Below are 139,497 nucleotides of genomic sequence, written 5' to 3'. Positions count from 1 at the left end.
CTCAATTATCAAAACCAAACAAGGGCCTTTCACCAGGCTGATGGTTGTGCATGCTGCGAACAAGAGACAGTCTGTATTGTCACAAGGGATTTCCATGCCCACCCAAGCCTTCTGTGTTGCAGTCCATTCCTGCCAGAGCCACCTGAGTCGCAAGGCCCTAGCGAACCGCTCAAGGTCGAGCACGCCGAGGCCGCCATTGACCTTTGGGAGACATGATCTGGTCCAGTTGACCTTGCATTTTCCTCCAGTCAGCGCCCCGTCGCCAGCCCAAAGAAAGCTCTTACGCATTTTGTCTAGATCATCAAGGAATTCTTTTGCCGTCTTGATTACAGTGAGTAGGTAGACTGGCTGGGATGTAAGTACCGATTTTGTGAGGCAGGCGCGTCCCGCTTGTGTTAAGTGCCGACCGTACCACCCCGAGATCTTCGCCGCCGCTTTCTCCACAAAAGGTTGGTACTCAATTTTCCGTAGTCACCGCACATAAAGCGGTAGGCCGACTAGGTCAGAGCTGGCGCAGCTTATAGGGGTGACTATCATTTTATTGATGTTTGTATGTAGGCTTGTGTTCCCAAACTGTTTAAGAATTTCCGCCAAGCTGTCGATGTCCTTTTTTGTTTGCTTTATTAGGGATGAGCACGATACTCGCTGTGTTGAGCAGGTTGAGGTCTGCACATCTAAGGCTGTGGAAGCTGTTTAAAGCCGCGATGACTTCTTTCTTTATCATTTGTCGACAAGTTTGAAAGAAGAGTTCAGTGAAGCCGTTCGGACCTGGCGCTTTGTCGGTTCGGAGCTGAGAGATGGCCGTGAATATCTCTTGCTCATTAACTGCCGCTGTTACAGACATGTATTGTCTAACTAACTCCTGGACATCATGCCACATGCTTGCAAGCATGGACCGCTCACCATAACGAGAATTTAGCAAACTTATAAGATTGATGATGCTATGTCACTATTGGAGACCCATTTTTTCTTGTGTGTGTTCTATTTCCCTGAGGTTTTTCTGAGCACACATTGGGAAAATCACATTCTTTGTCGGTTTTTAAAGAACACCCAGGGATTCCTTGTGTGTGATTCCACTGTAATCTTGTTGAAGCCCATGATGATTATTGTCACGTTGTTGGGGATTGGACCTTCGGGAGAGGGCCCGGAGGTTAATCCCAGACTCGAAAACATCTCCTAACCTGTCTGCAGGGCCCCGGTACTGGGGAGCAAGAGTGCCCGAAGGATAATTGGCGCCTCCCAAGACCTGTGATGAATGAAAGAGCTCACCTTCGGGTGGCCGAAGGTGACGAATGGTCACTCGGAAGCACAAGCTTGATGGCCAAGACCTGCGATGAATGAAAGAGCTCACCTTCGGGTGGCCGAAGGTGGCGACTGGTCACGCGGAACCACAAGCTCGAGGACCAAGACCTACGAAGGATCCAAAGACCCGAAGGTTATTGGGGACAGAGCGCAACCCGAACGAAGGACATCAGGACCTTCGTCGGTAGTGGGCACGCGTGTAAAACGTGAATACGTGAGAAGGTCGGATTTGCGCACCTCTTACCTTGTAATTTTACCCCGAAATCATTTGTATGTGAGCTGTAAATAAGTTGGAAGGGGGCAATTTAGAAAAGTCTAGCCGAGGGCTAGGGGTATAATTAGCCCCCTCTCTCCACAGTGTACGGGGTTGAATTTTCTGGTTATTACTAGAGAATTAAGTGCCTACTTTCATTGCTATTTTCATATTGTTCATGCTCACCGTTCCAGCTCGAAAAACAACCTTCGATGGCCCCAGCGAAGAGAAAAGCCCCCACCGGCACCACAAGCAACTCCACTAAGCCTGGCCATGTCCTCGACGGCTCTCCACCGCAGCACGAAGCAGCCAACCCACGAATTAAAGACATCACCAACGAAGCTGTTCTTCATGGAGATCCAGTTGAAGACAACGAAGACACCGAAGCTCATCAAACCCAATCCGCGGAGCTCACAGAAACAACACTCAAGCTCAAGGCCCTCGAAATGAAGAAAAGAAACATCGAAGCTCAGCGCGCCACCATAAAGAGGGCACTGGACCAGGCACACGAGCTAGCCGAGGCCAGGCGCAAACTAGCAGAAATGGAGGCAGAGGTTGAGAATTTGCAGAGGGCATACCAAGAAATGCCTGAAGGTTCTGCCCAACAAGAAAACCGAGTCATCCACCAGACAACCTTCGCTCACAATGAAGAACGAAGGCCACCACCGGTCAACCTCCCATTTGACCTGACCTCGCCACTTTCAGTCGCTCTGCAGCGAACTTCATGGCCGCTCGGCTACAAGTCCACATAGCTCCCCAAGTACAATGCTACAACTGATCCAACCCAGTTCCTCATGGCCTACGAAGCAACCATTGCTTCGGCTGGAGGTGATGACTCAACCATGGCCAAATCCTTCGTCATGGCTTGTGAAGGTTCTGTGGCCAACTGGTACTCATACCTTCCCCAACAATCAATCAATAACTGGTACCAGCTGAAAGGAAGGCTCCTCCAGGACTTCCAGGGATTCAGAAGGCTAAATACCAACACTGTGAAAGACTTCAAGTGCCCACAGCATGACCGCGAGCCTCTCTATGACTATTTCCGGAGGTTCATTCAGAAGAAGGCTCAAATCCCAAACTTCCCAGAGAAAGATGCGATCGAGAAATGCATCGAAGGTCTCCTGCCTGGCCAGCTTGCTTCTCATCTCACAAGAGAGCCCCCGACGACCCTGGAGGAGGTCTATACAGAAGCAGAGAAGTACGCGAAGTCAGATGCCGACCATCGCAGAAGGGTAAAGCAAAGAAGAATCATGCGTCAGGCAGAAAAATACAATCAGCAAATATGGCAGTAAGAGAAGCAGCCAGCTCAGCAACTCATTCTACCTGTGGAACCCTCACAAGATGATGAGGAACAGTTAACCTTTGATCCCTTCATGATACCACCAGAGTCGGAAACACAACACACAAATGACAAGCAACCTTCGTCCGGAGCACGGGGCAGAGGTTGCGGCAGAGGAAGAGGCCGAGGTCGCGGACCTTCACGTGAGCCCAAAAAATTCTTCTGTCACTTCCACGGGTCTGACTCTAATCATAGAACAAACCAGTGCCCGGAGAAGAAGAAGACCCTTGAGAGAATGGAGTCCGAGAAAAAAGCCAAGCTAGTTGGGCATACTACATGGCCTCAGACTCCACAAACTCAACCTCAACAAATACAGTACACACAACCTTCGTTCGCCCCCCCCCATTTACCCAAGCATACCGCCCACCCATGTTCAACTACAACTACAACCATAACTCGCAGTCGCAGCCAAACCCCCAAACACAACCCAGTCAACCCGCCACCCAAGCTCAGCCAACACAAGAGCAGCTACCACCACCCCCAATTCACCCACCAAAACAAGAAAACCAAACCACAAATAGCCAACCGCGGCACTACCAACCTTCGGGATGATCATGCCCATCTCTGGAGGTTCCACCCTGGACTTTGAAAACAAGAGACAACGCAGAGACTACTTCAGGCAAGTCCATTGCATCGTCTCCGAAGGTCCAACCAAGAGAACCCAGTGGTCACATTCTCCGATCACCTTCTCCGAAGAAGATGTCAACCTCATCAGCTACCCACACACAGATGCTCTTGTCATCGAGGCAAACATTCAGGGCTGGAGGATTGGCAAGATACTAGTTGACACTGGCAGTTCTGCAGACATCATCTTTTCTGACACCTTCGACAAGATGGGCATCGACCGAAGCCTGCTTCAGCCTTCAGATATCCCTTTAATGGGATTCGGACGAAAGAGAGTGAACGCAATCGGCAAACTGTCACTCCCTGTGTCGTTCGGAGACACAGCCAATGCAAGAACAGAGCACATCACCTTTGATGTGGTAGAGATGCCCTACCCATACCGCACAATCCTAGGAAGGGGGACAATCAACAAGTTAGAAGCTATCGTTCATCAACTGTACTTGTGCATGAAAATTCCAGCTCCCGCGGGGGTCATCACCGTCCACGGGGACCAGCAGCTTGCGCGGGACATAGAGCGGGGATACACCCCAGGCTAGAAAAATGTCCACAACCTTCGGACTGAATCCAAGTCCATTACCTTCACAGAGCAGCAGAGCAACAACGAGATAGCAACCTTCGAGGAAGACTGCGAAGTCAAGAAGGTCCCCCTTGACGTGCATCTACTTGACAAAATGGTGACTATCAATGCAACCCTCGAGCCCGAGGAAGAAAAAGAGCTTCTCGAGTTCCTCCGCAAGAATCAAGATGTTTTTGCATGGTCCGCCAGTGACCTACGGGGTGTCAGCAGAGATATCATTGAGCATCGCTTGGATATCAACCCAAACATCAAGCCGTGAGGATGCCCGAAGGATTAAAGAATGCAGGACAGTCTTTTTCAAGAATGTCTTCGGTGGTCTTAGAGCACCAACTCAGAAGAAATGTCTTGGCTTATGTCGATGATATTGTTGTGACCAGCTCAATAAGGAGCAACCATGTGGCAGATTTGGCTGAAACCTTCGCCAATCTGAGAAAAGCAGGGTTATCCTTAAACCCCAACAAGTGTATCTTTGGAGTTCACAGGGGAAAAGTGCTAGGATGCCTTGTGTCCACAAAGGGCATCGAAGCAAATCCTAACAAAGTAAAAGCTCTCTGGAACATGGATGAGCCTAAGTCCATCAGGGACGTACAGAAACTCACAGGGCGGATAGCAGCCCTAAACAGATTTATCCCTCGCTCTGCTGACCGAAGCCTACCATTCTTCAAGGTCCTTCGCAACGCAAACAAATTCGAGTGGGGCATCGAGCAAAGCGAAGCCCTTCAGGCACTCAAAAATCATCTCCAGAACATGATCAAAATGACATCACCTAACCCGAAGGGTGTGTTGCTCCTGTACATCGCGGCATCCTACTCTGCTGTCAATGCAGCGCTCGTGCTTGAGAAAGAAATTGAGGGAAAGAAGAAGCAGCTACCTGTCTACTTCGTATCCGAAGCTCCTGCATGCTCGAAGCTCCTGTACTTAGAGCTAGAGAAAATTGCATATGCAGTAATCATGTCTGCTCGGAAGCTTCGACACTATTTCGAAGCTCACAAGATAATCGTAGTCACAGATCAACCTCTGCATGACTTGTTCAGTAACAGAGAGGCCTCAGTCAGAATTGCCAAATGGGCTTCGGAACTCTCTGAGTTCTACATAGACTTCGAGTGAAGAACAGCCATCAAGTCACAAGTATTGGCAGACTTCATTGCCGATTGGACATCCCCAACTTTCAAGGAGGAACCTTCGACTGAAACCTGGATCGTGCACTGCGACGGAGCTTGGTGCAACGATGGAGCAGGCGTCGCTGCAATCATAGAATGTCCTTCAGGAGCAAAAACAAGATACACGGCGCGCCTAAGCTTCGGCAACCTCGAATCATCAACCAACAACACCACTGAGTATGAAGCTTTGCTCCTGGGCCTTCGCAAGATGAAAGCCCTCGGCCATCAAAACTTCATAGTCAGAACAGATTCGAAGGTTGTCAGAGACCACATTGAAAAAGACTCAGAGGCAAGAAAACCAGAGCTCATCAAGTACCTCGATGCCGTCAGAGCCATGGAGAAGCATTTCAAGGGCTTCGACATCGTCCATATCCCGAGGCATATGAACGACGAAGCTGACAAGCTGGCAAAAGCAGCATCCAGAAAGGAACAATTACCCTCGGATATATTTTTCGAAGAAATCACAGAACCTTCGGTCAAACCAAAGAAAGAAAAGCAAGTTTCAGTCATCTCAACTGAAGATTGGAGAACTCCCATAATGGAATACCTTCGGGGAAACATCAAACTGCCAAACGAGAAAGAGAAAAAGATAATGTTCCAGAGAGCAAGGGGCTATGTAATTTCCGAGGGTGAGCTGTTCAAATCAGGTGTCACCATCCCATGGCTAAAATGCATCTCCACAGCCGAAGGCATCGAGCTTCTCAAGGAAATCCACTCCGGGTTCTGCGGATCCCACATAGGCTTCAGACAACTTGTCTCAAAAGCCTTTAGGCAAGGATTCTTTTGGCCAACGGCGCTGAAGGACGCCCAGCATATTATAAAGACATGCCAACCTTGCTAAATGATGGGCCCGAAGTCCTCCAAACCTTCGGAGCCAACTCAGCTGATACCCCCGACATGGCCCCTACAAAGATGGGGAGTTGACCTAGTTGGACCGCTGCCCACAGCCCAAGGCAATTACAAGTACGCAGCAGTTCCCGTTGAGTACTTCACAAAGTGGATCGAAGCAAAGCCCCTCATCAATATAACATCAGAAACAATTAAAAAAATTCTTCTGGCAGAACATTATCTGCAGGTTCGGGGTCCCAAGGGAAATCACAGTCGACAACGGCAAACAGTTTGATTCACAGCTCTTCAGAGAATTCTGCTACAGTGTGGGCACGAAGGTAATATTTGCCTCGGTGTACCACCCGCAATCCAACAGGGCCGTCGAAAGAGCCAACGGCATCATCTTCGGCAGCATCAAAAAGTGCCTATTTGATCAAAAAAGGGCAAATCGGCCGACGAACTCCCGAAGGTCATCTGATCCCACAACACCTCAGAATCAAGAACAACCAAGTTCACCCCATTCAGGCTACTCTACGGTGCCGAAGCAATGACACAGGAGGAGCTTAAAAACCGAAGACTAAGGGTGACCCACCAAGTTGAGGCCATCCCCTCGGATGACAAAGACCTCATGGAACTAGACATCCTACAAGCTTCGCAAAACCTAGAAAAGTATCAACAAGAAACCACGAAGTGGAGGGATAAGAAGGTCGTGAAAAAAAGCATTACAATTGGAGACTGGGTCCTAAAAAGAAAGCCAAACGCCGAAACCTCCGGCAAACTTCAATCCAGGTGGGAAGGGCCATTCCTAGTAATCAAGAGCAACATGCCAGGGTCATATCACCTGTCCGACACCGAAGGCATTGAGCTGCAGCATCCTTGGAATGCGGACAGCCTCAAAAAGTACTACATATAAGCATGTAAAAAGATCGCATCGCGAAACTATAAGCGATTGCGGACCTTCGCAGATACTTTCAGTTCTTTTTATATTGTAAAAGGGCCGTACTCTTTTCCTCACAGGGGGAAACTCTACACCGGAGGTGAGGTTTTTTACGAGGCGGACCCAATGTAAATTATTTCAATGCAATGAATTCCCCCCAAACAAAGTGTCACCTTCGCCTAAGCAGCCCAAATGGCAAGCTTCGGCCAGCATCTACATGCTGCATAAAACAGTAAGTTAGCAAAGTATGCAGAATCCGCAAACTTTGCACACTTATCAAAACTAAGGCCAAGGGGCTTCGACCTTTCAAAAGGACCGAACCAAAAAACCTTCGGAACAAAAGGCACAATAAGTACAAAACGAACGCCAAGAGGCTTCGATCTTTCAAAAGGTCCGAACCAAAAAATATTCGGCACAAAAGGCACAATAAGTGCCAAACAAACGGCAAGGGGCTTCGACCTTTCAAAAGGTCCGAACCAAAAAACCTTCGGCACAAAAGGCACAATAAGTGTAAAATGAATGCCAAGGGGCTTCGACCTTTCAAAAGGTCCGAACCAAAAAACCTTCGGCACAAAAGTCACAATAAGTGCAAAATGAACGACAAGGGGCTTCGACCTTTCAAAAGGTCCAAACCAAAAAACCTTCGGCACAATAAGTGCAAAACGAATGCCAAGGGGTTTCGACCTTTCAAAAGGTCCGAACCAAAAAACCTTCGGCACAAAAGGCACAATAATTGCAAAACGAACGCCAAGGGGCTTCGACCTTTCAAAAGGTCCGAACCAAAAAACCTTCGGCACAAAAGGCACAATAATTGCAAAACGAACGCCAAGGGGCTTCGACCTTTCAAAAAGTCCGAACCCAAAAACCTTCGGCACAAAAGGCACAATAAGTGCAAAACGAACGCCAAGGGGCTTAGACCTTTCAAAAGGTCCGAACCAAAAATACCATCGGAAGAATCGAAAGATGGATGCCAGAAAGGGGGGAGATGTTTTTCCATCCAAACCCTCAGCACCCATCATTCGAACTAGCCGAAACGAATTCAAGGAAGAACAAAACCCCTCGAGACAACAGCGTGCAAGAAAGGGGGGAGACATTTTTCCCCAAAATACAAAATTTGCGCACGCTGCTTCGTTAATAAACAAATTATCTATCAAAGTTCCACAAAAGGAGGGAAACCCCTTCTTTCACAAACTGCCTCCCGGGCGACGATTCGTTAGGAAGGGGGGAGACGTTTTTCCAACAGAAAACACAACCCTAATGAACGTCACCTCGGACGACAGCAACTTACCTCTCGAAGGACACGTCCGGCATCCAACAAAAGGCGGAGACATTTCTCATACTCAAAGCCGGCCAATTTCTACCAAAGGGAGCTTTCCCCTGCAGAAAGCAACCTTCGAAAAGATCCTTCGGGACGACAACATGCAGGCAAGGGGGGAGACGTTTTTCTCCAAAAAAAATCCCCGCGTCGCCAAGTCCCACATCACCTAACAAACCTTCGGGAAGAATATGCCAAGAAGGGGCGGAGACCTTCATCGCCAAGAAAAAAAACAACACCCGAAGCTCACTAGAGACTTCGAAAAAGAACCTTGATGAGCCATGCGCGAGGAAAGGGGGAGACGTTTTTCTTGAAACTCCCCTCGCACATCCCACATCAAAGCACCTCGAAGGATGCACACAACAAGGCAACTCGAAGGATGCAAAAAACAGAGCACCTCGATGGATGCACACATCAAAGCACCCCGAAGGACGCACACAGAAAGACATCTCAAAGGATGCCCGCAGAAAGGCATCTTGAAGGATGCACACAGAGAGGAAACCCGAAGGATGCACAATAAGAAGCCTCGTGAAAGGCAATTGCGAGAATAACATACACTTCGAGAAGAGTCGCGAAGGTCACATTCAAACAAAAAGGCAAAAGGGATTACAATGAATCACGATTGGACCAGGATAAGTATTCTGCCACGCTGCATCCGGGACGAGCAAGGCTGAAAGCCTCCCAGCTCATCAATGTCACAGCGCTGTTCACATCCTGCATCATGGGAATATTTACAGACCAAACATCAAAAGCTTCCAAAACAAACTCCAACAGACTAATCTCTAGACCTGAGCCCCCGACGAACCACCAGCGTCACGCCCCGAAGGAGACCTGCGAACCTCGGACGTCTGATTGTCCTCCGAAGGTTGATCAGGAATCAACTCATGCGCAAGAAGAAAAAGCTTAGCCAAAAACAAGAACAAGAAAAACGACGGATGTGACGATGGAATCAACCCTACCTCAGCAGCAGCAGCGGTCGCCAGAGTCCGAACGGCGACCTTTCCCGAAGGGTCCCAGAAACGCTCGAAATATGCAACCTTGACCTCCTAGATCCTGGCAACCTCCTCAGACAAACCCTCATAGGGGACGTACTGAAAGTACCCCCCCCCCCAAGTTTGGAGAGGTCGATGGCGCCGGCTCGGAGCAGGTTACCCACGAGTCCCTCGAAGGAGACGGACGCCGCGTTATCATTCGCAACGCCCATCACTTCTCCGAGCCCTTCGAACTCCGATAGCAACCAGTCCAAAAGCTGATAGAAAACTTGGGGACCTTCGGCCGGCTCAGGCAAGGGCAGAGGCTCCGCTCCAAGGGCAGCAAGAGCCTTCCCGTACTCTTGGTACACAGCGTCGGCCCGAGCGGCAACCTCCGTGAACACCCCCTTGAGCTCCGTCACCCTAGTCTGAACTGCCTCCAACTCCTTAACCTTACCGTTGAGAGCTTGCTTCTCATTTGCGTCGTCCTCCACCGTTTATCGAAGGTTTTCAAGAACCTTCTCGTTGTCTCTCGCTGTCGCCTCCAGCCTGGAGCACTTCCCCTTCAATTGCGCGTTCTCATCCCTCAGAGCGAGAACCTCCGCCTCAGCCCGCCAAAGTCTCTCTGACAGGCTCAGCTTCTCGGTGGCGCTCTTAACCCGAAGGTCCGCATCAGCTTTAGTCTTTTGCATCAAAATACGACTGGCCTGGGCAAGCTTCTTGCTCAAGTCAGCAACTACGAAGGCGGCAGTGTCAGTGGATGCCTCGGTCACTGCTGCATTAAATTCTGCACCAAGCCTGAAATCACCTTCAGGCACACCAAAAAATGAGCAAAAGCTAAACGGAATCGGGCTTCGCCTCACCTTTTTCAGGGGGGAGAATCCCGGTCGTGCCAGGCCTGTGCATCACGGCCTAAAGTTGCTGCATCGACGCAGTCACAACTGCAAAGACAACAAAAAGGGGGCCCTCATGTCACAAACAAACCATGTGCCCACGAAAAACAAAGTAACGAAGCTTACCGGGTTCGTCGAAGTTCAACCCCTCCAGCATCTCCAGCTCTTTGTCCGGAGGAGCCGAGGACCCACCCGGGATATCCCCGCCCCTAAGAGAGAGCAGCGTCTCACCAACCAAAACCTCCCCCTCCTCGATGTCCGCCGTAGGGGTAGGAATGGCAACCGCCGACACCGGCGCCGGAGCCTTCAGAGCACCGGCCGCAGGCCTGGTGGGTCTCGGCTCAGGCGGCTTCGGAAGGTCCGAAGGCTTGGCGCCAGTCTTAACGAGACTTTGAATCCTCTGGCGTTTTGTTATACCTTCGGGGGGACAATAAAGGTTAATCAGTGCCCTCGCCACCTCAACCCGACGGCCGGAACCAAAAAGCATGATCTCGTACTCATCGCTAAGATCATAACGGGATCTAAAAAGCCTCCCTTCGGGAACTACAATCTCCCCGCCCACCGTCCCCATGAGCTCTTTCATAAATGAGGGTGTACCACTATCTCCCGAAGAAACCTCCTCATCCCGCGCCTTCCTCTTAGCGCTCTCGGCCCTCGCAACCGAAGCCTTCGAGCTCGAAGGCTTCCTCCACCTCCCGCGACCACGACCACCCCCTCCGCCACCTTCGCCCGAAGTCCCAACCTCCTCTTTCTTAGTCTTGCCCTTGGACTTCTTCGACGCCACCTCGAAGCCAACATTGCCCAGAGGCGTCATCCTCGGAACCGCACCCGCAGGCACCGGCTGAAGGCCGTACTCCACGCCCATCTCCGCCAAGCATCTGTTCAAACGAAGGTTCCTCTTGCAAACCTCGACCAAGGAAAGATATTCCTTCCTGTTCCAAGGCCCCAAGATGTCCGAGGCCTCCCGCTCCAGCTCGGTAACAATCACCTCGTCGCTAGAACCTTCGGGTCTCCGAAGACCGAAAACTACAGAGGTCGAGTCATACGCCATCCTAGCAAAACGCTTCCGCTCGAACCCTCGAGGAGCCCAACCAGCGGACAAAGACCAAATCCCCGCAGCCAAAAACTCTTCCACCACGTCTCTGCCCCCGCAAACTTGACAGGCCGTCATAAAAGCTTCCACACACGGTTTAAAGCCTGGCGCACGCTTGTTGTACGCAGGCTAATAAGTGTGATCGAACGGCTCGATATCCAAAGCTAATAGATACTTCTCCTCATTCGAACCCTCGGGATCCGAAAAACCGATCTTGGCATAAAACCAGTACCCCAGCCAGTTCCCCTCCCATTTGTTTTTCTGGGCTGCGGCAAGCACAACCTTCGTCAAGCCTGTCTTTTTGTTGGACTTGTGAGGGACGAAGGTGCAACACCCATTCTGCACCTCACTCTCTTCATCATCATCATCCACAAACCTTCCGAGGCTGACAGTGCAACTGAAACAGCCTACAAAAGGCATTAATGGACACCCCACCTGCGAACGTCCTCGCAACCCACAAAAATTTCGACAACGCTGCTATCCCGTTCGGGGTGAAATGGTGAAGCTTCACATTGAATGGCTCCAGTAGCTTCGGAACTACAGGATACATCGGAATGCGCAACCCAGCGGTAAAAAAATCCTTAAAAACAACCACCTCTCCCGTCTGAGGCACCGGGAAAACCTCTGGGGCAGGAGGGCGGCACACCCCCTCGGGAAAATATCCTTTCGAAACATAGAAATCGATCGTACTCTGAGAGACGACAGATGGCTCGAAGAGCTAGGTCTTACGCTTCTCAGGACCTATCAGGTCGGAAACACTCGCTGAAACCCCCGACAGACTTTCGCTGGCCTGTTCTTGTTGGGCTGGCGAACGCGAAGCCTCGGATCCTTCGGGGTGTTCAACGGAATCAGAGTCTGCGCGGAGAACCGCCCTCTTAATAAATGTCATATCTACACAAAAGCAAAGAAAGGCAAATTAGGAAAAAAAAGGTTCAAACGAACCTTCGATCAACCTCGCTGTTTGCTTAGTACGAGCCATGAACTGCTATTCTACTTACACCGAGAAAAACAAGCAGCTTGATCACGCACGAAGCGGAACCTTCGGAAGAAGCGCTTAATAGCAGAAAGCGTCGAAGGTAAGCAAAGCTCAAGAGGGCACAGGTTTTACCCCCCCCCCCTCCGCTTATATAGGCGGGGTGAAAGCAACAGTACCAACGGTAAAATCGAGGAGTCGGCCACCCAAGCGACGCAATCGGAGCCTGACACGTGCACAACCAAAGTCGACCGTTGCAGCCGACGGTTCGGGAGACGTTTTTCCTCGAGAGCTTCCCGAAGGTTACGCGCAATCTTCTTCTTTGACGCGGATTCGGACCGTCCGCTTCGGACCTCGCCCTCGAAGGGCTACTTTTGGGGATTGGAACTTTGGGAGAGGGCCCGGAGGTTAATCCCAGACTCGAAAACATCTCCTAACTTGTCTGCAGGGCCCGGTACTGGGGAGCAAGAGTGCCCGAAGGATAATTGGCGCCTCCCAAGACCTGCGATGAATGAAAGATCTCACCTTCGGGTGGCCGAAGGTGACGAATGGTCACTCGGAAGCACAAACTTGATGGCTAAGACCTGCGATGAATGAAAGAGCTCACCTTCTGGTGGCCAAAGGTGGCGACTGGTCACGCGGAAGCACAAGCTCGAGAACCAAGACCTGCGAAGGATCCAAACACCCGAAGGTTATTGGGGACAGAGCGCAACCCGAACGAAGGACATCAGGACCTTCGTCGGTAGTGGGCACACGTGTAAAACGTGAATATGTGAGAAGGTCAGATTTGTGCACCTCTCACCTTATAATTTTACCCCAAAACCGTTTATATGTGAGCTGTAAATGAATTGGAAGGGGGCAATTTAGGAAAGTCTAGCCCAGGGCTAGGGGTATAAATAACCCCCCCTCTCTCCACAATGTACGGGGTTGAATTTTCTGGTTATTACTGGAGAATTAATTGCCTACTTTTATTGCTATTTTCATACTGTTCATGCTCTATGTTTGGGCATATAAGAAGCTAAGATCCCAACACACGCAAAGACTGTCCGTCGCCGCCACAGTTTCAGACAGCATTAGAAATACTGAATATTGGCGCACTAACGCCGCGCCCGTAGGCCAGCTGTGTTTGGCCTGCGGCGGTTCATCCACTGCAAAGTCAAACAGTTCAAATAACAAAAAGCAAGTTTTTTTTTATGGTAGACCAAACTAATATACAGGACACATAGGCATCAAGTTGCAACAGCCATAGAGCTCAAAGATGTTGGCAAGCTATGCAATCATTCATTGTAGAGACAAAATAAAGATAGGTCAATTACAAATGTAAATAATAAAAGCACAAATAGCGGCATAAGTACGGGTCTCCAGATCGGGCACCAGGCCATTTATAGTTGGTCGGTCTCCTCTGAACTGATACCTGAAAATGAATCAGTACTCAATTTGTTGAAGAGACAACATATTACAGCATGAGACGATATTGATACTTTTGGTACTCAATTTATGTCATTGTCTCATAATTGTAGCCATTTAGAATATTAAAGAAAACCAAGAGTACCACCTCACTTCCTAAAACCAAAGAACATGCATGGGAGCCAGCAATGAGAAGGGAAAAGGAAAGGAAAGGAAAGGAACCTTTGATCCAAAGGGCCAAACTTCTAGAATGAAAGGCAAAACTAATACCACATACCAATTTCATGGCTGCACCTAAAAATCGTAAAAAAAAGGAACTTGTTCATGGTTCTTGCTCATTAGGATTGCAATTCATGGGGGTAAAAGTCTGCAAAGAAAGATATGTAATAAAATCCATAATGACTTAATTTAATAATCAATAAGAATAAAGCGCATAGCTGCATATGGTTGCTGCACTGTCTTGCACCTCAATCATCATTTCTTATCAATGTACAAAATAGCCAATTTATTTAGTTTGTCTCTGATGCATAGGTAGGCATAACACTAATCTGACTATGACATAAGTACATAACTACATTTCTGCAGCTCAATTCACACCACTGACTCTGAGGTGCTCCAGATAGTCCATGTAAAAATAAGACCTAGAAATGGATAAGAGGTTATTAAACAAAAAATCAGTGTACAAAATTACTGGCAGTCAAATTGGTATAATGTTGGTAATGCTGTACTCAGCAGGCCACCATGAATATTAATCACTGATTGTAGAAACAACACCATGAAGGGAGGCTCAAACATTACTTAGCAAAAGGGGTGTCACAAAATTTAGTGTGTCCTCACGACAGTACAGTGGATAACAAAGCCGGTAGCTCCATGCTCTAACATACCTGCACAACTGAATTGGCAAGCTACAGATTATAATCAGCACATACCCCAATGGTACTCAGCATATTCTTAGATGCGATGTACAGAGGTGAGAGGTTCATGACATGTTCATCTAGAAGCTCAAAGCATAACCCATATTAATCAGAAGATATCTTAATCAGCTTGCTCTTTGAGTTCCGAGATGTACAGCAAGGTTCATACAGAAGCATATTTATGTATCAGATATAATCAGTAAAGCCATTAGCTAGTCCATCTAGCAATTTGGTATTGACGGATGATTGCTACGTCCAAGGGGAAGACCACACCTCAAAAATATAAAGGGAAAGATTCATGTGTTTATACGAAATCATCCCAAACTAATTTGTAAGAATCATCTCAAACTAATTTGTAAGAAAGGAGAGAATTAAGATATATCTTAGTCTGCTAGTGGGAGAGGGGGAGGGGGAGACCGAACATTGGACAGGCAAGCCGAACACCGGAGCAAGGGGCCGCCGGGAAGGTGTTGTGGGAAGAGACGGAGTGCCGGACCACCGTCATCCATATCCACCTTGAGCATTAGGCCGCTGCCACCAGGAAAACCAGATCTGATGTCGACATTTACGGCAACCAGGATTAGGGTGAGAGCATGGCCTTGAACTCAACAGGGATGGCGGCTTGAGGGTACTTACTCGCTACGGAGAGGTGAGCGAGGAGGAGCATTCAACCTCCATGGCCAGCAACACATGAGCCTGCATACGAAGGACGAGATCTGGGTCTGGGGATGGGGTGCGCGGAGAGAGAGCGAGGGTGCCGTGCGACACTCCAAGCAGGGGAACCACCACGCCGAAATCCAGCTTCACGGGCCGCCGGGGACAGCGCGGGCGCGGAGAAGAAGGCACGGAGGGGCGGCACGGAACAGGAAGGAAAGGGTGAGCATCAAATATGAGAACGGCCGCGCAATCTAAATGATTTAATCACTGAGATCTGGAAGTACCGCAAGGCCGGAGCGAAGAGAAGGAATCGCGGCGGGAATCGGAGCGGTCGGAGTAGGGCTGCGGCTGCGGCGGCGGCCGGCCAGCGCACCGCCGGCGGCGGCGGCGGCGGGCTGGACCCCCCCTTGGAAAACCCTAAACCGCCTCCACAAGAGGACGGCGAAAACGAAAAGGGGCGGAGGGAGAAGCGGCGGCGGCCCACGATGCCATGTTAAGCGGAACCCTCTCGGACCCAGAAGGGGAGGCGGTGCGGGAGTCTCGGCGCAGGGGTTTCGTGGAACCGTTTTTGGAAGACCGCTGCAGCGGACGACGACTGCCCCCACACGACAGCGACGCTCCACGGCGGGCCGGCGCAGACGCCCCCGTGAAGCGGTTGCTGGAAGGTCGCAGCATTAACCGACCCTGTTGAGGGCCCGCGGTAGGGGACGGCAACGAATTCAGGAACCGCGTCGGGCGTCTCTCGCCACGCGTCAGTCCGCGGACGCACAATCCCTCCAAGGGGCTAAACTCCAGGGTGTATAGTATATACTGTATGTATGTATGTATTGTCGTAAAAACGTACGTGTTTCAGCTGCCACAAAAAAAACATACTCATCTCGGATCACCGCCCCACTTGCTCATGTAAGCGATTGACATGAAAAGCTGCATCCGTGTTCACCAGTCTCCGGGGCTTGCCAACCTTTCTTCTCTGTCTGTTTCCGTCTTTTTTATTAGAGTTGGTCTCTGAGATTAGAAGGAGCAGCAAGTGTTGCCTGTGTTGGACTCCCTTCCTCGCATTGCGGCCATACACAGCGACCAAACACCTGCTATGAACAGGCAAATATCACACTCTGAGCACATAATACCATCAAGAAGGTCCAAAGCTCAGGGTTCTCGGATGTAGAACACGAAATTCTTCCCTGAGCTCGCTTATATGGCTTGCCAAAACTAGAAAGCAACGGGACATTCATTTGCTATATTAAATAGACTCTTCAATATTGTATTATTGCCATACCCTGGACAAAAGGATTCTCTCTCAACATGACGTCTACATGATTCCATCTTGCTTGGTAAGAAATTCCCACATGCTCTCCACCAAAACACTCGAATCTTTGGTGGAATATTCAGATACCAAACTTTACGCCACCATTTTCGATGGCCATGAGAAGCTGTTGCTGTGGCATCAACATTCCTTTCCGCTGTCATGAGCCCAGGCACTCACATCCCTCCTGCAGCGAATTGAATTACCTAGTGGTATATGAAAAATTGATTCAGCGTCAAATTAAAATGCAAAAGGCTCTCCCGAATCAACTCCTCATTCCCGAATTAAATCAATTGTAGAGTTGAAGCTGGGTGTGGCTGCATGTTAGCGTCCCCTTTGGTTAATTACATAAGACTTTTATTAATCTTGAATAGTCTCTTCAAAAGGATGTTTGTTTGTTTGTTTTTTGTCTCTGGTGCATGTAAAAAGCGAAAGGGACGAAAAGAGCTAGCTGATTGGTCCAGTCACGTCCCCTTTTGACCGTCCACAACACAAGGTGAAGGCACGAAAGAGGCGCCCATCATCACAATTGCAAACATTGTCACTACAAGGTGGTAGAAAGGGAAAAAGAGAGAGAAAAAGTCAGTACTACACGACACCACGACTCAAATCAGGGGGCCAATGATACCGGACACGGCTAATTTACAGCCGACAGTAAATCAGACCGGCCGTTGCATGCACGGCTAATTTACCGGACAGTACGGTTGTTCGGACAGTGAGTGATGTATGTATGTGAGGGACAATAACAGAATTAAAAAGTGCATGCATACACATAATTTCGAAGATAAAAAATACGATAGTTTCAAAATCGAGCATCGAAATCAAAATCCGATTGCACAGTTGTGTTTGTTTCAATAAAAACTTCAAAACAAGATCTCACAACACTATACTTTAATGATATATTTTTTCTGAGAGGAAATACTTTTTACGTGTATTCTAATTTTCTTATAGTATTTGCGAAAATTGCTTATGGATTTACATAATATTGCTTCGCATGCTTGAGTTTAGTCAAGTGGATATTGGTATTAATATTTTGAAGATAGATTGTTTGGTGTCATTAGTGGATAAGGGTAAACAATTTTATTAGGTAGGTGAATGTTGATTGCATGGATCAATAATAGACAAATTTAGCAGATCGATTGAGCATTTTAACCAATTTACTTTGGTATTTTTTTCATTGTACATAAAGCAATTTATGTGATTTTGAAAATATTGTCGAAGCATATTCAAGTGGGGTCTAATTTTGAAGATCTTAGCAAAAAAAAAACAGTTGCGTAATCGGAATTTGAATTTGATGTATGGTGTAAGAACTATAATTTTTTTAGGTTTTGAGATCGTTTGCACGTGTCACTACCCACATGGTGGAGGACTAACTTAGACTGACGTGTAGTAGTGTAAATTTACGGTAGGCCTTAACGAAGTTCTTACCTATCCTAAAACGCCCCGAAACCCAAACTGAAAAATTCAAGGGGAAATAAAGCAAAAGGCGAGATCAGTTCAGATAAGTGGCTTTACGACAGGGTAGTCCTAGATCGAGAGGAAGCTGGACACTTCTGCACATCGCTAGAGGTCTACTATCGATCTGGATGTGGAAAAAGGGTAGTAGTGAGCAGATGAGGCGAACGAAAAGGCCGGCGCCCTTTGGCTGACCTGGATGTGGAAAAAAAAGGGGAGGGAGGGAGCCGGTAACGGCAACGCCGCACCGTACACCGGACCGGACGCGAAGAGGAAAGGCGGCCAGGCAGACGGCGTCGATCAGATTCGCTGGCAGGACAGCGGCTTCCAGGAAGTTTCCTCCCCGCCGCCGTACCGCAAAAGCAGCCGGAGACAAAGGGCGCCGCGAGGCAGCAGGCTTGATGCGTCGACGGGGACGCTGGTTTATTCTCACACAGTGCGGTTGCTATGGCGGGTGACGGTGACGGCGAGACGCCGGCGCACGCGAGGCCGCCGCGTCGGAACCGTCGCGGGTAAGCAAGGGATCTGGAATCTGATGGGATCATGGGATGAGCAGGATTTACAAAACCGGTGGGAACCGGTCCGGTTTCGGTTTGGGCCAGTACCAAACCGGCTCAAATTCAAAATTCAAATTTGAATTCAAAAAAATGAAAAATTCTCAAAAAATACCTAAAAATACTTCAAGGTGCGACGAATCTAATGGTGTCAAATTTTCTCAAAAATTTGTTTGTTTAATATATTTTTTGGACATTTAAAGTTAAACCAAAAAAAGAAAAGGAAAAAAACGAGACGGCCCATTAAGGCCCAGTTGGTAAACCGGTCAAACCGGCCGGTATACCGTTCCAAACCGGTTACACATGCGATTTTAAATTTGGATTTAAATTTAAACCGGTCAAACCGGCCGATATAACGGTACGAATCGGTTGAAATGAGTTTTTTGAATTCAAATTTGAATTCGACCGATTTCCAGCTAAATCGGACTGGTATACCGGTACCAGATCCCAACAATTTTGCTGGTCCGGTCGGTAAATGAAACCCTGGGAATGGGACGACGGCGCTGCCTCCTGGCGGGCGATCGTGAATGTTGTTCGTGCAAGCGCCAGGAATTTCTTATGATCTTATCTGACGTAGTGTGCCGCCACGTGCAACTGCGACGTGCTGGGAAGAAAGAGATGGTGATGCATTCACATGTGTTGCGCCGTTCAGCTGCCGACAGTTCTTGACAAAGTCTTTGCTGCGAGTCGCCAAAGTCACGTAGCCTAGTGATTAATTATAGGAGCTTCGGTAGTATCTGAGGTCCTGAGTTCGATTCTCTTTGGGAGTGAATATTTTGGGATTTAACAACGTGTGCATTTAGTGGTAGGCGATGTTTCCGTCGACAGCGATTCGGCTCGGTCTTCGAAGATGCTTATAGGGGTAGGTTTTGTGTACGTGTGTTCATAGAAGTGTGAGTGTGCGTGCGTTATAAGTGTCTGAGTTGTACTGAAGATGCTCATAGGGGTAGGTTTTGCGTACGTGTGTTCATAGGAGTGTGAGTGTGCGTGCGTTGTAAGTGTCTGAGTTATATCGTGTAATTAAAAAAGTCTTTGCTACGAGTCAGGTTCGGTCTTCAAAGATGCTTATAGGGGTAGAATTTGCGTGCGTGTGTTCATAGAAGTGTAAGTGTGCGTTTGTTGTGAGTGTCTGAGTTGTACCGAAAATAGCGAGGCGGCTCGGTCTTCGAAGATGCTCATAGGGGTAGTATTTGCATACGTGTGTTCATAGGAGTATAAGTGTACGTGCGTTGTGAGTGTCTGAGTTGTACCGAAGATGCTCATAGGGGTAGAATTTGCATATGTGTGTTCATAGGAGTGTGAGTGTGCGTGCGTTGTGAGTGTCTGAGTTGTACCGTGTAATTAAAAAAGTCTTTGCTATAAGTCAGACTCGGTCTTCGAATATGCTCATAGGGGTAGAATTTGCGTGCGCGTGTTCATGGGAGTGTAAGTGTGCATGCGTTGTGAGTGTCTGAGTTGTACCGTGTAATTAAAAAAAAGTCTTTGCTACGAGTCAGGCTCGGTCTTCGAAGATGCTCATATGGGTAGAATTTGCGTGCGCGTGTTCATAGGAGTGTAAGTGTGCGTGCGTTGTGAGTGTCTGAGTTGTACCGAAGATGCTCATAGAGATATGATTTGTAGATAGAATTTGTGTACGTATATTCATAGAAATATAAGTGTGCGTGTGTTGTGAGTGTCTGAATTGTACCGTATAATTAAAAAAGTGTTTGCTCCGAGTCAGGCCATCGTCACGAAAATGATGGGGGAGGGCAGCGGAAAACCCAGAGTATTTTTTTTTTGAAAAAAAAAGATTCTAAACCCCAACCATATGAGATGGGTTAAATCTGTTTATACGGGGTTTCGAGGAACCCATGGTTGCTATCTACAATGAACTAGCCAACCAGACAAGAGTCAATTTGCAAAACCTAAAGTAATTAAAGATCTTTAATTTAAATGCTATCCAAACCTAGCTCAATTTTTTTTAAAAAAAATAATCATACGAACCCCCCCCCTCCCTCTAGGTGGAGGCTAGATCGCCTACGGCAGGTGACACCCGACAAATGATGGTTCTAAGAACTATATATGAGGATGACAAACCTAGAAAATCTCATTTTTTTTTGAGTTAAATACGCCAGCGGCCCTCGAACTTGTCCTGAGGTGCCACTTAAGTCCACGAACTTGCAAAATCGAAATCTAGCACCCTGAACTTGTTAAGTTGTGCCACTTAGGTCCACAGCCCTTAATATGACGCCATGTGGCATGAATATATGCACAAAACCCCTCTAAAATTAATATCTTCTACCTTCAGCCCCCTCCCTCCCGTTCTCTCTCTTTCTCTCTCCCCATGCCTCCCCTGCTTCGCCTCGGAGCTCGCCGCCGCCGCCCTGCCTCCTCGCCTTCCACTGGAGCTCGCGGACGCCGCTGCCCCCCGAAGCTCGCGGACGTCGCTGCCCCCTGGAGCTCGCGGACTTCGCGCTCACCGCCGCCCCTGGAGTTCGCGGCCGCCCCCCCTGGCTCGCCGGTCGAACTCGCGAGCCATGTGCGGCGGCGACGGAGCTTGCGGGCTTCGCCCGCGCGGCCACGGAGGAGGTCGTCAAACTCCCCCACTATCTCGCCACTACCTCCGCGCCAATGTAGCCCCTCCTCGGCACGCACGACGGCGGCGGCGTTGCTTGCGGCTCCTGCACAGGCGGCGGCGGCGGAGCTCGCGACCCCCACACGCGCCGCGGCAGCATGGCTCGCAGCTCCCGCGCAGGCGGCGGCGTCGGAGCTCGCAGCCCCCGCGCCGCGGAGGCGTGGTTCACGGCTCCCGCACAGGCGGCGCGTCGGAGCTCGCGGCCCCCACACGCGCCGCGGCGACGTGGCTCGCGGCTCCCGCGCAGGCGGCGGCGTCGGAGCTCGCGGCTCCCGCGCAGGCTGCGGCGGCGGAGCTTGTGGCCCCCACACGCGCCGCGGCGGCATGGCTTGCGGCTCTCGCCGCCGGGGAGGGCCGAGCTCGAGGATGGGAAGGGGGAGGGGGAGGGGGCGGGGGAGGGGGAAGCAGGAGGGGTTTGTGTCCCTGCTCGCCGCGAGCTAGGGAGGAACGGCGTCGGCGGTGGGCGTCGGCCCGCAATCCTCATCCTCGTCGCTGCTGTTGCTGGGCCCGCCATGGACACCGCCGCCATGGGAGAGCGGAGGCCTCCGCCAGCGCCGCCCCCATGGAAGGGGGTGGAGGAGGGAGGGGGCGACGGATCCACTTGGGTCTCCTACCCCAGCACCACAGTCCTCCCCCGCCGCGGAGCTTGGCCGCCGGCGCCATGGTGCCGCCATGGCCGCTGCCGCCATGGACATGCGGAGGAAGGGGCCTGACCGGAGGAGCCGGCGTGGCCGGAGGAGGAGCCCTCGCGCGCTCGCCCTCTCCCCGTGCACTGCAGCTCTTGGCCGGCGAAGGGAAGGAGGAGGGGCGCGCCGGGACGGAGGAGGAGAGGCGCGCCGGCAGTGGGAGGAGCGGCGCGCAGGTCGGCGGCTCGCCGGAGGTGGGCGTGCGGCATGGAGGCCGGCGGCTCGCAGAGGCAGGCGCGCGCTGTGTGCGGCAGCCCTGCCTTCTATCCCTCAAGGATGTGAAGGTAGAAGACGATAAAACTCAAGGGCCTTTTTGCATATATTCATGCCCCTTGAAGGGGTATGGACCTAAGTGGCACAACTTAACAAGTTCAGGGAGCTAAATTTCGATTTTGCGAGTTCGTGGACCTAAGTGGCACCTGGGGACAAGTTCGAGGGCCGCTGGTGTATTTAACTCTTTTTTTTTCTTATTCCATCCCCATTTCCATTGCCAAAGAACGGAAAACACATCAGAAAAATCTTAACGAAAATCAAGCTGAAAAGACAAAAGCAGAGCCAATAATGCCAAGTAGTAAGTCAGATGGCTTATCACATACATATTTGCGTATAAGCCAAATGCTTACTACTCGATCCAGTGTACTTCAAAATAGAAAGGAAGAGAAAGAAAGCAGACGAGATCACGCATCACATCGCGTGCACCAGCGCGCACATCAGGCACCACTACTAGAGCAGAAGTGGAGAACAAAAAGGGCTCTACCTTTCCTTTCTGATCCGGGAAACAAAGGTTCTGTTTAGTTCTAAATTTTTTTTAAAATTTTCCGTCACATCAAATTTTTGGACATATATATGAAGTATTTAATGTAGTTTAAAAAATAACTAATTGTACAGTTTAGCTGAAAATGATGAGATGAATCTTTTAAGCCTAATTAGTACATAATTAAACACTAATTACCAAATAAAAACAAAAATGATACAATAGTAAAGTCCAAAAAATTTCACCAACTAAACACACCCAAAACAGCGCGGCCGGACGAAGAGCACGGAGCAGAGAACACCCCGCTCCACGTCGGATTCGCCCGGCCAACTGCAAAGCCTCTTTCCGCTTTCCGCCCGGGCGGTTTCCTTGCCCACCGTACGCGAAACCAGGGGGATTAGTGATGTGATGGCGGCGACGTTGATGGCTGCTGATGCTCTCCCATTCTTCTCCGGAGCCGTCGAAGGTAACGCGGCGTCCGACCCTCTCCGCCTTTTCCCTTTGCCCTTTGCTCCCGCGGTCCCGCCCGCGGCCCGGTGGCCGGACGGTACAGCCGCTGGCGCGACAGCTGTACCTCTGCCCCTCGTCGGACCGAGTCTACGTGGCACGCGCCCATCTGCCCACGACAGCTGCGCCACAGCTGGCTGCTGGCGCACAAGAGAACTCGTCACCTACGGCTGCGGAGAGCGCGACTGCGGTGTCCGCCTGGCCGCCGCCGTCGGCGTCATCCTCATCTGCAAAGCCGGACGGTCGTCGTCCAACGGAGAAGCCAACGGAGGGCGGGAAGGCCGTCGATCATGCAGGTAGACCTTTTCCGAAAGGCTCTCCCATAAGCGCATTAGCACTAGAACTTTTTTTACTGTTTTTACGTGTTGTTGGGAAAATTTATTTTGATCTGCGTACTCCGTATGCCTATAAGCTATAAAAATGCATATAATCACGAACAATTTTACCTGGACCACGTTGAAATATAAGTCCCGGATTCCCGATTTATTACACTGAAAGGGGTGGTTCCAAAAATCAAGCCCTTGTTTAATTGTAAAGTTCAAAATTCCAAAAAAAAATTCGGCACCTGCATGGAGACTTAAATCTAGACGAAATAAAAAACGCATTGCACAGTTTGTCTGTAAATCGCGAGATGAATCTAATTAGGCCGTAATTAGACGCTAAATTGCTATAGTAATGCTACAGTAAACAACCTCTAATGATGGATTAGTTAGACTCATTAGATTTGTCTCGCGATTTACAGACGAGTTCTGTAATTTATTTTGTGATTAGTCTATGTTTAGTACTTCAAATGTAGAAAGATGTTCTTTTAAAAATTTTACACATCGCAACTAAACAAGACCCAAGATGTGCTTCTTTAGTTTTTTCTTGACTTAGATAAGGGCCCTGTTTAGTTCCCCCTAAACGAAAAAAGCCGTAAACGCAAAAAAGTGCAAATGAATCTTGCTAATTTGAAATACTAAATTAAGTCTATTTACAAAACTTTTTTCATGGATGGGCTGTAAATCGCGAGACGATTCTAATGAGCCCACTTAATCTATGATTTGCAACAGTGATGCTACAGTAACCATCCGCTAATTATTGATTAATCATGGATTAATTAGCATAATTAGATTCGTCTCGCGATTTACAACCCATCTGTGCAAAAAGTTTTACAAATAGACTTCATTTAGTACTTCAAATTAACTAGATTCCTTTGCAAAATTTTTTTGCGTTTACAACCCCCATCGGATCTAAATAGGGCCAAGGTTATGATTATCTGGATCCCACTTTTAGCATGGCAGAAGAATGTAGTGTGAGTGGTGAAGTGACGGCCGGCTAGTTCATGGACTTGACGAGGGCACGAGGCAACTGGCCCAACACCGCACACTCCTCGTCACAGACTCGCAGTGGCGACCGGTGAGCCAAGTCCAGACGCGCCACTGCCAGCACGGGCACCGATGGAGGAGGCGGAGCCGGGCGGCTCATAACTCCTATCCTCCTGACCCAGACTTGCTCCACAAGACACGAAGTCAAGTCTCCGCCCCGGCGCCGGGCCCCCTGCCCCCACCTGGCAGCGAGCCGGCCGCGGCGCCTGGGACCCGATTACCGGAAGCGTATCGCCGATCGGGTTCGCATCCAGCGGCTCGCAGGGCCCGGCCACGACCCCCATGCCCGCGCCCCGCCGTCCGATCCCAGCTCGCCCGGCGACCAACGACCCGCGGGGCCCGCCCGGCTCCCAGGACGCCCGCGTTAAGCAAGCGACCACCCCCCACGGCGCGTTGTTAAAAACGCGGGCAAGCGAGCCGGAGCACCCGTCGCATCCCGGCTGTTTCGTCCGCGTCGCCCAACCAATCGGCGGTCTCGCTCTCTCCCCCCTCCCATCCCCGTCTCGCCCGCTACCGCTAGCGCGCTGAGCTGTGGCGTCTGAGGGAAGCCTTCCACTCCCAGCAGCAGCAGCAGCAGCCTTGACCCGACCGCCGTCCGCTGGGGGCGTCGCTGGAGACGCGCCCGCCTCGGGTTCTTCGCCGTCCCCCTCCCCGGCCGGCGTCCTGGTGCCAGTCGGGCCCGATCGGCCGCGTAGCCTCCGGGCATCCGCAGAGGTGAGCTCATCCCCGTCCTCGGCCGTGCCTTTGCCTGTTCGTCTGGTGTGCGGCGCGGTTGTTTGTGCTGGGGTTCCCCTGCTCTAGGCGGCGTCCGTGGAGCTGTGGGGCGGGTACGGGGCCACCGCGCGGCGCTTCGCGCTGCGGCCGTCGTGCTGGATTTTGGGTGGGAAGCGCTTGTTGGCGTGGGATTCGTTCCGTTAGGGTTCTCCGCGTCCCGTTGGCCGGTTAAGGTTTGGGGAGCCGATCCTGCGTCGAAGACGTGTTTTCCGTCAACCGAAGGATCATTTCGGAGTGGCTTTTGGGGGGATTTTTTTCGTTTCTGATTGGCGCGGTGTTCAACGGGCCGGGGTTTCTTCGTCGGTGCGGAATCAGGGGTCCTGGCTTCTGCTGGTTTTGCCACCGAATGGGGGATCCTGAATCCGGGTGCCTCTCGATCGTCTCCTTCCTTGCGATGTTTGTTCTTTGTCGCGGTGACGATGATCAATGGTTTGGCGATTCGTCTTCTGTTGCATTCCGGCAGTGGGAAGAAGTAGGAGAGCTCTGCTTAGACCGTGGTGTTTTCGCTGTGGATTTTGTGATCCTGCTTGCGAATTCGCAAAATATTTTCGGTGAATCTTGCTTCTGGATAACTGCTCTCACTGGCACTCCGAGTGTCTGATACTTGTGGGGTTACAAGTTGACTGAAAAAATTAGACGATGACGTTATTCCTGATTTAGAGACTACAGAGAGCATGAACAAGCAAAGCAGTGGCACTTTTTATGTTTATATCCCATGGCTGCAGATTTTTAGTGGGCACACGCATTTAGAAGGCCTCAAGCTGTGCTTCGTTGCTCATGGTGTCCGTGACATAGTGACATCTATCAAGTATGATAAAGAGAACATGCACTTAGAGGGAAATATTGTTCTCGTCACATCTGTTGGTTCCTTAGAAATAGATTTTTGGCCCCTTCGGCCTTGAAGTATTTGGTTTTTGTGACACTATATGCAGAAAATGCTTCTTTGTGTGAATACAATGCGGTTGATCCTTTCATGGAACTGCTATTGTGCAATTATCTTCATTCTTTGATTAGATGCTCTGGTGGATTCTATTCCACTGGAAAGAAATTTCAATATAAAGTAATAAAGAGGAGAAGAGGGAAAAAACTGAATCTATTGTGCTTTTCTGCTCTAACTATGAAGAATCTGCTTTGTGTTGAGAACAAAATCCCCAAGAACTTCTTTTACTGGAAGAGTTAATGAGATCTGCCTTTGCAGTCATGATTGCTAATAGATATCATTCGATAGATCAATGCATATTCCACCTTTGCATGCACGATTGTTTACGAAAATCATTGGACAGTTCAATACTTTTGAATTATTATGGTTCTGATCATGCTTGTGCTTATATTTGTGTTTATTAATGCAGATATATTGTAAAATGGAAGCACTACGTAATATGAAACTGCCCCCAGGATTTGGATTCTATCCTTCCGATACCGAACTCATTGGTCACTATCTAAAGAGGAAAATACATGGCCAGAAAATTGAACACGATCTTATACCAGAGGTGGATATATACAAGCACGAACCATGGGATTTACCTGGTAGGTTGAGCATGTTTCCATAGTTTTTAGTTGGGTCCATAGAGAACTTTGGAGATTTTTATGTAAAATTTCATCTATCAATTGGTTCTAGATGTAGTGTCTCCTTTTCCTAACAAAAATTTGAATCTTCTGAAGTCAAGTCATAATGTCCTAGTGAATCATAGACATCTAGACAAGTAAAATCTTTTAATCAATGTTATCACTGATGCAGCTTTTCATTGTTTTTTAATGTGATTGCTTTCCATCTGTATCCAGTTTATCTAGACATTCTTTTTTTTTTCTCGAATGACATTCTTTAGCTTTGCGGATGAAGTTTTCTGCTATTTGCATCACTTATTAGTGCAATTTAAATGTTTTTCTCTATCGCATGGCTCAATTCCTCATATTTCCTGATCTTCTGAGTTCCAATGGTATCTGCAGCAAAGTGCAATTTTCCAATCGAGGACAACAAGTGGCATTTCTTCTCCTCTCGTGATAGGAAGTACCCTACTGGTTCTAGGTCAAACAGGGCAACAGTTGCTGGTTACTGGAAATCAACTGGGAAGGACCGAGGCATAAAGCTGAACAAGCGAACTCTAGGAACAAAGAAGACTTTAGTTTTTCATGCAGGCCGGCCTCCCTCTGGTAGACGCACTGAATGGATTATGCACGAGTACTACATAGATGAGAAGGAATGTCAAGTCAGCCCCGATATGAAGGTATTATACTGTTAATTGTAATTACATGTTTCTGAGTAATAATTGAGGTTTCATAAAATGATATTTCAAGTATATTTTAGATCTTGTCCTTTGGATTTACATGTTATAGGATTTAATGTGCAATGTGCCCTCAAGCCATCTTACAGTCAACTTGCTTGGTTATAAGTGATTATCATATATTTTGTTGCCTGAGTTGTGGTCCAGTATGCTGATGTAGTTTTTCTTGTTCTTCAGGATGCTTTTGTTCTCTGTCGTGTTACTAAAAGAAGTGACTGGGCATTGGATAATGATAATGAGGCGGGCGACAGGAACCCTCATCATCAGCAACAAATTGATGCTTCCACATCAGTTGTAAAGCCAGAACATGCTGCTACATCAGTTGTAAATCCTGAAGATGCTGCTACATCAGTTTTAAATCCAGAAGATGCTGCTATGTCAGTTGTTAAGCCAGAAGATGCTGCTGCCTCAGTCATCTGTGCAGGCGAATCAAATGATGTTGCTATGGCATCCATTACTGCTGATAAAGAATCTCCAAATGGTAGTAATGAACTGGATGAATGGCTGGAAGAATTGCTGGATCCTTCACCTTCATTTAACCCTTTACCTGATACTGGTTGTGCCATCCTACCTCTGTCTGAGCAATATGCTGAATCATCGGTAAGTCTGACACTTGCAGTAGCTCTTGATTTTTTGGGTAAATTGCACAGGCTGTCTCTAAACTTTCCTCCTGGTTTTATACATGTCCCTATACTAGTAAAATATCTTGGTCCCTAAACTCACTAAGTGTGCCACTCAAGGTCCAAATCACCCTAATCAGTGCATAACTATGGCACGCAAACATAGCCATCGCACTTCCCCACTTCCCTCTACTGCTGACCAGGCCACCTCTGCTCCCGTCACCTTCATGCTCTACTAGATGACTAGATGTTGATTATAGAGGTTTGGACCTCGAGTTGCACACTTAGTAAGTTTAGGGACCTAAGATCTTACATTTTAATACTTCAGGGACCTAGGTGGTACCATGAAAAAGTGTTGGGACCACCAGTGTATTTTACTTTAAATAATTGAACCATGTTTCATTGCGAAGGTTTATGTGGTTCCCCCTTTGCGCAAAGTGATTATGCATGGGTAAGAAGCTGCTGAATAATTTACAGGCCAACATTTTTGCTTGGTGTCTAACAGACTTATTATAGATTAGAATTTTCCTTTACAAACAGTAAGGTAGGTGCACACACAAGTCCCATATGCATGCACAAGCAAATGCGCTCGCTAGTGTACATCTAGAGGCGAACGATAAGCCTGCAACATGGGCATGTGTTTCCTCACCAAGGTGCACTTGTACTGTATAGTGGTAGGCACTGGAGCCTAGTTGATGGACTCGAGCCACCACAAAGTAAGATGCTAATTGTGTGTGCTGACTAGTAGATGGTGGGCGCTGGGCAAGATTTTGCATAAAAGCACTTCTTCCATGGGAGTGCTGAATATCGATTAGTCACTTCCATGTAAGAATGTTTTCTAATCCTAGTTACACCAGGCCTACTTTGTCTTGGTACTAAATTGCTAATTGGCTAATTGCAAGTTCATGATCACTGATTGACTAATAAGAGATTAGGGACAGTGGGACACTAAGCTCTAGCATGTTGCAACATGGTGCCCAAAATTTTGATTGGGTTTTGCTAGTTGATGTAGTATATATTAGCTTAGCATAATATTGTTGTAAATATGAAAAAAAACTAACCATTCACAAAAAGTTTCAACATAATGCATCTGTGTGCAAAAACATCAAGAGTGAATGTCAGCCCGATCACTGCAAGCTGTTCGTAACTTGTTAAGTAGTCAATAATCCTCATTCTAACATTTTAAACTTAACATGGCCAAGTCAGTGTTTTGTTTGTTGATGTTCTAAGATTTCTGGTAAATCATCACTGGGTAGCTAAACCTTGACCTACAAGTATGTTTTCAGATGCCCTTTATTCCTCAAATTAGTACATCTTTTTTCTTGGTACCATGAAAATTTTGAATCATCAACTGTTTTTCTGTCATTGTACTGGCAATGCTTTAAGGTATTTTGACTGGTCCCTAAATTTGCTCACCCTTTGCATTGTTTTCCTTGCAGAATACTGGTTGTGTGGTTCCCAAGACTGGACCAGACCATGCAAGCCCTATCAAGGATGGGACAGATGCCACAGACTACCTATTCACTGATGATCTTCCTGATGATCTTTACAATATGGTGTTTCCTGGTATTGATGACTTCAGTAATAATATGTTCTTGGAGCCAGCTGGCCTCCTGTCAGAAGCTTCTGCCACCAACCAAGCTTACCACATGATGGGGCTTCCAAACAACTTCGGGGATGGAACTCTGAAGGATGAATTGCAGTTGGACCAGGAAAACAACAAGTCCAGTCTGTCAAATGGAAATATTGACAATGGAGTTACAGTACGAAGGCGTAGCGCATCAGCATCTGCTGCTAACATTTCACCAGCACCTGGTAGGATTAAATTGCAGCTTGGAATTAAAAAGATGGTTACAAGTAATTCTGAATCCATCAACCAGACTATGAAGTTTGCAGATAACAGTGGTCGTCGTCTTGATCTCATGACTAGTGTTGAGCACCAGAAGAAACATGCAAACGATGCCACCTCTGTCAAGCAATCTGATGCAGCCAAGCCAGGTGAAGGCCACAGCAATCAAGGATATCTCAGGGGCGCAAAGAATGCATTCAGATGTTCATCAGCTGGATTAAAGGCATACATACTCTTCGCCATCTTCATGGTTGGAGTTGCTGCTGCTGTAGCACTGCATTACCACCGTTCGGGTGCCAGCCTATAACATTGAATCAGCATACATCGGCATGCTTAGTTTTAGCTGTAGAGGTCAGTGGTATCGGCTTGGGCGATTCTACACCAGTAGGATGTTTGGAACGGTAGTAGCATCTTCCCGTCTTCATCCTTGCAGTAGTTTGTTGACTTTACTTGCATTGAACTGGAATAGTAATTGAGTTCCTCAGCTTATGTCACTGGGATTGCTGGCCTTTTGTGGACATTGGTGCAACCACTAACCCCAGCTGTCTCCACCAGTTTTTTATGGTGCTGTACATATGAAGTTCTTTTTGTTCGACTAGCTACTGCTATGTGTGCCTGTCAAAAAAGAGGAAAGGAAAAAATATACTTCCACAGTTACTGTTTATCCTGAGATTTGTAAACGTGAACCATGCTTATATGGCTAGTGGATGACTATTATAACACTATACCTTGCGTTGTGCTCATCTATCACAGATCTGCATGATTTTGATTCAGTTATTCTCTCATTTGGCAACAGACACATACGTAATGCGCTCGGATTCTGTTGCAAGTCTGACAAATAGGCTGTACTGTATGTATCATATGGCTTAATTTCTGGTTGCCTTAAGCTTTATTGCAGTTGCCTGCTTGCGTGCTAACAAGAAGCTTAAAACTATTGGACAGATGGTTAAAAAAAAAGATGCGATTGATATCCCGGGATACTATGTACTACTCCCTCCACTACTCAGTTTCAAATGTCCAAAAATTAATGGATTGTTTTAGCTTTTCTAGATATAAAGCATTTGTTTTGCATTTAGATATACATTATTATGTCTACATATATAGGAAGTACCATGTATTTAAAAAAGGCAATTTGATCTATAATTTGGAACGAAGGTAGTAGAAGAAATCTTGCTCCCAAAAATGTAACAGTGATCAAGCAACAACGCGTGTTAAGTCAGCTTCGTTTGCGTCACAAACTGTTTCATCTTCCCAAGGACAAAGCCAAAATATTCGTACGAGCGAGTCCCAGTCCCAGAGCGTAACAACCCAAAAGATTTGTGCGAGTTCAAGAGAAAGGAAATATCTGAATTCCGGAGGGGTTTTTTTTTTTTGCAAACAGGTTTGTTGCACAAGCTACTTATATCTTCCAAAGGATTGACACAGAAGATTTTTTACGAGTTCCCGGGGAATATCTTTTGCAAACGGCAGAGCTGGAGTTGTAACAGTTAACATGTTTTTTTCCCTTGATCATCAGCTTGTGCAACGGGTGGAAAAACCATTATTTAGCTTGAATAAGTGATCCAACTTACAGATTAAAACACTTGCACGGTGCATTTTCAATAACCATAAAAATCAGCGGGAGCTCGTGACCATGAATATTCAGCATATGCATTTCGTGAGCGAAAATCTCATTTGAATTCTCTTTTTTTTTGAACTCAAATCCCATTTGAATTCTCTATGAAGCTTTCAACCCACCAAACGCACACGATCAAACAACAATAGGTGTCATAGCCAATCATACAAAAACAACTGCTGAGTACAATAAGTAATCTAGCATGCTGGGTTATGTAATCTTGCAACCCTGCATTGGGCCTACATCCTGGAAGGCCACACCCTTTTCTGTTAGATTACCTGCTGCTTACTAATTTGCAACCAGGGCCTACAACGACCCTGGTTTCGCATGGTATAGGAAACCTTGTTATTCTACTATTCTGAATTCCTGGGGCCTGCCCTAGCATGCTCGGCGCACCAGTATCCGAAATGATGGCTGGGAGAAACTTCCAAATATGTTGGTTGCTCGACAGCCCTTGCACCAGTTTTGTCTCCATTGCATGCTAGGGAGTTCACCTCCTATTAAAGATCGTTCCTGTGAAAAGAACACAAAATGGATCAATAAAGCTATCCACTTTAACCTAAAAGAAAAAAGAATAAAACTAGTATCTTACTCTCTCGCTCCAAAAAGACTGTTCTTTTAGAAAATTTCAGACACATTACCCATCCTAAGAAATGACCTTGTTGCCCCTAATTACTATAGCAATTGTGATTGGAAACTGTGTTGTTTATTTAGTTTCCTGGATCCTCAATAAATGCATATGCATTGGAACTAGAAAAGTAGAATCTGCTAAGCATTTGATTGGTTATATGTTCTTTTCTATATAACTTTTTCTCTATACTTGGTATTGTTTGAATTAGATTAATCTTAATGCAAGCTAAATAAATACTCTTTGTGGGACAAATTTTGAAGGCTAAAACAACAGTATTTTTGGGACGGAGGGAGTACCTACTACCTGAAACTGAACTTGCAGAACAAAAAAATGGAGAGCAGCTCACCTTATGACGATTGGAAGCTATGCTACTCTCTCCAGTGCCTTGCCCAGAATCCCTTCTTTCTTGTTGAATCAGTCTCTGAGACTGACCGTGGTGGCCGAGAGCCAATGGAGAAATGCCTCCTCAAAAATGGACGACTAAATGGGACCTTCATGCTTGAACTTGTGCCTAACCTGGGCTCTTTTCTGCCTTTCTTCTGGTGCTTAATGTTTCCATCTAGATCAATATCAACTACCACATCTTTTGGTATCTTATTCTTGATCTTTGATTCCAGCTTCCCAAATAGCTTCACTGAACATTTCTCCCCGTGCGTGCATACAGGGCATGGTGGATCATATTTTTCAGCTTCTGTAGTTATGCTATCGAGACAGTCAGCATGGTAAACATGACCACACAACAACACAGCAACAACAGCCAGCTCCTGAGCATTCCAAGCTGATCTTTCCTTTAACAATTTCAAACACAGCTTGCACACCTCTTGGTCTGGAGGAAGGCTTGTAGAATTTGAAGCATTTGATCTTGTCATTTTACTGGAAATGGATCCTAAGAGCTCACTGTCAAGTGACCACCTCTCTCTATGGGATGTCGCAACCATTTCAGAAAACGTACGCATTGACCAACCATCAGATGACTCGCCATGGGATCCTGCTGCTGACAGGTCATTGCTACAGACTGAGAGCATGGAAGAGGATGGTCTTCCTTCAGGAGAGCTGATTTCGTTGAGAGATCTGAGAGATGGAATTTTGCTATCCGAGACCTGCCTGTATAATTGATATCCTGGTGAACGCCGTGCTTTCTTCATCAAATCTGAATCTGTTGATTGCAAATGACCCCTGGAGGATGAAGGATCTGCTCTGGATACTAAGGGTGGTGTTGAAGGAACAGATGCTGATGTCTTCAAATCTGAAGCAACACTTACCATGTCCAATGATTTCCTGGAAAGCTTCACCTGCACAACATATTGGAAAATGAAAATGTTGGACAACAAATGCAGTGGCATTAGGAGTACAATAAACCTAGATGGTAATAACTACTAATTTTTTGCAAAAGATAGCTTAATGATGCATACCTCAAGGGACGAATTACTTGCTGTGGAACAGGCGGCTGAGAAAAGCAGAAATCAGTAAAAAAAAAGTGTCTAGCTGGTTGGGAAATACAAAATAGCTTAAAAGGATTGTTTCATGAAAATTGTTCTTACCATGAGGATCAGCCTTTGTAGCCTTAGGAGCTTCCATTTTCTTATCAGATTTGTGCCACTTCGCCCTGCGAAACACATCAGAAGGGCTAGTTCCAAGGCTATTTCCATTAGAAAGGCCTTCAGTTGGTGCAATGGAACCACTCTTGGTTTCAGGCCGGATGCTTCCACTGCTATGGTTGGAGAACAGAGTAGGGATTTCCATTATGTCTTCTATGTGTGTGCGATTGTCCCATCGAAAGCTCCATGATGGTGAGTGCCTTACATTCCTGTATGCTGATACTTCTATTGGAGTAATGCATGGCTGTGTCCTCTCCTTTGCAGCAATGCAGCAATTAGCTCCCATATTTCTTAAAGAAAGGGAATTAATATGCTGATAGTTTTATCAATCAGATGCTCTGAGCTCATTCATGTGAATCAAACATCACAACCCCACGTTGCCTAACTGTACAGAAAGAAAATAACAACAATAAGGTCATTTTCAACAAAGAAATGGACAAAGGCCCAATGTGAAGAAGATAGTATGTACTATAGACAGGTCCAGGTGCACTCTAAGTCTACACTTAGAAGCCCTCGGAGTGAGCTAAGGACACCACATAAAAAGAAGAAAGCAATTCTGAAACAGAAGGCAAGGGGCATCCACAGCAGGCTTATATGAAGAACAGGTATGATTGGAATTACTAAGCTTTGTTAAATCCAAAAGTGCATGTGACAATCTTGTAACCTTTACAGTTCTAGAAATGCTACCCACAATGACTTGGGTGGCATATAATTTCATTGCTGCAGAGGTTGGACTACGAAGGGACCTGGGAGACAGGCAGTGGAAGAGGACAAAAGAGAATCATAAACTAAATATGAGCCTAATAACATGACATGAATGATCAGATGGGGTTTTACCAATCCAAAACAGGTAATGAAACTCACAGCCTCGTACATTTACATAAAATTTTATAGAAAATGGAGGTAGACAACTACTAGCATGCTTTCAATTCATTAGGATCCCTCATGCCATTCATAAATACTTCCAGGTGGAAACATCAACATCCATAAAGCAATCACTTCACTTATTCATGATAACTGAAAAGAGATGAAAAATAGATGCTTGCTTATAATTGAAGGCACCAGTTAGAGAAGCAGGCAAACTACAGTGGGTGAACATGTGTGGGGGGAGAAAGCAGCAGTTAGGTATACCAGCATCAAGCCATTCCAAAACTGAAGTACACTCAAAGCCACAGATTCTTCCTCCCACACAACACAACAGCATCTACATCTGTCCTCACTGCTGGATACGCACTATGAAAAACCAGTGGGATAGAAAAGTATAATAGTTTATTTCTGGTATCGAATCGAAGCAAAATAAAGAGAAATTCCGCACCCTTCCAATACAATACGAAGTGAAGAATACATCGCCAAATCACGGTTATGCTTCTTTCAAGTCACAATTATTCTGGACGTGAAAATTTTGCATCGATTCCTAACCAAAAGACTCGATAAGAACTGATAAATCAGCAAAATAATGGTGGTATATCTATCTGATAAAATTTGTGGCAGAAACTAGCACGAAAGGTTAGGTGAATAAATATATATCACACTAACTATAATTCGAGCAGCAGAGATCACTAGTATAGCAGATGAAAAGGCAGCACCGATTATAAAACCCACAAGTCATCCGGAACTACCTGCCCGCGGGCGGGGCTGGACAGGACACCAGAATTCCCCATTCCCACCCCCACCTACCGCAGCAGGCGCCCCCCGTAGGTCGCGGGAATTACCTCGAATCACGCGAACGTCGGGCCCCGATCCGCCCGACCAGCATCCAGCGACCGCGCCGTCGCCGAAGAAGAGCCCCCGGCCGAACGGCGCGGGGTCCCGGATCTGGCACCGCTCGGCGGCGGCTGACGCCCGACGCGGAGGCCGCTCCCCAGCCGCCGCGAGCTGTCGGGGTAGGAGCGGGTTCCGCTAGGGTTGTGGGGGGCTTCGCGGTCCCGGGAGGTGAGATTGCGAGGACGGGGGAGGGGAAGCGACGGTGGAGAGAGAGAGGGCGGAGGAGGGAGGGAGGGGAGAGAAAGGGAGTGAGGCTGTGCGGGTATAAAACCCGCGCGTGGGAATGGGTCTCGGTCTCCGCCTGGCGCGGTGGCGCCGCGGGCCTGCGAGCGACAACGAAACTGCTCCGCCCACCCGACGGAGTGGACACGAGACCGTGCCTCGCGACGCTTCCGTCCGCGGCCACTGGACCGCTGGACCACGTGCCCAGCTAGCGTGTCTCGGGCTCGGGCCCACCTGCACTGACTCGGGTACACAGCGTCCACCTGTCTGATGTGCATTTGGGGTGTTTGTGTCGTGTTTGGTTGCAAGCTGTAAATTTTTTGAAAATGTATCTTTCTATATTTGAAGTACTAAATATAGACTAATTATAAAAATAATTACAGAACTCGTCTATAAATCGCGAGACGAATCTAATGAGCCTAATTAATCCGTCATTAGAGGTTGTTTACTGTAGCATTACTGTAGCAATTTAGCATCTAATTACAACCTAATTAGGTTCATTAGATTCGTCTCGCCATTTACAGACAGCAGTCGCAATGCGTTTTTTATTTCGTCTAGATTTAACTCTCCATGCAGGTGCCGGAAAAATATTTTGGAATTTGGAATTATGCATCTAAACACGGCCTAAGATGGTTTTGGACTGGAACTCGGAGGGCGCCTGTCCCGCTGCCTTGTGGGCCATACGTCTAGCAAGTGCTGCCGGGGTTCGTAGGGCTCTCCGCAGTGGGCATGGGAAAAGGAACTACGCCACCCTCCGGTACCATTTTTGCGGAAAAAAGTCCGCAGCGGGTACTAGAAGGGCGTACGCTATCGTCGCGGACGAGCCGCTGTTTGAGATTCCCAGGGGACGAGCGAGGCGTCCCCTACCGCCTCCCGAGGCCGGCAGCTCCAACCACCCCGGCCCTCCCGCCACCGCTGCTCCCAACTGCTCCGCTTCGCACCGGCCGCCACTGCCGCTCGAGGCCATGGCGCGCAGCGCCGCGCGCCTGGGGCGGGTGAGCCAGGGAGGTGAGGAGGCGGCCAAGGCGGCGGAAACGAGGAAGAGAAGGAGGCAGCGAGGAGGAGGAGGCGGCAGCCGGCAAGCCCGTCGTCGAGGAGGAAGGAAGAAGGGAGGCGGCCGGAGCTCTGCCACCGCGGCCGGCTCACGCAAGCTCGAACTCCGCCGCCGCGGGAGGGAGAGGGAGGGGGGAGGATGGAGGTGCGGGGCGCACCGATGCCGAGCCGAGCTCGCCACCTGCCGAGGCCATCGATGCCGCCGAGGTGGTGCGGCCCCGCGCGCCCTTCGACAGCGTGCCGTTGCCCTCCTCCGCACCGCCGGTCTGTGGAGGGAGGAGGGGCGTGTAACATCTCGAGAATTCAACCAAGGAAATTACTCGCTAAAAATAAGTTTCGAAATCATTTCAAAATTTCTTTCGTCGTTGAGCTCAAATTTCCTTGTCACCTAGATTCTATCTTTTGCCTAAACCTCCATTTAGCTATTCTCTCTCATCATATACGCTCCAGCTAATTAGCTTCCTCCCTCACTAACCTCTCTTGTTTTGTTTCTCACCTATGCACTCTCACATACACAAATTGCACTCGCGTAGCAGCTTTTAATCACCTGCATGCAGTCTTAGCATCAAGCTAGCACCCACGTGTGCACGCAAACTTTGCAGACCGAGGCTTTCGCTGTACCCTCGCTGGCGCATGCAGCAACACTTAATCGCATGCATGCTGCCATTAGCTAGCACCCAGCAGCAGCACATGGCCACGGCACGCCGAGCTCTCGCACGAGCGGACAACTTGGCCAAAAGCCGGAGACCCCGGCGAGCTGCTGCAAAGCGACGCTGCCCTCTGCTCGTGCCGTCCCATCACCCAGCCGAGCTGCTCGCCATGCCAAAGCCGCGCCGGCCGCCGGCCACTGGGGCGCCTGCCCGCCCCGTCTCTTCACCGCTGCAGCCCCGCCGCCTCGCCGCGCGCCGTGCCGTCGCCTCAGTGCTACCGCTCCGCTCGGCAACGCCCACAAGCCGACGCATGACGAGCTGTTGCCGCTTCTTCGGCCTATAAAAGGCGAGGCCGAGCTGCCCTCCGTCGCCACCTTCAACTCGCCGAGCAGCCCCAGCTCCACCACTCACCGCCTTCCTTCCTCCCTTAATCGAGCTCTCTCTGCTCTCCCTCCCAAGCCGCAGCAGCCGCTCGTCGATCTCCTCCTGTAGGCAGCCCCCGCACCAAGGTAAGCAGCTGCCGAGCATCTCCACAGCACCCTCGGCCTTCCCCAACCAGCGCCCCTTCCTCTACCCGCCACCAGCAAGCTCATAAGACGTGGCCATGGCTGCCACGCGGCCGGAGCCGACCTTCGTTTCCCATGTCCGGAGTCACCAAAGTAGAACCCCCCCCTCGCCCTCCTCTCTCTCCCCGTGCCCTCAGATTCGAGAACGGTGGCCGGAGCTGCCGCCGGCTCGAGCTCGAGCACCCCAGCCATGGCGGATGAGAGAGAGAGAGATGAGCACGAGCACCTGCGTGCTTCTTTGCTACCTGTGCCCCTCTCCCTTCCTATTATCTCCTGGGCCCACAACACTAATAAAATCCAAAGGCCCAAGTATATACGCATGACCAGCTAAACAACCTGTGTGCTGTTCGAGTAGCCCACGTGACCATGCCATCATGTGAAATATACTAATTTAATTACGCAGTTTAATTATCAGTTCACTTTAGCATCCAGTATCTCACCCATCCAAGCTCCGATTCCATTGATTCTTTTTCCTAAATTCATCTAAAATCAAACTCTATCTAATACAACTATATTTGTATAATGTATTGATGTATGTGCTTTGCTTGTTTGCGTACGACGAAGTAGAACCGATTCCAGAGGAGAACCCGGAGGAGGCGGGAGACCAGGAAGCCGCCGCCGCCGCCGCGTACGTAAGCGAAGGCAAGTCTCATCGATCCCTTACGTTGACCATGATTGATACTAAGTAAGGTAAATATAAAATTTGCTAGACTTAGGGATTGCATGAGATGATACACTCAGGGTATGAGAGAAACCATTGATTGAAGCCATGTTGCATATTGATTTACTGTCAGACTGGCATATTATGAGACCTTGTTAATTGATGAAACTGGAATGGGAATGAGACCAGGGCAGTGTGGAATGTGTTGGTGCATGCGCTACCGTGGCGGTAGACTTGCGACCGAGCTCTGTCGTGGTGACATCTCGGGTTTGGTTGGTTATGGTTGTTGGCTGCCCTGGTGAGCCTTAAGGACCGAGTGTTGTGGTGCCATCTCACCTAACCTACCTTCAGTACGACCACATGAGCTTGTATGGGTAAGCCTTAGTCTAATCCCATTGGCTAACCTGGTAGTCGTCCGAGGTGGATATGTTTTGGGGTGAGACCTGGATTGGTCCAGACCCGGGGGTTTGTGGGCGACTAGTCGGGGTTGAGCCACGGCTGGGTGTCGGCTATGACGGAGCCGTCTCTGGACGGAGAAGTGCGTGTGGGTAAAGCGTACAACCTCTGCAGAGTGTACAATCCATTCGAATGGTCCGTGTCCTCGGTTTGGACAGGTTACGGTGTGGACATCTCAACTAGTTGAGCCAACTAGCCCCTGAGATGGATGACTGTTTGGGTTACCTTTAATACTACATTTGTTATTATTCTAGTTGATTAATGGACCTTTACATATTAATCTGTAACTCCCTCCCCGTAAGGGTGAGGTGGGACTTGCTGAGTACTTTCGTACTCAACCCTTGTGGATTATTTTTTTTCAGAGGATCCTGACTTTGTGCCTGAAGATTACGAGTAGATCATGTCTGCACTCAAACTGATCGAGTGGAGCTGTGATGGACGAAGAGCTAGCCTTGCATGTCGTTATGCTACTCGTTATCCTGTGGTTATTTGCGGTAGCTTTGTGTTGTCACTTTACTCCTCGTGTACGGGTTGAATAAAGCTCTGTATGACTCTGGACTCCACTTGATGTAACATGTATTGTACCAGAGACTTGCTTCGGTTATTAATACATGGTTTAGCCTCGATCCTTGGGTCGGGGCACTTTAGGGTGCCGCCGCCGGCCTTCTGGAGGAGGAGGAAGGAGGGACGAGGGTGCAACACCGTGGCCCGTGGAGGAGGAGGGTTCGCTGGATCCACCATCGGCCTATGGGGAGGAGGGACGAGGCGCCACCGGAGCGGCGGCGGCCATCTCGCCGCGCGACGGTCTCAAGAAGCAGCAGCCTCGAGCCATGGAGGAGGAGCTGTGGGCCATGGAGAAGGAGCTACAAGCCCTCTTGTGCGTCCCGCCGCGTCGCGGCTCCGCCCCGCCTGACCACTCGCGCGCCGCCGGCCGTGGAGCCGATGGGGGCAGCGCCGCTAGAGGAGATGGCGCTCTGCCAACCCGCCGTGTGCTCCGCTGCGCGCCGTGCGTCGGCCCCGCCGCGGCGCGCTGCCAGGCTGGGACCTGATGGGGGCGGCGGCGCTAGAGGAGGTGGCGCCTACGAAGGAGCTCGATGGGAGATAGAGAGAAGGGAGGCGGAGAGGGAGTGGACGGAAAGAATAAAAGAGGGAGGGAGGAGATAGAGGGAGCGGGAAGGGGGGAGGAAGAATAAAAAACTGACTCGTGAGACCCGTCTAGTGTTAGTTGGTATAGAAGATGTGATATAAAGGATGATGGGTGTCGGAAAACTAGATATAGATGAGATAATCTCGATGACCAGGACAGAATATTCATTTTGGATGATGGATTTAGAGTACGACGAGTGCGGACAGCCTAAGGCCTCCTCCAACGGTTGGCACTTGGCACACAAAGCTGGCTTATAAAATATTTTACTCGGTGAATAGTGCAAAACTCAGCACGCTAAGTGGTGTTTAGTTCCCAAAAAAATTTGCACAATACCTATCGAATCGAATTTTCGGACACATATATAGAGTATTAAATGCAGTTGAAAAAATAACTAATTACACAATTTAACTGATTCATACGAGATGAATCTTTTAAGCCTAGTTAGTTCATAATTGGATATTAATTGTTACATAACAACGAAATGTGTTACAGTACCAGAATTCAAACTTTTTCACCAACTAAACACCCTCTAATGCGAAGTGAAGTGCCTATCTCGTATGGTTCCCCCACACTGCTCCTCTCACATGCATATTCCGCGAAGCACTTCACTTCCTGCAGGCTTGTTTGGTTGGAGGTTTGAGCCAGACAGCTGCTCTCCTGCCTAGGGCATGTTTGGATGGCGCCCTGGGAAACCTGCCTAGGCCAGGCATCGCATCCAGGCGGTCGATTTCGTTGGCCTGGGGCTCGGATCGCTGCCTGGCGGCAGCTGCCTGGTCCAGGGTTGCATGAAATCGACGGACTGGAGATGTTGCCTGGCCCAGGCAGCAAATGGCAAGCTCAAACCAAACAAACCAGATCCTGCGCCTGACACTGGTGTCTCTATCCTCCACGTCTGCTAGCTCATGGTTACAGTAGTTGGAGAAGGCCTAAGAGCAAAGCTAATGAGCGCGCCGGCGAGCGGGCGTCTGGCGTGGTGAGCTAGCGCACAGAGGTGGCAGATTCTACTGGCATTTATTGCACAACAGTGAAACGAGCCAATAGCAGCTGCGGTAGCCCATCGAGATTGGTCTTCGCCGGCTTAGAATGGGCGTGTAGCGAGACGCCCGTCTCCGTCTCTCTCTTCATTTCGCCCGCATCTCGCTCGTTATTATACTTGCTCTAACGGAGGTACCGCGCATATCTCCAATGGTTTGCGAATGCCAAGGTCGATGAAAGTCAAAATGATTTCTTTTGTTTGACTAAGTATTTTATTTTTTTCAAGAAAAGAAGGAATTATATTAATAGGTTGGCGCAGTATACCTTTAAATTGTAAACGAAAACTGGGAAAAAACTGACAATACTATATTAGGTCCTTTCATAATACTATATTAGATCCTTTCATAATATTCTTCCTGCTACCTTCATCATTACAAGTGGATAATTTGAATGCGATCCTTAATTTGTCGTTGATAAATACCTGCTGACTAACCCAAAAATATTGGAGTAAAAATAAATTAGCAAAATAAGTATTTTGATCCCTCAACTTTATCCTGAGGATCAAGTTCGTTCTTTAACTTTCAAATTGACCAACATAGTTGTTGCTAACACTCAAAGATAAAGAGATTTAGACTAGTTCAGACGATTATTCTACGTTCAATATGGCGGTGGTGCGCTTCATATTCCGTATGTTCGAGTGGTTGGTGCTTGCAATGGGGCGCTTGCAAGTGTTGAATGCGTGTCTGCGAGAGAGCAAACTTGGATTGTGTGAGAACTGTCCAATTTGATACTATTTTAAACGAACCGCCGGTCATTATCATCAAGATGAGAGTTAACACGTGCTTGCCGGAGAGCGTGCCACGTGTTATCCCACATCTAGAGACACGAATAACCGACACGTCATTCATCCAAAATAATATCAAATCCGGTAGTCCCGGTATGTGCTCCAACATACTCCCAGAATCAGCATATGCACATACCGTTTACCATCGAATACATCGCCAAAAATCCACAAAGAGCAGTTTTATACAATCAGAGTTCACAGCTTAATATTACAAGTTCAACATAGGTGGGTTTCAAACTTCACTTACAAGCCTTGGGCTCACGAAAGCCATATTAAACAGAAACATAAAGTTTATTGCATTTACATACTCTCACGAAGCTCGATTACGATAAAGACTTACTAAAGTAATGACGCCTTGCTCAAGGACATCATTACAGCCACCACGACCTATTCTTCCCCCGCGTTTGGATCAGCGGGGTAGAAATGGCCGAACACCACTTCGGGCTCACCTACAACTAGGTTTAGAAAGCAACCTGAGTACAAAAGGTACTCGCAAGACTTACGCGATTACATATACAAGGATCATGCAAAGGCTCAAGTAAAAGCTTTAAGGTTAAGTAATTATTGCGCAAGCACTAACTCTCTACACTAACACTTATCAAAATTAACTAATCTTGCCCAACCCCAAACCATTTTAGTTGATTAAGAGAGTAATATGAACTATAACTGTTCATAGCTGTAACATGAACCATTCTCATCATAAACGATAATCTATGAGGAGTTCATGGGTTAAAGAGTGTGCTCATAACCGAGAGCGCGGCAATTCGAATTGGTTATAACCTTGCAAGGGTGTACTACTTTACCCACACAACGCAAGGACCATGCGACTCATCCAACCGGCCAAAGTTGGATAAGGGGGCACTCGCGACAACCGTTCCCAACATGGCTCGATCATTGAAATCTTCACACCTAGCTTACGCGTAGAGACTTAGTTTCCACCGGGGACATCTCTAATCTTTCCTACACATAGGTCCACCCGGGGACACCTCTAAGCCTCTCTACATAGCCCTTGGCCACGTATCTAGGACTGTACATCAATGATCAAGTCAAGGAAGATAATTGGCTTATCCGTTCCATTATATTGGATATGTGGTAGCACGAAAAGGTGCTCAAAGCCGACGTCATCCACGGACGGTCCTTAAACGATCCAAGCGGACTATGCCCATGTGACTCCATTCACCAGGCCCTACCATTCCGCTCGAATCTCGATACTGCACTCTACTTGCCCCAGATGCTCAAGTGCGATCAAGGATACTCAGGTAAGTGTGATACTCCAAACCATTCCTGTCTAGCGAGCACTGTAAGAATTCTAAGCAGGGCTAAGCATCTAGTCAAGTTGAGTAATTAACTAACTAACTAGTGCCAAGAACAAGGATAACAAATCAAGGCAAGGTAATGCATGGAAGCAGGTACAAGAGTGCAATACATACATACTATAAATAACCCAACATTACCCGGTGAGATAACTAACTAACTCAGATTAAACGGGAGCAAGGAATCATGCTTAGCTGCTTGCCTGGGTTAACTTCAGACTCGACCACGAACGGGATTCCGGGTTCAGGCTCCACGGACTCGGCGGGTTCCACGGGTTCGACCTCCGGCGGTTCGGTCACTAAAATGCATGAATGCGATGCAAGGATTAAGAAATGAAATTAACAACAAGAACAAATCATAAAACAATTTGAGCATGCAGAAGACAATGCAAAGAACTCATGAAAATTGGTTTTGCAGCAAAAGCATTTCCCTATAAATAACCATAAATAGATCAATTTTCAGCTACTCTAAGCAAGATAAATCGGGAAAGGAATGCAACTGAACTAAACAAATCCAAGAAAATTATCTTAGATACTAGGCATGAAAACAAAGCTAACAAAATTGGTTTCACTATTTTCTCACTTTCCAGAAAGAAGTTCTATATTAAACCATTTTCATACAAAGTATAGGAAAACAAACTAAAACTTTGATAAACAGCAAGGAAACATGTGAACAAATTGCACCACTGAAATCTACACCTCACAAGGAGTCTAACAAAATTTAGTTTGAAGTTTTTAGAGCAAGACTCAAATAACTAAGCATTAAACTCACTTTTGCAAGATAAAACTATAAATAAATCTACAGCAAAGTAACATGCAAAACAATATTTTTCCTAAGTAGATCTCAGCTAGAGGAATCCAACAAAACAAATTTCATAATTTTTGGAGCTATACATGAATTTCTAGGGATTTTACAAGGTTGCTGCTTAAATAAAACCTAAGGAAACCTAACCAAAATTGCTAGGTACACCCCCAACCCACACCCGCAGGCGCTGTCGGGCGGGGCCCGCTGGCCCGCGGCCCACCGGCCCGAGTCAAGGCCAACCAGTGGCCTTGACCCGCGGCGGGGCGCAGCCAGGGCGCGCCGTGGGCGCGGCCACCACGCAGCACGCGCGCGCGGCGTGACGCAGCGGCGCCGGCGGACAGCGGCGGTGCGAGGCGAGGCCGGAGCGGCCAGGGGAATGCGGGCACGGGGAGAAGGAGGTGGCGGTGAGCCTCACCGGCGGTGACGCAGGCGAGGAGCAGCAGCGAACGGGCGGCGCGACGAACAGGGGCGGCGGCGCGGCGAAGGCAAGCGGCGGCAGCCCTGCGCGGCGAACGAGGAGGCCGGGTGAGCGCTGGAATCGGAGGAGGATGGTGAGAGGGAGCTCCCCGCGCGAGGAATCGAGGCGGCGCTCACCGGAGAGGGTGAATCGAGGCGGCGACGGAGCTCGGCGGCGGCGGCAATGGTGCTCGGGGCTAGGGTTTGAAGGGGAGCGGGGGCAGGCCGTGTGCGGATAAGGAGAGAGGGCGAGGGGTAGAGGGAAGGGGCGGCACGGCGCGCGAGGATCAATGGCACGTGGCGCGGAACGCGAGGATGGACGCCGGCGACGACGCGTGCGGCGCGACGCGGCAGAATAGAGGAGAGGAAGAAGGGTGGCTGACAGGTGGGGCCCGCCGGGAGATTTTCATTTTCTTTCTTTTTTTTCCAGGGCTGTGACAGATTGAGTCACACTTGAAGGAGAATGAGAGTCCGAATCTTGCAGAGAAGGCCTAGGTCCATCTTATATATCTTAGTGGGCGGAGCTACAATGCGAGAAAAGAGGTTTCGATGAGGAGGTCGGGAGCTACACATGTGGGCTCGCCGATCAGCTAAGCTCCATCATATCGCAAAGTCAAGTCTTGTCCACTCGTCCCACGGCACCACCTGTCAAGACCTTGGTCGTGTCGGCCGTCCCCTATCAAGGTATGGCGCGTGCGTGGTCATTGCACGGCCGTCTCGGACCATCGGGACAAACGTCTGTGTCCTGTTGAAGAGGTAGGCCCTCTCTACATGGTTTGGGAGGTCGGGCCTCTCTTCTCCCAATCTTGTAAAATTTTTGAAAGAGAATTTTTTTTATATTTAAAATATTAAATATAGACTAATTATAAAATTAATTACAAAACTTGTCTGTAAATCGCGAGACAAATCTAATGAGCCTATTTAATCCATAATTTGCAACAGTGATGCTACAGTAACCATCCACTAAATATTGATTAATCATAGATTGATTAGCATCATTAGATTCGTCTCACGATTTACAACCCATCTGTACAAAAAGTTTTGTAAATAGACTTTATTTAGTACTTCAAATTATTAAAATTCACTAAACAGGGCCTTACTCGTTCCTTGGGTTGAGCCCTATCCCATTTGTCAGGCGGGAGGCAGGAGCAAATATAATAAAAGACATTGACAAAGGAGTAGAACCATATGTATTTCGTATTAATGGCCAAATACATCACCGTATAGGATCATTAATTCCATAACAAGGTCAAGCACCACAATACGCTGAACTATATATTTTTTATAAAAAATGAAAATGAAAATAAAATAAAAGCTTTAGACAGCCCAGAACATTTGTATGCACCGTATCACAGTGTACATGATGAAATGATAGATTCTAAGATACCTATCTTTTGAGGAGAAAAGTTAGATTCATTGGTGTTGACAATTTCTCATTTCTCACAATATTATACCTTGCTTCACCAGAGGAACAAGAAAAAAATGGGAGGCCAGACACTGGAGAAAAAATAGATTCACTGGTGTTGATAATTTCTCATTTCTCACAATGTTCTACCTCGCTTCACCAGAGGAACAAGAAAAAAAGGGAGGCCAGACACTGGACATAAGCGGCAACGCCACGAGCATTTCTAGTATAATGTATTTTAGTTTGTCCTAAATCAAATTGATCTAAATTTGACCAACTTTATAGAAACACTTAACAATATTTTCAATGACAAATGAGAATAAATAGATACAATATAAAATAATATAATTTACTTATTTGATGTGTTAGATACTATCTATGTGCTACGGTTTTCAGATTAAGTTTGTAATCCAAAAATAATAAATATTACAAATGGAAGGTTTGACGAAAATCATATATCATGCCGGATTTCAACCTTTCAACCCAGAATGACACCTTTCGTCCCGGAAATTATACGCCTTTTCTGTTCTATTATACTATGTGACTATGACTGACATCCGCAAGAACGCAACCCTTGGCTGCATACTTGCATACTAAACGACATTTTACACACTACATTTGTGCTAGCACAATGAGTGCTTCAACGAATAGTGCAGAATCATCTAGATGGTAGAGCCAGCTCCACAGCAAAACCCCTTGCACCTGTTCCAACTTCACTAAATCATTCTTGCTCGACCATGAGCTAAGACCAGCATGCATGCCCTAGTAAATTCACATGAAAAGATAAGGCACTGTAAATTCTTGTTGGTGTCCTCAAATATAGAGGCAAAGAAATGAACAAGACAAATATATCAGAATTGAGTTCACCAAGCTTTAAATTGGGAATCTGCTCACCACATCAGTGACGTCAAGCTGGCTACTCTCTCCTATTCCTTGACCAGAAGCCCTTCTTTCTTGTTGGTTCACTGCCCAAAACTGGTGTTGGTGGTCGCGAACCAGTGGAGAAATGCCTCCTCAAAAATGGCCGACTAAATGTGTCCTTCATGCTAGAACTAGTAACCAATCTGGGTTCTCTCTTAACTTTCTTCTGGTGCTTAGAGCTCCGATCAAGATCATTATCAGCCATATTTTTTGATGCCTTGTTCATAACCTTTAGTTCAGTCTTTCCAAATAGTTTTTCTGTAATTGTCTCACCATGGGTGCATAAAGGACAAGAAGGATCATATTTCTCACTTTCTGCAGTAATACTATCTAAACAATTTGCATGGTATGCATGACCACAGAATAAAACAGCAACTACTGCCAGCTCATGACCGTTCCATGAAGATCGCTCCTTTAATAGCCTTGAACATAGCCTGCATACCTCTTGATCTGGGGAGAGGGCAGTGGAAGCATTTGAAAATGATCCTTTACTAGTAATGGGGCCAAAGAGTCCATTATCAACAGACCACCTATCTCCTCGAGATATAGCCACCAATTCAGAAGGTGTGCGAGTTGACCGCTCATCAGATGTCTCACCTTGTGATTGCCCTGCAAACATATCATCGCTAAAGGCAGAAAGCATGGAGTTTGATATCCTTCTTTCTGCAGAGCTGTTTTCACCAAGAGGTTTGTGGGATGGATTCCTTCCATCTGAGATCTGTGTATACAGTTGACCACCAGGTGACCGAAGTGATTTCCTTGTTGAATTTGGGTCCATGCGAATAGAATGACTCAGAGAGGATGAAGGACCTTCTGAATCTTCTTGCAGTACATGGGTTGTTGTTGAAGGATGAGACTTCAATTGCTTTGCATCTGAAGAAACAGTTACTATGCTGGGGGATTTACAAGACTTTGCCTGTCCAAGATGGTGAATAGTGAAGGGAATAAACATCAGACACAGTTATATAACTGGATAATCACACAGAATTTGGAAATGGTAGTGATAATATATATAGAACTAGAACAAATGCTCAATACCACATACCGCAGGGGGTAAATCATTTACAGTAGATTGATCTGCTGGAAACATGAAAACATGGAACATGTGTTAGTAAATAATAATTTATTTTTAGTGTTTAATAACTGATTATTCCCAAAGTCATCAAAAAACTAACATTTGCAGGCTGGCTATTTGTCAGTATGGGCTTAGCTTATGATGTGTTTGTAAAGAAAGCTATTATAATTCAAGATATGTGCCATTTCAGATTTTTATCATTTAGCATGCACCGAGAAAATATTGCTCGACCCCTGAAATTAATGAACAGTGCAGAAGGTACAAAATAAGGAAAAATGTCGAATCTGCTCCTTATCCACTTTTAAACCTTGAAAATAAAATAAAACAACACAACATGAAATATAAATTAAAATTACGAGCAATGGAATGAAAATGTCGGCACCAGATCACAAGAGCTTGTGAATTCTAATATTCCGTTCTGACAAGCATCTTCATTTCATTCTAGTAGACATGTATTTTGACAACATGCGACTACTATAACATTCACTCAATAATATTAAATACCATCGATGCAAATGCAACACAGGAGTAATACTAAAAAAAAAGCACAACACATCAAAATTTCAAGCCTTTACCTCCAGGATCAACTTTTGAGGACACTTCCATCTTTTTATCAGATTTTTGCCACTTGACCCTGCGGAACACATCAGAACGGCTATCCCCACTGTTATGGCCTTCAGTTGGTGCAATAAAACCATTCTTCACTTCTGGCTGAACATTTTCATTACTTGGGAACACCATAGTATTCTCCATTATATCCTCTATGTGTGTACGGTTGTCCCACCGGAAGCTCCATGACGGCGAGTGTCTTACCCTGTATGTTGAAACTTCAATTGGAGTCATACATGGCTGTGCTCTTTCCTTGGCAGCTATGCAGCAATTAGCTCCCATACTTTATTGCAGAAAATAAGTTGACACCCCTTATATACAACCAATTAAACAAATCTTCAAAGTTCATCCATGTGATTAGAAATTGATGGATAACATGCTGGCAGTCCCAATATAACACTGCAAAATAATGACAACCATATCATATTCATGAAGAAATTAATGTGTGCCTTCAAGAAAGCGCTGCGCGAAGTGGGGGCATTGTTAGGCTATTAGCTGTTCTTAAAGGGGTCTTGAAAGGCTACTTGTGTGGGCACAACATTAAAATATGACAGCAACCTTAACAAGGAGCCAAGAAGCATCAGAAATAAGCTTATTTAATATTGCACAGAATAGGGCCCATGTTGACCTGCTTATTAAATTTTATGAGAACTGAATTACCAGGAGGGAGCAATTGCCTTAAAATATACATGTCTGAGCAGAAGCAAACATATGAAGGAAAAGAGATAATAAATTGTATAAAATACATAAATAGCGTGCAAAGCAATCTCATGGACACGTAAATCATCTAAATTTGGGGAAATATCATTTCAGTTTTGTGGAGTTCAATAATCATACAAATTCAGAAGAAAAAAAAAACCTTTTAGACATGTGAAAGGCAGAAACTAGCCTGAACCATGTGTCCTTAAATTTTTAAACCTTCTGAACATAGGAAGTTAGGAACAATGTCAGCCCCCACTGAAGTTGGAGAAACTCCAACTAGGAGCCAACCACTTGCATATTTACTACCAGTCCGAAATTACATAGGAAAAGATTCACATTTAATTTGTGTGTGTACCGGGGGTGGGGGACCAATAGGTTAATGACCTCATCAACTACAGCAAGAGAAGCTATGTGGAGGAAGGAACTATCAGGTACTGACGATGACATATACCAAAACTATAGACCACTCAAAGAGCACCTATTCCTCCCGACAACACCTAAGCATCTTCGAAGGAACATATCAATCAAGAATTGTGGATTCAAGGCTGAAAGGCAACAACAATCACCTCAGCGGGTATCATACTGGAGTACAATGGACACAAAACGTAGGAAGCTTCTTTGTGCGCAATAAACATGGAATTTTGCACAATTTTATACATAACCATGAGGATGGGTTGACTACAACAACCCGAAGAGTCAAGATTCACACTCAATTTATCTGTTTAGATGGACAGCTAGGTAGTACCGGTCAAAACTAGGCACTGGTGTTGGTTTTGCAGTTTAAAGTACATAATTATATACGCTTCCAGCGATTATACCATATATATATGCATCTACATAAAGCATTTACGCTTCCAGTAATTATAGGATATATGACCGCGGAGAGATTCCCTCCGGAAGAAGTACCTTATCACAGCATATCACACGTAAGGGACATACGCTGGGTTCTCCTCAATTTACTAACCCCAACCACAGAGCGGAACCCGAATTTGCCAGGAATTACCTGAAATCACTCAGAAATTCCGCCAGCAGGAGCGCAACAAATCGCTCGAACACGACCCTCACCACCACGGAGGGCTCGCGCCGGAGCCTGGGTCCGATCCGCCGCCGCCGCCGCCAGGAGGGCCACTTAAGTCGGGGGGCTAGGGTTAGAAAGGGGGGCTGGCCGCGGGAGAAGCGAGCGGGATGCGGATGCCGGGAGAGGGAGGGAGAAGAGGCGAGCGTGTGGGGGCATGGGAGCGGGGTGGGTACGAGATCCGGTGAGAAATGTTTGTCCAGTTCCTGCGCGCCTGCAGGGGCGAGCGAGCGAGCGCCGCTCCGTCCACCCAGCCGCGCCGGCCCACGCGTCGCCGGGCCCGCGGGTCCGGGGATGCTGGGCCCAGCTGCATTGGCTGTGGCTGTTCTTCGCAGGTGCGGTGGGTGGAAGACGTTGCAAGGACGGGGGAGGGAGGCAGCCGCTGCTCACTCGCACGCTGACTTTGCAACACGTGGCGCGTGGCGAGTCAGGTCGCGGTCAGCTGAGTGTCGTTTTTTTTTTGAGGAAGACCGAACGGACTCGTGCTTTGCGAACCGCCGGTGGGCCGATCGAGGGCCTGGTCGCCGATACAAACAGAAATGGGCCTGGGCTTCTTGGAGTATGTTTTTTTAGCTTGAATGAACGAGAAGGGCGATGAATGATGATTGTGGATTGGCGGTGTTGTCCACTCATCGTCAAAAAATTATGATTAGGCCAAAAAATTCACGTATATCCGACGTACTCCCTCCGTCCCAAAATAAATACAATTTTAAAGTTCAAAATTTGTCCCATAAAAATATTAACTTTGACCCACCTACCACAAAAGACAAGTCAATTTTCGGAAGATTCTCACAAAAAAACAACTAACACCTCATTCACTCACCACAAAAGACAAATGATATTTTGGTAATTTTACACATAGCATTGGTTTGCGTGTTTGGTCCTAGAATTACATTTATTTTGAGACGGAGAGAGTACGCATCTACCTAAAAAAGCCTTAGCTTGTTGGCCTTGCCATTCATAAAACTACTCATAAGACAAATTTAACAACAATATTAAATACAAATTCTTCTTCTGACGGCGACGACAAATATATATACTACCAGCTCCCTTAAGTAATGATTGATAGGTTTTGAATTTCAGAGATACATGCACATGTATCAACAGGTAATGTACACATATATAATCAAGCTGGACATGGTGATGATACATGGAACTTATTCGACAAATATGTGGCACATATATATGTCTAAGGGGGAGCGGCTAGCAAGCAGCAACTTATATATATTCGAGGACCTGAATGCATGGGTTGGCCTGTGTGCCTAGTTAGGTATGTCCTTGAAGTGAGGCTTGGACATGGTCGGAGTAGGGTCGGAGCGCCCGTAGTCGTCCATCCGCACCTGCTTCAGAATCCTCTCGTGGACCACCACAGCCGCTTCGTCGTCTTCCTGCAGCGGCTGCATGGATTCTTCCGTCGTCTCCTGCACATGCATGCATGCAAAATCACACAGCTGCAATTGGTGTCTTGGTATATAGGATTATCCAGCAAACGCGAAATGTATATAGTGTGTTTGTGTATTTGCAACAGTAATAATAACTATTGCAAACGTGTAAACCAACTGAGGTCTAAAAAGCTTTTGAAAGATTCTAAAAAGGAAAAAGAAGAAGAAATTAAAGGTGAAAGATATAAGAAAGGGGCAGCCATGCATTTATATTTTAGAGTAAAGTTCATCAACGGTCCCTAAACTTGTTCTAGTGTGTAATCTAGGTTGCTAAACTTTTAAAATACATTTCCAGATCCCTGAACTTGTTCCAAGGCATCACATAGGTCCCTAATACCTCAAAATGCATTTCTAGATCCATAAACTTATCTCATGGTGTCATGCAGGTCTCTAAACTCTCAAGATGCTACTTTTAATTTAATATAAATATTATTTTGCTATTTTAAGTTAATGAAAACTTCTTTTGCTACTCTAAATTTAATAAAATTGCTATTTTGATTTTGAGAATGAGAACAAATTATCTTAATAAATTTATACAAAGCGCATACAAAATGTAAATAGTTAGAAGAAAATATTCAGGATTAGCACTGATATCTCCATGTTAGACGAGAAAACTATAATACCCATCATTGATATCAAATGATCAAGATTAACCCATGTTGTATGCTTAATAGGCAGCTAGTTCAGAATTAAAATGGTCTTAATGGTACGATTTCTAAATAAATCGGCTGAAAAATAGCAATCCATTTTGAATGCAATTAATTAACGGTATTTTTCAGAGATATAAAATTCACGGACTGAAATGGACATTGAGACTAGTTTGGAGACCTGAAGATACATCTTGAGAGTTTAGAGACCTGAATAACATCTTCAGGCAAGTTTAGAGATCTAAAAATACATTTTGAGAGTTTAGAGATTTAGATGACACCTCAGGACAAGTTCGAGGATCACCCATATATTTTACTCTATATTTTATTTTTATGTAAAGTTTCAAGAGCAGTATGATATACAACCAATAACCATGACTTAACCAACTACATCTTAGTCATATAGTAGAGTTCGCCTCTCTGATCCCTTGTTGCCTTAATACCCTCTACACCACCGCACTGTTTTTCTGATGTGGCAAGGGAATAATGGACCTACGTGTTGTAAGCTAAATACCCCACATGCTACATGAAAATAAAATATGTCTTCACATGAACAGATTGTAGCTAGTATCGGTAGATTGTTTAAAATCCATTTTGCATACATGTAGTCCCTCTGCCCGCAACTAAGAGCGCTTCTAGTTTCGTCCTAAGTCAAATATATCCTAAATGTGACCAAATGTATACAAAAGTAATACCAATGCTTATGATACCTAATAAGTATAATCAGATTTGTAGTTAATTTATTATATTTTATAGTATACTATTTGGTGTTATAAATATTGATATTCTTCTCTACAAATATGGTTAAACTTAAGATAGTTTGACTCTAGAAATTCACTTATTTTGGGTTAGAGGGAAAGTTCACTTTAATTATTTTGGAATGGTATGTAACCAAGGTGTGGACTTGTATCATTATGCGATGTCGATATATTGCTAGCTGCGTTCTCCCTCTAGTATCCATATATAAGACAACAAAGCCTATACCAATGGGCTGCGCTAATAATCTGTCAAATCAAACTGGTAGTCCTATAGGAATGCACGGAATGTATAGAAATAAACCCTCTTGGATTTGAAAATTTGTATCTTATTATGCCTAGTCAACGTGTTGCCATGTTCCATTGCCGTCCTCTTGAGATGAAGAGGGAGAGGACAAGAGACTATTGCAGAGAGAAGAAAATTAAATGATTTATTTAATGCCAAGCAATTCTTCCAAGTTCATGCTGGCATTAGTTTCTGTGCAATGGCATGATAACATGCTGATAGTTCAACTTTAACCCTTTAGAGAAATAAGAGTATGTATATATGCATCCGTAGATAGCTGCCGCAGTTATTCGTCCCTTGGTTTCAAAATGTAAAAATATATACATGTGTATATAGTTATATACCGTCGATCCTGCACCATGTTTGCTCAGCAGCTTCTTCCTATGCCCTCCTGCGTCAAGCAAAATCTCTATGGATCACAACAGAAACTTAAAAAACGAACTAGTAATGTGTGTGACATCTTGTACATATCACTGAAATCTTCTGGAACTTGATTCACAATAGTTTAAACGAAGAACATCGGAAAGGGAATTGAAGAGCATAGAGACATGACCTAAAATGATCAAGAAAACAATATAATTAACCACCAGCCAGCGCGCTAACCTGCCATGGCGGACAGCAAGAGCGAAGCCAAGACGACGGCGACAAGATAACTCGACTTCCTGGGCTCCATGGCTCGCGAGGAGCATACAGCCAGCTTGAAGAGAGAGACACAGGAGAGAAAAGCTAGCTAGGGGAGAATGAAGCAGCAGAAATGGCAGGGGACGGAGAGGAACCTGTGCCTTTCCTTGGTTTGGACACAAAGGAACCTGCAGATGTGAGTTGTCTGCAAGAACTCAATCAAAAGGAGGCATGCACCAGCACCACCGTAGACAAAATAGATTGCAGATATACTATTATCATTGCTCCCCTGGGATATGATGGGTATGTGAATCTCAGTGGAGTCCCTGTTGCCGGAGTGTTGTTCATTAAAGAAAACAAAAGGCAGATTAAAGGGGCTGGTCAGAGCTTTCCCTGTGGAATTTTGAGGGTCTTGTCATCATTAGACTTGCTGGTGCAGACTGTTTGATTAACTAGATCCATAAGCTAAAGCCACTGACTTGGTACCAGTACATGCCATGCAAGTAGTCCCCCTCTTTTGTTAGTCTATTTGCTGATGCATACCAACTGCATGCCTGGAGTGTAAGAATGGTATGCTATATATATAAATGTTTTATGAGAAGAGAAATTCTCAGGAAGAAATGGAGCTGTGACCTGTGGATGCTGGTTGCTCACAACTATGGTGCTGGTAGGTGCCACAAGATATTAGAATATATTAAGTGAACCTGAAGGCATGCTAGCTGATTTGCATTATATTATATTTGCAGTTGGACTTCAAGAACGGTCCTTGGTCAGGGATCTGCAGGGTGTTTACTCTGATGGCCATACATGGGACAACCATCAAGGCAACATGCTGAGCACCAGGAGTCCAGTACTTCAGATAGAAACCATACATGATGCCTTGACCGGGTAACTTTTCAGGCATGCACGCAAAGAATCATGCGGTTAGATCGATATATCCAGTTTATTTCTTAACTGCCCTGCCCATGGCCCACTGCTGTTTCAGCTACAAACGCATGCATGCTAAGTCAACCAAAAAAAAAACCTCTGCGTCATCGGTACATACAAACTAAAGCTATCTATTTTCCACACAAATAACAATCATAATCATCAGGTTTATCACGAATTTGACAGTGCTATATTGTCTTGCATTTTAGCTATAGAGCTTCGAAAACTTTTAGCCAGAGTTGTATGCATGTGTCGGCATCATCTGCTGAAATTTGTTTCAATCTCGGATGGAGGGAATAATATATGCATTATTTTGAAAGTGCACGCAATTATATGTCGAGGGACAGTGTTAAAAACAATTGGGGCACTCAGCAGTCAACATTATGGGCTATCTCATAAACTATTCAAAATAGAAATACTTTACACGAAAAAGCTGATAAAAGGATATGCTCGCCTTGTTAGTGGGGAGCTGCTTTATTAGTAGTGCTTCGGAATATTTTGCCATCTAATCAGTTTAGGCCTTTAGGGGTGGTAGACGACGACAATCGGAGGTAACTGTAGTGGGGAACAAAAGGGACCGTGCATGCATGCGTGGACCTTTAATTTCTTTTTTAAAAGAAGATGACTAACATGTAGTGTTAAGCTAATATGTGTATACTTTAAGAAAAACTAGGGGTGTCAATTAGTGATCTTTAGGTGCACCTCCAATCCTCTTTAGTTCAAAATTTTGTGCTACTTCTCCAAAATCAGATCTCAGATTAGAAAATTAGTACAAAATTTTAAACTAAGGAGGGTTGGAGGTGCACCTAAAGATCACCAATTTACACCCCTAAGAAAAACCAAGCAATAATCAAGCTAATGATCTGTCTCCGTATTGAATTTTTACAGTTCGGAGTAGTAGTAGTCCTTCACTTGGTGGACTTTGTTTTCATTGCTTTGATGCATGGCTATTTTGAACCAGTAGTCCTTGATTTAGGTAGAAGGTAATCAAGCTTTTCGGATGATGCATGGGGAAAGGCAGGCTTGTGGATTGGCCGGCATGGCTTTCGCACGCAAGCTGCACTTGCACTAGGCTATGGAGCCACACGGTCAGTCTGGTGGAGGCCTGGCCGCCGAGACCAGCGCCGTGCTTTTGCTTAGCCGCGCGGCGCGCGAGTGCTTTGCCTGAATGCCTGATTATCTCGTGTAATTTTTGACGTTTTGATGATGCAGACACATGATGATATAGAACTGCAGAGTTTTTCAGGATTCAGGATAACAAAAAAAATAGAGGGAAAAAAGAGAGAAAAACTAATCCATGCCACCATCATGACAAGGCTTAAAGCAAACTCTTCCCCTCAAGGGACAGCGCAGAGTCTCCGCTCCGGCGCTCCCTACTCTTGGGGCTCCCCGACGTGCTTGCCAGCTCGCCGTCGCTCCGCCGCTCCGCTATACTCGCGCGCATGCATGACTCGCTTGGCATCTGCCATACCGCTGGTCGCTGGATTCAACGCAGGCAGGAGACAGACCTCCTAGACAGGCTCGGGCGCTCGGCCACAGGAACCCGACGGGAGAGGACGAAGCGATCGCTGCCGAGTATTATGGGCCCGTTTGGTTTGTGTAACACCCTGCCTGCATACTCCACCGGATACTCCGGATATGGAGTTCCTAGTTTATATAGTTTTTGTCTTTTGGTCCCCACAATCATTTAAATAGAAAATATCACACTTTCTCTTCCTCACTCTCACTCTCTCCCGTCACCTCTCTCTCCCTCCCTTCCCTCACGAGCTCACCCTCTCCCTCGTGAGCCCTCCCTCTCCATGATGCCCTAGACGTGATTTCAAAGCCAAGGAAGCTTCAAATCGGGTGGGGAACCTTCCTCCCCACGAGCTCCTCCCAAGGGTGCCTTGGATTTCAAGTTCTTCGCACACGAAAAGCTCATCCTAGGTATTCAAACTTGTGCCGCCCCGATCTATGTTTCTAGGAGGTCCTAAGTGATTTCTTTTGGTCAATCAACTCTATATGCATCCCTCAACTAGGATCTAAAAGGGTTTTGATTTTTGGTGGCTTGGTTTTGTCAAAATCAAGATTTCAATTTTTGGGGCGAAAATGCTGTCGAGTCCGGAGACTCCGGGTATAAGCCCGGATACTCCGGGTTTGGAACACTCCGGGCGAAACTCCGGGTATAAGCCCGGATACTCCGGGTTTGGGACACTCCGGGGGAAACTCCGGGTATAGGCCCGGAAACTCCGGACTTGGGGGTCCGGGTCCGGACACTCCGGGTAGTGGTCCGGATATTCCGGGTCTCTGGAAATGTTGTCAACTAGTATGGGTGTATTTTTATGTAGATTATTAGTACTTATACTCGTTCAATGACTAATTTATCATTACAAGTCATAATTGCATTTCTCATATCATATGCATACGTGTAGCAGCCGCCGTAGAGGAGGTTGTGTACGAGGTGATTGCGGAGCCCCAGGAGTAGCCGGAGCAAGCCAAGCAGGAGGTTCACAAGGACTCGGCCCAAGGCCCAGTTGACCCTAGCTCTGAGCAACAGCCCGAAGGCAAGCCCCGGTGCATAACCCCTAATTTAAATTATGCAATATATCTAATTAAGTATATGTGCATTAAGTTTATAGGAGTTGAATGAAACCTTAGTTGCACAATTCCTAGGTTCCAGGAGTTTTATACTAGCATGCGTAGGTCGATAGCCTTGCCATGCTAAATAGGACTCGGTAGAAGTTGAGTAATTTCCTGTTACTCGCGGGATATATGATGTATTATATTCCCATATGTGGAGTCATTGAAATTGAAAATGAGAAGGAATGGAACTTGAGACTGGACGGGAAAAGTGTAGAACCGTCTGTGTCGGTTAAGGACCGTTCGTTGTCTGGCCCTGCTGATTGAGCTTGAATTATACTAACCGCATGCCGGGAGTAGGAGGTAGTCGAAACCGGTAAGCCTAGTACTGCCTCGCGTCGAAAGTATAGATCTTCATCACCACCCCTTAGGGCGAGTCGGGTAGTCGCGGAGAAATGGGGATGTATGTATTTACTTTTGGTGGTCTCTCGTTGAGCCCGGCTGACTATATGTAGGTGGGGCAGTTCTGTAGTTCGAATCGGGGAGGGAAATGGTTGGCATGTATAGTCCGACGGGGCAAATGCGTGCCGTGTTGATTAGGTCTACCTTGCAAGGTTAAATCGGATCGATTCGCCGTCAGTCGCTCTCGGTTATGAGCACCTTGATCGCAGCACCGCATCGTAGTAAGATCCTATGGAATATGAATGATATATGGATATGTTATTTTCAGATTAACCCTCAATGATTGCTATGATTGATTTAGAGGTGCTAATAGTAGATGATTCACCTAAATAGAATATGGAGCTAAAATAATGAAAGTAAGGAATTACTTTAGTCGTTTTTTTCTGCAAAATAACCACCAGCCAAATGCTTTGCATGTCTAGATATGTGGGCTAAGTTATACCCACGGGTCGGGTAAGCCTTGTTGAGTATTAGTATACTCAGGGTTTGTTGGAAAAATGTTTTCAGGACCCGCACACGTTGACTTCTGTCCGTGTTGTGCCAAGTTCGTTCGATTGGATGCGGAGGGGCGGAACGTCGAGGACCCAGGCGGATAGCTTGGAGTGTTGGAATTGCACACTCGTGGGCTGAGTGTGGAATTCATTTCCGTTCTTATAAATTGTAGTGGGTAGATTCTATGTTTATCAAACTTTGTATAAAAGGCAGATACACCCGTATAATATTATGTATTTCGAACTCGGTTTGTAAAACTCTTTGTTGTTATCGTATGTCACTCTTGTATATTTTCAAATATGGGTTGTGCTTGTACCATCTGCGCCCACCTTCAAGAGGACGCCCACCTAGCTCACAAGGCAGAGAAGAAGAGAAAGGCACCGGTAGTGGGCTCTTCGAGCAGTGCTCCTCAGAGGTTCCGCTTGGTACAGTCGGGCCCACATCGAGCCCCCTTTCAACACCAACCACAACAGCAGTGGGGTTATCGGCCCCCTCAGTACACACCGTCACAGGGCACAGTTAGACCTCCTGTTCCTCAGCAGAGTGAGCAGAAGATTTGGGTGCAGCAGTCGGGGACGCGCCCCAATTTGTTTCCGTGCTACAACTGTGGGCAGCCTGGACACTTTGCACGGAACTGCCCGATGCCACCAAAGCAAGGCCACCAGTCTGGTCAGCAGAGCCAAAAGCAGCACATGGCTCATTTTAAGACGGGGCAAGTGCACTACACCACCCTCGATCGTATTTCTGAGGGAGCTCCAATGATGACGGGTACGTTCTCAGTTAACGATCACGCTGTTACAGTATTGTTTGATTCCGGAGCGTCTCATACTTTTATTAGCAAAGGGTGTGCAGTTAGACTTGGGCTGGAAATAGAAAATATGCCGGTTCCCTTTAGTATTCATTCACCTGGAGGGCATTTACTAACCAACCAAACGGTCAAGCAAGTGCCTTTACGGCTTCAAGGAAAATTTTTTGTCACTCATTTAATTGTGTTACCGACATAGAAGGTGGATATTATCCTTGGTATGAATTGGATGAAATTTTATGGGATCCTTCTAGACACGTTGTCATATTCTGTGCATATAAATTCTCATCTCCATGGTTCTATGACCCTATCTCTAAGGGACCATGAGTTAATTACTCCAACTGTGAGTCACACCGAGGGCAAGACTTTGGCTGATATACCAGTGGTGTGAGTACCCGGATGTTTTTCTGGAGGATTTACCTGGGATGCCACCGGATCACAATGTTGAATTTGCAATTGAATTGCAACCGGGAACGGCACCAATTTCCCGAAGATCTTATCGGATGCCACCCAATGAACTGGTGGAATTAAAGAAGCAATTGCAAGAGCTGCTCGACAATGGCTATATTCGTGCTAGCACTTCGCCCTGGGACTGTCCAGCACTTTTTGTTAAAAAGAAGGATCAGAGCCTCAGGTTGTGTGTGGACTATAGACTTCTGAATGCCGTCACAATCAAGAACAAATATCCACTTCCCCGGATTGATATTTTGTTTGATCAGCTATTCGGGGCCAAAATATTTTCCAAGATCGATCTTCGCTCGGGTTATCATCAAATAAAGATCAGAGCCGAGGATATTCCCAAGACGGCTTTCTCTACCAGATACGGGCTTTATGAGTATTTAGTCATGTCATTTGGGCTGACAAACGCCCCGGCACATTTCATGTATCTCATGAACTCAGTATTTATGCCCGAGTTGGACAAGTTCGTCGTGGTTTTCATCGACGACATTCTTATATTTTCCAAGAACGAAGAAGAGCATGCAGAGCATCTTCGCAATGTCCTTCAGCGTCTCAGGGAGCACAAGTTATACGCCAAATTCAGCAAGTGCGAATTTTGGCTCAAAAAAGTGCAATTTCTAGGCCATGTCATCTCGGAGGACGGTATTTCTGTCAACCCCAGCAAAATCCGAGATGTGCTAGATTGGAAGACCCCTGAGACAGTTCCGGAAATTCGAAGTTTTCTTGGGCTAGCAGGATATTATCGCCGGTTTGTGCCGGACTTCTACAAAATTACTAGGCCCATGACAGAATTGCTTAAGAAAGGGGTGAAATTTGTTTGGGACGACAAATGTGATCAGGCTTTCCAGACGTTGAGAAAGCTTTTAACGTCGGCCCCTGTTCTGGCTCAGCCAGATATCACTCGACCCTTTGATGTTTATTGTGATGCATCAGGTACGGGCCTCGGCTGCGTCCTTATGCAAGATCAGCGGGTGATTGCTTATGCTTCCAGAGCCCTCAGGCGGCATGAGGAGAATTATGCTACTCATGATTTGGAACTTGCAGCAATGGTGCATGCATTGAAAATCTGGCGCCATTATCTTCTGGGCAATCCTGTTCATATATACTCAGACCACAAGAGTCTTAAGTATATCTTCACCCAGAGCGAGTTGAATTTGCGCCAGAGATGGTGGTTAGAATTGATCAAAGACTATGACTTGGAGATTCACTATCATCCGGGCAAAGCTAATGTCGTTGCCGATGCACTGAGTCGCAAGACGAGTTGCAGCTGCGTCTCAGCTACAGTTTTGCATGAAACTTTGTGCCAAGAAATGGAGAAGATGAATTTGGCCATTGTAGCTGAAGGTACCCTTACCAATCTTATCCTCACTCCAACACTTCTAGATCAAATTATTGCTGCGCAGAAAAGTGATGTGGGCATGGGCAAAATTAGGAAAAGGCTCAGTGAAAATGATCCCAGAGTTCAGTGTTTCCATCAAGATAATAAGGGGGTGTTATGGTTCAAGAATCGGGTAGTGGTACCTAAAGACTTGGAGCTTCGGAAGCAGATTCTTGATGAGGCTCACCTCTCTAGGTATTCTATCCATCCTGGCAGTAGTAAAATGTATCAAGACCTGAGGCAGCGATTTTGGTGGACCATGATGAAACGTGATGTCGCCAAATATGTGTCGGAGTGCGATATTTGTCGAAGGGTCAAAGCAAGTCATCTTAGACCTGCTGGCATGCTACAGCCTTTGGATATTCCTTCGTGGAAGTGGGAAGATATTAGTATGGATTTCATTGTGGGACTCCATAAGACTTCAAAAGGGTACGACTCTATTTGGGTTATTATGGACCGCCTTACGAAGTCAGCTCATTTTCTTCCTGTGAAGACCATATATAGAGCACAACACTATGCTGAGCTGTATATCAGTCGTATAATGAGTTTGCATGGGGTACCCAAGACGATTATTTCGGATCGTGGCGCACAATTCATTGCACGGTTCTGGGAGCAATTTCATGCCGCCTTGGGTACTCGACTGATCCGCAGTTCAGCCTATCATCCTCAGACAGATGGTCAGACAGAAAGAATCAATCAAATTCTGGAGGATATGCTCAGAGCGTGTGCACTCACATACAGTCAAAAATGGGATGAATGTCTACCCTTAGCTAAGTTCGCTTATAACAATAGCTATCAGGAGAGCATCAGAATGGCTCCTTTTGAGGCATTATATGGGCGAAGGTGTAGAACCCCATTAAACTGGTCAGAAGCCGGTGAAAGAAATTTCTTTGGACCTGATATCGTTGGTGAAGCTGAAGAACAAGTTCAGGTGATTCAGAAAAATTTAAAGATTGCACAATCCCGACAAAAGAGCTACGCGGATAAGAAACGTCAATCGATCTCGTTCCAAGTGGGAGATCATGTCTACTTGCGGGTATCTCCAACGAAAGGGGTCCAACGGTTTGGTGGGAAAGGGAAACTTGCCCCTCGTTATGTTGGGCCTTTTCCTATTATTGAGCGATGTGGGCCGGTAGCATACCGCCTGGAACTCCCTGCCCAATTATCCGCGGTTCATAATATTTTCCATGTCTCTCAGCTCCGGAAATGTCTCCGTGTTCCAGAAAAGGTGATTGACATAGAAAAGTTGCAACTGGAGCCCGATCTTGTCTATCCCGAGTATCCAATCAAAATTGTGGATCACAAGACCAGAGTCACACGGAATCAAACTAGCAGATTCTATAAGGTGCAATGGAGTAATCACTCCGAGTGAGAAGCTACTTGGGAGGCGGAGGACTTTGTTCGGTCTAAATGTCCGGAATTGCTCCAAACTCACCACGGTACATGATTTTTTCCGCATTGTTTTCAAATTGGCACTTTCACCCTAAATCTCGGGACGAGATTTCTTTTAGGGGGAAGGATTGTAACACCCTGCCCGGATACTCCGGCCGTAGGCCCGGATACTCCGGACATGGAGTTCCTAGTTTATATAATTTTTGTCCTCTGGGCCCCACAATCATTTAAATGGAAAATATCACTCTCTCTCTCTTCCTCACTCTCACTCTCTCCCGTCACCTCTCTCTCCCTCCTTCCCTCACGAGCTCACCCTCTCCCTCGTGAGCCCTCCCTCTCCATGATGCCCTAGACGTGATTTCAAAGCCAAGGAAGCTTCAAATCGGGTGGGGAACCTTCCTCCCCACGAGCTCCTCCCAAGGGTGCCTTGGATTTCAAGTTCTTCGCGCACGAAAAGCTCATCCTAGGTATTCAAACTTGTGCCGCCCCGATCTATGTTTCTAGGAGGTCCTAAGTGATTTCTTTTGGTCAATCAACTCTATATGCATCCCTCAACTAGGATCTAAAAGGGTTTTGATTTTTGGTGGGTTGGTTTTGTCAAAATCAAGATTTCAGTTTTTGGAGCGAAAATGCTGTCGAGTCCGGAGACTCCGGGTATAAGCCCGGATACTCCGGGTTTGGAACACTCCGGGCGAAACTCCGGGTATAAGCCCGGATACTCCGGGTTTGGGACACTCCGGGGGAAACTCCGGGTATAGGCCCGGAAACTCCGGACTTGGGGGTCCGGGTCCGGACACTCCGGGTAGTGGTCCGGATATTCCGGGTCTCTGGAAATGTTGTCAACTAGTATGGGTGTATTTTTATGTAGATTATTAGTACTTATACTCGTTCAATGACTAATTTATCATTACAAGTCATAATTGCATTTCTCATATCATATGCATACGTGTAGCAGCCGCCGTAGAGGAGGTTGTGTACGAGGTGATTGCGGAGCCCCAGGAGTAGCCGGAGCAAGCCAAGCAGGAGGTTCACAAGGACTCGGCCCAAGGCCCAGTTGACCCTAGCTCTGAGCAACAGCCCGAAGGCAAGCCCCGGTGTATAACCCCTAATTTAAATTATGCAATATATCTAATTAAGTATATGTGCATTAAGTTTATAGGAGTTGAATGAAACCTTAGTTGCACAATTCCAAGGTTCCAGGAGTTTTATACTAGCATGCGTAGGTCGATAGCCTTGCCATGCTATATAGGACTCGGTAGAAGTCGAGTAATTTCCTGTTACTCGCGGGATATATGATGTATTATATTCCCATACGTGGAGTCATTGAAATTGAGAATGAGAAGGAATGGAACTTGAGACTGGACGGGAAAAGTGTAGAACCGTCTGTGTCGGTTAAGGACCGTTCGTTGTCTGGCCCTGCTGATTGAGCTTGAATTGTACTAACCGCATGCCGGGAGTAGGAGGTAGTCGAAACCGGTAAGCCTAGTACTGCCTCGCGTCGAAAGTACAGATCTTCATCACCACCCCTTAGGGCGAGTCGGGTAGTCGCGGAGAAATGGGGATGTATGTATTTACTTTTGGTGGTCTCTCGTTGAGCCCGGCTGACTATATGTAGGTGGGGGAGTTCTGTAGTTCGAATCGGGGAGGGAAATGGTTGGCATGTATAGTCCGACGGGGCAAATGCGTGCCGTGTTGATTAGGTCTACCTTGCAAGGTTAAATCGGATCGATTCGCCGTCAGTCGCTCTCGGTTATGAGCACCTTGATCGCAGCACCGCATCGTAGTAAGATCCTATGGAATATGAATGATATATGGATATGTTATTTTCAGATTAACCCTCAATGATTGCTATGATTGATTTAGAGGTGCTAATAGTAGATGATTCACCTAAATAGAATATGGAGCTAAAATAATGAAAGTAAGGAATTACTTTAGTCATTTTTTTTCTACAAAATAACCACCAGCCAAATGCTTTGCATGTCTAGATATGTGGGCTAAGTTATACCCACGGGTCGGGTAAGCCTTGTTAAGTATTAGTATACTCAGAGTTTGTTGGAAAAATGTTTTCAGGACCCGCACACGTTGACTTCTGTCCGTGTTGTGCCAAGTTCGTTTGATTGGATGCGGAGGTGTGGAACGTCGAGGACCCAGGCGCGTAGCTTGGAGTGTTGGAATTGCACACTCGTGGGCTGAGTGTGGAATTCATTTCCGTTCTTATAAATTGTAGTGGGTAGATTCCATGTTTATCAAACTTTGTATAAAAGGCAGATACACCCATATAATATTATGTATTTCGAACTCGGTTTGTAAAACTCTTTGTTGTTATCGTATGTCACTCTTATATATTTTCAAATATGGGTTGTGCTTGTACCATCTGCGCCCACCTTCGCGTGGGACTACCGGTGTTTTTTCGATCGGGCTAGTGACCCTAAAGAATCTAATGAGGCCTTTGGCCCCGCGATTAGAGGATGGTTACTATAGCATTATTGTAGCAAATCGTCAATTAATTATCATCATTAGATTCGTCGCGAAAAGTTACACCCATTTCTACAATTTTTTTACAAATAGACTTTATTTGGTCTTTCATACGGAGACTAGAAGAGGAACGCTAGAATTTTAGCGCGCCAACCAAACGAGGAATTTTTTTATTTTAATCTTTTTTAATCTAATATTTTAATAATAGCCTGTCCAGATCTAAATTTTCAAGAACTAGCCCTTTTGGTCGCGCCAAGCCCCGTGGCACGACTCCTTGAAGGGTCCCGCCACATGGTTCGGCGCGACTGAGTGGCAAGGCTGAGTCGCGCCACATGCTTTGGCACGACTGAGTCGCGCCATGCGCCGTGGCGCGACTCAACCTAATACAAGCCCACTCGGCTAGCCTCATATTCCTCCCCTCCCATTCTTTTTTCCTCCACTCCCCACTCGACCGGACCTCCATGGCGCCATCTCTCCCTCTCCCCCTCTAGATCCACTCCATCCTCCACCCGATTCGAAGGGGAAACAAAGCGAAACTGATCCTTGAAGGTAACTCCTCCATTCTAATCGATTGGTTTTTCTCCATTTCACAGATTTTTAGGGTTTGAGTTGGTTAGGGTTTGAGACGGCGGGTCCGAATCGAGGCTGTGCGCGGGCCATTCTCTTGAGCGGATGTCGGTTAAGGTCCCCATCTGTATGGTGCCGCCTCGCAATTGCTCTCCCATTGCATTTCCGTGGCATCGGTGGTGGCAGGGGCTGGGAACTGTGCGGTGGTACCTGACGTGGCTTCCGAGTCGGGTTTGGCCGGCCGCGGTGTCCTGATTCGCTGTTCCTGATGGATACATGGATGGATCATGCGTATATACCTTGTTTGCGATGCCTTCTCTCTATTCCTGTCGATACCCGGCTGCTGCTACTGCAGAGCTGCTGCAGAGGTGATCTCTTTCACCTGCTGTTGCCTCTGTGTGATGTGCTGTGATCTGCTCTGCTCTGCCTTTGAATGTTCCTAGCCCTTCTGCTCCTCATCTCTCTCAGTTGAATTGAATCTGAAAGCTTGTGCCTCGATCTATTCTTGACGCAGGTGGTGGAGGTCCGTCGCATAGCCCTCCTGCGACGAACACATCCTCGGACAACACTAGCGGTGGACAGAGTAGCTCCAGGCCCCCAACGGCGTCAGGAAGCGGTGGAAGAGAGCGTCTTTTGTTGCACATGGATCTTATTTATCTATCAAGCACTACTGTAATTTGAATTATTGTTGTAGTGGACTTGTAATGTACACTTTGTGGTCATGTATTGGTACTACTATTATTAGACGTGTAATAGACGACACTTTGTGCAATCGAGTATATTGTAATGTCCTATCAAACTGGTAATGTGATATCTATAATCTTGTGATTGGCAATCAAGTATCTTGTCTTGCAAGGAGTCGGGTCATTTCCCTTGGCGCCAAAGTATCTTGAGCCAAATCTGGTCGGCCCAATGCGAGGGAGTCGTGCCATTTCTCTTGGTGTGACTAATTGGCGCGTAACTACCCTAGTCCAGATCTGGTCGGTGCTATCGTGTGGCGTGACTCCTTTACGAGTCATGCCGAGTGGCTTGGCGCGACTCTTTGAAGAGTCCGCCATTTCCAGCGGCACAGCTCAGTGAGGAGTCACGCCAACCTTTGACCCCGACCAGATTTGGCCTAGGCCAAATTTTTGCTAACTAGTCACGGCAAGATAAATGGCACGACTCTTGTTAACTAAAAAGAGTATGAAAATAAAGTATAAAACAACAACAACTTGGAAAGCAAACATAGTAAAGGAAGTGCTAAGCCAAATTTAGCTTCTCATAAGGAAATCAAGGCCAAAACATCTATCATTTAAAAAAATTGCTCTCCACAATATTACAGATATGAAATAACACCATACCGATAATCTTGAATAGATACACTCAGGCATACAGCAAGTGAACATGGGCACTGCGTTACATAATCCTATAATTTAAATGTAGACAGAGTAAAACAATTAGCCATTTGTGGACAGGTCCCGATAATAACCTCCCATGCAGAGGATGCATCGTCAGTAGTGGCCCAAAGGGAGCTTGATAGTTAGGATCTGCATCCTCTGAGCTTGATGTCTCCTCGGACTCCTCGCTAACGATGTCTTGAGGTATATTATATATCTACTATGGTACATGAGTATGGCCACAATGAGGGCCATAAAAACATGCTAAATCCCATCTGGACGACTGAAATCATACCCTAAACATCTTTCATTATCTTTCCTTATCTTTTAATGCCAGTTATTCACTGAAGGTAAGTCACTAAATTCTCCTCATAGTAATAGAGCATTCTAGTACTAGATTCATTGCTATTGTTGTTGTTGTTGTTGTTTTATTTTGTTCAAAAAAAGAGAGTACAGTACCAGATTCACAGTTCCACCAAAAGAAAAAAGGAAGGTTCGCAGTTGTGTATTTGTATTCCAGATTAAAAGAAAGAAAACTAGATATATACATACATACAGTATATAGTAATATAGTAGTAGTAGCATGTCCTGACAAATTACACACCATCTACATAATATCACATACAGTGGTCTAGCTAGCTAGCTAGCTAGCTACAAGGGCATGAACTCGTCGTCGATGACCTTGTAGTGCTTCGTGGCGTCGTATTGCTGCACGATGAGCATGGAGGCGGTGGGCGAGAAGTCAGAGGATGCCAGGATGTCGCCGACGGGGCCCAACTCCAGGCACTCGGCCCACTCATCCAGCCCCTCCGTCAGCACCGAGCTCCGATCGCGGCCGCGCCCCACCATGAAGAGGAGGTACTCCGACTGCAGGCCGCACAGCACCGCCACCAGCTCCGCGCTGTACGCCACGTGCTTCTCCAGGTACCCCATGCCCCTGCCGCCGCCCGCCACGTGCTTCCGGTAGAACTCCGCGAAGAACTTGTCGTCCACCTGCATCTGCGCCTCCTCCTGCCCTAGCGCCGCCGCCGCCGCCGCCACGCCGGCTCGCAGTCGTCCGCGCCGCCGATGAACACCACCACCACCGCCTGTTCCTGCTTCCCGAGGCCCCGGTCCACAACCACGCCCACCGAACACGGCGCCAGCTGGAGCACCTTCTGGTTCACCAGCCGGAAGCCGAAGTGGCCCGCGTTCATGCTCCCGTCCACCCGCTGCGCCTTGTGGAAGGGCAGCAGCACCAGCGCCACCATGGCGTCCTCGGCGCAGATGCAGATGTCGCTGTGCATGTCCGGGAACGACGACAGCGCCAGCAGCCGCCGCACCCTCACGCCCCCGGGCCCGCCGCACTCCGCCTGGTATGCGTCCAGCGCCTCGCTGATGAGCTTGCGCATCTCCGACACCTCCTCGTCCACCACCGTCACGCCGTCGAAGCCCCTGCCCTTGACGATGGCCGCCGCCGTCTGGTCCGTCAGCTGCACCATGTCCACGGCGTAGACGGCCAGTTCGCCGCCGCACCGCCGCGCCTCCATCAGGCAGACCAGCGTCGACACATCATGCGGGCCATGCAGCCCCATCAGCCGCCACTGCACGCTGCGGCGGGACCCGGCAGCGACGGGAGGCGCAGGTGGCGGCGGCCGGCGGCGCCAAGGAGCCTAGCGATTTAGCGAATGAGGGAAACAGGGAGAATACGACGCAGGCTAGGGTTTTTTGTTGGGCCCATTTCAACTCGAACCCTACAAAAACCCTAACCAACTCAAACCCTAAAAATCTGCGAAATGAAGGAAAATCAATCGGTTAGAATGGAGGAGTTACCTTCAAGGATCAGTTTCCCTTTGTTTCCCCTTCTAATCGGGTGGAGGATAAAGTGGATCTAGAGGGGGAGAGGGAGGGGCGACGCCATGGAGGTCGGGTCGAGTGGGGAGTGGAAGAAAAAAGAATGGGAGGAGGAGGAAGGGGAGGCTGGCCGGGTGGGCTTGTATTAGGCTGAGTCGCGCCACGGCGCATGTATAGGTGGCCAACTGGGCCGAGCCCGTTGGGCCAGCACGGGCACGGCCCGAGAAAGCACGGCCCGGCCTGTGGGCATTCGGGCTCGTGCCGTGCCCGTGCCAAACACCAGGCCGTGCCTGGGCCGGCGAAGCGGCCCGTGGCACTAGCACGGGCCCGGCCCGGTTAGTGGGCCGGCATGTGTGCGGCCCGTTTAAGCGCCGCTCCGCTCCCTCTTCTCCCTCGCGTCGCCGCTCTCTCTCGCTCCGCTCCCTCTTCTGCCTCGCGCCGCCGCTCTCTCTCTCTCTCGCCGCTCCTCTCCCGCGCCGCCGCCGCCGCAGCGCTGCTCCTCCGGCCGCCGCCGATCGAGCCTCCTCTCTCCTCCGGTCCTCCCTCCATCCCTTCCTCAGCGACATCGACGGCCGGAGCCGAGACAGCGCGGCACGCGGGTCTGCATCCCCTCGACGGCTCGACCTCAGCTCGCTCGCCTCCGTCCGCGCCTTCGCCGACCGCTTCCACCGTCACCCCCGGCTGCCGTCGTCGCCGGTCGTCCGCCGCCGCCCCGCGCAGACCGCTGCGCCGCTCGGGCCCAGCGTGCCCAACGGCACGGCACGGCACGCCGGCGCCCTCGCCGGGCCGTGCCCGGGCCGGGATGTCGGCACGGCGGCACTGCGCGGCACGGCACGGCGGCGCCGCCGTGCCCCGGCGTGCCGTGCCTCGGCGTGCCCGTGCCGGCCGTGCTCGGGCCGTGCCCGCGCCGTGCGGCCCGGTTGGCCACCTATAGGCGCATGGCGCGACTCAGTCGCGCCAAAACATGTGGCGCGACTCAGCCTTACCACGTCAGGTCCGCTGGCACACGCGCTGCCAGCGTGGCAGCTCGGTCGCGCCGAAGTATATGGTGTGATCCTTCAGGGAGTCGCGCCACGAGACTTGGCGCGACCAAAAGGGCTAGTTCTTAAAAATTTAGATCTTGACGGCCTATTATTAAAATATTAAATTAAAAAGGATTAAAATAAAAAAAATTCCCAAACGAGGCCTATAGCGAGCTGAACCTGCACCGAGGTCGAGCAGCCACGGGCTGCCAGCGGCGACACGAGGGGCGGAGCTGCGCCTGCGCTCGCCCTGTTTCGGTAGAGCTTCTCCACTTATTTCTGCAGTTGTTTTTGTGAAGCCCTACCAAAACAATTTACACTAAAATGAATAAGCCGACAAAAGTGGATTCACCAGTCTCTCTCTCTATCTCTCTCTCTCCGATTGAGTATCAACAATACTCCTAGTCGAAGTTATCTAATTTGCTACCAACACAATTGCAGCTCGTGCTTAAGTGGCTTAATTAGCCATAAGGACCAAATGTATATTGTCTCCACCTTTTTCAAATATTATGTGCCCAGATTTTTTTTTTTGTTCATAGGGTTGCCAAAAATGCACACTTCCATGTCAGGTGCTCGTTCTCAAGTGTTGGTGCATAAAATGCAAGTGATTGTAGAGTAGTAGAGAACACGTGTACTCTTAAATAAAAATTGAGGTTGAGGAATACTCTAAAAAGAAATTCGTTTGAAAGAGATTAAAATGAAAATCCGGGTGCATGATGAGTGTAATAGTTCATATCCGAACCGGATAGAGAAGACAGCGGGGAGTGGTATACAGTATCGAACTGCCGCACCAGCTCAGGCTGATTAACTGCAAAACGCCGGCCATCTTCTGGCTGAACAAATGCGGCACCAGCTCGGGGACTGCCAATACACCGATCAGTAATTCAGGTTGTACACTGTCTAGTGCATGTACTGAACAAGTCAGGAATCAAATTCATTCCTCAAATCATAGTAAACCTCCACTACTTCTCTATCTACTCCTAAAAATTGTACCAGCCTCTAGTCCTACAGTATTTCCCTCTCACACCGCTCCATCACCAGCCTCTAGCCCTCAGCCAGACAACAATATTTTTCTCTCATCCCACTCAAGCTCCAGACTGCACCTCCCTGCCGAACAGAGGACGCCGGCGTCCGTGGTAAGTCGCGGGGTGCGATCCGCGTGAATCGAATTTGGTTCAGCCATCGGCCAGTTTCCTCCGTCCTATCATTCGCGCGCAGCCGCTGATCTCCTCCCTTCGTACGTCGCCCCGTCTCTTCGTATGTCGCCCAGCCCCCTCCCGTCCGATCCGCGCCCGCCGCCGCGCGCGTCCTCCTCCCCCGCCCGCCCGCCGCCGCGCTTCCTCCTCCCCCGCCCGCCCGCCGGGGCACGCATCCTCCTCCACCCGCCGGCGCGTGTCATCCTCCGCCCGCCGGCGTGCGTCATCCTCCTCCGCCCGCCGCCGCTCGCATGGCACCGAAGCGCCCGGTCGCGCCCGCCGCGGCGCCGTCGGGGTCCGCGTCCGAGGCCTCCGACGCGGAGGCGGACGCGCCCCTGCACCACCCCTCCTCCCCGTCGCCATCCAAGACGCCGCCGCCGCCGCCCAACCCTAACCCTAATTCGTCCGCCGCCGCGCCCGCCTTGGTCGGAGGAGGAGCTCTAGGGCGCTGTTGCCGAGCGGCCGGCCAGACTCCGTGCAGTGCGTGAGGAAGCACGCGGTTGCGGGCGTGTGCCAGCACGCGCTCCTGCTAGCACCACGGCACGACCATGCCGCGGCCCGCGACAGCGTCAAGTAACCCCTGTGAGAGCAGCGGGCGGGTGTCCGACCGTAACACGGTGGAGCTAGCTGCTTGTGAATGGGAGGGGGACGGAGGCACAGAGCAGCGGTGCCACCCATGCGGATTTTCGGATAATGCCGGCGGCCGGCGGCGGGGGCACGAATAGGTCGTTTGCAGTTGCAGCAGATGTTGTCGCACGAGCTGCTCGAGGACATCTGTAGGTACTTCCTAAGCTCTAATCCGTATATGCATGTTCTTTGATTCCGTCAGATCAATCAAGATTAATTTAAACAGAATCACCTCAGGAATTGGTTCGTGCTGAACTTGCCCAAGAAGGAGCTGATCAATGGAGTTGATTGGTGGAGCCTATTCTTGCTGGAGCAACCCCAACCTCAAGTTTCTCTCCTTGAATCCTTCAAGGATTTCGCCTCTCAGTAAATCTGCGTGTACCTAAATGCATCAGTGTCACTAGATTGACATTTGACACTACTTTCATTGCGTTCAAGATAATAGAGATGCAAACTGTTATCAGACCCAATATCGTGCACCTAGATTATGCTGAAGAGGCCTTGCACGTATGTTCCTAAAGTCCAAAATGATTTAAGAGTATGCTATTTAAGTTGATCTATTTAAGTTGATCACGCATAAGGTTGGATTGAGTTTGACGCTTAGTCCTATATTTGTTGTACAGGTACCGATATGCCACAATGAAGTAGAAAAATATTTTATAGACTTTAAATAGCTCTATATATTTATCAAAAAGAAACTTTTGCCATCTGGTATATACTCAAAGCTCTGATTCATCAGACAGGGTGATTTATCAATGAGGGCAAAGGCATTCAAAGTGTTGAGGAAAAAACCAGTTCAGGTAACATAATTCGTACTTACACCTCCAGTAGGTTAGTTTTCCTAATAAACATGATCACCTAATTACTAGCTGCCTGAAAGTGCAGAAATGGCCTTGTTCCTATAACTGGATTTGTACTTGACATCCATATCAATTTATATTGTGTTACGGTCAGGCGAATAGTTGGGCTTTCTTTTTAGCTGACATCCATATCAGAATCATCATTCTGGCTGACCATAGATCGCACATTATTGACCGACCATATCTCTGCAGATTTTGAAGGCATGAGTTGCAAGCTGATCTACGGTCAGGTACCACCTCCCTTGCTATCCAGACCTTTGTGAGTGCTTCCCAAACCACCAACATGACAACCCAACACTGAACGGCTGCACTTGCAAAACGGTTGTACTATTATACATGTTTCTCCTTTTGTATCTTCAGGTTCCATGTCCACGCTTTCTGCCCCAGTCTGCCCTAAACTTCAGTAGATGAGGAACCATCGCCTGGTTGAGTACAGGAGAAAGAATATAAGCCTGCATGTCACCAGATTTTTCAAGATGCTGCTGAAGAGACCTTGGATGCAACTTATCAACATGATTCAAAAGGTGTGCTATTTTAGTTGATTACACATGAGGTTGAGTACTGAATTTCCAATTTCCTATGCTGATGCTAATTTTTATTGCTTTTCTACTTAAATTAGAATGGATAATCTTTATTTCTTATTTGTTCGCAATTTGACCCATACCATTTGTTGTAGAACAATTTTTGAGCTGCGTGAGGCTGATGACCACATGCTGCAAGATATACTCTAGAGATCTTCAGGTATATTGTTAGTGCTTGGCAAAGAACTGCCTCTCAAGTTTGTAGAGGTCGATGAGGAACAGGGAAGGCTTGTCATCAGCAATCGCATGTTCGTGCTGCTTCACCGGAACAATACCAAAAAAAAAAGAGGGGCAAAGCTACTTTTGCAACTCCGCGGGATCAGAGTGGGCATCCATGCTTCTGCGGTGCTGCCTCGCGTGATCAGCCGTGCTTCAGGTAATTCGCATGTATTTGCACTCTCCGTCATTTTCTATGGTATATCCACCTGAGATTTCAGGTTTGGAGGTTTCTGCTTGTATTTTTTCTTTGAAACCAATGCTTGTACGCGTACATGGAAATTGAATACTATGAATCATTTGTGGCATACTCCTACTTGCATTCTGCAGGCTATATGTGTTTCCTAAAAATATAGCATGTTGTTTAAATTATTCCAATCAAATGCTCAGCAATATTAAATTGATTTTGGGGTGCTTGTGCCCTGTGTCTCAACCACAACGGCTCAGTGCAGAGCAGATGGACAGTATCAACTAACTGGAAATGGAAGATTGATTCTCTTAATGGTGAAAAATTTATCAAAGTTGCTGAGGTTCAGGAACCGAAGTGAAGGTATGCTTGTGCTATATTTTCCATGTTGCAATCATGCAAAAATAAACCATTACAGTTGTACTATTTGTGGGCTTGCTTTCTTGCTCTACTCAGCCAAGGTAGCCGTAGCTCAGGGACGCCACTGCTGATTGCTGTTGTTGCCCGCCAAAGCATACTCCTACTTGAAAATGGAATACTATGACTTCTTTGTGGCATACTCCTACCGATATAGAAGTATTTATGCATCTATTTGATATGGTAATATCGATATATAGTTCTCAGCTGGCCCTGTTGTAGTAAAGCTTGATATGATAAGCCGTGATGCATTGTTGCAAAACAATGATGGATTGCATATGTTTTTTAGCTCATGTTTGGTCCGTATTTTATGATTTTTCTAATCAAGTATTATGTGTCTTGCGCTATGAATCTTTTTGCTGCCCGTAGCAACGCACGGGCATGAAGCTAGTCCAGAAAGAAATTTGCACTTCACTCAACTAAACTTTCCTCCACACCCACACCATAGCCAAGGACATCATGCCCAGCTCTGTAGGCCGCCCCCGGAGGATGCTTTATTCTCTCTGCACAAGCGTAGCAGTTCTCGCCATCAAAATAGTCGGGTGGGAATTTGCCATCTGGGAAGACACCTTTGATTCTCAGACCACCTGAAACAAAACAAAACAGTACCATTTGTTCAGAATTTAGATGTATGGGACAGAGTTTCAAAAGCATACCAGTTTCAAAAACTGAATCAGAAAACTAGCACAATCACTCAGTTTAAATTCCAGTACAAGTTCCGGTGCATGTTGAGGTGTTATGTTACCAGGATTTAAAAAATATGCTAGGACTTTTGACAACGAAGAAGAACTCATGGCTTATGCAATGCACATAGCTTATAAATGATTGGGTCCACTATGTCGGATTGTTTGTGCAGCGTGTGAGAATGGTATTCAATTCAAGTTTATACCTTCCAAAGTAATCAAAAACTAATCTCTACTCCAGCAGACACAATACAGCAGTCCACCTTAATATTTGACCTCTATTTTAGATAATGAATAGACTGCACCACACTTTTCAGTAATCCCTTTATTTTCAGTTTCATGTCATCTCTCACCAGATTAACAATTCTTGAAGAATACTGTACTCTTGAGAAGTAGTAAATGATTTATTTGGGCAATGGATTTTCTAAATAAGTTGAAATTGTTAATCTTAAAACCAGCTCAAGCCTCAGAGAATCTAATTTCTGTTTCCTGTCCGCTAAACTATTCAATAGCAACTTTGGCTATACAGATTCCAATTGCAACTGTAAAATGTGCCAAAAGATCACCCCTAGTAGTGCTAGTACTGTAACTACCGTGATTTGCGAAACAGCAAGTCAAAAGATAATAATCTAGCTAAAACTTATGAGCAACAAAAGAAGACAGGAACATACAAAGAAAAAGGAGCTTACCTGAAGTCCGCTGTTGCCATCATCAATGTCATTAGACATACACAACTCAGCAAAGAAGGTCTTCTCCAAGCCTGTCTTCACGTCCCGAGCTATGAAGTTCATGTGCGTGTGGTGAGGATCCTGCAGCCGATACTCGATGAAGCTGTAAACTTCGTTGAGGCGCACGTGTACATACTGGTATTGCTCATCCTTTGAGGAAAAGAAGAAACAATGGTTGCATATCAAAGCAGTGAAACAACTCCCATGAAAAAAAGGCAGTGAAACAACTGAAACAGAACAGCTATGGGTGATAGGCTAAGAAGAAGGAATAAGTGCTCACTGGATGATTTTTGTGGTAATGAACCAACGCCATGTTTGCTCTCTTCTTATATAGTCGTCGATAAACCAGAATCTGTCTTTCTATTGGCCATCCATATCCCTTCTCTATGTTCTCCGCCTCCACATCATCCACGCTCCCCTCCTCGATTTCCTTTTCTACACGAGATCCAGTTGGCAACGTCCCGGAATCAACAACTGGTTTGCTGCATGAATCATTGCAGATCATGTTAATCTTCTTCCTTGTTACTGTGCTACCAATTAAACTACAGATGAGGTGCACATGGCTTGGTTTTAAATTACACTAGCGTTTCGAACTAAACAGCAATCCAAATCATCCTCACTGGAAAACGAAATAAATCACTTTGGCTCCACACGCGGACGGAAAAGAGGGGAAGGGAAGATGATGCGTCTGGAGAGCTTACACATCAGGATGAGCGCGCTTGAGAGCATCTCTGATGATCTTCCTTTCCGGCGGCGCTCGCTGTCCCCGCCGAGACCCGCTTGGCACCGGCCCGGAATCAACAACTGGTTTGCTGCATGAATCATTGCAGATTTGCAGATCATGTTAATCTATTCCCTCTATATACTATCACTCATTAACTAACTATTTATTTATCGTTTTTTAATTTAAAAAAATCATACAGTATTTGTACTGTCATAATACACATTATCATCATATTACGGGGCTCAAATGAGATTAATATCGTGAAGAAACGGTGTGATTAAAATATAGGAGGAGTTGAAACTCACCATATATACGAGGAGAGTTTCAACTCCCCCATATACAGGGGGAGCTTTGGAGGGAACTGTTGGAGGAAATTTCCCCCCAAAGCTCCCCCTACGTAGGGTGGGGGCGGTTCCCAGGGAACCGTGGGAGCAAGCCTGACTCCGGCGATTTTGGTGCGAGATCTGCGTGGGGCTGTGTAGTGGCGGAGCGTGAAGAAAAACTAGGGGAGGCGGGGCAATTCATAGCGCTAACACAGACACCTATAAAAAATTCATGTAGAAATTTTTTTTGATAGTATAAACAAATGCAATTAGCATCCAGTCAGAGAGAATCATTAATCAAGAGTGGCGTGCTGCTGTTGCTATGCTGCATGCGGTCATGCATATGTGCAGCAAGAGTTCAGGAGGAGGAGGAGACAGACATGCAAAATTTCACCAAGCAAGGGGGGCCCGGAGCTCAGTTTGACCTCCACTAGGCTCCGCCCCTGGGGTTGTGGGTTATGGGATTTGCCGATTTGCTCCTTTCTCATCTATTCCCTCGGCTTTTACAGGAGAAATTTCAGAATTTTACGATAAATTCGTGCGCCTCACGGAATTTTGACACTCAATTCGCATGTCTTTCAGAATTTGACATCAAATACGCGAATTATTTCAGCTTGAGGGTTTCTCACCATTTTTCTCCATTTTCCTCCATTTTCTCTTTTATCCTTTTTCCCTTTAACCAATAAGCAATGGGAAAAGACGATACTGCCCCTATGCCTTATCCCTTCACCATGAATTAATCCACGGGCTCTCTCTCTCGTGCGCCTGTCTTCACCTCCCTTCCTCTCGGCTGGATGAAGAATGCATCCGCCGGCCCCTGCTCCACGCCTCCACTCGCCGCACGACCCTATGCTGCACTCGCTGCGCACCGCCTCCTGCTGCACTTGCCGCGCGCAGCCCCCTGCACGGGCCTGCTCCTTGCCGCCGCGCGCCGCAGCCCTGCTTGGGTGCCTTGGCCCTCGCCGCGGCAGAAACGCCGCCCCCGCCGCCGCCGTCGTGCCCAGCCCAGCAACGGCTGCGGACAGGGAATGCCGCCGCCCAGCCGCCGCCCCTGCTGCACGCGATGCGTGCTGCGTGCTGCCCCCCTGCGTGGGCCTGCTCCTTGCCGCCGCGCGCCGCAGCCTCGCTTGGGCGCCTTGGCCCTCACCGCGGCACGAACGCCGCCGCCGCCGCCGCCGCCGCCGCCGTGCCCAGCCCAGCCCAGCCCCTGCTGCACCCGCCGCGCGCCGCGTCCTGCGCGAGCCTGCGCCTTGCCGCCGCGCGCCGCAACCCCGCCAGGCGCCTTGGCCGGCGCATGGAGCCTGAGCGGCGCGAGCCGCGAGGGAGGCGAGAGAGAGCCCGTGCGCCAAGGGCCTGGGAGGAGCCGTTCCCAAGGACAAGGCAGGGGCATTTTGGTCTTTTCATTTGGTCTGGAGACTGAAAAGAAAATGTAAAAGAGAGAAATGGGAGAAAATAGATGAGTGAAAGACTTGCAAATTGAGTATCAAATTTTAAAAGGCGCGCAAATTAAATGTCAAATTTTAAATTTTCTCCTTGTACGGGGCCGCAATGGGGGTTGCTCGGCTTTAGAATATAGAATCGGACTCGATCAGCAGGAACGCCTGAAGCGACTGCGTGAGACTAACGCACCATGGGGCCCGCATGTCACATAGATTAGATTTTATATATATAACAATTTCTTTTCACGAGAAAAGAAATACCTTATGTTATACTAAAAAGATAAATACTTAAATATGTTTACTGTTATTATTAGGATGTGTCTCCTTATGAACTGATTGATATTTCTTACATGTCAATCACCGGTTCTAACCCTTAAATCTCCATCCAACGATTCACGCTACTTCCTCCGTTCCAAATTATAGATCATTTGATTTTTTTAATTCAAAGTTTGACCATTCGTTTTATTCAAAAAATTTGCACAAATATGTTAAATTTAAATCATTCTTGATGAACTTGTATTGATAAAATATATCACAACAAAAGAAGTGATATTTTGCACATTTTTTTGAATAAGACGAGTGGTCAAATTTGACGTCAAAAAAGTTAAATGACCTATAATTTGGAACTAAAGGAGTAGCTAGTACGTTTTTTTCAACCCACATTGCACTGTTGCGCCTCCGGATATAGCAGAACATTGAGCCTAGCTTTTTTTTTAATGTGTTCTTTAGCTAGCTAATATGTATATTTCTTTTTCCCAACTTGGCTGCAAATAAAATTATAAACAGTTTTTTTCTAACCATATTCAAAGAGAGGCGGCCTATGTTACATTACATTATTGACACACATAAAAGTGGTGGGAGTATACATCCTCCTAGCTACCGAAAACGAAAAGTACCTAGGTTATTTTCCCCAATCAATAAAAATACCAGACAAGTCGACTCCAACACAGAAACCCCTAGGACAAAAAGGATATGTTCAAACATGTAAACATAGAGGGAACATCTTTGCATTCGAGGAAAACAACATAATACCAATCGCCAAGCTGAGGTAACTAATTTTCTGATAATCCTCTACTTTTTGCTGCGAGATCCATTCCCTTAATGATCCGTACCCCCCCCCCCCCCCCCCCCCCCCCGCCCAAAAAAAACCCTGCTAAAAGCATGTAGATGCATGTTTCAGCATACAATACTTTGAGGTAAAGATTAATATTCAACCATGTTTGATTGGTCCAACACACAAAAATTTCGCTCAACAAGTATCCATAAGCAAATTGTCAAATATTAAACTGTAGTTACAAAATATTAGTAATGGATTACAAACTCGAAGGAGTGTATTGTGAGTCAGATATTAGCGGTCCTATGTTTCATCGAAAGACTAATCGTGATTATTCGATGACTAATCCGACAACTTGCAATCTAGTCAAGCTAATCGAGTCGGTTGGTGGGTATAATCGGTACCAAGGAATCAATAAGGGTGATTAGTCGCGACTAATCATGATTAGTCAGATGATTTGATAACATTGGTTCATACTGTTCAATTGAATTCTCTTTCCACTTGGAAAAGTTCATACTCGTATTTCAAGGTCAAGAGTAAGAGAAGCACTAAAAATGATTCCAAGTTTATTAACTCAAAATCAAGCACTCATTAATGTTGAGAGATTAGCAAGTATATGGGCCCATTTTTTTACTTGTTAAGTCAAGCTAGAGTCTTTGCTTTGTTACTATTGGTGACCGACATCGCCTAGATCGTTTGGTGGTGTTGGTTCCTGCTATGCTCTCAAGTAGTTGTGTTCGATCCGAAATCTGTCAATACGAAGTTGGCGAATGGATTACCACTAGAAAACATTTGGTACTTGCACATACTAAGAGAAGTGCTATTCTTTATTACCCAGTTGCTCCAACGAGAACTAGATAAGAGTACCAACTTTTCTGTACATCGGGAAAAAATAGGTGCTCTAATTTTTTCTTTGTTTTTTATTTTTAATATATAGAATAATCATATTAGTATAGTGTTGAAATTAGATAATTTTTTTTGGAAAAATAGAATAGTACCACTTTCTAGGTTTAGACATATGGATGATCAGGCTTGTTAATAGATGTGTTAATAGTAGTATACATATACTACTTGCTACACAAAGGTATTTGTCCAACGCAAGTTCTGGCCTGCGAATAATATCTGTCTCAACCAAGGTTCTAAATAGCCGGCTATAGCCACCGCTATAGTCTGCTATAGCCTTTACGAGAGGAGAAAACTAGGATATCCATAACTTAGCTCTAAAAGGCTAAATCCGCTAATAGCTAGCTATATCCGGCTATAGCCGCTAAATTATGGGTTATTTAGCCAACTAAACCATATATTAGTCTTTATTTATTGTTAGTTTACTATTGAACTTCATCATTTACAAAATTTTAGTATTTCATCAACGATATAACGAGGGAATGAAGCCCAAGATGTATTTCAATGCATGAAATTTTCTTGATTTCATGTCTATATGCAAAATTACTCATAGATGTATGCATGATGTTGAAATAGAAATGCATAATTGTGGGGAAGCTTCTAGAAGATTAGAGAGTATGCATGAAACATGGTGAAATATATAATACTTTAGAAATTAGATATTTGCATAGTTAGATAAGTATCAGGGAAATTCTAGAGTTAGATATTTAGTAAAGAATTGTATAGAAGATAGACACATGGCAAAACCATATGAGCCATGGAGTCCTATAAATTGGAGAGCCATAGAGTCCTATAAATTGGGGTGCTCCTGTGGCAGAACCGCCCGACATACACCGGCTTAAGTGCGCTAACCATCGTTGCAAAGGCAATTAGGTTTAACTCGCACAGCAGACGGAGCACATCGGAGGTCCGTCGGGTAAATTCCTGATAAAACCACTTAAACCTGGATCGAACAAAGCAGCATAACTCACGCGAAGACGAGTCCAGAGATTACAACACCTCACAATATATTACACCACAAAGTTTAACATAAAAGTAGAATTACAAACCAAGTTCCAAATTTAACAAAGTATTTTTCGTAGCACCAACATAAAAGGAAAACACCAGAGTTCTTTATTGCAGCGAAAATACTACACGATATCTAACGACGGTATGGGTGTCACGATGAAGCCCGATTCGTGACATCACTCGATTTTGCCATCGCCGGCCGAGGACGTATCCCACTCCACGGACCAACCAGGCGGGAGAGTGCAAGGCCAAGTCAGACTGGCAAACATATCCTCAAGGGTTTCACCTGAAACAAAAATGAGCCACAAGCAAGGCTGAGTATACTAATACTCAGCAAGGCTTATCCGACTAGGATATACTTAGTCCTTTAACTAGACATGCAAGGCTTTTGGCTTGAGGGGTTTGTTTTGCTGAAAAGCAGTAAAGAGTAGATCCTTAATTGCAGGTTATAGTTTTCAGGTTCTAGTTCAATTAACCATTCTAGGTGAGCATCTATCCAATAGCATACATGGTGAAAACAATTATCTTTTATCACCCAATCAACCATATTCATCACCCTCATCTTTCACTTCTTACTCTATGTTACAGAAGGGTTAAGCAGTCTCAATAACCGGTGAGAAACGGACGATTCGAATCGAATTTGTTAACCTGGCCAGGCAGACCTAAACACACGTCACGTGGTTACTCCCAGAATCACACGTGCAACTTTTCCCTTCAATTCCCGCTTCACGGAACAGGCCCACCGCCCTCGACTACAGAGCCCGGCCCTGCACCCGTCATTAGCTAGATGAGAACGACGTCAAGACGGTGGGAAGGTATGTTCCGGCCGCGGTTCAATCCAGTACTTAAGCTTACCGATTACCATATTCTCGGCATGTGATTAGTACGTTCAAACGCTTAACCACCACTACCACACACTGCGGCCTTATCACTTTTCACTAAACAGACGGGGCATCCCGAGTATCACGACCCCGCCCGTAGACCTTATAGTGGTAGCAAGTAGTAAACAACCAACTCCTATAATTCTCGCGAGTGACCGGAAATCACTCGGCTTCTACCGAAACATTAGCATAGCCAACTAGCGACCTATACATACTAGTGTTCAAACATAGGTACCTAGGATCATGCAACTAAGGTTCCAATCAACTCCTGTAACTTAAATGCACAAGTATATAGGAACAATAATAAGTTGCATAAATTTAGAATAGTAGGACATGCTCCGGGGCTTGCCTTCCTGGGCGTAACTGGATCTGGGCTCTTCCGAAATCGGGTTCGGGTCTTCAGTAGCTTCAGTTAGATTCACTTGAGCTTCACGCTGCTCACTCTCGGACTCGGGCACCAGCTCGTACGTCCCGTCAGCGAGAGTAGTAGTATCTATATGAGATGCAATGCACATGGGTGAGTCATTGCGATGATAACAACTTATAACTTACTTCACTATAAAGTTGTAATTCAAACAAAACCCGAAGTTAAAGAGTGAAACACTTCCATTCCTATTTTACTAGGCAATCGTTTATAGAGTAGTAACTCAATATATCCAACTACATAAGACATCATGATCAACAGCACAAGAAAGATATACTAACTTCCTAAACAAGTGGGAGTAGTTTCCTATAGTAATTAAATCATGGTTGGTTAATAAATCAACAACTCAGCACACATACAGTAGTAAATTCAAAAAAAATTACATCAAACAGAAGGTAAACATAACTAGACATCCTGCAAAATTCATCCCAAAACATGTAGCCAATTACCCAGAACAAATCATGTAATCAGACAACTCCTAGAAAAAAATTGAATTATACAGGTTAGAACAGAGTATAAAAGAAGCTCAAACTTTAACAGTAGGTCTAAAAAGTGATGAATTAGCTACTGTGAATTTTTCATGATTTTATCTATAGATAATTAATTATGAAAAAACAAACAAAACAGACATCATATTTACAAGATTCATTTTTAGCTCGTGTTCTAGTCATGAATTGGGACTCAAACTTAATGGACAAGCTAAACTATTCAAAAATAACACTCATAAATATTTTCATGATTTATCATCTACATAAACTATTTATAATAATTAAAGTATACTAAACAAGGATTAAATCAAATAATTATATACACATGAGAACTGACCACTAAATTTTTATAGAAACACTAGTGTCACATGAACAAACCACCATAAAAATTTCAGAGCATAACAAGGCTTCAAGAAATAATTAAGAAAAAGAATAAACAACTAGCCTTTATGCACCTAGTAACATAAATCTAATTTTCCAGAAAACAGTTTCAACTAACAACCAGCATATTATGATTCTACTGCATAGAGCTTTACACAAGGATTCCAGAACAACTGGATTTGCTAATTTACGAATTTTCTACGAATTTATATCGAATTTCAAAATTTACAGCAAGAAATTACAAAGAAGTCCCTAAAGCACTATTCATCTGAGTCGCAGTCTATTCAAACAACCCCTTGGACTTTCTTGAATTTCAACCCGAGGTCCCTGGCTGGGGTTTGAAACAGGGGAGGCGGCGGGCGGCCGGATTCCGGCGCTTAAGGCGGCCGGTAGCGAGGGGGAATAGGGGGAGGAGCAAGAGGAGGGCGAGAGGGACCTAGGGGTGGGCTCGGTTGGGGCTGGGATGGCTGGAGCGGGCGGTGCCTCGGAGAGGGGCGGCCGGCGGCGGACTGGGCCGGCGGCGGACTGGGCCTGCGGCGGCGGTGTTCCGGCGGGCTTGGGCGTCGGCGAGCGGGTCGGGGAGCACCAGCGGAGGGTGAGGGAGCTAGCTACGGGGTCGGATGGGTGCGAGGAAGAGCGGAGGAGGGGGCTCAGCGGCGGCCTAGGAGGCGGCGGCGCTAAGGGCGGGCGGCGGCGACTCTGGACACCGTGAGCGGCTCGGCCGAGCGCCTGGAGCAGGGAGGAGAGTAGAGGGGGAGGGAGGAGACCCGTTTGCGAAGCAAGGGAAGGGAGGAGAGCCAGGCAAGGGTGCAAGCGGGCTGGGGAATTGGTACACGGCATGGCTCGGCTCGTTCGTCGTCGTGGCACGCCGACGACAGTCCTCGGCGTGCGCGCAGGGAGATGGCGCCGCGTGGAGAGGCCGAGAGGCTTCGGGAGAACCAAGGACGAGGCGCGGCGGGGGCACAGCGCGTGGCCGGCGGCCTTGACTCGGACGGCGACCACGGCTCGGCCAGCACAAAACAGGGGAGGGAGAGAGAGAAGAGAGAGAGAGAAATGAGAGGTTTGAATGAGTCAAAATCGAATTTTCCTCAAAAATTCCTTTTGAAACATAGAAAACTTCAAATACAAAAGTTGTAGAGAATTTAAAAACCTACAACTTTTATTTCAGGAAAAAGTTTATTCGAGCAAAGGTTTAAAAGTTATTTTAAATTTCCGAAAACTATAATTCAAATAACTTATCATTTCATGTGATTTTTGTCACTCTTACCCCTAGAGTTCAACTAGACATTTGTTAAACTTTTCATGGTAAACATGTCTATTCATTTTCATCTGCCTATTTGCAATGGTGTGAAAGTTTACAAAGATTAAAGGAACAAAATTTATATCCACACATACATTTGTACACATACACATGCATACACATGTTATTTTCCAAAAAGAAATGCATATTTGACTTTCTCTTGTTTATTAAGCATGAAACCACATTTATTAGTTCTTGCTTAGCATTTTAAAAATCTGAGATGTCACAGCTCCCCTCCCCCTCTTGCTATATAATGGCATAAGAGGTCTCAAGTAGAAGATGACAATGTTGCCATATAGTGTAGTAGTGTCATGGTAGGGTAGTAACATAAAGAGTGCAAGAGTCATGTGTTTACTAAGTTAGGTGAATAAAGAGTTAAGTTCTCATATAGAGTTGGTCTCTCGTATTTGTGTCTAAGTGAAGGTGTTAGGGGCGCTGATTTCTCAACACATGATATTTACAGAACTCAACTCGTGCAACTTGTGAATGACTATATCTTTATGTCCCCTAAATCAGCACGTATATTTTCATCAGTCCTAGAAATCAAGGTACCATGAAATTAACTTGTGCTCAGCTATGCATTAAGTATTGCCGAGTACCGCAACCCCATCTTGCCACTGAAGTGTCATGTCCTGTGGCCACCACCAATGTCCTGTCAACAAAATGCCTCCACCATGGTGATGTCCACCTCGTGTTGCCTTTGCTACTGGCGGCCATTCAGTTGGTATTTTTCGATATGCCCACTAAGATGGCCAAATGTACTTTGCCTCATTTGCATAACTTTGAATGGGTATATCTCCAGGTGGGCGAGCTCCGCGCTCATCTCCTACAAAAAGGAGCCAATAGAATAGGACTATAAGCTTTCTTCTTGTTGTTGCTATAAGGTGTTGATAGTTTGTTTTTTAATAATAAAGGAGTAGTTAGTTGATAGAATATAAGATTGTTGTCAGTAGTATGTGGATCTGCTGGTATTTGTTTTGACCTCCCCCTCCTCATAAGTAATTTATTTGCACCTTCTTCTCCCCACCCCTGAAAAAATGATCACAGATAGTAAAGGACACTTATTACCATCTTATTTACTTAATAATGCAATTCATTTTCAGAAGGACAGAGGAAAAGACCTGCTGATTCTGGGGTTGAAGGATCTAATAGTAGAAGGAGAATTGAAGCTGATAATCGCAGCCAAGAAGCAAAACATGTAATTGCATGTAAGATACATTTCTATTTCATCATTTTCTCATTTCTGATTTGTACTATTTGCAGGGAGACTACATTTCAGCATGGAAGGCTGGATTTTTCTTTCAAATATGTAAATTGTGATTATGAAGCCTCATTTTTTCAGCATGCTGAGCATAACGGTGATAATGGCCAAACAATGATATGTGCAGTGCAAGCTTTAAGCTACTACAATGAAATAAATGTGTGTTCATTTTATTATTCTTTCTTTTCCTGTGTTAAATATCTTATAGTTGTTCCTTCTTCTTTCTCTTCTATATTCTTGTTGTTAGCTTTATTATTTTTTATAGGGGACAAACTATGAAGTGGAGGTTGCTCTAGATAGCAATGCATTTGATCCTGGAACTGCTTACAAAAGAAAGGATGCAAATTTCTTTGTGCATGTCAATTTCATGTCTAGGGACAAGGAGAAGTGCTTGAAGTCATTCATTTTTGCTGAGATAGAGGGGGATCATGAGCAAAAAAGGGTCACGAATTGTGTTCTTCTAGATGGCATATCTGGTAAAACCGTAAAAATATGTTTTACCTCCTGTGAGGTTGTGATGCTTTAATAGTAAAACAGTTAAATTTTAACCCTCTCCTATTTCAGGCAATACTCGTGGATATATGCATCTATTGCACTGGACTTCAGCATCCATCCACCGGAGGCTTTACCGGGTTCAATGAATCTGTCCTATCTGGTTCTACTCCCCATCCTTATGTGGAACATTGAGATGTGGCTCATCGTCTCCTATGTTGAGGAGGTAACGCCGATATCTAGAATCCTAATGGTTGTGTTACTTTTCATCGCAGTTGGCGTGTAGTTGGAGGTTTGTTTAGTCTGTGAGTGGTGTGGGGTTTGCGGGGAGCTTTTCCCTGTTTTGTGTTGGGTTCTATCTAAGTGAGTTTTTGAAATTGTTGTGATTGATCTGTATGACCCCAACAAGTGCAGTGACATTCTAGGTGGTGAACATAGTGCACTAAGTGGTGGTTCTGACGCACTCAGTGAATTGTTGCTAGGACCAACTTCCTGATGACCTTGAACAGCATGGTGCTGCAAAACATGCCACAAGTTTGATCACCAAAACACTTTTGGTATCCACTCTCTTGGTAGTTGCATGGGGGAGCTTGGTAAAATCATATTGCTGTTCTAAATTTCTCAGAACTTTTCCGTACTATAATAAGATATTCTAATTATTCGTTGTGGCCCATTGTCATGTTTTTGTATACTCTTTGATTTCTCGATAGAAGAACGTTGTCATTGTTTGAATGCTTTGCTTTTGCTAGGTTGATCACAGTGATACTGCTGACTCAATTCAAGCTGCTAGTTGAGGCGTGATGATTGGCATTCAGAGGGGATTTATGGTCGTCTGCTGTCTCCATAGCAAGAGGGGATTTTTTTCCAAGAGTGTCCCTTTTGCATTTTTTAGTTGGCAAAAAAAATTCTTACAGTATCTGTTACATAGAATCTTCGGACACATGCATGGAGTATTAAATACAGTTGAAAAAATATCTAATTACACAGTATAACTGATTCATACGAGATAAATTTTTAAGCCTAATTAGTCCATGATTGAACATTAATTGTCAAATGGCAACGAAATGTGCTACAGTACCAAAACTATTTTTTTCAAATTAAACACAGCCTAGCGTCAAGAAAACTGGGTTCATTTATGCAAAAAGGTACCTGGAGGTGTAATCGTAAATATGTTGTGCAGAAGGACTAGATTGTGAAGGGAATTTTTTTGTGCGTGGTTCATTTATGCAAAAGAATTTTATAGTATAAGCGGACAGCAGCAGAAAGTTGTGTTCTCAAAAGGAGAGAGCGAAAGAGACTTTGGCTTAAGTAGCAGAGGAGAGCATAAAGTTATTTACACAACTCTGGTCTCTGGGCATCAAATAATTGCATTTTGCTCAGGCCATCGACGAGCTTTTCGGCAGCCGGGTTTAGGGTGAAAGGCCGCCATGATTAGTGACTGGGCCGTGGGCGCAAGCAGGCGGGGCGAGGAGAGGCAGAGATTTGTGTGCGTCCGCCGGTAAAAACAGTCAAAAGCTCGGTAGCAATTTTATGACCCAAATTTATGTTCAAAAATTTTATGACCCACTAAATGGAACCAAAACTACATCCGTGAGGACCCGCCCTCAGGTATTGCCGCGTGTATACGGAGAGGATAGCTGTTATAGGCTCCCACGCAGGCTCCGCTCGCCTCATGCTGCTCGGCTTCCAGACTTGCAAGTTGGCTCACAAACAAGTCTGACGAAAGGCCGCAGCTAAGAGCATCTTCAACAGTTTTTTCAAATTACACTAGCTAAATTCTATTTAAATAATCATTTAGCCATTCGAAGGGTGAGAAATACAACAGACTATGCAAATCTTGACTCTCCATCCCCTCCTTCCCCATCGCCATGGCTGCTCCGCGCACCGCGCGCTCCGGGCGTGGCCGGGCCTCTGCCGGGCGCAGGGCGTGGCCGCCTCGCAGGTGCCGACCTCTGCTCGTTCCTACTAATATCTTTCTTCCCCAAGTGTTTAATCTCCTCCACGCACGACAGCAAAGCTTGCAGCTCCATGGCTGCTGCTCCTTCCACATCCGACCACAGGCACCCATGGCCATGGCACCCAAACTCCTTGTCCAGAACTTGCTGCATATCCTAACTTTCCGCAGCCCTGACCTCACCAACCACGATGGCCCCAAGCTCTTCTCCTCCATGCTAGACGCCTCTCGCTCCTCTCCTCCATAGCTGGCTTCTGGAACATGGGTAGGTGCCCGCACGCTGCGACCACGAGCTCACCGGTCAGTCGCCTCGCACATGGCCCTGCTCACTCCATCCACTGCCATCTCCATCCTCACGGAGCGAAGCCTCGCTCCATGGATGCAGCCCCCAACTTGCACCCATCCTCCATGGCTCCGCTCCGCATCGTTTGTGCTGCTGCTCCGCCGCCGTCCCGTTTGTGCCCGACCGGCCGCCGCCGCCGCCTCCTCCATGACCTCGCTCGTATGGCGGACCTTCGCATGCGCCTCCTGCTCGCCCGCGGCAGGGAATCGCTGCGGGAGCTCGCGCCGGGAAGGATCCACGCCACCGCCTCCGTCATGGCCGCGCACTCCCCGCCGGCGCCGAAGCCGACGGCCGCCGTCGCTACCGGAGCTCGCTCCGGGGAGGAGCCACGCCGCCGTCTCCGCCATGGCCGCATACTCCCCGCCGGCGCCGAAGCCGACGGCCGCTGCCGCCGCCGAACAGGAAGAAAAGGTGGGGAAGAGAGATGAGGCGCGGCGAGAGAGGGGCGAATCGGAGGCAAGGGTGCGAGGTGCGAGGCGAGATGGCGATGAAGGCCCGCTCGGCAAAGATGCCGTGCGCGGGACCTGGGATGCCGATCGGGATGACGAATGGAGTAGTATAGAGAAGCTGTTGGATGCTGATTTCAAAGAAATTTATCTATTTTTATCTATTCAACTCCTTTTACATAATTTTTTGGAGATGCTCTAAGGATGAAACGGATCGGATTTCTTGAAATCAGATTCGGATAGCACTTTTTACCATATTTTAAATCATACAGATACATATTCGGATATTTTCGAATACGAATGCAAAATGGATGCCTCGGATTCGGATTCTAATTCGAATATCGATTTGATATATGAGCTAACATTTAGATATTTTCTTTATTAGTAGTTTAGATTATAAAATCGTTATACATGTACAAGCTAAAGTATAATAATATAATGAAGATATGTAGTTAAAAACAATATATTTATCAATAAATATGTTAATAAATAAATACACAAAAATAAAATTAGAATAAAAAATATATTGCAATAAACATTTAAATAATTTTATTATATATAAATAAAAAATATAGAAGTAATTTTAAGATAAAATAAGAAAATTTAAAAGTAAATCTTTTTATACCTTTATATTATTATAAAAATTAATAAGATGGGTGGTGAGAAATAAATATAATTTTTTAAATAGTTTTTGAATGAAAATGGATACGGATAGTGTCGGATATTGTCGAATACGGATGTGAAATCAGATAGAGAAAATCAATGAAAATCGGATTCGGATGTATTCACTTTACTATCACATTAAATTCGAATACGGATACGGATATCGATATTGATGTTTAAACGGATAGGATATCAGATAATTCGGATATCTACCATCCGTTTTCCATCCTTAGTTGCAGCAGCCTAAACATATCACGCGGCGGCCGCCGCCACTGTTATTTTGCAGGTTTCATCGTAGGCAGGAGCACTGGCACTCAGTTGGATGATGTTTAATTTTCTTTGTGTATTCAGGTTCAGGGAAGACACGAATTTGCAAGCTTGCTGGAGTATGTCAACTATGATGATTTTGCTACAGAACCTAAAAGACCAGAGACGCCGACTATGCAGAAAGTACTGAGAGTAGTAAAAATTGTCCATTCACAAGTAAACATTGGAGATCCACCGTGAGCAGGCTGCTAAGCTGCACATCTGCTTTGATCCTGGGATTCTTCCTGGGTTTGTTGGCGGGCGTCATCTATGGGAGTCTTTTTCCCATATGCTCTGACGAAAGTTGCTGCCGACCTTTATGCCTTTAAAAAATTTGATCGCACACGTGTGCCCTTGTGTTTTTTTCTTTTACTCTTGTACCCTTTTGGACGGAATAGAGGCTAACGGTGACCAACGAAGGTGGAGAAAGACGCTTTTGCCTTTCTATGGGAGAGCCGAGAGGTGCTAGACAGAGAGTGAGGAGAGGAGGACCGGTCGGTGGGAGGCAGGGGCGGATCCAGCACCGGGTCTAGGGGGCTCCAGCCCCCCCCCCCCAGGCCCAAAAAAATAATGGAGCCCCCGCTTGAACCCCTCCTCTATTTTTGAGAAGAAATAATGAGAAATAAGGGAGGGAGAATAAATCAATGGAGAGGAAGACGAGAAATCAGTCCTTCTTTAATTATTGGGTTTTCTACAACCGTGCCCTCAGTTGAGGCAGGGAGCTCAGTTTTACCCATAGATTCCCACGTTCCTCAGTTTTACTCCTTTGGCGAGCATGGAACCTAGCCTCTGCCCTTACAGAGGGATTCCGTCCCTCTGTCCCATGACTGACCGGTGGGTCCACTGCTGCTAGCCGCTTACATGTCGGTCCCACCTGTAAGAACCCATGCGGCCCACCTTACTAGGTTGCCCCACCTGTCATGCCCCTCCCCCTCCTCATTCCCCATCAGACCCAAATCGAATCGAACCGCCGCCGCCGCCCCGTAGCACTCCCGGCGCTGCCGCCCCGTAGCACTCCCGGCGCTGCCGCTCACCTCCGGCAACACCCGCGTCGTCGTCGCCTAGATCCTCTCTTGCCAGCACTGCCTGTCGCGTTGTACTTTCGTCGTCTTCCCCATTCTGTTCCCCCGCAGGTGCCCTTCTTCCCCATCGCCGGAACCCTAGCATCTGCAATGGCCGCTCGCCGCCCTTCCGAATCCAGCATTCCCACAGACTCGGCAGTTCCCTTTTCGTTCCCTGGGTGGACCCCGACGCTCGCCGCTGCCGCTTGTGGGCTCAACCCAGCGTCGCCCCTCCCTGGGCACGCACCACTGGCCGCCACGGTCGTCCCTGGTGCGCGCACCCGACAATACGTCTCTCCTACACCCACGGCCGCCGCGCGCCCCCTGCAGGCTGGTGTGCGCACCCTGCCGGAGGCCACACGCACCACTCCTGATGTCGTGCCCACTCGTGGAAGAAGGTTGTCCTGGAAGGAAGAAGCTCGTTTGCGAATGAATGTCCCGGTAAGTACCAAGGTCATTCTTGCTCTCTATTCTTTATACCCTTGTTTGTAGGTTGTGGATAAAACAATTTCTGAATCTTGTTTGGGAAATGAATAATCATGTTTTGGTCCTGTGGCGCCTCCTGAAGCTAGTTTTCTGAGTAATCAGCATAGATAATTGTTTGGGAAATGAATAATCATGTTTTGGTATTTGATGAGCATAGGTTGTCGAGTTAGGTTCAGTAATTTTGCAGTGAAACTTAATCTTTGATGTATCTTTGTTGCAGCACATAAGGTACGAAGAGGTGAGAAATTCTCTTGAGTTGGCAATTGATGAGATGAAGCACTCATCAAAATAGATCAGGGAGGGGACTTATGGCATTGGATCAGGTTTGTTGGATAAAGGCACTGCCGATCATGTGAAACCATACCTGTGTAAGCTTATGGAGACCGCCGAGTCGCTTGAGAAGGTATCAGCTGAGTGTTTTGTAGCTTGGGAGGGGGACATGGAGCCACCGGATTTGGAAGAATATTTCTACTTGGAGGATCACTTCTTTGAAGATGGGCGTTTGCAAATTGACTCTGAATGGTGTGAGGAGCATGGCGTCGACTATGAGGAGATACTTGATCGCCGCATGAATTAATTTGTCTTTGTATGTGTAAGCTTGGTAATGTAGTCACTGGAGAAGCTGTAGGGTATGTTGTGTTTCACTGCCGATGTAGTAGGTTGGCAGTTCCTGGTTGGGTACCCTTCATTCTCTATGTTCAGTGTGTGCGGTACTTTATTGAAGCTGTAGCCGGTAATGTATTAAGGGTTGTAAGTTTGTGTTTGAACATCTTGTTATTTCTGCATGTTCCAGTTTAATGTCTATTGTGTCTGTTGTCCACATGGAGGCTTGTAAAATTGTGTTTCCTATATGGGAAAATTCGATTCATGCCACCACAACTCCGTGAAATTGGGTGTCATGTTGAAAATCATGTCACTCAATGGCATGATTTTCAACATGAGATCCAATTTCAAGAAATTGGAGTGGCATGGATCCAACTGACCCTTCCTATATAGGTTCTGGATCCTGAATGTCCAGATGCAGTCTGGCAAATGAAATAGCCATTTAGGCATGCTTTTTCTGTCAAAAGAAATGGTCAGTTCGGCCAACCGTCGCCTAGACCTGTACATGGTTGGGTTTCAACCCGGCCAACCCATGGAACCAACCCGTAACTAAACACCACTAGTAGGATGCCCGTGCATTGCTACGTTTTTTCTTTGTTCGTATACCAACATTGAACATACACTTGAGTAAAGATCAGGTCTCCGCAGCTTGTACCAAAAACTTGAGTGAGAGAAGATAATGCAATCAGCAATCTTGCTGTAGTTTCAGTAAAGCTTGCATCATAATTGTACCAGAAATTGCATTCACGGTGCATGTAATTAGGAATCACAATGTGTATAGCTATACACAGACATGTTGAAATAGAAATCCTCAACTGCAGAGCTACAATTATGGGAAGAGGTATGTACCATTTCAATCAATCAGCATTTATCCTTTACAATTCCTATCCCTGCCTCAACTGAGGGCACGGTTGTAATTTTTTTAATACAACAATGCATCTATTTGACATCCTTGAAATGTAGAAGATGTCTTTCTGCCCTGGCTTCATCCTTGAAATGTACTCGTCAAGAGAGGCGAGTTTGCCATCAGACTTGGTACTGAAACAAAAAAATAAATACAAGAGCAGCTTTCTTTTGCCTACTACACATAATTAAACTCTTAATGAATGGAAACAGCACTGAAGGATGAAGCTTTCAAATCTAAGAAGCTTGGCAAGGTGGTTCCTGTTAGTTGCATCTTCGATGATGCCCAGCTTGATCGATTTTCCAAACTCATTCCAAACCTTGGCATACTGGCCCTTCTACTTCCAGAACTTGGCATACTGGCCATTCTTCCAGAACTGCAGGAAGGGAGGGACTTGGCATACAGGCCCTTCTTCCAGAACTTGGCATACTGGTTCTTCCTCCTTTCCCTTCCAAACTTGGTATACAGAATAAGCTAGTTAACTGTTATGTTGTGGTTCAGTGCTCGCCTAGATGAAATACATCATATCAGAACTAATTATTTGCGGCAAATTGTTCATACTTGAAACAGCTGAAAGGCAACAAAAGAAAATGCATGTTTTGACAAATTCAATCCCCTAATTGAGATTTGACAACATCTTCAGAAAGTTCACATTCTAGATCAGAGGGTCTTTTATACAAGAAAGATATTAGAACTTAGGGACAGAGATTACCAACAGAAAACTTCCTCCTTCCTCCAGAGCCTTCCATCCCCATTCCTCTTCCTCCCCCCGACCAGAAATTCCCCAATCCATCCCTCTCTTCCCCACCCAACCACTGCACCCCAAGCAATCCCCCCAGATCGAGGCCATGGAGTGCGAGCCGGAGGAGCTACAGTTCCTGGGAGCGACGGGCATCTACGCCGCCTCCGCTGGGATCAGAGGGCCTTGGTCCTTCCGCTCTCCGCCCTCTTCCTCCTCGGCTCCTCCACGTTGACATCTCGCACGCCCTCTTTACCCACATCGATTCCGACAACACCGCCCTCGACTCCGACACTCCGGGCACCGACGCCCAGCGTCGCCTCCTCTCCCGCCTCGCATCCGGCTGGTTTGCCCTCCTCCTCCTGTCGATCCTCGCCACCGCCGCCTCCGTCTACTCCGCCAAGGACGACGCGCTCACCTCCCCGTGGGTGCTCTCCGTCGTACCCCGAGCGCCGACGGCCTGCAAAAAGCGTGGGTTTAGCGGTGCTGCGCGCGGGTGAGGTAAAAGCAGGCGTGTGAGAGGAGAGGCGCGGGGGTTTGGAGCAGAGGCGCGGGAAGGTCCAAAATGTTGGCGTTTCGGCGCCTTTGGTCCAACAAAAACCGAGCTTCCTTCAGCAACCTAGGCCAGACCAAACTCTTGCTTTGGGCCGTAAGTGTAGAAGGGTAGTTCGGTCATTTACCTTGGGGACCCTTTCCCTTTTGTTTGTAATTTGAAACAATGAAGTGTTGTGCTTCAAATATGTATCATTCACCGAAATTTGCAATCCAATTTTTTCCAATATGCCATAACAGCCTAACAATACTGAGTAATGGAAAAGATTTTTTTGGGATAATTTGCTAACAATACTGAGTAATGGAAAATGTTTTTTTTGGATAATTTGCTAACAACACTGAGTAATGTACCCCAAATATGTATCAATAAATTGTACAAAAAATATATTTCACATCCTCTTCCAAAATGTACACCCATTCCATAATCTTGTTCCAAAATTCAAATATTTATGTCAGTAATTTGACATTTTCTCCCACTAGTCATATTGAGAAAAATAAAATAAAATCCAAGTGTTGTCAAAAATTCCTGAAACTTGGTATGGACTCTTGACATGGTTGGGAAAGGTTGACATAAAAATTTCATATGATTTGAAAAAACTTATTGTATACATTGTTCACAAATGGTCATATCTCCATTGAAGTATCTAAACATTGACCTAAGACTTCAATGGCTTCAAGTCATTTCCACTAATATTTTGATCCTCAACATCCATAATTATGTTGTCAATGAATCAACCAAAACCCACTAAGGGGCTAGATGCACTTACACCTAAGATGAATTTATGGCATTTTCTAAAATGGTTTTTCATGAGTTTATGGCATTTTCTATTTTTTGGCGTGTATATATGAGGAGATGGTATTTTATGAGTTAATGGGCCTACCTGGTGGCAGCCCAGTTTATGGACTTGTTGGGCTATTCTGTTTTCTCACCGGGAGTTGCTGCAACACAGGCTCCGCAATTTATGTGCAAGCAATACGATCAATTTCTGAGCTTCTGGCTTATATTGAGGTGACCACTTCCTACTAAAGCACACATGTCTCTAACACAAGTAATCCGTCAGAGAAATAAAATCCAGTTTCTTCACGCATAGTGGTTCTTCCAAAATCCAGCCATCTTAAGCCTTAACTACAAAGCAGATTACACCCTTGCATTTGCATAGACAATCATATTTCAAAATTAGCATCATGCAAAAAAATGCAGTACAGGTTCTTAACCTTTGAACTCAAATCAGATATACAAGTACAAAGTACCAACATACAGGTTACCAAGCTCTATAGCTCATCAGAAAACAAGTCTGCATGAAAACGAGTCCCCTTCGGGTAGCCAACATACAAAGTACCAACATACAGGTAGCCTGCTTTTCACATCAGAAAACGAGTCTGCATGAAACAATATCCAAGTTCCCAAGCTTTTCACATCAAGTCTGCAAGAAGCTTTTTCTTGTTCTTTGTCTTCTTTGCAACGATGACACATTTACTCCTTGTGTTCTTCGCCGGACTGTCCTTGGAGCTGCTTGCCACCTCTATAACTTTCTTCCTTTTCTTCACCCTAAACAAGAAAACAATAAATTTAGGGAAAACAGAAACTAGTCTCAAATAAAGTCCAATAAAGTAACCAATTGTTACCTAGACTGCTCAACTAGGGGCTCTTGTGTAACAATGTTAGTGCATGCCACCTCCCTGCCTTTCTTCCTTTTATTCTTCCTATACAAGACAACAAACAAGATTGTTACCTGTACCAACAATTTAGGGAAAACACAAATTTTTTACCTAGACTGCTCCTGTATATCAATGGAGGTGCTTCCCACCTCTCTTACTTTCTTATTTTTCTTCTCCCTACAAAATAAATATTGTAATTTGACAAAAATAGGGAAAAAGTAAATATTGTAATTTGACAAAAATAAGGAAAAACAGACATTTACCTAGCCACACATGTAACACTAGAGGGCACAGTTTGGGGCTCCGCTTCACGTTCAGCTGGGGGCTCCGCTTCACGTTCAGCTGGGGGTTCTTGTGCATTTTCTGCCCCCCAATGATCATCTTCTCCAAAGGATGCATCAACAGCATTTTTGCAAGTTCTTGCAATATGTCCTGAACCTCCACATCTCTTGCATCTACGCTTCCTTGGACCAAGTCCACTCCTCCCCTCAGCACTTGACCTTATTCTAGTCTTCTTTGGCCTTCCTGGTGCTCTTCCCTGAAGTGGAGCGTGTAGAACGAAACCTGGATTGACGACCTCCCATTGTTGTTTTCCCTTCATGGAAGGCACATTTTCAGCATATGTGGCATTAAACTTGGCAACTGAGTAATACTCATGCACGTACTGATCAATTTCTGCAGCTGGACCACGAAGAGAAGTAATGAAAAATAAGGCATGGATGCAGGGTAGCCCAGTAATCTGCCATTGCCTGCAACTACATGTCCTCTTTTCTAAGTCCACGGGATACCTCCATTCTCTGTTCTCCTTGTCAATTGCTGTCACCTCAGCCTCATAAGGCTTTCGCTTAATCAGTGTCATTTTCAAAGATCTGGTTTTAGCATGCAAGGGCTTCATCACAGCTGGAATGATTTTGTGACCAACAAATTTTTCAGCTGCAATTTTTTGACGCAAGGAAAACTTGGCCATCAGCATTTGCCTGATCTTATCCAACATATCCACCAAATTTAACCCCTTGACTTTCATAATCCATGCATTGAACGACTCTGCAAGGTTATTGTTGACATAGTCAACCTTGCAGATTTCATTGAATTTGCTTCTAGCCCAAATCTTGGGGTGATCCTTCTCTAGGAAGTCCTTCACTTCTTGCTTTGTGAACATTTGCCTTAGGTGGTACATATGCTTCTTTGAGCTATATGTCAAAGATGATGGCCATAGGTTGTCATCATACAGTTTTCCTTTAAACAGTTTCCCAAAATTAGCAACAAGGTGCCGCATACATTCTCTATGCTCCACTCCAAGGAACACCTGATCAACTGCAATTTCCAGGCCTTTGCAAGCATCTGTGTGTATGACCAACCCATTTGGAAACCCTATCATATGCCGCAAGTTCTGGAGAAACCATTTCCAACTCTCAGTTGGTTCTGCCTCCAACACTCCATAAGCTACCGGAAATAGCCAGTTATGTGCATCAATAGCAGTAGCAGCGACTAACTGACCTCTAAACCTCCCATTCAAAGCGGTTGCGTCCACTGCCAAGTACGGCCTACAACCGTCAAGAAATCCCTTCCAGCATGCCTTGAAGCAAACAAACACCCTCCTAAAGCACTCCTTTTTCATAGTCTTTCCTTTCACCTTGTATTGCACCGTGTGCCTATCTATTTCTACAACACTTGCTGGACATGCCTTCTCTACCTCTGCTTTGAATGTGTACACCAACTTGAAACTATCCTTCCACGGATCATTAATTCGGTCAAGAGCCATTTCCTTACCATAGAACACCCTCATGTAAGGCACCTGAATACCATATGTCTCATAGATTTTCCTTACCAATGCAGCTGTACCAATGCAAGGGTTCTCCCTAACCCAATTCAGCATTACATCGGCGCACCATCTGCTCTTAGCTACCTTAACTGAGGCTTTTCTCTCAGCACTTGGACATGTATGAGGAAACGGGTTCACTTTAACCTGAATAATTGTGCTATTCCTCATAGGGGAGGCATGCATCCTCCATCTACACCTATTGTATGCACAATGCATTGTCAATCTACCTGGCTCACTCTTGTCAATCACAAAATCAAATTCACCCCGAATACAATAAGTAGCAAGTGCAATCCTACAATCATCCATTGATGGGAATGTGCTGCCTTCATCTAGAGATGGATTATCTTTGTCATAATGAATCACTGGTAGGTCTTCATCACCTACAAGCTCACCCAAACCCATTTCATTGTTCTCCTCCTTCTCTTCATCATCAATTTCTTGAAATTGAGCAATTAATTCATCACAACCTTCTATGTTGGTCCTATCAACTAGATCTGCATAAAGCCTCTCATCATTGTCACAAGAAACAAACTGATCAGGTAAGCTTTCTTCTACTATAACATCCTGCACAGTACAACCAGAAGCTTGAGACCTCACATGCTCACTTGTAGTACTGCTAGGCTGACTTTTATTGCAAGAAGCTTGGGATTGCACTGATGTATTGGCAGTGATAGGATGGTTAGGATTACATTGTGCTCTTGTTCTGATAACAACTTCATTCTGCAAAATTATTGACCTATCCTCCATATTCTTCACAAACATAAGAGTTAACTCTGCATCGGAACTAACTTGGACAAACTTATTCTCAACCTTGTCATAGTATTGGATTTCTACGTCATCATCACTACCCCAAGCATACTCATCACAAAAAGCCTTGCATAATTGCTCAAATGTCCAATAGCTATATCCAACAATTTTAAAATCAAAGCCACCAAGATAATACTTTTTACCATTCTGTCCAAATCTGCTTGTTTCCCTTCTGACATTCAGCTCAAACGAATCCATCCTATGTAATTCCTACAAAAATTACAAACTATTTGAATGTAGCAAGATGCATGGCAGCAAGAGCATGATAAAAATGATGCATGACAGCAAGCACAAGGAATCACCTGCTTCGGACAACTGGAACGGGGGGGACCAATATCGGTAGACGGCTGGATTGAGGACCGCACAGACTAGGGAACGTCACAAGCTCAAAGCTGGCGTCGGCGCTTGCTGGACGCGTGGTGGTTGCCGGCGGCACGAGGTTGATGCGGGCACGGCCGCGGCCGCTGGGAGACGAAGACGGCGACAGAGAGGTAGCGGTGACGGCTTCCTCTATGGGCTCCTCCTTGCTCTCGGCCACAGCCTTCTTGGCCGTCGGTTGGGAGGAGGTTCTCGACCTGGCGTCAAAGCTCTCACAGCTTAGGATCACGATGGCGTCTCCTAGGGCAGCCTCGTCGCCGTTATGGCTCCGGACCAACCCGCTTTCGATGCAGGCGCGAGGTCGATGCAGGCGGCTGGGAGGCGAGGCGAGGCGTGGGAGGCGATGCAGGTGGCGCGAGGTACATGCGGGCGAAGCGGGAGGAGGTGAGGGGCGGGCGCAGGGGACGGCTGCGGCGGCAGGGAGGTGTCGAGCGGAGGCGAGCGGCGAGATTCGATCTGAGCGGAGGCGAGCTTGACCGGCAGGGCCAGCTTAGCGGAGGCGTGGAAGACCCCATAGATGGGACCCACATGTAAGCGGCTAGCAGCAGTGGACCCACCGGTCAGTCACGGGACAGAGGGACGGAATCGCTCCGTAAGGGCAGAGGCTAGGTTCCGTGCTCGCCAAAGGGGTAAAACTGAGGAACGTGGGAATCTATGGGTAAAACTGAGCTCCCTGTCTCAACTGAGGGCACGGTTGTAAAAAAACCCTTAATTATTTCTAGATCCGCCACGGGTGGGAGGGGAGACCGGAGTGTGCCCTCCGTGAGGTTGATTTTCTTTTTTTATTATTTCGGATCTAATGAAAAATAACAAAACAATGAAAATAAATAAAAATAAAAATAGCACGGCACCACCAGCCCGCTCCTGTGTCTCCCGACGTCGTCGTCTCGTTGGCCACCCCATGAGGCCGCCCCCGCGACATGCCTCGTAGGCTCGTAGCCCCGGCGTCAGCAGAAGAAGAAGCAGCCGCCGTCGCGCCGTACTCCGCGCCGCCCGCCTCCCGCGCCCTGGCACCGCGGGAACCGCGGTCGCCGTGTTCACCGAGGACGGCCACCTCGTCGGCGAGATCTCCCCGGCCCTCCTCGCGGCGTGCGACGAGACGGCTGTTGCAGCTCCCGCAGAGGCAGAGGTGCTCGCGCGGCGCGAGCACCACCGTCGCCGGCCGCCCGGCCTGACCCGGTAGGACCGGCACCGGAGGCTCGTGCCGTGCAAGCCTGTCGACGGCGACGCGATGGGGACGGGGTCACGGGGGCCTCCGCCGCGGACGCGGACGCGCGCTTCAGCCGGTAACGGAGGCTCTCGCTCTCGCAGGTCAGCAGTGCCACCTGCGCCCTCGCCCTGTCGAGGTCGCCGGCGAGTCCCCGCAGGAGCTGGACGCCGAGGCCGCACGCGTCGCAGCGCTCCTGTCCCGGCCCCGCCGCCGCCGCCGGGCCGGCAAGCTGCAGCGTAGGGATCAGGGCCACCGGAGGCCACCGCGGCGCGCACGTCTGGTCCCCGGCCTGGGCCCGCACGCCGGCGCCCGCCCGGAGATTGTGGCGGCGCTCGACCATGGGGTAGCCCGGCGCCGCGATAGGCCCGCCAGCCGGTCCGACGCGCGCGGCGGCGCGCGCGACGGGGTCACTTTGTTCGCCACCGGCGGCGGCGCCTAAGCCTGCTGCGGCCCTCCTCGCGGCGTGCGACGAGACGGCGGCCGCGACCGTCGCCATGCTGTCGTTGTTCTCCTCCTTCTCCGCCTCCTCGTCCTCCGACGAGGAGACCGGCCGGGCGCAGCCGAGGCGCCCGTCGTCGGGAAGCTACCGGCGCCAGTCTGCCGAGGAGCCTGTGGTGTGCCGCTCCGCGAGCTCGTTGGTGGCCGTGATGGTTCAGGTGCTCGCCCACCGGGTGAGCTACGTGTGGGTGCTCGACGAGGACGATGACTGCCGCCGTCTCACCGGGATAGCCATGTTCGCGGACGACGAGGAGGACGACGACGCTGTGCTGGGCGCGGCGGCGGATAGTGCTGGAGGCCGTGCGGGGGCGGCGGCCCTGGCTGGCGAGGGAGGGGCCGGAGCTGGGCGGCGGTGGCGCCGGAGCTGGAGGCTGGGAGGGGATGGGTTAGATGGGATGAGGGGTATGATGGCCAATTCACTAGGCATGTCCCACCTGTCTGGGCTCCTCAACTATTATTTTCAAACAAAACGTGAATGGAAGGGCATACGGATAAAATAAAAAAAATGTAAGAGCACATAGGTGCGATCAAATTTTTTAGAGATAGATCGACACCAACTTTCGTAAGGATATAGGAAAAAGACTCCATCTATAGCGCAAAGACCACTGCAGTGTTCGGCCTTCGGCCTGGGAGTGCAGCGATTTGATCACGTTCGCGATGAGCAGATGCCTTTGGCGGCGGCGGCGGCGTATGTGAATGATCTGGAGAAGACCGAGGCATGTTTAGATCCAAAACGCAAAATATAATTTTTTTATAAATTGTTTGCATAGTGTACTAAATGTAGTCGAAAAATAAATCGCATTACATAAATGGATTGTAAATCGCGAGACGAATCTAATGAGCCTAATTAGGATGTGATTAGATACTAAATTGATATAGTAATGCTATAGTAAACATGCTCTAATGATGGATTAATTAGACTCATTAGATTCGTCTCGTAGTTTACAGATGAGATCGGTAATTAGTTTTGTGATTAGTCTACATTTAATAATTCAAATATTCAAAATTTCCTTTAAAAATACAAAATACAAAATGAACTAAACAATCCGGAGCCGAGCAGTGATTTGCAAGTTGCAAGTCTTGCTTTTCTGTGAGCCGAGCTTGCAAGTCTAAGGCCTGTTTGGAACCAAACTTTTTTCAGAAGTTCCTATTACATCAAAAAGAATCTTACTATTTTATAGTATTAAATAAAATCTGTTTATAAATGTTTTTTGACAGCTGAGTGTTTTTTCGCGAGACGAATCTAATGAGCCTAATTAATTCATAATTTGGTACAATAATGCTACAGTAACCATTCGCTAATCATAGATTAAGATACCTCATTAGATTCGTCTCGTAGTTTAGCCCCAGAATTCTACAGTCAGTTTTATAATTAACATTTATTTAATACTTCTAAATACTAAAAAGTTTCAGAGACTTAAAAAAAATCCCTGAACCAAACAACCCCTAACCCTGGAAGCGAGTATCGTGAGCCGAGCGGAGCCTGCGTGGGAGCCAATAACAGCCGCTGCCGTCCGATTCTCTCCGTATACACGCGGCAATAGGCGGGTCCTCACGGATGTAGTTTTGGGGCCGTCCCCATGGAATTTTTTTCCAAAAAAATTGGGTCTTCTCCTCCTGCCGAACTGGTCGGTCTCTGTCAAAGTGAACCCAAGAGCTTCGGGCCCTGTTTATCTCACCCCATAAATCCCGTAAACACAAAAAAATATCATATCGAATATTTCGACACATGCATGGAGTACTAAATAAAATCTATTTACAATTTTTTTTTCATAGATGGGCTGTAAATCGCGAGACGAATCTAATGAGCCTACTTAATTCATGATTTGCAACAGTGATGCTACAATACCATCTGCTAATTATTAATTAATCATGGATTAATTAGCATCATTAGATTCGTCTCGCGATTTACAACTCATTTGTGTAAAAAGTTTTTATAAATAAATTTTACTTAGTATTTCAAATTAGTAAGATTCCATCGCAAATTTTTTTTGTGTTTCATCTAAACACACCCTCAACTCCAATTGGCACATGAGCGAAGAGTGGCGAGGCATTGAGCCCATTTTCTGAAACTATTCAGAGGGTGTTTAGTTGCCGCAAAGGAACCCAAAAAGTGCTACAGTAGTTTGTCACATCGAATTTCTTTTCCATGCATAGAGCATTAAATGTAGTTAAACAAAATAACTAATTGCATAGTTTAGTTCGAAATTGCGAGAAGAATTTTATGAGTCTAGTTAATTCATGGCGAGACAATATTTACCAAATACAAACAAAAGTGCTACAGTAGCCCAATCCAAAAAAATTTCACCAACTAAACACCCCCTCACTCAATTTGCAAAAAAAAAATGCGTTCTTAAAAGGGCCACACATTTTTGTTTAAAAGATCGACTACGCCTCGCATACACACTACTCGTATGTGGACTCTTGGCATGCGCCATGTGTCCCCTCGTTTATTTGAGATGGAAGAATGATTGCTTGTGGAGCCGTTGGGTTCCTTTGTTTCACTCGGCATCTGCCAAGACTGCCAGTCCCTTGGGCGCATGGTCAAAGGCTGCTCCGCGCGTACGCTACCTGTACAACCGCATCCCCTCGTTGTACTACTGTGCTAGGCTGTAGAGCAGCGCAGCGCAGCAGATGATCGCCACAGACGCACAGCCACGAACGCACGGCAAAGCCGAAGCCACAGTAAGCCGTTGCCATTTTACCTTTTCTCTGCTGCATCGCTCCAAATTCACCCCAAGCCGCTGGGCACGAAGACCAGTCAATTCACCCCAAGCCGGAGCACGAGCACAAGCAGACCCACTCGTCTCGGCGTCTCCTCGCCCAAGCGGGGCGCGCCGGCGCGCCCATGGCATCGTCGTCCTCGACATCGGCAGCGCGGCCGCCGACCCCCTCTTGGGTCATCCTGGCCGTCATCCCCCAGGTTTCCGGTCCCGCCGACCTCTCGCTCGCGCTCGCCACTGCGAGTAGGGATGAAAATGGTCGGGAAAACCCCTAAACCATTCCCGCAACTATATTTTTTGATCGGGGACGGGATCGGGAACGGTAATGTCGGACGGAAAAATAAAATCGGTATTACGGGATATCGGGAACAGAAGAGTTCGATCGGGAACATGACGATTACGATCGGGAATCAGAAACTCAAGACGGAAATATACATGTAAGCACTTGAAATATTAAGCTTGAGAAGATAATTCCAACTATGCATAAGTTACACACAAATAAGAGACATAACCAAGCATTCAAGCATGTGATGTGAAGCAACGCACAGTCACACGGCAACAAAATTCAAATATCCATTATCCAACGGAAAGCAGACACACTAGTACCCAACGCCCAACACTCCCAAGTCCATACAGATAAGATCACGATTCACAAGCATAGCAATTGCCAAAGCCTCCAGCAGCTTTGATAAAAAAAAATTGCCTCCAGCAGCAGTCAACAAGTCGTTCTACAGTTTAAGCATAAAAAATTAGGACTAGGACCGGGGGTGAGCGGGCTTGGCCGCTTGGGCGATGGCTGACTGCAGGCCTGGGTGCTACGGCGGCCAGCTGTAGGCTTGGGGGCAGCGGCGGCCTTGGGGCTGGGGGTGGGGGTGGCGGCCTGGACGCCGCACCGCCTGGAGGGCGACGACGGCCTGGACGCCCCACCGCCTGGGGCGCCGGCTGAGAGATGCAGCGGCCTGGGGCTGAGGGTGATCGGGTGGGGACGGTGGCGGCCTGGTCGCCCCACCGGCCAACGCCTGGGGGGCGGCGGTGCCGGAGAAAGGCGAGAGTGAAAGGAGAGGCTAGCTAGCTAGGGTTCGCAAGAGGCTGGAGTTTAGGCGGGGTGGGAGCCCGGGCGGGGGGCAGGCAGACAGCAGTGGGCTACTGGGCCGAACAAGCAAACGTGGGCTGAATAGGAGGTTTGCTAGTGAAAATTCGGGAATCAACTGCGGGAACATTCCCGGATAAATACGGGAACCGCGAAAACGGTTGGGAAAACATCCCAATCGTTTCCTTTCCCGCAACCGCCGGATTTTCCCGGAATTTTTCCCGTTTCCTATTTTTCCTGCTAATACGATATCTGATCAGTTAAAACGGTATACGGTGACGGTCGGGACGGGATTTTCCCGTTCCCGCTTTCATCCCTAACTGCGAGTGCCCCCGCGCGTGACGGCCCTCACCATGCACCCGCGCGTCTCCCCCGCAATGATGAATCTGCGGGTGACCGTAAACTCACCAACTCACGGTCGATGACTGACCCATTTGATGGACCACACTCGCTCTCTCTCCGCTGATCCGCTGAGCTCTCTCTCCTCTCCCCGCTCTCTTCCTTTTTTCTCCTGGATCTCGGAGCTCCCCATGGCGACTGCACCTCTCCTATCCCCTTCCCCTTCCCCCGTCCCCTTCCTTACCCTTCCTCTCCTCCATGGCCGGCCGTCCTCCCCATCCCTTTCCTCTGCCTCCCCCTTCCTCTCTCTCCCTCCCTTCCTCTGCTCCATGGCCGGCCGTCCTCCTCCCCCTCCCTTTTTTCTCTGCTCCATGGCTGGCGGCGGGGGAGGAGAGGCGGGGCCCCTCTGCTCCGTGGCCGGCAGCGGGGGAGGGGAGGCGCGGCGGGGCTCTCTCTGCTCCATGGCCGGCGGCGGGGGAGGAGAGGCGGGGCGGGGCCCCTCTGCTTCGTGGCCGGCGGCGGGGGAGGGGAGGCGCGGCGGGCCTCTCTCTGCTCCATGGCCGGTGGCGGGGGAGGGGAGGCGCGGCGGTCCGGCGGCAAGGAGGGGAGGGGTGGCGTGGGTGGCGTGGCGGCGGCAGGGACGGGAGGCGCGGCGTGGAGACGGCGGGGTGGGGAGGAGGCGCCGCCGCCGCACTAGATCCAGTTTTTTTAAAAAAAAAATTCAACAATATTTTTTTGAATTCCTTTGATTTTTTCGGATGAATATTTTTTCAATGATACAAAAAAATTTCTTGAATTTTTTCTGCTCTCCAATTTTTTTTTCTTGAAATTTTTTTCCGCTCTCCTTTTTTTGCTTGAAATTTTTTTTGGTCTCCAAAATTTCTCTTAAAAAAAATTCCAAAATCGGAAAACGACAAAAAATACTAAAAATAAAAAAAAACGGTCGGTCAACCGTAAATTAGGAGACCCGCGTCTCCCCCGACCCTACCACCCCGGACTGCTACCCCAGCGTCCTCGCCACAGACCGCTCCGGCCTCCTCCTCCTCACCGCAACCCAGGGGCGCGTCGCTGACGGCCCGCTCAGGTTCGAGTCTCCCGACCGTAGCCTCATCTTGCACCGGGAGTTCATCGAGGGGTACTTCATCTGCGACACGCGCGCCGCCACCGCCTTCCGCCTCCCCGACCCAGACCCTGCGGGGCCCACCATGCACCCGGGCAACGTCGGCCTCATCGCCAGCCCTGCCGGCGACGGCTACATGGTCGCCGAGCTCCAACCAATACTCTGGAGCGACCGCGCCACCCTCCTCTGCTTCTGCTCGGGCACCGCCGCCTGGGCCGAGAAGAGGCTCCACTACCCTCTGTCGGGCCGGCCGCGGGTCAGCTCGGGCGTTTTCTCCAACGACGGGGAGCTCTGGGTCGACATCACCTGGGGCATCCTCAACTGCAACCCCTTCGCCGACGAACCGGTGCTGCCCTTTTTCCCGCTTCCGGCGGGCAAGGAACTGTCTTTCCAGCCAGACGGGGCAGACGAGCTAGAAATGTGCCGTTGCGTGAAGGTCAGCGCCGGCAAGCTGCGGTTCGTGGAGATGACTGCCGGACACAACCCCCGCCGCCCTCCGAGGTTCACCATGTGGACGCTCTCGCAGAACAATCCAGTGGACCCGTGGACGACGGAGTACACGGTCGGCGTGGACACCATCTGGGCGGCCGAGAGCTACACGGCGGCCGCTGCCCTCCCTCGCGGCCAACGAACCCCGACATGGTCTACTTCTTTCTGGACGCGCACATCTTCGGCGTCGACATGCGGGCGACCAGGGTTGTGGAGTGCGACGTCCACGGGGTGGTGCAGCCGCCCAGCGAGCTTCTCTCCTCGGGCTTCGTCCCTGAAAATACATATGATGATCAGGTCAGCTGATGGCATTACGAACTTCTGGCTTACGCCTGGGTGCTGCTGCTTTCAGTAATCATTTTGTTTTTTTAAAGCAAAGCAATCAATTCGAGTGTAACTCTTGACTATGAGACGGTGCTGCTACATACTGCTTCGCAGCAACTGCGCATTAGTTTCAGAAGCAGGTTGCTCAGCAATCCGATCCATGAATGATCCTTTTGGAAGAGCTTGATGTGGGAAAAATATGTTCTTGGGGGCAATCAGTATGCTTTTTGAGTCTTATATGTGCTCTGGAATTTCATCAGGATGCATGTCATGTTATATATGGTGTCTATGAAATCTGAATTTGCTACTTTCTCTTGCTCGCGAACAGTTATAGTATGTCCGGTCGGAATCATTTGAAATCTCTCGGTACGATGCGAGTCATGTTTGAGTGCTGTGGTGTTAGTCTCAAATCAAACATCGAACCTTATGCATGACTTGTTGTGTATACAGTATACTCCAAAACTTGTAAGATCAGTGAGATAATGATGCTAAGCCTAAAGGGATCTGTCCAACCATTGGCGCGCTCGTCTCGTCTGTCGTCTCTCTGTGGCACGCATCTTGCATTGGTGTGTTCCTGCAAGGCTGCAAGCGCGGCAACTCAGGCTAGGCTCCGTGCTTGGCTCGTTGGTCGCAGGCGGGGAAGCAGCACCCGGCGGACAGCCACCAGACGGCCGTTGTGCTTGCTGCGTCCGTCCAAGTCCGACTGCCTGGGCCAAGCAGCATCCCCACGCGCGCACTGACGAGGTCATCCCGCGGCCGGTTTGTGTCGGGTCGGCCTTTGAAGAGCTCGTTGGTCTTCTCGGCCCTGCTCGAGGCAAGAATTCCCCCATGGGCACTGGCCCCTGGGCCGGCCGGCCGCATCGAACGGAAAAACAAACAGAACTCGGCCTGCGTCTCCACCTACTTCCTGCTGCAGTGCTGCTGCTGCTTCTTTTTTTAAGAAAACTTCCTGCTTCTTTTAAAGACTACTACTTGCGGCATGTATCAACAAGAAAGTAAGAAGAGAAGTTTTACATGCGCAACACGCACAGAAATCCTGGCTGAACAGACCGTTCGCTGTTCGGCCGAGGTTACTCGCCAAGTTCTCTATACCGAACACTCTTTGATCTCCCCTGCTTCTTCTCGTTCAACTAGTGATTTGACTTTGTTACGGTCATCAGCAGTAGAACTTCGTTTTCGTTCACCTTGAGTGAGACTCTGAATCCTTGTTTGGGGGGGGGGGGGGGCATATTGGATCGGAACTACTTTGCACTGCAGCAAGCGTCGCACGCTGGCCAGTGCACACCACTGCCCCATATGTAGGAAGAATTGACAATGCCGAGGCCAACTGCGACTCGCAACACAACGTCAGCAACATAGCAGACTTAGTCCCTAAACAAGATAACCATGAAGCATGAAAACAGGGCAAACACTGCCGCAACAACACATATACCACCCCACGAACAATATACTGCTTATTATTCCTCCAACTGAAAGAAAAAAAAAAGGTGCCAAACAAATCAATCCTCACCATTGAATTCAAAAAAGAAGGAGAGACATTATTATCCCCACCAGATGAATTAATACTGCGTGATCTACATTACCACACACCACATGACACACCTACAGGAGGCATAACAGCAGTCTCGCCGAGGCCACGGTCGAGGCAATCATCGCTGGCTGGGCTCGACAGTGCGCACGTTGGCGCTGCTCATTCCTTCGAGCCTGTCCTTCATTATATCTACAAAGTGACCAACCATTTCATGGAACTGCTTCAAACCAGAGAGCGGTAAGATTATCGATGAACGATCAGCTCCAGCCACCTATTTTATAAGTACAAGCAGTAAGAGCCATTCATTAGTCAGGTAAGGGGGCAGAACTGTCACAGGGTTATGTAATGAGCAACAACATGATACCTCAGAAATCCTCAAATAGTGGCCCCTGTTGTTGCTACCCAAGTCAAAGAAGAACCTCTTCTGATCTGCCCTAATCACCTTAGACATTCCCATGCCGCTAATTTCTTCCTGAGGAGGCAGATCAACCAAGCGTTCAACATCTACCTCAGGCCCAGACGCAGACTGACTACCATGTCCAGCTATAAATCCGGCACCCACATCATCAGAAAGGCCAGGAAGGCGTTCTGGTGGTTCCATGTGTTGCTGGCCAATCCAAAGTCAGAAGAACACAACAATGGCGTTATTAGAGGCTAGATAGACTTCATAAATATGCCACAAACTGTTCGCTTCATTAGCAGTACCTGATTTGGATGATTTGGTAGGACATACAGTCGAGAAGCCTCGTTATTTATTTCCAATAGCACATTCCTGAATGCTTCCCAACCTTCTTCACCAGAGCTGCCAGCCGGAACAATTATTGTACTACGATTTCTGTTGACAGAGGCCTCTGAAACCTAAATTCGAAATGTCATTTCATCAACAGGTAAATATTGTAGTTATGTCACACATATTTGCACTACACAATTACTTTAGAAGCATGTGGGAATATAATAGATCAAAAGTGCCATTACTTGCAAACACGAAACAAACATAAACAGTATTGTGCTCCAACTATCTGAAAGATCATAATCTTGTATCTTTTATATCCATGTGGTCCGTTTTGCAACAGCACAAATGCCAGAAAGTTGTATACAGTTTCAGGAATGCACCAAAAGTGTGCAATAGCTGAATAGCACTGATGATTGAGGTGGTTCAAGATCACTACATATATTATCCAAGAACATTAAGAAAAAGAAGTTTTTCTGACAGTACTGTAGACAAAATAAGCCTGCTCAAAACCGTTTATATTCCTCACGAAAAAACATTCAAGACAGTAAGAAAAGCTTAAGAAATTAAACAAACAATGTGATTATGTTAGGCAACAGAAAACCTGCCAGCAATAAAGTAGCATACAATATTTTATTAGATAACACCTGTCACAATCTGAAGCCGCTATCTGAAGATGAAAGACTTTTTATGCTAAGAACATGCATTGAGCAATGTCTTGAGATTTATAAGCCATACAAGTTTCAGATGGAGATTTAAGATGCATACTCTTGTACTAGTCCATACTGTTTATGTGCACAATCTATTTGCTCTCTACTACAAATTTACCCTTTTATGTTGTTTTCAGGTTTTACTGTCAATATGAAACTATGAACAGATAGCTTCAGTTTCAGAAATACACTGTTCCAATTCACCATCATAACTAAGATACAACCATTCAATGTTCTAATTCAAAATTTTAGATAAGCATCAAGAAAATAAGCTGCAAAGGTTCTGAAGACAAGTAACCTGTAAAAAAAAATCATTTCCTGATCTATCGATATGGGATATTGGCATATTGCCACACACCCCAACAGTACACACATTTACCAATCAAACTTCCACTTTTTACTTTTTCTTTGGAAACACAGGCTCAAATCAACAAAGGAGAAATCTGAAAAGCAATTCATCATTCCATAAGGCGATTGTTTTTATAAAACAATATAATATCATTGATCATAAACGAGTTCCATAGTAAATAAAAAGATAGCCAAATCAATATAACAGTGGCACCTAAGCAAATAGAATTTTCCACATAGCTCGAAGGCAACTGTCAAGTAGTCAATGGGTATCTTCAGTGAATAGTCAAATGGCATAATTGCAAAACATTTTGTGATTCAAGACCTATCGAATGTACTAATCATTGGTGAACCTATAGCACCACATCAACAGCTTCTACTCCCTCTGGAGAGAAATACTTGGAGTTTTCTTACTATTCACGGTCTTCGATGTGACTTCGACAGCTGTTTTCTATTTAATTTTTATGAGCCTATGGAAGTAATTTTCACGATAGATCCACATATGAAAGCTAAATATTTTAACAGTTCTTGACATAAAAGCTTCAAAAGTGTGACCAGATCTTGTCCATAACATCAAGTATTTTAGTATCTGTGACCAGAGGGGAGTATACCATTAAAGGCCAACATGAGATGGTACTTTGCTCAGTGACATCAGATTCTAAAATAACTGGCAGTAGTAAGCAGTACAAGTGAAATTGCCTGAATAGGAGAAACCAAAACCTATGAAGGGCACAGCACCAAAGAGGAAAGTCCCATCTTGATCATCCATCTTTGGGGCTGTGGCCCTATAGGACCTTTTCAAAGCTTGAAGTAACCCACAAACACATCCTTTCAGGACTACACATTGACTTCAAGCCTTGCTAAAAAAAGACTGACCGTGCAGCTGACAAGTTGGTCTATACTACACATATCAATGACAGAACTTAGTAGACTCATCCATTATTAATTAGCATACCCATGTAAAGCCTCAAAGTTGGATACCCTTTTGAGGCGTACGAAAAGCTGAAGATCAAATGACTAGAAAAACAATTATAGAACTTTTTCACTTGCTAATCCTGTTCTAGTATGACAAATTATCCCGTTCCAGCTATATAGTTTGACTCCTAAATAATAAAGTTCCCAATTTGGCAATTTCAAGGCACCAAACACACAAAAAGGTCACAGAGTTTGACATTGCACACGTAATCAAACAGAGAACATTACGTCACCTTGAGGAATCGGCCTCTCTTGTTCTCCCCGATATCGAAATAGAACACCTGCACCGCGCAACGAACAAAATTTAGAGTACGACAAAATTGGCAGCAACGTCAACGGAATCAGCGGCAAAACCGGGCGAATCGCGGAGGGAGCGGGGCCAATACCTTGGTTTGCAGCCGCAGCTCCTTGCTGAAGGCGTCGCGCTCGTCGGTGCGGATGTAGTAGTCGAAGAGGTCGAGGAACCAGGCGACGCCGTCGACGGGGACGATGATGGTGGAGCGCGTGGCCGAGGTCTTCTCGGAGATCTTGAGGTACCTCCCCCGCGGGTTCTCCTTCAGATCGAAGTAGAACAGCTTGTGCTCGAACTGCAGCGTCTTGCTGACGAGCTCGACGTCGCCGCCCCCGCCCACGCCGCCGCCGCCGGGGCCGACCCCGCCGCCCACCATGACACCTCCCCCGACTCCGCCGCCGCCGCCTCCGCCACCGCCGCCGTCCATGGCCGCCGCAAGGGTAGGGTTTTGGGGGAACGGAGGTCGCGATTAGGGTTTGGGTTTAAACGAAGGAAGAAGCTCGGGCGGAAGGAGGGGGATGTGAGGTTGGGAATTGGGATAGATCTCGAGGGCGGGTTTACCCCGGAAACGGTGGGCGACTCGGTTTCGTTTGCGTCGGACAGCTGACGTGTGGGCCATGGTTCCTGCGGAGCCCGCGGGTCAGTGGGCGGGGTGGGCTCTTGGTGGGCGGGACGGGTCGGGTCGCGGCGCCCGTGTGTGCGTGCTGTACCTGCGGGGATGCTGACCTGACCGCGCGCCCGTGGCGTGCCGACCCGCGCTCACTGACGCGATTGGACTGGCCGGCTGGGCAAGGTTCCGGCACTTTTTGGCAGTGTTTGGTAAACCGTCAAATCAAAATTTCACAAACACTCGAACTTCTGCATGGAGTACTAAACTAGTCTATTTGAAAAACTTTTTCAGGGACGGATGTACTTTTTGAGATAAATCTAATGACGGTAATTAATTAATGATTTACTACAGTGATGCTACAGTAATTATCCTCTAATCAAGCGGTCAAAAGCCTCGTTAGATTTGTCTCGCGATTTACACGGGGTTGTGGAGATGGTTTTGTAATTAGACTTCATTTAATACTCTAAATTAGTGGTCAAATGACAAAAAAAAATTTGCGAAATTTTTTACCGCCTTAACAAACACGGCCTTTATTCCCCTTTTGGGTGGGTTCTCCCGTTTGGGCAGCGGAGGCTGTCTCGAGACCAGCTCGTGTGAAAGCCAGCATAGCTCTGTATGGAAACTTACTAGTCTCATCAATGAAACTCTAGTGGATAGGAACTCAAGGATAGTGGATAGGAACTCAAGGATGGTGGAAGGGGTGGTTTATCTCGTTGGTCGTTGCATGTGTACCCGTTGCATGTGTATGGTCCAATCTGTCTCTTGGAATGTAGGACTAGTGTGTGTGTTTTTGTTCGGTTGTCTATGTGAAATCTTAGGTCTAGTGGTGCCTCACTATAGAACTTTGATTTCTTTTCTCTTCCTTAGCATTAATGATGTTATTCATGTGTATTGAACAATGTGGTGTGCCATTTCAAAGTATGTTAAATATGGTAAAGGGTTATTGGAGTATAGTTATAGAAAACGGTAAACATCATTGTATACCATTTTTACTTTTTTTTGTTGTCTTGTGTAGTAAATTAAAGGCCATCTCTTTCTTGGTTAGTTTAAATAGTGTCATCTATTTATTGGCTACTTTAGTGGTTTAAATAGATACAGGCCATAAAAATATTACATTATGTAAACAGACATCATGCCTTAACGATATGGTTAGGGGAGTGTGAGAAACCAAACAAGCATAGTATAAATATAGGGATATTTATTTCTTGATAACTATCATAAAAACTCCCACAAGGCCACAAGGACCTTCCTTGCGAACAAATAAGTGCATATTCACTACAAGTGTTGTAAAGAATGAATCTATCACCGAGCAATAAAGGTAGGGATGGAAATGGTAAGAAAACAGGAAAATGAATATCCAAGATATCCGAATCCGTTTCCATGCGTAAACCGATCCGTTTTCATCCTTAGGTGTATGTGAGCCAACGAGACATTTCTCATATATATTATATTCAACACACCTTATTATCGTAGGCCAACCAATTTATCCTGAATTTCGATCGATGACCAATCTCAATTGATGGTGGCTAGATTGTTTAGGGAATTGAATGGAGGATTGGGTGTTCCAAAGCTGCCAGTTTAAGAAGACATCTAGGGAAATGCGGCGAACTATGTTGGTGAAGAATTGCTTGCATTTTCATGCATCCACTGAATAATAAAGACAACTACTTTATTTACCATTTCCTTGAACTTTGCTGACACATGCATAAAGATGGGATATATGAATGTATTTAGGGGCAATATCGTTGCCCACCACCCGCTTAAGTGATGCTCACTCTTGCAGCCTTCATCCTACTCCCTGGCCTCACCTTATGTGACTTGCCAAAATTTACACATCATGCAAATTGTGAAGATAGCGAACATCCCAACAAGCGAGCGCACGGCCACCTGCATCGAATTGCCAGCGGGAAATCCAAGTCGCAAGCTTCGAATTTCGGTTTAAAGGTCCAAGTTTTCATTCCAAGTTGAGTATTCGAGTTTGCAGCTTCAACGTATTAGAAGTTTATGAAGCCCAATTGGAGGTGCTATATATGTCCACTCAAAAAACTATAGTTATAGGTGAAAAAAAATTATGGTGGATTTAATAAACTAATTTGATGGATTTTCAATGAATTTGGTCAAAAGTAGAGAAGTTCGGACAATTAAAATGACCTATAGTGCATCTTTGATGAAGCAGATACTCAGTACGAGGGGGGGGGGGGGGGGGGGGGGGGGAGGCATGGACGTACGTATGGTCTTCTTGTTGGCCGCTTTCGCATGCTTTCCCTTGTGACCCCAATTGTACCACGTACTCCGCGCACTCCTGTGACCGACGGACCGATCGAGCAACCGTGTCATGTTTGCTTGCTCTCATGTGACCGCAATTGGTGCGCCACCACCACGCACATTGACTAGACCCATGCTCCTCTTCACGCGCCGCCCATCCCTTCTCCTTTAACGGCATCACGAGCGCGCGAGCGACCGCGCCGCCGGGCACGTCGCTGTCGGCTAGCCGCGCCGCGCGCGCAACGTATACATTCACGCGTGCGTGCGTACGTATATACACTTCTCGCCGATCGACCGGCCGGACCACCGTGCCATCACATCATCGGAGAGCGCCACCTGCCGGCAGGTGAGCTCGATCCGCTACTCGTCCTGGCGGCGACGACGATAGATCCGGCCACGATGATGCGCCGTCGCGGCCTCCCCAGCTTCTGCCACGGCGTCGCCTCCACGTCCACGGTGCAGCAGCTCCACGGCAAGGAGCAGCCGGCCCGCGTCGGCGGCGCGGACGCCGCGTCCTCGTCCTTCCTCGCCGTGCCGCCGTCGGTGGTGGGCTCGTGCGTGGCCGAGACCGAGGTGAGCGGCACGGGAACCGGCGGTGGTGCGGGCGACGGTGGAGGCGGCCCGGCGGTCACGCTGGAGGAGATGATCCTGCAGCTGGACCTGGAGGAGGAGGCGGCGAGGAAGGCGCGGCGCGCGGCGGGGTACGGCGGGGAGGAGGACGACGGGTGGTGCCCGCGCCGGATGTCGTGCGTGGACGGCGGCGGCGCCGGCCCGGCGGACCACGTGCTCCGGTCGGCGCGGGACGCGCTGAGCCAGTACCCGCGCTTCTCCGTCGACGGCCGGGACGCCATGTACCGCGCGTCGTTCAGCGGGTTCTACGAGGGCATGGGCCGCGACGCCGCCGCCGCCGCCGCCGGCACCTACAGCCGGCCGCGGGCGTCGGCGTGCGGCGCGGGGTGCGGGGCTCTCGTGTGCAGCGCGGGGGGATACGAGATGGACCTGGAGCGGACGCTGCGGATGCCGGCCACGGTCGCCGGGGAGAGCGTCGTGTGGTGCAAGCCCGGCGTGGTGGCCAAGCTCATGGGGCTGGAGGCCGTGCCCGTGCCAATCAGGGGAGGGCTCCGGCGGAGGAAGGCGAGCGGGCATCCGGCCGCGACGTGCGGCGGCGGCGGCGGCGTCAGGAAGCAGAGGCTGAGGAGGACGGGGCAGGAGGAGCTGGCCTTGAACAAGGAGAAGCTCTTCATGGCGCTGCATGGTTACGACGTCGCCGGGGCGGGCGCACGACACGCTGGCGCCCTCCGGTCCGGCGTGGGACCTGATGTCAGTGAGATGGGCAACGACGGCCATGGATGGGAGTTCCGGCTTCGCTGTTGAAGGGTGACTGGTTGAGGATGCAGATGTACGTTTTGTTAATGTGTATATAGCTCCCCTCCCTCTTCTATTAGAACGGATACGTGGTTGCTAGCAGATAAACTAGTGTCGAACTGGTTTCAAAAAAAAAAAAACTAGTGTCAAGGACTTTGGTTACAACATGTTTATACAGTTTTCTCACATGAATAAATCTTCTTGTAGTAATGCCCATATCTTGGAGTATTTCGCGTATATTTTGCAGAAATTGTTGTATAAGCTAAGAAATCTAGTTTTTTATTCGTTTGGAGCTATTTTTTAAACAAAAAAAAGAGAGGAAATTTTGGAGGTAAAGTTTAAGTTCTAAAGTGGACTTATAAGTGCTCTTATTTTTCAGCCTGTTTCCCTGTACAACAGCCACTTTAGGGGTTCAACTAGAAGCTCAGGCATTGAAATTGGGACTTCAAATCGTTGAAGAGAAAGGGAGACCGAACTTGAAAAGGTGGAAACCCTCAACTAAGAGAATGAACTTCCAATTGCAATATACTTCAAACAGTTTGGCAGGACAAATTTTGGGTTTCAGCAACAGGGGAAACTGCTGCGTCAGGATCGTTAACGCCATCAGAGGCTTTGGGCATATGTGATTTTGGTTAGTCTCACAATGATGGTAGGAGGATGATGGCAATGGCAGAGGTACATACATGCCTAGCGAGCGCTGTGGTGAGAATCAACCAAATTTGATCTTTCGAAAAAAAAAGAATCTACCAAATCCGGAGAAGATGAAATGGTCCCATTGGAGTGGAGAAAGATTGTAAGATCAAAGTTTTGAGTGGAAATAATGCAAGTACAAGACTTCACTGTCCATGATATATAAGGGATCCCACTGAGAGCAGGGTGCTGTCCATAGGCAAGCTTCAGCACAAGTGTCCATGTATTAGTGCTTTCGCTTTCCAGTGTTGTACAAGTATATCCATTTATATCATATTGGTTCAATTATAACTTACCTAGATATATAAACTTGCTTAAATGTTGTGTGCTGGTGGCAGATACGTCCATTACATTGTCACATGGAAACCATGATGGGCGATTACAAATCGATGGATTAGCAAGCTACTCTACCCAAAGTGCCACTTAGAGTGTGATAACTTTGGTATGTGTAGAAAAAATGATCTCAACAGCAAAACTTTATATCAACTAATGATCAGCATATATTTGAGGTGGTTGCCAGAAAAAGAGGCTGGTCAGTTGAGATGAGCTTTCTATCAGCCTGTCGGTGACAAAGCATTTTCAAACGCGCTGTCTATCTCGCGTACCTGTTTTTGACGGATCGTTATACTGGTGAAAAGGGCATACCGGCATAACGAAGCAAAAATTCTCAACTGCAAGGTGGAGTAAACTGGGAAACAAGGCGGGTACCGGATAGGGAGTACTCTTCAGATGCCCGGAACTGTCTGGTTTCCAGTTTGTATTCATGTATGGGAGGAATGAATCAATTCCCTGAATGCCATTGAAATTTTCGCCAATCCCTTGAATGCCACTGAATGGCATTGAAGGGATTTTTTTTTGTGTCTATGACATGTGGGGTCAATGGCATTCAAGGGATTGGCTAAAATTTTAATGGCATTGAGGGAATTGGCTCGGGAGGAATCAGTGTGATGTTGGACCCTTTTTTGTGTTATAAATAAAGCAAATGCTTTGATCTTTTTTTTTTCCATTTCGCGTTAACAGAGTTCACCTCTTCATCTTCCATTTTCTTCATTATCGTCGTCTCAAACAAAGAGATACTCCTTCCATACACACCTAACCAAATAAGGGCATCCACACTTCCACAGTGCTCCATAAAAATAGGCTATATGCCACCTCATATATTCAAGGATGTAGAGAAGATAGAGAGTGGACAGCAAGGTGTTGTATCTTGCATGATCTAGTCAATTAAAACATGATATCATTTCCAGCTAGATACAAGTTAGTATGGCATCTCGAGTGACGGTTTCACCTTTGCCCTCACAGCATTTCATAAAGATGATTAACCATAAAAACTCATTTCATACTAAAAAAACCCATACTTTCTTGTCGAGTGACGGTTTCCTTTACGTTTTCACTTATCCCCCATTCCTTCAGTGGCAATCAGCATGTTAGTATTCTTTTTTTTTTTCCAGGAGTGTTCATGTAATCATGTCTTTACACTCACCTGAACTCCTGAGGGCTCAAACGTGCTTGCCAGCGAGAGACAGGGAAAGCAGCAAGATTCCAGGCCAGGGCGCCACGCATGTAGGAGTAGTGTGCAGTGTGCTCATGAGTCATGATCATACGATTCCTGTGGCCCATACAGAGCTTGTATCTTATCTCCCAAGATCTATAAAGGGATCCGTCGCTATCATCTTTCTGTGCCCAGGAACAGGTGAAAAAATTAAGAGTTGAAGTTATACCAATAACCATAGGTGATCCTGATCATTTTTGTATTCCTGTGTTTTGTAGGGCAGCAAAGTATGTAAGGTATATAAGGATAAAGACAGGCCATATCACTCCAAAGGATTAATGGGGCCCCGAATTATTTGTCCACAGTTGGTCACTGGCACACTGGTGAAACTAGCTGTGTTGGGATACAAACAATCAATAGACTCTTTTTTTTTTTGCGATTACACACTCACCCTAAACAATCAATAGATTAAAGACCATCATTTATGCCCTTGCATAATTTGCCTCACTGGACGAAGTTTTACATCCTTTCAAAAAATATAGAAAAACGAATTGCTTATGTCCTTGCTTAATTTGCCTCACTAGAAGAAATTTTATAGTATGCCCTTTCCTATAAAAGAAAAAAAGGCACTTTTATATGTCCTTGCTTGTCCTACTTGCACACAAAAGAAATTCTTACCTTAGAATTCAGCTCTGCCCTGGAAATTTCAATCCATGAAAGCCACCCTTACCTTAATTTACAAGTACTGCACAGTTTATCCGTGAAATCTGCAACGTTTTCTAGTGGACAGTTATGACTTAACTGGGGTATCTCAAAAATATGGGAAAAGAAAACTATTGCGCTTCTAAAATAGATAAAAGCAATGCCATATAATTCTACTTCTACATGCATCATGTATCATGGAGGTACCTGGTCAATGGTACGGTCATCTTCAGCAGCTGGACCGCTGGGGGCATCTTTTGAAGGGACCAATCAATATCTCATCACAGACTCACAGTAGTCAGTACTTCCTGCTGACTTCAGCTGCTGGCCAATACAATCACAGAAAATGACGGGCACGGTGCTGCTGTTACCAGGACGCCATTGAAAGATAGCATGGCATTTTGTACCGAGCGAGAATCAGAATCCAACATCTTGACGCCCAACCCCCCACCTGTTGCTTCTCTGAAAAGTTCAGCATGGCACATGGTTGGTGAGCTTTCCGACGACAGCAGAGCGGGAATGATTTCACTTGCCAAACATACATCCACCCATTAAACATTGTCGCCATATGGCACGGAATACAATCTCTCGGGCTCAGTTATACTTAATCACTCTCACTCTGTGTGTGTGTCATCGTTCTCTCTCTCTCTGACACAAACATACAGAGAGAAGTGGCAACTGACTGAATTTTAGCTCCCTTGACCACAGAATCCCATGTACGGGCACATGCTTTCTTTCGTCAGCTTCCTTCGCTCTGTATCTTAAAAGCTGAACTGCAAGCTCCATGACCAGTTCTTCCAAGTCCTCTAGTTATTCTGCAGCTGAAGGAGAGAAGCCATGAGGGTAGCAGCCATGGTGAACTGTACTGTGGAGGATCGAGGCTCCAAATCTGAAACCAACTAGAGGTAATAGCGTACTTGCATACTCTGATGTTTCATTGCTCTCAGGTCTCAGCCCCCCACTGGATGTGTCGGTTGGGCACTGTCTTCTTTGATGGTGACATGGTGATGGATAAGAGGCACAGAATCCTCTGTCTTGAAGGTGAAATGAGCTAGTCGAGATATTGCGAGCTTCCTTCTCTTCCAAAGCTCCAAGCCTTATTCCACACTTGAACTGCTTCGCAAGGAGAAGCGATGGATCCTTCCTTTATCTTGCTTCATGATCGTTTCCGCATTATCTAGCCTTGGAAATGCAGGTAGTTGGAGGACTTGAAGTAGAACTGACCTTTCTTGATAGGTGATAGGGACCTGGGACCTCCAAGCTGGTCTTATAAGCAATGTATGGGGCTACGGGCTCTCCAGAGGCACTCCCATATCCAACATTTCCCTTCATCTTGGGCTCAGCAGACATTTGACCGAGCATGGAAGTGCAGGTATGAACTACAAATACCTCCTTCTATAGATATTTTCTTTTGATTTCTGCTCTTTCCACAGTCTTCGAGTCTGACTGAAGCAAAAAACGTGGTCAGAAATTTGATTGAAAAATCATAGCAAAAGTCTTCGATGTCAGCTAGACATAGTAAGATTGGACCTTCTGAAACAGTCAAATTCAGTTTATGCCTGACTCTAATAAAACTTTGTTCTCTACTTTCTTTCTCTCCAATCTTATGACTTTATTCATTCTGAAATGGTAGGCGGAATCTCCAGGAAATATGGTAATATGACCAGAAGGATAGAGTAGAAATACTGGTTCATGGTGCCGGTTTGCATAATACCAAACATGGATGGGCAATCAGGGAAAACGATGCAGAGTCTGCCTGATACACTATCGTCCCTCATGGGGTTCAACCAGTACCTCACACCCAGTTGGATTGAATCGGTGTCTCACATCATCAAGGAGTTGTCACCAACCGAACCAAATACGAAAGTAATGGTTCATATGACTCAAAATATTGGTCCTGATGATGCAGAATCAGACGCTAAAGTTGCAAAGATTCAAGGTACACAGTCCGATTCTTCCTGCCAAAAGCTATAAACATTTCTGATTAGCTTTTTTTGCCACAGAAGAGATGAATTAATTTTGTTGAATGCTCAACTAAAGCAGATAACACTGCAGTATGTGGTCTGGTTCTTTTTCTAAATTTTTTTAACATTTCTGAATACTTCTCTCTGTTTTTAATCATATAACAGATGAACTGGTTTCACTGAATGCTCAACTAAAGCAGATAACACTGCAGAGGAGACAGTCACTAAATAACTATTTGGATCTGAAAGGTAGAAATATGTTCGAATTTACCATTCGCGTGAACAAGTTCATGTTTGGGTTGCTAAAAGTCACGAAATATAATGGAAGTTAGTTACCTGTTAATTGCCATGCATTTATTCACCAGGAAATATAAGGGTGTTCTGTCGTGTAAGACCTTTTCACCATGAAGAGAGTTACCAATCCAGATCTCTATTCACCCTGGATGAGAGTAATGTGTTCCTAAAAGTTGCTGAAGCCAAGATAAAGCAATACAAGTTTGATAAGGTTTTCAACCAATGCTCAACACAAGGTAATCCAATCAAAATATCCTTTTATAGGACCTGTAACTTTAAATGGAATACTTGAATAAAAGTCAACTTACAATAATATGCTTTCTAGGTGATGTATTTGCTGAAGTTGAACCAGTGATAAAATCTGCTTTAGATGGCTATAACGTTTGTATATTTGCCTATGGGCAGACAGGTAGTGGAAAAACTTATACCATGGTAAGATTTATTTCATTAAAGTCCTTACCTGCCTCTCATGCAAAGAACAAATAAAAAAACCTAAGTCCAAACAGCCCTGAAACTAACTGAAATTTATTTTTTGTGCTTATAATTCACTACCACATGAATTAGGAAGGGAAGCATACAGCTACAGATCTAGGTGTGATACCACGAGGGATTCAAGCACTATTTGATCGAGCTTCAGAGAGCAACATAAGGTTTCTGTTCACTTTCAGTATGCTTGAGATTTACATGGGAAACCTAAGAGACCTGCTAGTTCCCAGAAGCAAGACACATGATTTTAAGAAAGTGCCAAGGTAATTTAGTACTCTTTCTTAAATACATTGGAATGAAGGACTAACTTGTTGCAGGTCATGTATCAAGATCTCTTACAGTCGATAAATGGAAACATTGTGTAATACCATTTAGTCCATGTTATTTCTGGAAATTTTTTACAATGCTACTGTAGTGTAACTGCGTCCCAGGCTGCCTAGCAGTGCAGCACAGCCAACAAATGAATATGGTCATACAAATGCTGCATTAATGCATAGGAAACATATCAATATGCAGACAATCAAGTTCAACACTTTCACCATAGAAGGATCTAAATCGGAAGAGAATCCTGCACTCATCCACTCGAGACATGAATTGCCATCCTTGTACAAATTTTGTTAGTACAGGTTAAGTGACTTGCATACATCTGTGCACATTTATCGCTTTCTATCTTCTGTTTTCTTGGTTTCCTTTCTTTGAAGTAAACGATTCTTTACTGATTATCTGCATACAGCCTTTCCATCAAAACAGATCCTGATGGCGGCATTGAGATTGAAAACCTTGTGGCAGTTACTGTGAATAGCTTTCAAGAAGTAAAAAGACTATATGAAGTGGGGACCCGGCTTCGTTCAACAGCTTACACTATGGCTAATTCTACATCAAGCAGATCTCACTGGTAATTTTTCTTATTTTGCTGGAGAAAAATGTGAACTACCTAGAACAATTGAAAAGACATCAGTCATGGTTGTGTTAAGGGTATAATGGTAAATGTACTAGTAGTCTAGGGTTTGGGGTGTCTCATGATCTCTTCTACTCGATATATTGCCCTTTGGACCTAACTCAACACATCAAGCCTTTATTCGTAACATGGCATCACAGCTCTAGGTCTCGATCCGGCCCCCACCCTCGTCAATCTCCGCTGCACCGTCCCTGGGACGATCGATCTTCATCCCTCCCGGGGGTGGCATCTCCAAACCCTAAGACTTCTTGTACATTTACCATATACCCTTAACAGGTTGCACCTGATTGAAAGAGAGACTGAATGAAAAAGAAAATGCATGCCTATTGAAACCTTATTCTGCTAGGATAAGAAAATGGCCAAGGAGCTCATGGCGCAGTGGCAAAGGCAAACTGGCTGGGAGGCTCCCGCCCAGGGTTCGAACCCTGGGTGCGGCACCTTAAACTTCAGGGGTCTCCCTTTGGGATATCTCTTTCAAAAAAGGATAAGAAAGTGGTTAGTTCTACAAAAGAAAGTACTATGAAAGAGTTGATGTACTGATGTCTTATGCTCTTCCTTATGATGCAACAGTTTGATTCGCCTTTCATTGACCTCCTTCGACGCACCAGAGAGAAAAAAAGCAAGAAACAAGTTATGGATGATTGATCTAGGTGGAAGTGAAAGACTTGTAAAGACAAAAGCAACTGGGAAAAGACTCAAGGAGGGCAAAGCCATAAATTTGTCACTGTCAGCCCTAGGGGATGTGATTGATGCACTTCAAACCAAAAAAGCCCATGTCCCTTATAGGTAAGTCCATGACATACTGTTTGGCAGTCGGCACAATAGATTACAGTTTTCATCTATAAATAATAACCACTTACCTTCTCAATTCTTCAGGAATAGCAAGCTTACACAAGTTCTTAGAGACTCTCTAGGTAAGTAGTATTATTCCAAAAAAGATGCAGAACAATTGATCCTTTCTTATTCCACGAACCCAAATCTCTTGGCTCATCTTGGTTTTTTTTTTCACATTGACAGGATGCGATTCCAAAACATTGATGCTTGTCCATATCCGCCCAAATGAGGATGATTTGTGTGAGACAATTTGTACCTTGGGTTTTGCAACAAGAGTTAGAAGCATTCGCTTGGACAGTGAAGAGCCACCAGTAAGCTTTTGCAATTATAACTAGCGTCAGTATATATTCAAGAAAATAAATTCATAGGTTAACTTTGTCCATTGCTATGAAAATAAATTTGCTGGTGGCATGCTTTGCTTTCCAGAGACAACTTGGAATAACAAGATGAAAGTCTGTATTATTTGCCAAAAGAATTTCAGTGTCCCAGAAAAATTATCATAATAGTCTAATCATATCTATGCAAAATAAGCAATCCAAATTTTTTGATGTGGATCTGTGCAATCTTTAATACAAAAACTAATATTTGGTCTTGAACAGGAAGAAAAGGCAAGAAAGGAACATTTATTAATAGAGTTGGAACGGGAGGTCAGTGAATTAGAACAACAATGTGAAGATGTTACCCGAAAGATTAAGAAACTTGAGGAGACAATGGAGCATTTGAAAGGACCTCAGCCATTTGTTAGCACAGATTCTGTCGTTTCACATCCATTGAGTGAAGACCTGAAAACTACCATGTCAAAGACTACAAAGAATTCAAAGAATCGTAGAGAAGTTTCATCTAGGTTACCTAGTTTTATGAAGCCAACGGCTTCTAGCCAGCAGAGGATAGGCTTGACCAAACACATTCCTATCAGTAACAGGACAAAACCACCAGTGCCACCAAAGAGAAGGCCTTCCTCAGTTTACGCTGAGTCTGTAAGGCTGCCAGTAAATGCTACCACTTGGCAGTCAGAATGCAGCTCTGAGTGCAGTATCTCCATGACAAGTGACATGAATTGGATCCCAAGCTTACAAGATGGGACAGAATGCAGCCAGCAGGATACATCAGAGTATGAGACTAAACAGGTTATTTTCTCAGAACATGCGAAACTGTTGCAGGGTGAACTGATTTCGCTCGCAGAATCTCAACTTCTAGAATCAGGGAAGATGCAGAATAAAACTGAGGAAATGGACATTATAGACATTGATAGTTGGATCCATCAACAAATTACAGAAAACACCAGCATATGTAAAAGAGAAAGGATTCTAGATATTACTGAAGTAACTGAATGTGAAACATACAATTCTAGTACTGCATCACCAATTCAGATGGAATGTCTTAAAGGTGGTAAACAGGCACAGGATGAAGACAGTCACCTCAAACTGCAACCCCCCATGATAAATGTGGAAGATATCAAGCAAGCAGAAGCTATCAATCAATTCACTTCAACAGAATTGTGCACTCCTCCCTCAAAAGAACTTTGCAGAAATGACAAAATGAAGGAACATAAAAATGAAAGGCTTGCATATCATGGAAAATCCAGAAGATCGCTACAGGAAAAGTTGGACAAGTGCATTCCAGGGCAGCCAAACAATGAATCAAAAACTGACCCCATCGTACAACCTGAAGTCAGGTTCCAGGATGAAGAACATTATATAGGTAAGCTCTGCCCAAACATTAGAGAATGCATTTCCAAGAAAACATACTTTAAAATAAGAGTCCATTATACATTTAGTGTCATCTTGATTTTATCGAAGCTAGTCCTGATAAAATTGAAATCGATGTTGGGGAAAGTATTTGCAGGGAAGCTGTTATGGTAAGGGATGCCTGTCCCTGATCAAAGGGAAATATTATAAAATATGGACATACTGAAGCAAATAAAATTTACAGAAAAGGTGAAAACTTTTCAAAAAACTAATCAAGCAATGCTTCAATTCATATGCAGTAACATGAGTAACTTGCAGCACATTGACTTCTTGATCAAGTAACTTGACAGCATTCATTTCATATCTGAAGGCACACCAACCACACCGATAGTATGTTTGTGTTCTAGATCTTTTGTTCCATTCAATTGTACCCCTTTTTAATAACTGAGAGATTATCAGTTATTAGACTTCATTCTATTGTTCCAGTGAACACTGAAGGAACAATAAGGTATAGATCTCTAGAGTGAAAATGGAAGAGCACTGAATCTAAACTTCATTACACCCAAACTGAAGCATCAAAGATAAAGATATGTTTAATAATCAACAGACTTTCACACAATTGTTATATAACAATATTGTTTACAACATGGTACTGTCATATAACTGTAACTACATAGACCCTAATGTTAGAATAAAATACCACAATATGCTCATTTTATTGTTTTACGTCTACTTTTACACTTGTACCAATGGGCATATTGTGTCGTACCTATTCTAGAAGCTCTATATCTACTGATTGTGTTCATTGTAACTGTTTATTGATTTTGTTCTTCTCTACAGACAAGTCGACAAAGTTCTTTCAAGCTCTTCGAACGGCATGGGTTGGTGCTCTTCTAGGACTGGGTACTATGAGCCTTGGATTAGAGCAAGACTTCTTCCAGAGCTTGACGCTTTGAGTTAAATAGAATTTCATCACTTTAAGGGGGTTCTAAGAGGTAGTATTCAATTTTAAGAGTAACTACTTCAGAGAAAATATGTGCTCACTATGCCAGACACCACAATGAAATGTAACTGTCAATTTGCCGCAATGGCATGTGGATTGCTGATATGATCCTGAAATAGTTGTTTTGACAGCAGATGGATACTCTTAGGATAACTGGAAAAAAAATGGATGAAAGGATAAGAAAGAAGGCAATTATATGATAAAATTTGCCATGTCACTGTCATATTCATACAGATATTTTTACAGCATTCAAAAAGCTATGTCAATATTCTAACTCTGAGGAAGAGTTATTTACATCTATAAGCATTTCAAACAAATGGCATCCATACATACCACATTTACAGTTGTTATTATGACATATTTAAGACAGCAACTTACGCCACAGTGCTAGAGAACTTTCAAGATAAAGCTGAAAAGATAGTGGCCTATTTTGTTCAATATGTGTTCAAAAGGAGAAGCTTGGGGATACAATGATCAGTTTATACCATGCTAGAAGCCCCTACAGATGGTTCTCTACCTTCAACCAACAGTCCATACGGATAGAAGTTTTTGAGCTTTGAACTTGTTTATGCAACTACCAATGCTCTAAGTCAAATCCTTTCCTGAGCTCAGCTAATCCATGACGCAAATGTTTATGACTTGCTGAATGTAAAAGAATTACTCAATCCTTCTTCGGAAAGAAGCATTGACCAATAAGTGGACACAATCAGTGAACTTCAAGTTACCATCGCTGACCACTTTGTTGAGGCCTTGATGCCATATAAAGTGTTAGATGTCTTTTTTACAAAAATGAGACTCAAGGAGTGACTCATGAACCATGCCATGAAGTGCAAGTTTGGGCTGCGGTATATGGCTGCAGTGATATTAGCCTTCTTCAATATCATGCAGTACTTCAGGAAGCACAACAATAACACCAACAGATTTCATATTGGTGTTGATCTTACATAATATTTCACAAATCTTATGTAAGCAAGGATGGGATCCATCTCTCGAAGTGAACTCATGAACCATGCCATCAATTTCGATGGAACTTGCCCCTGGCACATTCTTTAGACCCCTTTCTTTCATTGCTTTTCGGAGTTTGCTCACATCATCCCACCTCTCCTGTTCTGCATAAATATTTGATAGGAGAATATAGTTCCCACCGTTGTGAGGCTCAAGGTCAATTAGATGCAATAAAGCTTGTTCTCCAAGGCCAGTGTCACCATGAGTCCTAGCAGCAGCAAGAAGAGCACCCCATATTGCTGCATTTGCCTTGAAAGGCATCCCCTGAACCAAATCCTGAGCCTCCATTAAACAACCAGCACGACCAAGTATATCAATCATGCACCCATAATGCTCAACACGTGGCTTCATCCTGTAATGGGACACCATGACATTGAAAAACCAGCGGCCCAAATCAGTTAATCCAACATGGCTACACGCTGAGAGGACAACAAGAAAAGTGACATCATTTGGCGCCACATTCTCGGTCTCCATCATGCGAAACATTTCGACAGCTTGCAAACCAAGGCCATGCAATGCAAATCCAGCAATCAGTGTTGTCCAAGTCACGACGCTCTTCTCCTCCATACCCTCAAACACCTCCACTGCCTTCTCGATACACCCGCATTTCATGTACATGTCAATGATCGCATTCATCAGTGGTATCTTCTGGAATAACCCCCGCCTCACCACAAACATGTGCACCCACTCCCCTAGATCAACCGCACCCAAATCCCCGCATGCGGACAGAACTGACAGCAACGCCACCCCGTCAGGCTCAATCCCTTCCTCCACCTGCATTCTCCGGAACACCTCTACTGCTTCCTCTGGCTGCTTCATCTGCGCGTACGCCCCAATCAACGTCGTCCACGAAACCACATTCCTCTCAGGCATTGCATCAAACAGCTCGCGCGCGCCGACCAGGTCCCCGGACTTCACGTACCCCGCGATCATAACGTTCCAGGCCACCACGTCCCTGCCGTGCATCTCGTCGAACACGCTGCGCGCGGCGGCGACGCGTCCGCAGGCGCAGTACACCTGGACCAGGCTGGCGGAGACGTGGGCGTCGGAGGCCGCGAGGCCGGCGCGGAGGAGCAGGGAGTGGAGCTGCGGCCCGAGGAGGCTCCCGCGGAGGAGTGGCGGCGGGAGGCGGGCGGCGGCCCTGAGGGAGACGGCGGGGTGCACGCGGCGTAGAAGGGCGGCAGCGTGGGGCCGGTAGCGGGGCGCGAGGCGGAGGGACGCGAGGAGGAGCGCGCAGAGGAGGCGCGGGTGGCGGTGGCCGCCGCGGGGGAGGAGGAAGGCGTGCGCCTGGAGGAGTTGGCGTGGGGAGGCGACGCGCTGGAGGAGGGAGAGCACGCGGTGGAGCGCAGGGGGCAGAGGCGGCGGCGACATGCGGGGGGCGGCGGCGTGGCGACGGCGCCGCCGTGGAGGCCGGCGGGTCGCTGGAGCCTGTGCGGTTATGGCGCGGGATTTCGGGAGTTTTACGTGGTGGGTTGTGTGGTGATGAATTTGAGCAGAATAGAGCCCAGGAACAAAGACGGGCCTGGGTTTTAGAAATGGGCTGGGTGTTGGGCCGGGCCTCTCTTTTCGGTCTCTCTCCGGCCAACACCAACACAATGCCCGCCCGGTCAACGCCAAGTCCGCTCGCTGCTGTCAGCTCGACTTCGGCTGTGTTTAGATCGGGGAAATTGACACTGTTTCGAACTGAAAAGCACTGTAACATTTTTTATTTGTTTACGATAAATATTATCCTATCATGAAGTAACTAGGCTCAAAAGATTCGTCTCGAAATATACATCTAAATTGTGAAATTAGTTATTTTATTTACCTACATTTTATACTCCATGCATGTGTCTTTTGTTATATTTAATGATTCGATGTGATGGGAATTTTAGAATTTCAAGCCAAATTCTGGAGATGTAAACACAGCCTTCGACTTTCTTCTTCTGCAGAAAGCCAGAAACTGCTCGTCTGGCCGGCTCGACAGACGACAGCGACCTCCCACCTCCCCCTCTTCTGTCTTCTCTGCCCCGGCCCGCCTCCCGTGTCCCCCGCGGCGGAGATGGGTGTCCCGGTGTTCTACCAGTGGCTGGCGGAGAAGTACCCGATGGTGGTGGTGGACGTGGTGGTGGAGGAGCCGGTGGCGATCGAGGGCGTCAGGGTGCCCGTCGACGCCTCCAGGCCCAACCCCAACGGCCTCGAGTACGACAACCTCTACCTCGACATGAACAACATCATACACCCCTGTTTCCACCAGGAGGAAAGGGTAAGCACGGCTCGATTCCTCGCTACCTTCCCTTTTTTAAGAGTTTTGCTCCAGTTTGCACAAATTTTAAACCAATTAATATTTAATTTAATTTTTTTTCGAGTGAGTTTTGTTTGGGCCCGACCCTACCCGTGCCCAATTGAGGCCCGGTTCAAGTCCAGTGGCCCGTACCCACGTTAGATTCAACAATCGAGTCACTATTTCTTTTTCTCGCGTTTGGCGGCCGTCACCGACGGCGGTGCGGCGATTTTTTTTATTTTTAACTTTTTTTAATTATATTTTAATTTTAACCTGCTATGGATTTTATTTACACGGTGTAACCCGTTTGGTCGCGCCAGGTGTAGTGGCGCATAAGTAGCCCCTGTCGCGCCACCCCGCTTGGCGCGACAGGGCTGCCACGCTGGCGGTGGTGGGCAGCTGTAACACCCCTATGTTAATTGTACTCGTTAACCACGTGTTTAATCGCTAATCCTGGCTTAAGCGCGTCATTAGTGATAACCGAGTCCGCGTTTTAATCTTTGTCTTAGCTGTGTTCGATCTCGTTTTTCTCTCTGATCCGAGCTCCAAATCAACTTTCGCCCAAAACGAAAGTTGTAGATCTTCTTTTGCCCTACAACTTTCATTTTGGCCAAATTTCATGTTCCCATATGAAATTTGGAGTTTCAATTGGTCAAACTCGTGCTAAAATCATTCAAACGAGTAAACAGTGCTCCTCATGCTCGATACTGTGCGCCCGACGCCCATACCGCCGCTGTGGTCGCCGGCGAGTTCGTCCACGCGTCGGCAATCGCGCCCCGACACCGCTCTTCTCCTCTCGCGGATGCCTCGAAGCTTCCCGTCCCGTCCCAATCCTCCTTTCTCCTTCCTCAGTGCACGACGAGCCGAGCAGAGCGAGCAGAGCTCGTCGCGCTGGCCGTTCCTCGCCGTCCCGCCGCGAACCCTTCGCGCCCGAGCTCCCTAGCCTCACCCCGAAGATCCACGACCCTCCTCGAGCTCGATTTGGGTCGCTCCCTGGCCGAATCGGACTCCAGAGAGCCGGCCGCCATCGCCGTTCATCCCGGAGTTCACCCTCTCGCCGACGAACCACCTCCGCCTCTCCTCGAGCTGATTGAAGGTAGCTACGAGTTTCTCTGTCCCCTACTCATCCTCTTCGACCGTCTTCCCGGGGCGAATCCGCTGCCCCGTCGCCACAGTGCCGCCGCCACCGCGCGCATGCCGCGGGCCGCTCTGCGCGCGCCCCGCCAGCCGCTGCCGCGCGCCCCACCGCCGCTTGGCCTCCCTGGAGCTCGCGCCGCCCCCATTCCGCCGCCGCCTTGCATCGCGCCGGCCGGAACGCTGCCGCTGCCGCTGCTCTGCCTTGTGAGCTGCCGCCGCTCGCTCCGCCTTGGGCCCCTGCGCTCGGGCCCCGGTGCGTGAGCCCGCCCGCGTGGCGCCAGCAGGCCGGCCGGCCGGCCCTCAGCCACTACACGCGCGGCCAGGCACACCGCCGGCATGCGCGGTTGGGGCGGCAGCGAAGCAGGGGAGGGGGGTGAGCTGGGTCGGCGCCCACCGACGTGTGGGGCCCGGCTGTCAGCCCCCCTTTATTTGTTTTTCATTTAATTATTTTGGTTGAAAACTTCTAGAATTTGTAGAAAAATGCAGAAAAATCCTAAAAATGCAAACCCAATTTTGTTAGGTTTCTAAAACTGAGATCTTTAGAAGAAAAATACCCATGCGTGTCAAATGTTAGTTTTAGCCCTGCTAGATTTTACGTTGTGTTTGAGCTTGTCTATTTTATTTCTGCAGTTCTGTTGATCTGAAAATTCTGAAAATAATTTAGTAGCCTCATCTTATCATGTGTAGTCCGCTGTAAAATTTTCAGATGCATGGCCTATGTGCTTGGTTGTGGATCTGTTAGTGTTTGTTTTCCTTTTCTAGGGCTAAAAGAAATGTTTTTCTATCGTCTTTAGTTGTTGGAAAAATTTGGGTGGCATGCTGTACTGCTTCCATTTGAGCTGGTAAATTGTGTTGCTAGATCATGTATGCAAGTTAGGTTTTTACTTATAATTTGCCCTAGCTATGCTTTTTCCTTTTAATGTGTTAGTTAATTGTTTCTTGCATATGAAACTTTAGCAAAGCTAGTTTCTGTCTCACTCCTTGCTGCTCTAAGCAAGTTTAGTAGTTGTTGTTTTGGAAGGAAACACTTCAGGCTAAAACGAGTTGAACTTCTGAACCGCATTGCTTTGTATCGTTTTGAAATGCATCTTTTCATAAGCACTCATGCATCGCACTGTGTCCTAACGGTTGCATGGCATATTTTTTTATTCGTGTAGACGCCGCGAATGAAGCTGTCCACGAGCTAGTTGCTGAGCCGGTCCAGGAGCCACGAGCAGAAGAGCAGCAGGAGGACGCCGTTGAGCACGCTCCAGAAGATCTCGTTAACCCCGCTGACCTGCAAGGCAAGCCCCGGAGCATAACCATAATTTAAATTATTCGATGTTTATTTAAGTATTTGTGCATTTAAGTTTTAGGAGTTATATGAAACCCTAGTATGCATATTCTCCCTAGGTACCTATGAGTCCATACTAGAGTGTAGGTATCGTTAGCAATGCTCTGCTAAGTAGGATCCCGGTAAAAGTCGAGTGATTACTGTCACTCGCGAGATTTAGGATCTTGGTGCCTTAGTTATGGCTTTGAAATGAGTTGATGAGTAAAGGGAATTGAAGACCGGGCGGAAATGAGTAGGAGTATTGGTATGGAATAGATGAGAAAATGAACTTCCGCCTGTGTCGATTGAGGACCGTACCGTTGTTGGCCCTGATGACCGAGTTTGAACAGTACTAACCACATGCCGGAAGTAGGAGGTAGTCGAAACCGGTAAGCTAATTACCTGATTTGCAATGATACTTTGAATCGCGACCTGCTACTCTGGGAGTGGAATGATGGCGGGTGTTGGATAGTATGTCGCCTCCGGGTTCTCTGGGAGTTCGCCGTGAGGGACCCTTCACCCGGGTTTTGGCAGGCGTGATTCAGACGTCGGGGTGATGATGGGAACAGTTGACGTGTGTGGCCCGACGGGGTTTTCACGTGTCGTGTGAGTTAGGTCCACCTTGGAAGGTTAAAATCGGATTGATTCGCCGTCTCTCTCGGTTAAGAGAACCTTGGTCACTGCATCACATCGTAGTAAGAAGTGGAATAAGTATTGATAGGTAACGATGGAATGTTGTACCTGTTGTTCTGAAGATTAATCTGATCCACCATGTGTGCTCTAGATGTTTAGGCGAATTTAGTTAATACTCGCTGTACTAAATGGAGCTAAAATATTGAAAGTAAGGATTCACTTCTAGCCGCCTTTCAGCAAAAGAACTCCAGAGCCAAAAAGCTTTGCATGTCTAGGTAATGGGCTAAGTATACCCAAAGTCGGGTAAGTCTTGCTGAGTATTAGTATACTCAGGGTTGTTGTTGTAACCCTTCTAAGCATGTTGCGTTCCCACTGACTTCGAGGAGGTATGTGCGTCCTGGATTGGACAGCCGCTTCCTCCTGGGTGGACCGTCGTGTGGGCCCCGTCTTCCCCGTGAAGATTGGGCAGGTTGGCATCGCATCGGTGGGCAGGATGTGGAGCTCACCTTATACCATCATCGTGGCTATCGTATTGTATTTCGAACTCAGTTTTTAACCTTCCGCTGTGTTTTGGAACTCTGTCATTTGTATTCAAACCTTTTATGTAACACCTGTGTTGTAAATTAATTTGAAGATTTCTGTATGTTTGTATCACCTGTGCTCGTCTTCGTACGGGTCTACTAGTGCAATTGAGATCCTGGAGTACAGTAGTTTAATCGGGATTTACCCGACAGCCTGTCAGATTACACCGTTTTAAGTGCACAGTAACTTGATTAAGTATTAAGATGATGGTTAGTGCATTTAAGCCGGTTTAATTTGGACGGTGCTGCTACAGCTGGCATCAGAACTCTAAATTGCACTGGGGTGATTACTGGCGTGCTTAATTAAGTTAAGTAACTCTTACCTTGCAACGATTTCGGGTTTTTCGAAAAGTTGACGCTAGATGCGCTAAGGAATAGGATAGATAATTCGTATGCCCTAATTATGTTATATAAGTTAGGTGGCATCTAAGTATCTATTTTATTCCAGCACTTCCAGCTTTTACTTTTTGTTAAACCTTACTTCGGTAACGACGCACCTACGCTAAGGTAAGCAAGGTAAGCATTCTTGGTAGTCCTTTAGAATAGCCCACGTGTTTCATATGTGCGCGGGTCCCGTATGATGAGCATACGAGGAGGTGATAAGGCTCAATTCAAACGAGCCTGTCGCTATCTGCCGCCTGATATGGAGTGCGGATTTCATACCATGTGATTGTGATCATGGTCATTTCGTAAGGCAATGTTATGAGATGTAAACATGCCATGCGGTTGGCCATGACCGTGACCCTTGGGACACGTCTACCCTTGGATGTCCCGTAAGGCGAGTGTACGGGAAGTGAATATGTTGTTATGACGTATGCAGCGCTGCCCATTCAGTGTCGAACGTCTGGGTGCCATCTCTATAGTGGATGGTAATGTATGTGTGAATATGTGGGAAACTGCATATGCGTTACCTGTGTGGCGTAGGACACATGGGGGCCGTTCGTGTGTGCTGGCACGAAGGGTCCAGAAATGGATATTTATATCTCTCTTGTTGTCTTGGTTTGTCTGTAGGAAACTAACCACGTTAAGCGTGTTATGAAATCCTTGATCGTAGGAATGACTAGTCTATATATAGGGAGAGTACGTAATTGTGCCACCGATTGTCCTCGTATACCATATTTTGGTACTTGTTTGGGTGAGAAATGCTAGAACGTGGCATGCATCTTGCATCTTGCATTCATGAGTTGTTGCTTGTTTTGTTGCTTACGGTAGCGCTCATAAAAATTTATTTGGATCGCCATGTTTTTATTATGTGTTCTTAAAAATTTATTTATGTTGCGTTGCCAAGTTAAATCTTTCTTTTGAAAACTGTGACTTACGTTAGCGCTGTGTGTTCTTACAGATGGCTAGCTTCACGCACGTGTTCGTGGACGCTGAGGGTTGGGCGCACTCCAATGCCCTCCACACCGGCCACTTTCCTCATCTGCTGTGGCAGATGCTCAGGGCGTTTGACTACACTGAGCCCCCACAGTACTCAGGACATGAGTCTAGCTTGCTGGGCACCGAGCGCTGTCAGATGATCGTGAAGATCCCTGCGTGCCCCGCTCGCTTGAAATGGGACTCGTGGCAGCTCACTGTTTATGGTAGGAAGCTGGCAGACTCCTAGGAGATTGCTGCTAGGAAGGCCATTGAGGAGTTCTCAGAGAAGCACAGTGCTGAGATCATGGATACTCCTTACAGTGTGTTTCCTCTGAGGGATGAGACCACTCAGGCCTATGCAGATTGGGTTAACCGCAACATGAACTACATGATGCCCGACTACAACGTCAGGACAGCCCTCTCGTTCAGCTACTCCTCAGCTTTGAGCAACATGTATGAGTAGCTTCGCGAGGAAAATGCGACATGCAGGAGCAAGGCTCGAGAGGCTCACCTCCATGAGCAGCACATGATTGGTACCCAGGACAAGATCAAGACCCTGAAGGCCAAGTCCAGAGCTAGAAAGATAAGGATTCAGGAGTTGCAGGAGGAGTTGGAGAACAGGACTCAGATGGTGCAGCACCTGGAGGGGCAGCTTCAGCAGGCCCAGGAGTGGATGGAGGACGTCCAGGCTCAGGTGCAGGCAGCAGCAGATATGGAGGCTGAGGCAGCTGAGGAGGAGCCAGAAGAAGAGGAAGAAGAAGAAGAGGACCCTGAGGAGATCGAGGGAGTGTCTGGAGTCGAGTCGGGACCTGGGACTCCGTGAGGACGTGGATGGATAGTGTTGATTCTCCCCTTGCAGTGTAGCCTAACCGTAGGATAGTTGGGTAGGATGACCAACATAGTGCTCTAGGCTAACCTTGGGTTGAGAATTCTTTTGTGGCTCGGTAGTGCGAGTCATGTAGGATAACCCTTCGCTAGTGTGGTGTGTAGCCAGGTCGGGTAAGACCTCTCTTCTCCTAGTGGTGTGTTGTTGGGTCGTTTGTGAACCCTTCTCTAGTGTTAGTTTGTTCTCCGTAGCAGAGCTTGGGTAATGTACTGAACCTTGTTTCAATCAAGCAGCGTGGCTGCATAATGTAAATTGCTTATGTTAATGATCTTTCTGGTTGCTGCCTTAGTTCGTTAATTCCGGTAGTATGAGATTTCACCGATGAGCTGTGCTTTGGATGTCTTTGAATCCGAAATCTTGGTGATCGATGTTTAGTATTGCATACGTAGAGCTACTCTGGGCGGAAATTGTTGAGTTGAGGCAGTTTCAACCGAAGCAAGCCATTTTATCTTCCCTTGGTGAACCATATCGCGAGGGGAAGGATTCATGCCGTGTGTTCATATTATATATGCACATTCTTTATTTGCATGAATTAGTCCTGATAGCGAAATGGCTAACCAGGGGAATGATTATTTTGCAGATGGGTGATAATCATGATAATGATAATCACGAAGCACTGCCCCAACAACCTCCCTCTTTGGCTCAAGCTGTTGCGGCTCTTATCGCGGACCGCAACGAGTAGACGGAATTGATAAGGCAACTGGTGCAAGCCCAAGTTAATGCTGGCAAAGGTCGACACGCTCCCCCGCCGCCACCAGCAGAAACTGACTATGTCGGATTTCTGGCCACCCAACCACCTCTGTTCCACAAGGCAGATGATCCTCTTGAAGCCGATGCATGGATTCGCACCATTGAGGATAAGTTCAGCATCCTCAATTGCGCAGAAATGGACAAAGCCGCCTTTGCCGCGCAACAGCTGCGAGGACCGGCAACAATATGGTGGGTCAATCACAAGGCTCTACTTCCCGCTGGTACACGTCTCACCTGGGATGAGTTTGTGGCAGCTTTTAAAGCCCACCACATTCCTACGAGTTTGATGAGGAGAAAGATGGCAGAGTTCCTAGCCCTGAAGCAAGGGAACAACACTGTGCTCCAGTATGCTCAGACTTTCAATCAGTTATCCCAGTATGGCGGTTTTCATGTGGATACTGATGAGAAGAAACAGGATTGCTTCAGAAGGGGACTTAGCACAAAGCTTCAGGACAAGCTAGCTCTCACCACATGCAACAACTTTACCGAGCTGGTTAATAAGGCCATCACTCAGGAAGATGCCACGCTGGCGCACAAGGCTGATAAGAAGAGAAAGGCACCTGCTGGATCCTCCAGCAATGCACCCCAGAGGTACAAGCTGGTTCAGACAGGGAATAAACAGGCTTCAAACCGTCCTCCACAGCAGGGCCGTTGGGTCGCTAGACCACCACAGCAACAGCAGCAGTGGGCACCCCGTTTCCCGACACAACAGTAGAGGCCCCTAATGCTACAAGCTCCACGCCCCAACAACTACCCATGTTACAATTGTGGTAACCTGGGGCACTTTGCAAGAGACTGCCGTCTGCCACCTCGGCAGAATAACTACAGGACTCCTGCGCTGAGTCAAGGTTCCAGCCAGAAGGATCAGAAAAAGAAAATCGTACCTGCCAAGACTGGTTGCGTGAACTACACCACCCTGGAAGAAGTTCCGGAGGGCACCCAAGTGATGGCGGGTACGTTCTCCGTTAATCACTGCCATGTTACTGTGCTATTTGATTCGGGAGCATCCCATACCTTTATCAGTCAAGCATGCGTAGAACGACTCAACTTGCAAGAAATTCAAACGAAAAGACCTTATGCTATTTGTACACCGAGTGCATGGTTGCACACCCATCGAATAATTCCGAGTGTGTCCCTTGAGTTGGGTGGAAAAATCTTCCAAACCAAGCCCATTGTCCTTCCAAGCCAAGGGATAGATATCATACTTGGAATGAATTGGATGAAGGAACAATGTGTTATCCTCGATACTTCCTCTCGTGTCATCCAGATTAACTCCCCCACATATGGTTCTACGGATATTCATCTTTCCCAGCATGCAATTCCAGCCACTGTCATATACCATCTTGAGGGAAAAATTCTAGAAGTAATTTCGGTGGTTTGTGAATACCCCAATGTGTTTCCGGAGGACTTGCCAGGCATGCCTCCCGATCAGGATATCGAGTTTGTCATTGAGTTACAGCCTGGCACAGCGCCCATATCTCGAAGGCTATATAGAATGACTCCAAGTGAGTTAGCAGAATTAAAAATCCAGTTACAAGAGTTGCTGGATAAAGGCTTTATTCGACCGAGCACCTCACCTTGGGGTTGCCCGGCTCTGTTCATAAAGAAGAAAGATCATGGGCTTAGGCTATGTGTGGATTATCGACCTCTGAATGCAGTCACCATCAAAAATAAATATCCACTTCCTTGTATTGATATTCTTTTTGATCAACTAGCTGGAGCTAAGGTATTCTCAAAAATAGATCTACGATTTGGTTATCATCAAATCAAAATCAGACCGGTGGATATACCAAAAATAGCTTTCTCTACTCGTTATGGTCTTTACGAGTATTTGGTAATGTCTTTCGGATTAACCAATGCTCCCGCTTATTTCATGTACCTCATGAATTCGGTATTCATGCCGGAGTTAGACAAGTTCGTCGTAGTCTTTATTGATAATATCTTGATCTACTCCAAGAATGAGGAAGAACATGCTCATCATCTTCACATAGTACTTCAACGTCTGAGAGAGCATCAGCTTTATGCCAAATTCAGCAAGTGTGACTTCTGGTTGAAGGAAGTGCCATTCCTCGGTCATATCATATCTGCTGAGGGCATCTATGTGGATCCCAGTAAAGTACAAGATGTACTCGATTGGGAAGCCCCAACTTCAGTTCCTGAAATCCGCAGTTTCTTGGGCTTAGCTGGGTATTATCGTCGATTTATCCCAGAATTCTCCAGAATTGCGAAGCCGATGACTGAACTTCTTAAGAAGGGTGTCAAATTCTATTGGAGTGCCCAATATGAGGAAGCTTTCCAGAAATTGAAAATACTTGTCACTTCAGCTCCAATCTTGGCCCAGCCGGATACCACAAAACCATTCGATGTTTATTGTGATGCCTCAGGCACAGGACTTGGTTGTGTCTTGATCCAGGAAAACCGAGTGATTGCTTATGCTTCTCGATCACTCAAGAGGCATGAAGAAAACTATCCCACTCATGATCTTGAATTAGCAGCTGTGGTCCATGCTCTGAAGATCTGGCGACACTATCTTTTAGGTTCATTGTGCAACATTTATACTGATCACAAGAGTCTCAAATACCTTTTCACTCAAGCTGATTTGAACATGCGTCAAAGGAGATGGCTTGAGTTGATTAAAGATTATGAGCTCGAAGTGCATTATCATCCAGTCAAGGCAAATGTGGTTGCCGATGCGCTGAGTCGCAAAGTTCACTGTCATTGCATTTTAGCTATACCATTAAGCGAATCCCTTTGCTTTGAAATGGAAAAGCTGAACTTAAGTATCATACCACCTGGCACATTGGCCCATCTAGAGCTTACTCCTACTCTTCGTGATCTCATCATCACGGCACAAAAGCAAGATAAAGGGGTGAAGGAAATTCAGAGAAGACTATCAGAAGGAGATTCTAAAGTGAGTTGCTTCCACCAAGATAGTGAGAATGTGTTATGGTTCAAGAACCGATTAGTGGTGCCTAAAGATTTTGAGCTCAGAAAACAGATCCTTGACGAAGCCCATACTTCACGGTTATCAATTCATCCGGGTAGCAACAAGATGTATCAAGATCTTAAACAACGATTTTGGTGGACTCGGATGAAAAGAGAAATAGCCAAATATGTTTCAGAGTGTGATATCTGTCGGAGAGTCAAGGCTAGTCATCTCAGGCCAGCTGGAACTCTTCAACCCTTAAACATTCCTGAATGGAAATGGGAGGATATAAGTATGGATTTCATCGTCGGCTTACCTCGAACTCAAAAGGGATACGATTCTATTTGGGTTGTGGTCGACAGGCTAACCAAGTCAGCACACTTTATTCTAGTTAACACTCGTTATTCAGCAAAGAGATATGCTGAGTTATACATTGAACGTATCTTATGCCTGCATGGTATACCCAAGACTATCCTCTCTGATCGTGGAAGCCAATTCACTGCTCGCTTTTGGGAACAATTGCATACTTGCTTAGGAACTCGGGTGATTCGCAGCTCTGCTTACCACCCTCAAACAGATGGCCAAACGGAGAGGATAAATCAAATTTTGGAGGATATGCTCCGTGCCTGCGTCTTGACCTATCCACAGAAATGGGATCAATGCTTGCCGTTAGCTGAATTCTCTTATAACAATAGTTATCAAGAGAGCATCAAAATGACACCATTCGAAGCGTTGTATGGTCGTCGATGCCGTACACCTCTCAATTGGTCTGAAACCGGAGAAAGAACTATCTTTGGGCCCGACATGGTTCAAGAGGCCGAGGAACAAGTTCGTCTTATCCAAGCCAACTTAAAGATTGCACAGTCTCGGCAGAAGAGCTACGCGGATAAAAGAAGAGATCCACTCGTCTTTAAGGTCGGTGACCATGTCTATTTAAAAGTATGACCTTGGAAAGGCGTGCAAAGAT

The 139,497-nt window shown here is 46.8% G+C and overlaps 11 protein-coding genes and 4 long non-coding RNA genes across 28 annotated transcripts; 5 read left to right on the top strand and 10 right to left on the bottom strand.

Moving 5' to 3' along the window:
* Positions 1–13,616: 13,616 nt before the first annotated feature.
* LOC120671921 lies at positions 13,617–15,724 on the bottom strand. 4 transcript variants are annotated; one of them, XR_005673910.1, is made up of 5 exons: positions 15,528–15,724; positions 15,223–15,387; positions 14,471–15,138; positions 13,895–13,966; positions 13,617–13,679 (listed from the first exon to the last, which is right to left on the bottom strand). It is a non-coding gene; the product is annotated as an uncharacterized LOC120671921 (long non-coding RNA). The 4 variants fall into 4 exon arrangements; XR_005673908.1 differs by lacking the exon at positions 13,617–13,679 and having other exon boundaries at positions 13,764–13,966; positions 15,528–15,723; XR_005673909.1 differs by lacking the exons at positions 13,617–13,679; positions 13,895–13,966 and adding an exon at positions 14,092–14,313 and having other exon boundaries at positions 15,528–15,722.
* A 9,189-nt stretch (positions 15,725–24,913) lies between these two features.
* Positions 24,914–30,753, top strand: LOC120671920 (NAC domain-containing protein 74-like). The gene is made up of 5 exons (XM_039952184.1): positions 24,914–25,197; positions 26,607–26,784; positions 27,205–27,482; positions 27,717–28,139; positions 29,599–30,753. Exons 2-5 carry the CDS (start codon positions 26,619–26,621, stop codon positions 30,313–30,315), a joined length of 1,584 nt encoding a protein of 527 aa, XP_039808118.1. The 5' UTR covers positions 24,914–25,197; positions 26,607–26,618; the 3' UTR covers positions 30,316–30,753.
* Positions 30,754–31,636: 883 nt separating this feature from the next.
* LOC120671919 lies at positions 31,637–35,910 on the bottom strand. 5 transcript variants are annotated; one of them, XM_039952182.1, is made up of 5 exons: positions 35,565–35,910; positions 33,796–34,237; positions 33,667–33,701; positions 32,601–33,546; positions 31,637–32,136 (listed from the first exon to the last, which is right to left on the bottom strand). In XM_039952182.1, exons 2-4 carry the CDS (start codon positions 34,136–34,138, stop codon positions 32,623–32,625), a joined length of 1,302 nt encoding a protein of 433 aa, XP_039808116.1. In that variant the 5' UTR covers positions 34,139–34,237; positions 35,565–35,910; the 3' UTR covers positions 31,637–32,136; positions 32,601–32,622. The 5 variants fall into 5 exon arrangements, with proteins under 5 accessions (XP_039808116.1, XP_039808114.1, XP_039808115.1 ...); XM_039952180.1 differs by having other exon boundaries at positions 35,472–35,861; XM_039952181.1 differs by having other exon boundaries at positions 33,796–34,233; positions 35,565–35,861.
* A 10,587-nt stretch (positions 35,911–46,497) lies between these two features.
* On the bottom strand, positions 46,498–50,740 carry LOC120671918. 4 transcript variants are annotated; one of them, XM_039952174.1, is made up of 5 exons: positions 50,480–50,735; positions 48,741–49,173; positions 48,136–48,170; positions 47,064–48,006; positions 46,498–46,931 (listed from the first exon to the last, which is right to left on the bottom strand). In XM_039952174.1, the coding sequence occupies exons 2-4, from the start codon at positions 49,054–49,056 to the stop codon at positions 47,086–47,088; spliced, it is 1,272 nt and encodes a 423-aa protein (XP_039808108.1). In that variant the 5' UTR covers positions 49,057–49,173; positions 50,480–50,735; the 3' UTR covers positions 46,498–46,931; positions 47,064–47,085. The 4 variants fall into 4 exon arrangements, with proteins under 4 accessions (XP_039808108.1, XP_039808112.1, XP_039808109.1 ...); XM_039952178.1 differs by having other exon boundaries at positions 48,136–48,167; XM_039952175.1 differs by lacking the exon at positions 50,480–50,735 and adding an exon at positions 50,383–50,400.
* Positions 50,741–51,546: 806 nt separating this feature from the next.
* LOC120671917 lies at positions 51,547–54,616 on the bottom strand. The gene is made up of 3 exons (XM_039952173.1): positions 54,285–54,616; positions 54,026–54,072; positions 51,547–51,972 (listed from the first exon to the last, which is right to left on the bottom strand). Exons 1-3 carry the CDS (start codon positions 54,352–54,354, stop codon positions 51,814–51,816), a joined length of 276 nt encoding a protein of 91 aa, XP_039808107.1. The 5' UTR covers positions 54,355–54,616; the 3' UTR covers positions 51,547–51,813.
* A 13,232-nt stretch (positions 54,617–67,848) lies between these two features.
* Positions 67,849–68,771, bottom strand: LOC120674579 (cation/H(+) antiporter 28-like). The gene is made up of 2 exons (XM_039955743.1): positions 68,274–68,771; positions 67,849–68,154 (listed from the first exon to the last, which is right to left on the bottom strand). Exons 1-2 carry the CDS (start codon positions 68,769–68,771, stop codon positions 67,849–67,851), a joined length of 804 nt encoding a protein of 267 aa, XP_039811677.1.
* Positions 68,772–71,276: 2,505 nt separating this feature from the next.
* LOC120673943 lies at positions 71,277–72,345 on the top strand. The gene is made up of 2 exons (XR_005674922.1): positions 71,277–72,028; positions 72,113–72,345. It is a non-coding gene; the product is annotated as an uncharacterized LOC120673943 (long non-coding RNA).
* Positions 72,346–92,810: 20,465 nt separating this feature from the next.
* Positions 92,811–93,620, bottom strand: LOC120672666. Its single transcript, XR_005674237.1, has 2 exons — positions 93,207–93,620; positions 92,811–93,125 (listed from the first exon to the last, which is right to left on the bottom strand). It is a non-coding gene; the product is annotated as an uncharacterized LOC120672666 (long non-coding RNA).
* A 1,890-nt stretch (positions 93,621–95,510) lies between these two features.
* Positions 95,511–98,340, bottom strand: LOC120672664. The gene is made up of 5 exons (XM_039953190.1): positions 96,205–98,340; positions 96,053–96,118; positions 95,909–95,986; positions 95,700–95,831; positions 95,511–95,648 (listed from the first exon to the last, which is right to left on the bottom strand). Exons 1-5 carry the CDS (start codon positions 98,163–98,165, stop codon positions 95,645–95,647), a joined length of 2,241 nt encoding a protein of 746 aa, XP_039809124.1. The 5' UTR covers positions 98,166–98,340; the 3' UTR covers positions 95,511–95,644.
* Positions 98,341–98,424: 84 nt separating this feature from the next.
* LOC120672665 lies at positions 98,425–98,910 on the bottom strand. The gene is made up of 2 exons (XR_005674236.1): positions 98,873–98,910; positions 98,425–98,780 (listed from the first exon to the last, which is right to left on the bottom strand). It is a non-coding gene; the product is annotated as an uncharacterized LOC120672665 (long non-coding RNA).
* Positions 98,911–100,652: 1,742 nt separating this feature from the next.
* Positions 100,653–106,941, top strand: LOC120674578. Its single transcript, XM_039955741.1, has 2 exons — positions 100,653–100,919; positions 105,771–106,941. Exons 1-2 carry the CDS (start codon positions 100,653–100,655, stop codon positions 106,770–106,772), a joined length of 1,269 nt encoding a protein of 422 aa, XP_039811675.1. The 3' UTR covers positions 106,773–106,941.
* A 1,187-nt stretch (positions 106,942–108,128) lies between these two features.
* Positions 108,129–111,851, bottom strand: LOC120672662 (transcription factor Pur-alpha 1-like). 2 transcript variants are annotated; one of them, XM_039953187.1, is made up of 5 exons: positions 111,422–111,851; positions 111,269–111,316; positions 108,978–109,130; positions 108,637–108,888; positions 108,129–108,543 (listed from the first exon to the last, which is right to left on the bottom strand). In XM_039953187.1, exons 1-5 carry the CDS (start codon positions 111,752–111,754, stop codon positions 108,391–108,393), a joined length of 939 nt encoding a protein of 312 aa, XP_039809121.1. In that variant the 5' UTR covers positions 111,755–111,851; the 3' UTR covers positions 108,129–108,390. The 2 variants fall into 2 exon arrangements, with proteins under 2 accessions (XP_039809121.1, XP_039809122.1); XM_039953188.1 differs by having other exon boundaries at positions 108,637–108,879; positions 111,422–111,849.
* Positions 111,852–114,438: 2,587 nt separating this feature from the next.
* LOC120672213 lies at positions 114,439–116,644 on the top strand. The gene is made up of 2 exons (XM_039952528.1): positions 114,439–115,601; positions 115,947–116,644. The coding sequence occupies exon 1, from the start codon at positions 114,602–114,604 to the stop codon at positions 115,574–115,576; it is 975 nt and encodes a 324-aa protein (XP_039808462.1). The 5' UTR covers positions 114,439–114,601; the 3' UTR covers positions 115,577–115,601; positions 115,947–116,644.
* Positions 116,645–118,920: 2,276 nt separating this feature from the next.
* LOC120676460 (kinesin-like protein KIN-14B) lies at positions 118,921–125,883 on the top strand. Of its 3 annotated transcripts, none has more exons than XM_039957729.1 (13): positions 118,921–119,823; positions 119,920–119,969; positions 120,085–120,390; positions 120,581–120,664; positions 120,781–120,945; positions 121,035–121,141; positions 121,274–121,458; positions 121,929–122,090; positions 122,724–122,939; positions 123,030–123,067; positions 123,171–123,298; positions 123,587–124,688; positions 125,516–125,883. In XM_039957729.1, exons 3-13 carry the CDS (start codon positions 120,144–120,146, stop codon positions 125,629–125,631), a joined length of 2,550 nt encoding a protein of 849 aa, XP_039813663.1. In that variant the 5' UTR covers positions 118,921–119,823; positions 119,920–119,969; positions 120,085–120,143; the 3' UTR covers positions 125,632–125,883. The 3 variants fall into 3 exon arrangements, with proteins under 3 accessions (XP_039813663.1, XP_039813664.1, XP_039813662.1); XM_039957730.1 differs by having other exon boundaries at positions 119,885–119,969; XM_039957728.1 differs by lacking the exon at positions 119,920–119,969 and having other exon boundaries at positions 118,922–119,356; positions 119,688–119,823.
* LOC120676490 (pentatricopeptide repeat-containing protein At5g56310-like) lies at positions 125,879–128,132 on the bottom strand. The gene has a single exon (XM_039957800.1). The coding sequence runs from the start codon at positions 128,052–128,054 to the stop codon at positions 126,543–126,545; it is 1,512 nt and encodes a 503-aa protein (XP_039813734.1). The 5' UTR covers positions 128,055–128,132; the 3' UTR covers positions 125,879–126,542.
* Between the last annotated feature and the right edge of the window lie 11,365 nt (positions 128,133–139,497).

Source organism: Panicum virgatum, chromosome 5N (assembly GCF_016808335.1).
Source record: "Panicum virgatum strain AP13 chromosome 5N, P.virgatum_v5, whole genome shotgun sequence".
NCBI lineage: Eukaryota > Viridiplantae > Streptophyta > Magnoliopsida > Poales > Poaceae > Panicum > Panicum virgatum.
Note: the sequence above shows the minus strand (reverse complement) of the source record. Positions and strands in the feature narration are given on the sequence as shown.

What these genes read in the sequence shown, in the direction of transcription:
- LOC120671920 (XM_039952184.1), top strand. Translation starts at nt 26,619, where the DNA reads ATGGAAGCACTACGTAATATGAAACTGCCCCCAGGATTTGGATTCTAT. An exon ending in AAGTCAGCCCCGATATGAAG is followed by an intron (nt 27,483 to 27,716) that starts GTATTATACTGT and finishes CTTGTTCTTCAG; the next exon opens with GATGCTTTTGTTCTCTGTCG. An exon ending in AGCAATATGCTGAATCATCG is followed by an intron (nt 28,140 to 29,598) that starts GTAAGTCTGACA and finishes TTTTCCTTGCAG; the next exon opens with AATACTGGTTGTGTGGTTCC.
- LOC120671919 (XM_039952182.1), bottom strand. Translation starts at nt 34,138, where the DNA reads ATGGGAGCTAATTGCTGCATTGCTGCAAAGGAGAGGACACAGCCATGC. An exon ending in TACAAAGGCTGATCCTCATG is followed by an intron (nt 33,702 to 33,795) that starts GTAAGAACAATT and finishes TGCTTTTCTCAG; the next exon opens with CCGCCTGTTCCACAGCAAGT. An exon ending in CAAGTAATTCGTCCCTTGAG is followed by an intron (nt 33,547 to 33,666) that starts GTATGCATCATT and finishes TATGTTGTGCAG; the next exon opens with GTGAAGCTTTCCAGGAAATC.
- LOC120671918 (XM_039952176.1), bottom strand. Translation starts at nt 49,056, where the DNA reads ATGGGAGCTAATTGCTGCATAGCTGCCAAGGAAAGAGCACAGCCATGT. An exon ending in CTCAAAAGTTGATCCTGGAG is followed by an intron (nt 48,171 to 48,740) that starts GTAAAGGCTTGA and finishes TCATGTTTCCAG; the next exon opens with CAGATCAATCTACTGTAAAT. An exon ending in TAAATGATTTACCCCCTGCG is followed by an intron (nt 48,007 to 48,135) that starts GTATGTGGTATT and finishes CATCTTGGACAG; the next exon opens with GCAAAGTCTTGTAAATCCCC.
- LOC120671917 (XM_039952173.1), bottom strand. Translation starts at nt 54,354, where the DNA reads ATGGAGCCCAGGAAGTCGAGTTATCTTGTCGCCGTCGTCTTGGCTTCG. An exon ending in CTTGCTGTCCGCCATGGCAG is followed by an intron (nt 54,073 to 54,284) that starts GTTAGCGCGCTG and finishes TGCTTGACGCAG; the next exon opens with GAGGGCATAGGAAGAAGCTG. An exon ending in AACATGGTGCAGGATCGACG is followed by an intron (nt 51,973 to 54,025) that starts GTATATAACTAT and finishes ATGCATGTGCAG; the next exon opens with GAGACGACGGAAGAATCCAT.
- LOC120674579 (XM_039955743.1), bottom strand. Translation starts at nt 68,771, where the DNA reads ATGGGGCTGCATGGCCCGCATGATGTGTCGACGCTGGTCTGCCTGATG. An exon ending in AGGAACAGGCGGTGGTGGTG is followed by an intron (nt 68,155 to 68,273) that starts GTGTTCATCGGC and finishes TTCTACCGGAAG; the next exon opens with CACGTGGCGGGCGGCGGCAG.
- LOC120672664 (XM_039953190.1), bottom strand. Translation starts at nt 98,165, where the DNA reads ATGGGTTTGGGTGAGCTTGTAGGTGATGAAGACCTACCAGTGATTCAT. An exon ending in AGTGTTACATGTGTGGCTAG is followed by an intron (nt 96,119 to 96,204) that starts GTAAATGTCTGT and finishes TTTATTTTGTAG; the next exon opens with GGAGAAGAAAAATAAGAAAG. An exon ending in CCCCTAGTTGAGCAGTCTAG is followed by an intron (nt 95,832 to 95,908) that starts GTAACAATTGGT and finishes TTTCTTGTTTAG; the next exon opens with GGTGAAGAAAAGGAAGAAAG.
- LOC120674578 (XM_039955741.1), top strand. Translation starts at nt 100,653, where the DNA reads ATGCTGTCGTTGTTCTCCTCCTTCTCCGCCTCCTCGTCCTCCGACGAG. An exon ending in ACGACGAGGAGGACGACGAC is followed by an intron (nt 100,920 to 105,770) that starts GCTGTGCTGGGC and finishes ACCGTAAATTAG; the next exon opens with GAGACCCGCGTCTCCCCCGA.
- LOC120672662 (XM_039953187.1), bottom strand. Translation starts at nt 111,754, where the DNA reads ATGGACGGCGGCGGTGGCGGAGGCGGCGGCGGCGGAGTCGGGGGAGGT. An exon ending in AGCTGCGGCTGCAAACCAAG is followed by an intron (nt 111,317 to 111,421) that starts GTATTGGCCCCG and finishes TGCGCGGTGCAG; the next exon opens with GTGTTCTATTTCGATATCGG. An exon ending in AGAGAGGCCGATTCCTCAAG is followed by an intron (nt 109,131 to 111,268) that starts GTGACGTAATGT and finishes TTTCGAATTTAG; the next exon opens with GTTTCAGAGGCCTCTGTCAA.
- LOC120672213 (XM_039952528.1), top strand. Translation starts at nt 114,602, where the DNA reads ATGATGCGCCGTCGCGGCCTCCCCAGCTTCTGCCACGGCGTCGCCTCC.
- LOC120676460 (XM_039957729.1), top strand. Translation starts at nt 120,144, where the DNA reads ATGGTGCCGGTTTGCATAATACCAAACATGGATGGGCAATCAGGGAAA. An exon ending in CAACCAATGCTCAACACAAG is followed by an intron (nt 120,946 to 121,034) that starts GTAATCCAATCA and finishes TATGCTTTCTAG; the next exon opens with GTGATGTATTTGCTGAAGTT. An exon ending in AAAGCCCATGTCCCTTATAG is followed by an intron (nt 122,940 to 123,029) that starts GTAAGTCCATGA and finishes TCAATTCTTCAG; the next exon opens with GAATAGCAAGCTTACACAAG.
- LOC120676490 (XM_039957800.1), bottom strand. Translation starts at nt 128,054, where the DNA reads ATGTCGCCGCCGCCTCTGCCCCCTGCGCTCCACCGCGTGCTCTCCCTC.